This window comes from Hydra vulgaris, chromosome 15 (assembly GCF_038396675.1).
Source record: "Hydra vulgaris chromosome 15, alternate assembly HydraT2T_AEP".
Classification (NCBI taxonomy): domain Eukaryota; kingdom Metazoa; phylum Cnidaria; class Hydrozoa; order Anthoathecata; family Hydridae; genus Hydra; species Hydra vulgaris.
In genome coordinates this window covers 13,013,616-13,157,794 of record NC_088934.1, presented here as the reverse complement: position 1 = coordinate 13,157,794, position 144,179 = coordinate 13,013,616, and the positions used below count along the sequence as shown (strand labels likewise).

At 28.4% G+C, this 144,179-nt stretch overlaps 4 protein-coding genes across 9 annotated transcripts in view; 1 reads left to right on the top strand and 3 right to left on the bottom strand.

The window, feature by feature from the left end:
* Window positions 1-351, bottom strand: part of LOC136092422 (uncharacterized) — a 2,129-nt gene extending 1,778 nt beyond the window's left edge. The window contains exon 1 of the mRNA XM_065820660.1: window positions 1-351. This exon is cut by the window's left edge and continues 1,131 nt beyond it. Coding sequence (XP_065676732.1) covers window positions 1-351 — 351 coding nt within the window.
* The window catches only part of LOC136071985 (centrosomal protein of 76 kDa-like), a 72,897-nt gene extending 3,464 nt beyond the window's left edge, over window positions 1-69,433 (bottom strand). Inside the window, exons 1-12 of one of the 3 annotated variants that reach the window (XM_065818948.1) lie at window positions 69,085-69,433; window positions 56,672-57,098; window positions 42,288-43,259; window positions 36,714-36,905; window positions 32,523-32,803; window positions 25,751-25,998; window positions 25,566-25,665; window positions 17,734-17,897; window positions 17,535-17,652; window positions 6,408-6,512; window positions 4,270-4,377; window positions 3,955-4,172 (exon numbers count right to left, since the gene is read on the bottom strand). In XM_065818948.1, the coding sequence (XP_065675020.1) occupies window positions 3,955-4,172; window positions 4,270-4,377; window positions 6,408-6,512; window positions 17,535-17,652; window positions 17,734-17,897; window positions 25,566-25,665; window positions 25,751-25,998; window positions 32,523-32,803; window positions 36,714-36,905; window positions 42,288-42,558 (1,805 nt within the window). In that variant the 5' untranslated portion in view covers window positions 42,559-43,259; window positions 56,672-57,098; window positions 69,085-69,433. The remainder of the gene's footprint in view (window positions 1-3,954; window positions 4,173-4,269; window positions 4,378-6,407; window positions 6,513-17,534; window positions 17,653-17,733; window positions 17,898-25,565; window positions 25,666-25,750; window positions 25,999-32,522; window positions 32,804-36,713; window positions 36,906-42,287; window positions 43,260-56,671; window positions 57,099-69,084) is intronic. The other 2 variants (XM_065818949.1, XM_065818950.1) reach the window with 2 other exon arrangements.
* LOC136091768 (protein GVQW3-like) lies at window positions 47,893-48,486 on the top strand. The gene has a single exon (XM_065819480.1). It carries the CDS (start codon window positions 47,893-47,895, stop codon window positions 48,484-48,486), a length of 594 nt encoding a protein of 197 aa, XP_065675552.1.
* Window positions 69,434-76,813: 7,380 nt separating the features above from the next.
* On the bottom strand, window positions 76,814-125,516 carry LOC136092116 (uncharacterized). 4 transcript variants are annotated; one of them, XM_065819834.1, is made up of 11 exons: window positions 123,548-123,606; window positions 110,864-110,909; window positions 89,134-89,619; window positions 88,040-88,528; window positions 87,681-87,741; window positions 87,447-87,594; window positions 87,056-87,281; window positions 84,916-84,991; window positions 84,772-84,821; window positions 84,437-84,673; window positions 76,814-77,056 (listed from the first exon to the last, which is right to left on the bottom strand). In XM_065819834.1, the coding sequence occupies exons 1-11, from the start codon at window positions 123,575-123,577 to the stop codon at window positions 76,977-76,979; spliced, it is 1,929 nt and encodes a 642-aa protein (XP_065675906.1). In that variant the 5' UTR covers window positions 123,578-123,606; the 3' UTR covers window positions 76,814-76,976. The 4 variants fall into 4 exon arrangements, with proteins under 4 accessions (XP_065675906.1, XP_065675907.1, XP_065675909.1 ...); XM_065819835.1 differs by having other exon boundaries at window positions 87,681-87,738; XM_065819837.1 differs by lacking the exons at window positions 87,681-87,741; window positions 110,864-110,909 and adding an exon at window positions 125,488-125,516 and having other exon boundaries at window positions 88,048-88,528; window positions 123,548-123,604.
* Between the last annotated feature and the right edge of the window lie 18,663 nt (window positions 125,517-144,179).

Here is a 144,179-nt window from a genome sequence, read left to right as displayed (position 1 = left end):
CAATTCCTTTAAATTGCATAATAGCAAACGTTTTTGCATGTGAACATTTTTCTTTATGCTTACATAATCCTTCTTACCAGGCATTATGCGGCTATGTTCATCATCTTCATAAAAAGTCTTGACCAGTTGAACTGTTACATCAGGAAGAACTTTTCCTAATTTTGGATTAGGCATGGTTAAAATACCTTTTTCTAATGTCAACTTATGTACAGTTCGAGCTACATAGTTTGTTACATGAAATGTTTCAGAAACCTTTTTTATTGACCAGTCTGTTGGAGCAAGTGTCGCCAGTTGTATTTTTTTAGATATTGCTGTAGACTCTGCAATTTTGTTAGTTAGTGATACCATCATGTTATCAAACAAGTTTGCTTATTCAATATACTCGTTAACAAAATTTGACTGCTCTTCAAAACTTTCTTCTGATATATTAAGAGAAGTGGCTACCTTTTTTTTAATGGAGTTTGTTAATGCTGTCAATTTTCGTTTACCTTCTCTGATTTTACCTGACTTATGCAATCCTTTGACCTTAATAGGAGATACTCCAGCAAATGTAAAGTGTGTATCCACACCTTTTTTATTTTGAATGGACGTTTCACTAACAATATCAAAATCTTCATCATTTTTATTTTCACTCGTACTCTTTGATAAACGTTTCATAACTTTACTTCGACAGGTTGGACACAATTTCTTTCCAGGTGTAAGATTTAAACCTATAGTTTCTGCTTCTAACACAGTATGCATTGTAATCATACGTAGTGATGCTGAAAAAAAAGAGTAATTACATTACTTAAATAATGTTATTTATACTATGTTATTATATTACTATAAAATTAATTATATTTTTAATTATGATAATTATTAAAAAAACTTATAAACAATTTATTAAGAATGATATTATTAATGAAATATAAATATATAAATTTTTACCTCGACACACCTTTTGGTGAGTCAGAAATGGATTACAACAACTTTTCTGATTACCCTCATATCTTACAACTAACATATCATAATGATGTGTGCATATGCTAGTGATTTGTTCTTTTTTCATATTTGTTCATTTTACAAGTAGTTTTTTAACATTGCTGTCAATATCTTCAATCAGATTTCTTACTTGGGTATATGACTGTTTATAACAAGCTCCATAATTATTTACAAAGCAGCAATTTATTTTGTTATCCATATAAAACTATAATGAGTAATCACAGTCTAAACACTTAAAAACAAGAAATCTTAAATACTATGTCCTACCAAGTAAATCACACTTAAACACAAACAATATGTCCACTATAAAAATTTAAGTTGTATTTATAAGGAACATATTGCTTGAAGAAATAGCTATTTGTTCTAATAGACATATTTTAAATGCCTAAGTACCTACTAATTATTGTCAATTCTCTACCAACTATTTACAAAAATTTTGTGTGAAATTAAAATATAACCAAATATAATTTTATTTAGCTATATAACTTAACATGGTTATATTTATTAGAAATTTGTTTAATTACTTTAATTAATTTCATTTTATTACTTTTTTTTTATTGATGAGATAATTACTATTTGATTACAATAAAACAATTAAGAATAAAAGGTTATATAATATTGTTTAACTTAATGACATAACTATTATGTAACAAAAATGAAATAACTATTGTGTAATGAAAATAACAACTAACAAATTTATAAACTTACAAAATGTTGAACTATGTTTTGTAATAACTTTGTAAATAATTTAATCATATATACTGTTTTTTTTAATCAACTAACTCTAATAATTATAGTCAGTTGATTTAAAAAAACATAATTATATAATTAATTTATAGATTATGATTAATTAGACCAATTTAATTTAAAAATAAAATTAATTGTATTTAGTTCAATATCAAAATACATTTGCGAACTTTTTTTTTTTTACAAAATTTTTTTAGAAAAATTGAAAAACATTAATAACTTCTCGACAAAACATAAGGCCAATAAAAATTTGATTCGCAAAGTAGATATATGTCAAATATTTAAGAAAATCAAAACCAAAAGTTTTTTCCATCAGTCAGATTTTTTCTAGAGCTATACTTGTAAATGTCCTTTTTTATTGTTGTTAGTAAGTGCGTTTTGTGGATCTAACAATAAACTATATTCTATTGTTTTGACAGATACGAGACTATGATTTTCAGATTCAGCTGATTTTAAACTCCTTTGGTACCAAATTTTAGATTCGCAACATTACCATAAGCTTGTTAAAAGGATAATGGTAAACTAACCTATTTCCAACACTTTTCCCCCCTCATTTTTCAGTTAAAAACTAACTAACTTCAAGTTGCTGTAACTCTTAAAGGGATGAGAATTTTTTGAAAAAAATTTACATTCTTTCCTAACTTATATCTTTAAACCTTTTTGCCAAATTTCAGCGAATTCGGTGATGTAGGGTGCAACCCCTTGCTTTTTGAGAAATTTTTACCCAATACAAACATTTAAATGATTCAAAAATCCTGTTTTTAAATGTTTTCTAGTTTTTGTTATGCGCCCAAAAAAACATTTACAATTTTTCTTTTAATTTAAAAACAAATAATAAAAATAACTTACGTGGTAAAAAAACAAACAAAAAAAAAAAAAAAACTTATTTTGCTGTTAATTTTCTAAGAAGGTACAACCCCATAAAAATCTATTATCTAGGTACCGAAATTTTAAATGAAATGATTTATATTATCAGATTTTTTGAAAAAATTCTGTTCATTTTCATAATTTAATTAAAATTTTGTGTAGGGCACTTATTTGTACGTAATTCATTATGATTTTTTACCATAGTTAAGGTAGTAAAGAAACTATGATTTGAAAAACTTTTTAATGTAAAAACAAATTCAATTCTTGAGCATTTCTTTATAAAATTTCATATCTTAACAAGTCTTCGTCCACAAAAATATCTGTGTTCTTATTACATTTGTTGAATAAATTTTTAGCATCTCGTTGAACAATGAGAGCAAATAAATTTGAAAACATTAGAAAAAGGTAAAAAAAAAGTTATGTATATTTTCATCATTTAAAGATTGAACTTGATCCTGTTTGTCCAAGTGATCATGTGACATCCAAGTGATCCTGTGTCATCTAAGTGATCCTGTGACATCCAAGTGATCCTGTGACTTTTAGTATCAAGATAAACATTAAAGATTTTTATAACGAATCAAAGTCTTTTACAAAAAGTTTTTGCAAAAATATTTCTATTCGACAATAATGACTAATAAAGTATTTTAGAATCCTTTACTATTAAATAATGATATAAATAAATAATCAACTAATTTCTCGGTAACTAATAACGGAAAAAAGTGATACCTTGTTACTAATAAAGGATTTTAGGAGTAAAGTTGAATATTTGTTTTGCTTACAATATGAAAACAGTGATAAGAGAACTTCAATTTTGAAGACGCAATAATATCTTAAGTTGATTTAAAAGAATCATTAAAACCTTTTAATATTAAACGAGTAGGAATGTTCATACATTTTTCATTAAAACATTATATTGAAAAATTTTATTTTGTAATTAAATATCAATTAATGTATTAAAATGTTTAAAAGAACTTATGACATGCAAACAGTCTCAATGAAAACACTCAGAACCAAGAAGTTTTAATTAGCCTAAAATCAATATAGTTTAAAAGATTTCCTCAAAATCAAACTTTGGATATGGTCACAACAAAGCTAATAATGCGCATGTTAATGCGCATTATAATATAACAAAATTTATAGTTTATTGACAAAATTATAAAATTACATATAGTTTTCATTTTAAATTAAACTATGTTAAAATCTTTTTTTGTTAAAAAACTTAAACTAAAAACCTCTTTTGTTTAAAAATTATAAAAAGATACTCAACATCTTTTTACTGTTGAAAATATGAAGTTAAGTATTAGATAAAAAGATATATAAAATATTTTTTTAATGTATATTTAAAGTTTTTTAACTTACTTTAGGCATGTAGAAAACGCTTTCCTAGAATTTGTATGAGCAAATTGTATGGGAAATCCCTTAAAAGTATGACCATCAGGTACATTTCTTCTAACAGCATGCTGGAAATCATCATTGGGCATGACTACACCAGTAGACTGCTCAAACTCATAAGCTGCAAGAGCAGGAGAAAGAAGATAACTAAGTTCATCATCCCACTGAGTTGTAAGACCCATGTCCTAAAAAAAAATTTGATTTGAAAAGAACTATAAACATGTAAAAAGATAGCTTAAATAAAAAGAACAAAAAACAAATATGAAATAAAAATCGCCATACATTTCTGTGCTGAAAAACCATTGCTCTCAACTCATTTTCGAGCTCATTGCTTTTCAAAATAACATCCAAAGAAGAGGGTATCAAATGAACTAATGGTGCAATATCAGGCTAATATAAATATATTTATATATAAAAAACATAATTAAAAACATAATTAAAATAAATCGATATTTTTTTTAAATAATTAAAATAAATCGAAATATTTTTTTAAAAAACTTATCGGTATAATAAGTTTTCAGAAAAAAAGTTATGTAATTTTATTAGTGGTATAATTTTTATTTTACTTTATTAAATTAGTATGGAACTGAAAAAAATTTTATAATTAATTTCACTATGCTGAAGATTCTTCTGTTGGTTGCATCGGAAATTTTTTGCAACAAAAAATTTGACGTAGGAAATTGCTGTGTGATGAAATAGATGGCACTTTAAAAAAGCTTGTTGTAATTGTTAACTTGCAACAAGCTTGAACCACAAGTCAAATACTGTCTGCTGAAGCAAGCTTTGAATAGTGTCAAAAGTCAATCAATGGGATCATGTTTGTGCATGTCACTGCTGAAGAAATGGAGCTAGTACAAAACAAAATTAATAGTTTTTGATAGCAACCACTGTTTCTGGGACAAAAAGTTTTCATCCATGTTTATAACTCCTTCAATCATAAATGAAATCATAAGATAAAAAAAGTGACGATGATGATGCTTTAATCTGATCATAAGATCAATAAGCAAAAATATAAAAATGTTCAATTTACTATGTTATGATTTCACAATGCCTATTTTGTAAATAAAAAAAAACTACCGGCTTAGTATGGTTTCTGACATGAATAAAGAAAATGACATTTTATTGAAAAAGTTCAGACCTCTACAGTTTTCAAGTAAGTCACATTACTGGCCATACTCGGGTGATAATTGCTGGATTTCAAGACTAAATGTCTCTTGTTTAAACACTGTGAGCAACTTCTGGACATCAGTACCATATCTCAAAAGATATGCCCTGATAGACCAAACTTTAATTGAACAGCTTGTTTTCCTTTTCACCATTGTACGATTGCATTTATTTTTTAAATTTACACTTTAAAACCTTTCTACAAATATAACTATGGTGCAAGCAAACATTCATCTTTACCATTTAAGCTTTTGTAAGTGTAATGTTAAATTTCAATCAAAACATATGTACAAACACACACAAATACGAATGTGGTTTTCGCTGCGCATGAAACATCAAAAGTCCCAAGAATTGAAACACAAATGACAGTAATTTATTAAATGATGGTAATTTATTTAAGAGTTTCAATCAACAAAATAGCAAGAATCAATGAAATAGAAGAATTCTTTTTTTATTATTATTTTTTTTATTTCCAAATAAAGTCAGTATTAAAGTTAGCATTTTTAAAAATTAAAGTGTGCAAAACAGCAGTAACTGTTTTGAAAAATCCCAAAAAGGAATAATTTTGAAAAATCTTAATCAAGAATAAGTTCGCAATCAGGGAATAAATTTGAAAGTATAATAATCTGAATAGTTTTAAAACCTAGCAAGATGGAATTATTTCAAAATCCAAATAAAATAAAAAAGAATTGTTTCAAAAGAACAAAAGGAGGAATAATTTCGAAAAGGCTAATTTTTTTGAGCTGCAACTATGCAAGAATGATTAAAAATAAAGATTTATATGTTCTTAATTTAAGCAAAAGCTTTTAATAGTTTTTTTAAATTATTCTTTTTTTTTTTATATATTTTTATCTGCCCAACCCAAACCCTTTGTAGTTAAGTTACACTCCACTATGCCTGTCCTTATAATAGTCATTCAATATATGTACACTTCACTGCAAGCCTTTGAGCTGCAATGTTTACATCCTCCTTAACTGGCTTTTTAAAATTATTTCCATTTTTATGTTTTCGCAATTTTTTTTTAAACAGCTTTTTAAAAGAAATCTCAAAATTCCATTTTCGAAACAAATATTTTTGGAAATTATTCCATTTGTTGCAGTTTTGAAACAAGTGCTGAAATATCACTTTGATAAGTTTCTTTTAGAAACTTTTTTCGATATAGGTTTTTTCGAAATAGGTATGCTTATCGTTCAAAATTTATTAGGAAACCTAAATCTGCTCTTTATTTTTCAAATTCAATAAAAAAAAAAACTTACCATTAAGCCACGTCCACACACAGATTTTATTGCATCAAAACTCATTGACTTCCAATGTGCTTGATTGTGAATATCAAAAGAGCACATGTTGATAGCATCAGTAGGCTAATAATAATTTAAAAAAGCTTAAAATGTTGTAAAAAAATTTATCCTAAAATTAAAATAATATTAATAATGTAATCAATATTTATTGTTTGAAATTGTGGCAACTTTATTACAATAACTTTTACATAAATTTTACAACTACAATTATGTAAAAATAAAGTTATGCAAAATAAATTTGCAATTATTTTTGCATAACTTTATTACAATTATTCTTATAATCTGTGTTGATTAGTAATAAAAAATATTATAACTAATAATTTTTTTCCTTTATAATTATTAAACAAAATAAATTACAAATATGCAAAAGTAATTATTAAAAAAAAAACATAAATACTACTATATTCACTTTTTTAAAATTTAAATTTATTTACTCTATTTAAATATATTATTATATTTAAAGAAGTGATACACACACACACAAATACATATATATATATATATATATATATATATATATATATATATATATATATATATATATATATATATATATATATATATAAAATAACAATTACAAATCATTATTGCAGAGATATACAATATCTCTGCAATAATGATTGATATACAATACTTGTAAGATGAATGCTGGGTCTGTGATATTTTAAAATTTCTAATTCAACTTAATAATGAAATAATACATACATATATATATATATATATATATATATATATATATATATATATATATATATATATATATATATACATATATATATACATATATATATATATATATATATATATACATATATATATACATATATATATATATATACATATATATATATATATACATATATATATATATATACATATATATATATATATATATATATATATATATATATATATATATATATACATATATATATATATATACACATATATATATATATATATATATATATATATATACATACACACACATGCATATATATCTGGCTTGCTGTTTTTTGGTGGAGCCGGAGCTGGAAAAATCTAGCGGCTCACGACTCTCTTGTATTTTTAATGGAATATAATGCTGTTTTTAATAGTAGATAAATATTATTCACTCATTGTTGAATGAACTTGTTAAATAAATCGTTTTAAATTATTATAATATCAGTTGCTAACATTGCTTTATTGACACTTATATTATTATTTTCTGTTTTTAGAATAGGTTTATATTAGCTTTATTTAGCCTCCCTGTTGGTTTAATTTTAAATCATAATGCATGTAACATGTAATATTGGTAACATAGTCAAGAGAAATTTTTTTTGTTTTGTTTATAACTTTGAGAAATAATAGTTATATTCATTATTAGCAGCATTTGGGCGATATTAAAAATGGAATGGGGGAATTTTGTCCACACCAAACCCCCTCCACAATTTTAGGAGCATCCGTTGTGCAGTAGCTAGATTTCTTACTTCAGAAGTTAAAAATAAAGTTAATCATTGTTTTTTTTAATATAAAACGTTTCAGGTAACGAGAAACTTTGTCTTTATTTTGGGTGTCATTTTACGATTATTATTGTTATTATTATTACTGTTAAAAAAAATTCCGACCAGCAAGTTTATTAGTTGTTATTTGTAATTGATATACTCTTTCTTATGTATGCACGTTTTATAAGTAATTTAAAAAAACGGCAACCAATTAAAAAAAGTTGAAACTTGTAAAAAAAAAAATTGGCGCGAAACCTTTACACTGTTATTATTAAAATACATGTAAACATAAATTTCTATATTGCAATTTAAGTGAAGAATTATTAAATTAAAAGTTTTATTCACATTATGTTCCGCGATATTTTGTTTAAATAATCCTCATTTCTGGTGAGTTAAGGTAACTTATTTTAAAACCTAATAAAGCAACATTAATTAAAAACTTGTTATTTAGAAGGTTCAATTAGTTTAATTACAGATTTATCTTGTTGTTGGTCTGAATAAATCCTAATTAGGATTATATTTTTCAAGTTTAATTTTTCCATTTTAGCATTTTGTTTTAAAAGTTGTTGATGTACATTTAACATGACTGATGTGACTAAAAACACCGTGGTTGTAAACGAAGATATGTTCGAGGATGAAGTGAATTGCTTTTCCTTCAGTGAAAAGGAAAAAGCATATATTTGCCAGATTCTTGTTGAGGAGAATCAAACTAAAAAAATTTGTGGCGTGCAAGTTAAAATGCTAATGGATGGAAAACGAGTAAAAAAACCAACCTCAAATACAATAATACTTGACAATTTTTTTAACAAAGTTACTATAACAATATCGAAAGAAGATTTCGAAAAAGCTTTAAATATGTTAGTACTTCAAAATGGAGCTTCGTTTAACATTTTTAGCGGAGATGGAATAGAAATTTTGACCCGAGATTTGGCAAAAAAATTTGGCATAAAGATCAGTCGTGAAAATAAGTGTCAGGAAATTCAGACTTTAGCTGAAAAAAGCGTTCTGATTTGAGAAGCGATTTGAATGGAAAACTAATTTTCCTAAAAGTTGATGGAGCATCAAGACATCGGCGAAGCTTTCTTGGAGTCAATACTCAATTTTTCTCTAGCAGCAAAATATTAATCAAAACATTATCATTGAGTCATCGACATACATCATACACGACAGCAGTCATCGACATACATGCCAGACACAAAGCTGAAGATATTCAAAATGCACTTGAAAACGTACTTGATAAGTTTGGTATCCAAAAAGAAAAAATCCTTAGAATTAGTACTGACAATGGGTCTGACATGATTAAAACGGTGAATGATTTTGGCAAGACGATTGAGATAAACAAGATTACAAAAACACTACCTAGTGAAGATCATGATGAAGGCGGAGATGATATTGCAGAAAAACAGATTATTGAAGATGCAAGTAGTGAAACTGAGGGTTCTGAATTCTGTGAACAGCTGCATGATGGTTACTTTGACGAAATCTCCAAAAATATGAACACAATTTATCTTCAACGTTGTGGTGCACACACCCTTCAACTTGCTGTTACTGATGCAATGAAAGAATCGGAAATCAAAGTAATACTCGAGCGTACTCGTAAAGTTGCAAAAGCTTGTCGTGCTCCAATTGCTATGGAATTTTGCAAAAATACAAAACCTTTTAAAGTAATTTTATAAATTTTTTATACAAACTAATAAATATGTTTATTTGTTATATTTCAAGAATAAAATATGTTCTATAATATAGGTGGCAGTTATAGACAATGTAACTAGATGGTCGAGTACATTTAAAATGCTTAAGCGTCTTTTAGAATTAGGTGATGTTGTTGAAGAGCTGAAAGGAAAATATCCAAAAGGGAGTTTTGCAGTGCAGCCATATCAGTGGAAACAAATAGAGGAATTACAAAGTATTCTTAAAAAACCTGCTATTGCTACTCAAATCTTTCAGTTTGAGGATCTCACGACAGGACACTTTGTCTATGTTTGGGAACTGTTAAAAGAACAGTTAATGGAGGGTGATTTTAAGAAATTTGTTTTTGCTAAAGCCATAAAACAATCTATAGAAACTAGGGAAGCAATCCTAATGAGTAATCCTTTTTTCTGTGCAGCGGTATTTACACTATCAATGTCTTCTAAACGAAGAACAACAGGTATTTTTTCTCATCATTTATTTTGTGAGAACGTTTTTTAAACTTTGATTAAAAGATTTTACTTTTGACTACTTCGATTAGAAATTGAAAATATATTTATTATTTTAGAGTTTTTTAAAGCAAATTTATTTTTTTATCTTTTTAAAAATTTTAGGTAGTTGCTGAGGACACTCTCTGGTTGGTTCAAAAAAAGATTAATAAGCAAAAGTTTGGTTTTCATGGGTTGGAGAAGGATTGTGAAACTTTTTCTACCGAGAGTTCGGATGAGAAAATGAAAGAATTGTCTCCAAAAAAGAAAATTTTTAAGAGAATGGAGCAGGCAAGAAAAAAAAAAGAGTCAGCAATCTGATAAAGGATCTATTCAGAACATTGGGATTGAGGAGCGAGAATTTAGAGGCGCGCTTCCAATGACACAAGTTAGTGTTGAGCAGGTGTTTTCAGCACTCAAATTTCTGACGGCAGACCAAAGAAGCCATTTGACATCGGATCTTATTGATGATTTGGTATTTCTTAGGACAAATAACGAATACATTTGACTTGTTTGAAATTTAATTTTGGGTTTGAAATACAATGATAATAAAGCAAAAAATTAATATTGATAGAATATTTCATTTTATTTTTTGCCCTCAAATCATTTTTTACAATATAAATATGTGAAAGTAATGGATTCACATTTTAAAAATGAGGGTTAGATAAAAACTAATAGGTGTAGTTTTTATCCAACTTGGGAAACAAGCCTAAATATTTTTAATTTTCATTCAAAATTTAAATTTAACTTATTAGGTCCGGGAGCTGGAGCCGAGCTGGACATTTCTTTGGAGCTGGAGCCGTGAAAAAAACTTGCCGCTCCACAAGCCTGATATATATATACACACACACACACACATATATATATATATATATATATATATATATATATGTATCTCTCTCTCTCTCTCTTTATATATATATATATATATATATATATATATATATATATATATATATATATATATATATATATATATATATATATATATATATATATATATATATAGAGAGAGAGAGAGAGAGAGAGAGAGAGAGAGAGAGAGAGAGAGAGAGAGAGAGAAAACACACACTATAATTTAAAGTTTTAAATTTATGATTAAAAATATTGAGTAAGATTGTGATATTGTCAATTGGAGAAACTCATTTGAGTTAACAGATTGGAAAAATCTTTAAAACTATTTCAAGTAATACTTTCTATAATATCAAAAGCTATAATCTCAGATTATACTATTAATTTGGTATCAATTAAATATTAAAAAGAATCTAGTTTTTCCAAAAAAATTATGATATTGTCAAGCACTCTAAATAACTACAGCAAACTTTAAAGTTGTTTTTATAACAGAAAAAAGTTGAAAAAATAAAACTAAGGAACCTGTAATTAAAGATCTTGCTTCAAAGATCAAATATCTCATTGTCAATCACTTTTTTGCACTACTAGGAGACTAGAAACTGATTAAATTATTATTCATATGAAAATAAATAGTGACCAAAGATCTTTGAAAGTTATAACAGATGTTTTTAATAGAGAAGTGAATTTTGACTACAAATAAACCAGTAATATTGGTGTTAATAAATTTCTATTATTAGCTTTTTCCAAAAGTGCAACAGCCACATAAATCTTCATTTTCTTCATAAATATAAAGAAAATAAAGTTCTTGAAATCTTCAATTATTAAACACAGTTTTCAGATTTGTCAGAACATGAGGAAAATATTTCTGATTATTTTGTGATGGGGAGAAAAAATTTTTTAGATTTGTTTTCAGCTAAGTTTTTATACAAGTTTTTCATCATATCAAAGGTTCTCAGTTTTTCTTGGAAAAGTGGTACTATGAAATTCTTCTAATGTTATACATCCAACTTTCCTAGTTGAAATTAAAGTGACATATATACTTGATGCAATTTTCCCTCAAGAATTTTATTTACTCATGAAGAGAGAGAATATAGCATATATATATAATAAGGCATATATATAGAATAAAGCAGAGAATATAAGTATCTTATATAAGGAACCTGATAATGCTGTCCGCCTGAAAAGTCATGGAATATTTGGCATTGGTATAATGGAGGTAGATTGAATGACAGAAATTCTAAAAAAAAGTTTTAATTAAATTTTTTTTGCCTGATTTGTAAGAATCTTGGATAGTTTTTCTTCTTACCATCTAGTTGTTAAAACCATTTTCTTCATGAATGTTTTTGATATATTTTACTTATTGTTTACCTATTTAAAATTATTTAAAATCAAACTTTTATTGATTTCACACAAATGTCACAAAAATTTACATTGAGAAGCAGACGTGCTTCAGAATGAGACTCCAAAAAAGTTATGGTGTTACCATAGCAACATATATAAAAAAGTTAAATGCAACAGTTAAAAAAATATAGAAATCTTATTAAATTTAAATTTATATGTATATAAAGTGGTAGCTTTTATTTAAAATGTTAATTTAGGAACTATAATATAATACAACTAAACTAATAAATATAAGACTACAACCAATTGCAATCTTTCTATTGAAAGGAATGATTGCCATTAAATGTAGATTTAACTACAACCTTCCCATTAAATTCAAGATCATGACAAAATGATGTTTATAAAATTGAATGTCATTCTGTCAATTTTTTTGCAACTTTCTCCAAGCATTGTGAAGATCTACAAGTTTTTTACACAGTTAGGTATAACCATGGCCTACTATAATTACACAACTGGATATTTTGCCTGCCGGAGCAAAAAACTAGAAGGGTAACTTTTAGACTTTCTTAAGCGTCTTTAAAAAATTGTTTATTTAAATATTCATAATATGGTTAATACATGTGCTGTAGTTGACTGTAAAACTGGATATAAAAAGAGAGAGAATCAAATTGATTTTATTCCTGAAAAGAATCCATTTTTTGGATTTGCAGAAAATAATCCTGACTTATTTAAGCAGTGGGTAGCATTTATCAATCGAAAGTTATGGAAGCCCAGTAAGAATTTAGCTATTTGTGCTAAACATTTTGAAGAAAAATTTAAAAATTGGCAAAAGAGTAACATTAGTTTGGAATTTAAATCCCGTTCCAACTATTTATTGCTTAACTGAAAAATACGACCATCAGTATATCCAACTACATTGAAAACTAGAAAGCCACCTTCTATCCGTCATCCATTAAATAATCCAGTATATTTATAGAAAAAGATAAAAATTCACTGTTTAAATGATTTAGATAATTTTAACCTTGAAGGGTATCATCTTAAAGTATATAATAGCAAACACATATTTTTTAAGTTAGAAATTAATCAACACATAGGTACTTTTGAAGTTACAGAAACAATTGTAGTTGATAAATTTATGCATATTTCATTGTTTTTTAAATCATCTTATGTTCCATTGCCTCCATGGTTTTGAAATATCGGCTGTGTATTGGAAAAAAAAGTGTATTGGAGAATTTTCCAGCCTATATAAAAAATTATGTAGAAGAAAATAGTTTGTCAAATGATTTAATAACTAAACTCAATGAAATAAAAAAAACCAGTTGATCGACCAAAGTTTTCATCAAATCTTATATTTTATTCAATAAATCTTATTATATAAATCTTTTATTCTTAAATATACATCAGCACAGGCTTATAAAATCTTATTAGAACAGTTTCCTCTGCCATCATTTAGTCTTTTGAAAAAAGTTAATAAAGGTGGGGTAAAACCATTAAAATCTAAAAAATGTTTATTAAACCAAGATAAAATTGATAAAGATGTTGTGATACTGATGGATGAAATATATTTGCAGAAAGAAGCGCAATATCAAGGTGGTAGAATGATAGGATTAGATAATTAAGGAACTTTATATGAAGGCGTAACAACCTTCATGTTTGCTACTTTAAAAAAAGTTTAATTTTGTAATAAAAGCTATACCAGAAGTAAGCTTAATTTTGTTTTAAAAGCTATACCAGAAGTAAAAATTGAGGGTAAATGGCTGGCTGACCATATTGATGAGTGCATTAGATCTCTACAAGATACAAGAGAATATTTTTAATGTTTGTGGTGTAATTTCTGATAATCATAAACTACTCATGTTTATGCTTTTTCACATTTTATGCAAAAATATAAAAATACCAACCATGTTAGTAGTATTACTCATCCTACAAAAAAAAGATAGTATAATGTATTTATTTTTTGACGCTGTCCATCTTCTCAAAAACATACCAAACAATTTACTGAACTCTAAACATTTTATATTTCCTGCTTTTCATTTTAATTAGTTTCATGATGTTATTGATGCGCATGCTGGTGAAATGTCATGGAAGTTACCTCATGACGTATATGATAAAGACCACTTACTTCAGTCAAATTTAAAAAAAGGTTTCAAATTATCTTATAAGTTACTTCATTCAGGAGATAATAAACAAAGTGTACCACTTGCTATTGCAATATTTGATCCTACAACTTCTGCAGCTATTGAAAGTTATTTTCCAGATAGGACTGATACCTCAAGCTTTTTAAAGTTGATAAATATATGGTAGACAATACGTAACAGTAAGCAAAAATATAACCACAATTTTAGTATTGGAAATGCAGCTGTTATGGGTGACACGAAAACTTTATTTTTGAGGGAATTAGCCAAATGGATTGAGAATTAGCAATCATCTCAAGTATCAAACTCTCAAAAGTTTACATTAAGTAAACAAACATCAGAAGCTTTGGGGACCACTTTAAGATGCACAGCTTCACTTATTGATGATTTAATTCAAGAAGGGCATCATTATTTTTTAGTATCACGCTTGCAAACTGATTCATTAGAACTAAGATTATCAAAATATCGCCAAATGAGTGGTGACATATTTTTAATTGGTTTGCATGAATTTGAGACATCTGAGCGCATATTAGCTTTGAAAACTTTACTAAAAGAGTCGGCCAATATCTGGGAGGAAGATGTTAGAAAAGAGAGTTGTAATATATCTTTACTTAAATTATTTGATGATTAATTGGAAGAAATTTTTCCAGATATTGAATAATTATTGAGATATTGAAGAATGCAGTTTAGATTAAAAGAGCTTCAAAGTTGCTACAGTTATTTCTGGTTATGATGTTAAAAAGTTTAATAAAAAGATCAAGTGTGATGTTTGCAAAACTTTTCTATTAGCTGAAGTGAGCTACAATGCCATTATTTAAAAAAACTTTCTCGTGGTGGATTGATTTTACCAGCTATTGATCTTACACATTAAGTTGCCAAAGTATTTGCAATATTAGGTACTGCCATTTTGCTTATAAAAGACTCAACTCTTTCTGATGGATATGCTGCAGAACGAGTACTTAGATTAAATGATTGTGCTACTTCATTCTTAGGCAATGAGCAACAAGTTATTGGTGTAAAATTTGTAAATTGCGTTGTTAAAAATATTTATTTCAACAAGAAACAGAAACAACTTTTTGATGAAATTCGAAAGCACAGTATAAAGGAATTTTAATGCAGACAAAGAAAAAGGTTGAAGCTGAATTAGTTAAAGTAATAATCAATCAAGCTGAACTGAATTGAAGTAGCTTATGCTAAATTATTATACTTTTAATGTATATTCTTCCGTTATTGTGAGGTTTTTGTTAATCATTTTATATATCTTGTTAACATTATTGAGATTTTATTTTGAGAAATGTGTTTATATATATACATATACATATATATATATATATATATATATATATATATATATATATATATATATATATATATATATATATATAATATGAGGTAATATACAATATGTGGTATAAGTTAATAAAGTCAATTTAATATACAATAATATAAGTTAATAAAGTCAATATAAAATACAATAATATACAATATAGGTATAAGTTAATAAAGGTATTACAAATATAAATATTTTATTATTAATAAAATTATTAAAATCTTATATTGACAAACAAAGTACAGTGTAATATTCTCTTATTTCAGCGGTGTAAGTTTTTAGAAACATCATCAGGCAAAGGAAAGTGTCTAATTTTTGAGACGTAAATTATATTTGTCAAACAAATTTTATATTATATACACTATCAATATAATTATGTTTTGAAAGGTTATCCTTCAAATTTTTTTGCTCTGAAAAGCAAGATATTTGGCCATGTAATTATAGTAGGCCATGAATCTAGCTCAGGGATTTTAGCTTTATCCCAAAATGTAATACACTCTGATATGACATAACAAGATTTACACTTTCAATAACAGTCAATTTAACTTTGCAAATGTTAAAAAAAAGTACTGCAAGAACTTGATGGTAACTTAGCGCCTTTTATATGATAATTAACGTCACTAATTAAAAAAATAAATTTTTTATTGCTTCAAAATTCCACTGAAGTCTTTTGAATGTAAAACAATATGTGTTAATCACACGAATAACTGAATCTGAGTTTTCTAAAAGGGATTCTAAAAGACTATTAACAAATTATTAATTATATAATAGTTATCTATTTAATTTTGCATCATTGTGAAAACTCCTTTGAAATATCTGCCCTCTTAAAATACACTGATTTAACTGAGAAAAAATGACAAAAAAACAACAAGAATATTATACTATACTTTAATGTTAGGTGTAAGGTTGTAGTATTAATTTAAATGGTCATATCTTCTGAGAGCCAAAATATTTTTTTATTTAAAATTTGCAACTCTTGCCCCAACACCCTTTAAAAATTGATTTCTTCGTTGGGATGTACACCAAACAACTTGTTCTTATCATAATTTTAGCTGTATGTTAGTACTAAACATGTTATTCCTAAATTTTTAAAATATTAGTTATTAACTAGTGCAGGAATTAGCTCAACGCTTATATTTATAATAGAATATTGCTACTCAGAGTTTAATGTGTTAACCTAGGAGTTAAATTAATTTAGCACCTAGGCACAAAATTAACCTTTTGAATTGTTCAAGTTATTTAAATTTAAATAATTTATATATATATATATAAAAATGTTTACTTATATAATTAACAAAAATTCTCCCTTAAACCTACTCATACAAAATATAACAATTTTATTTGAGCAGAACAAAATAAAATTTAAAAACAAAATTTTAAATATATTTTTAAATTCTATTTCTAAGCAAAAGCAGATAGTTGTTTTATGTTTTACTTTAGAAATTAATATTCTTTCTTTGATATAAAATTCTGACAACAAAAATTAGCCAACTAAAAATAAATAAAAATAATTCACTTTAATTTTACTTTTAAAAATATGATTTAGGACTAATAATAACATTTGTGAAAACACAAACAAAATTATTTATCATTTTTAAAAAAAGAAATAAGTCAATCAAAAATAAAAAACTAAGTTGTGTATAAAAGAAAAAACAGTTTACAACAGATATTTACAACTAATATTAAATATTATATATATATATTTTTTATTTGTGTATATAACTATGTTTACTACTTTTTAAGAAAAATTTATAATGGATAGCTACCTGAGAATTTGCATAAAAAGTTTCATGATTAAATAAGCACCCTATAGTTACAAATGGGTGTTCTGGTTTTTCTAGGAGCACATTAGACTCATTTGGATCCACAGCTCTATGTAAATATCTGCAAAAAAAAAACAACAACAATTGAATATATTATATTAATAAACATTTGACATAATAATATTTTTTTTAGAACCCATGCCTTTGAGCAGTTAAACTTTCCCAAAACAAAATAGTGTCATCTGTTCCTATAGTAACAACCCAAGAATGTGGAGAGTTATTTTTTTTTGTTCCAATACACACAAAAGCATTTAATCCAAAACCAAGCAAAAGTGAGCATAGCAATATGGAGTGATCTTCAACATCCTGTTTTTAGAAATACAAATTAGGTAAATTTTTTTCTATAGTTATTATACATATATATATATATATATATATATATATATATATATATATATATATATATATATATAATATATATATATATATATATATATATATGTATATATATATATATAAAGCAAAAGATAATCAAAACAGTAAACAAAAGTAAATCTTTTTTTCTCAAAACATTTAATATTAAAAATATTTTTTAATTTCCAAAAATGTACTAATATAAAGTATTAATATATTTATACAATTAATTAAATAAACTATAAGCACTAGAGGCCTTTCAAAAAATCATCAGTAGTGCTGTTTTGGTATTGTAGCAAGATTTTTGTATACAAAGTAAAAATAATTTTAATTGCATATTGTTGCTATGAGTAACTGTTATGATGGATCAAATTCTAACAACACACAGGAAGTATCAATTAAAAGTATCATGTTTTTGTTTGTGCAGATGCTTTTTGTACGATAACAAAAAACTTTCATTGTTAAGCTCAAGAAAAACAAAAAGTTGAAAAAAAGGTTCAATTACATTTTGGTGGGAACGTTGACAGGTATAAACATGGTTGTCAAATCTATTAGTTGATAGGCCAGTTCTGCAACTAGAAGTATGTCTGTTTATTCGTAATCTTAAATTGTTAGTTTTGCCAGTATACGTGGCTTGTTTTTTTGCATGCCAAACAAGGTAATAAATTACATTTTTGCTGTTGCATGTGATATGACTTTTTATTTTCCAGTACCATTAAATGTTTCTAACTCATCTACTTCTTGAAGGTAGAGTTTGCATGTCTTTGCATTTAAATATGCCTATCTTCTTATTATTTGCTTCAACTTTTGAAGAAGTAAGTCTTCTTAGTAAGTTAGGAGGTTGTTTAAAAGCTAATACCGGATGAATATTAGAAAAAATATTTGACTCTTTCATTATAGATACTTTGAGTAGAAAGTTAGCTTCTGAGATTAAAGGTTTGACAAGATTAAAGATTTGACATTAAAGATTTGACAATTGAGATTGCTATAATATGTTGTCACTAAAGGGAATATTTTTTTAGGCTTCTTTTGTGGTGCCGGTCCTTGTAGTTTTGCATTATGGAATGCTTTATCTATAATTACATCAGGATATTCACAACCTTTCAACCATGACTTTAGTTCTTTTAGACGAAGTTTTTCAATTTCAAAATTAAAAGATGTAAAAACAATTATTTTTTAGCTAAATTATAAGGAATATTCTTTTTGATGTGAAATGGATGATGACTGTTATAGTTTAAGTAGTCATAAATATTCTTTTTGATGTGAAATGGATGATGACTGTTATAGTTTAAGTAGTCATGAGTGTTTCGTTATAATAAATGTCTGTTTTCATTTTTTTGTAATTTTCAAGTTATCGTTTTTAGAAAACTCTTTGCCAAAATCGGTTGTAAAACTAATTGAATCATTTAATTCAGTATAAGAAATTTTAAAATTTCTGATGTCAAGATGTTTTGGCCAGATTATAAAACCACCATCAATTTATTTAAAATTTCTTTATATCATCTACTTCACGGTTTGAAAAATACTGAGGTAAGATTATTATACTGGTACAACCATGGGTACATTGATAACATGAAACAAGAAATGGTTGCTTTACCTTTAAGATTCTTTGGTGGTTTCATTTCAATAAATAAAAAGTCGGACTCTTTTACATTATTAATGACTTCTTGACATTTGTGAATTTTAAGAATTACATAGAACTCCATTTTATAATTACTAGATTTCCATTTAAAGTTTGTGATATATTTTATCTCATTTGTCGTGAGGTATTTATGTTTGTTTATCAATTTAATAAGATTGCTAAAAACTATTTTATCGGATTCAGAACTTATTTTTTCATATGTATTAACATAGTCATGAAAAAAGATGGACTTGATAAACAAGTTTGTTGGTATAATATGTTGAATTCATAACAACTAAAGTATTACCTTTGTCAGCTTTTTTAATGTCTTTCATTTCTTGTAATTCTTTAATCGCTGCTCTTTCTTGTTTCATGTTATCAATATACTGAGCTTTAATAGATTTAGTTTGTTCAATTTGTGAAATAATTTTGTTTAATTTTGGCAGAATAGTTTTGGTACAGTAATTAGATTTATTTTTAATTATATTAATTTTGTTACTTGTGGTACCATAAAATTTTTAATATCTGAATCGATATATAAGAAATTACCATTTGTGGCAGGGCAAAATTTTGGAACTTTGGTGAGAAAAGATATTTAAGAAGATGTCAAGTGTTTGGTGGATGACCTTAGGTTGTATTTTTTTGTATTTGGGCTTTTCCAGTTTTTTGACGGTATTGATTTTGTTTGTTGGTCATGGTCGATGCCATTTTTTTATTTGATACAATAGAACTTACATTAATATTATTATTATTTATGTAGTGTGGTTAATGTTTTTTAGAATTTAAATACTTTTCATCTTTTTCGAAAGCAATTTTAGTAGAATTCACTTTTTTAAACCATTTTTTATTGATGCGTTTAATATCTTCATTTTTGCATTCTTGATATCAGGGAATTAACTTTTCGTGAAGTTTATCACTCAAAGTGCAACTAATAATAAAATTGGACACTTCATTATCTAGGTTTTTCAATGATATAAAAAAATTATCTTTTCTTATAGTAAAGATTTCACATTCAGACTTGAGAAGTTGTAAATCAAACTTTTTAATTGTATTTTCTTTCTTATTTGACATGAAATGAAAGTTATCACTTCTAAACTTTTTGGGGATAAATAATGGTTCTTGTTCTAAACAATCATGGTAGATATTGAGAAGGTTGGTTCATCTGCTATGCTTGTAGTATTCATTGTAACTCATGTTTTTCAAGTGATTTTACAAAATATCTTTGATGCCGATCTTTAAATTTCAAATATTCTTTTTCTATATTGTGTTTCAAACTGTTATTTTGGTTAAGGGATTTTGGTAAGCATTCTTTCAGAGTTGACTCAATATCTTTTATTAAAGATTTTAAGTCATTAATAAGCAAAGGTAAATTGTCTTTTATTTCTTATAAATAACTTCATATAGGTCATCTGCATAATCTAAAAATTTGTTTTCTGTTGACATTTTAACAATATAAACTTGAAATATGATATTTAACCAATATAAAGCAAAAGATAGTCAAACCAGTAAACAAAAGTAAATCTTTTTTTTTCAAAATATTTATTATTAACAATATTTTTTAAATTCCAAAAAATAATAATACTAATACAAAGCTAATAATACTAAATATACTAAAAGCTAATACTAAAATAAAATACTAAAACTAATACAAATAATATATATATACCACATTATTTATTGTTGCACTCAGAGTTTTAATAATAAGTTTTGCATGAATATCTAAAAAAATTGCAACAAACCTTCTCAGGAGGCATGGGCAGTCACATGCCTTATATGACAATGCATACAATTTTTTTTTGACAACAGAAAACCAGAATAAAATAATCACGCAGGCATAACCATTGTAAAAAAATGTAAAAATGCGTACTTAAGAAAATATGAAAATTTATTACTAGATTTGAAACTCTATTATCGAATTATCATATATTCACGACAAGTCTGTAGATTATTTACCATCTCTCTCTATATGTTAATGTATCTTTAATAATGATCTAATCGTACTATGCAAATAATAATCGAGCACTCTTTATTTGTTAGACCTTGTTTAAATATCACCATCAATAGTTAATGCTAAAACTTCATCAAGTCAATATTTCTTCGCAGCTTTAATGGGGTTTCAACAATTTTTCTGCAAATCTTGTACTTAAACTCACATTTTAGTTTCAATTTTTTGTTACATGAAGTAGTTTGGCACTATTAATAACATTGTCAAGCTTTCTTTTTTTTTGTTCAGTTACAAGTTTTTTTAATAGAGCAACATGGTTTCCCAACTTCATTAACTGATGATGTAGCATTTAATGTACTGAAGGTATATTGAGAATCTTTAGCTAGCCAATTTTTATTACTTATCTCAAAATGAGTATTATCATTTATTGCAGCTATCCACCTTTTTTGATATTCTTATAAAAGGTTTTTGCACTCGGAACCCTTTATTAGTTAAAACTAAATATCTACAGAAAACTAGAAGAATAAATATCAACGAAAAAAAAAAATTGTCATTCGGAATTAGTTCGTTTTGTTGTATAAATCCATGAATGTCACTAATTTTTATATTATTACTAAACAAAAAAAAAAACAAAAAAAAACAAACTAGGTAAACATTACAATTTAAAATCGAATAACTAACAAAATAACACTCATTTTCTTTAGTTTTACCTCTGAGATTAGTTCATTGTGGTATGCTTTCTGCTAAAATATGGCTGTACTGTCAAACTACTAATAATAACTTTTTGCAATGCTCATAATTTTATTGTAGTAGATTTTAATGCAATGCTCTCAGGAGTAATAACACTCTACTACAATGAGAGTGTTATAATATTTTTATGACAAACCAGAAAGCAAACCTTATCTAAAAAAGTGACATGGTCAAACCACCCATACACACAACTTGTTAAGAAAGTGTTTCTCAAGTCTAAGAATGTCTATAAAAATGAATGTATATAAAAATGTTTTTTTTTTTTTTGTTATTTCACCTCCTCAAGGCCCAGAAGGCCACTACAGATGAGGAGGCTACTTAATTGTGGTTATAACCCTCTCTCAACTCTATAACTCCGAAACACAAACCTTGACGAACAAGGCCGCTGCGCGGAGAAACAAGTTGAGCGCGGTACTACCAGGGACGTGGTGGGGATCGAACTCGGAACCTCTCGCTTGTGAAGCGAGCGCACTACCACTACACCACTACCGCATATATACCGCATATAGGTTTATTAAAACACATACCGCATATAGGTTTATTAAAACACAATTTAGATTTTATTTTAACTCAATTTGTTTTAAACGTTGTAAGATGTTTTGTTTTTTATTTAAGTTTGGTTTTATAAAGCAAAACTTATAAGAAAAAAATTAGTAGAAAATCACTTATTAAACTTTATTTTAAATAGTGTTTCATCAATTTTAACTCATCAGAAATTGATTGAGTTCTGATGAATCTTTATTGATTAAACACTGAGTATAATAAAACAAGCTAAAAAGTTTTGAGTCTAGCCAAAAGAGGGCGAATTTATTACCGAAAATGCCACTTAACTTACGTTACGCAGAAAACAAGTTAAAAAAAGTGTTGCAACTTTTAGGTCAAATATTTGCGAACCATTAATGGGGATCGTGTTAGAAACTTTTACAAGATGTTGGGAATTCAATACTAATTACAATAATAAAAAAAAAATTATCAGAGGTGACCGGCTAAGAAAGATATACGTGTTTTCTTGATACTAGGTTTTTAACTTATGTTACATCACTTATGTTACCTTGCGATTATTTTCGTGGAATTTTTATATCTACTATTTTGTGATAGATTTTTTAGGGTTATGTAAAAAAAGAACGGCAGTTGTATTAAAACTCATTCATTCAAAGTAATTAACAAAAGTAATTTTCAATAACTGGTGACTCTCTACCGACAGATTTTGTTGTTGATATTAATGAAGTTTTTAAATTTCTGAAGCGCAAGAGCAACTTAAAAAATTACATTTGGTATGATAACTTTATTAATTTTTATTGAGTTATTCAAATAAGAAAATGTTACAGTTATTCGAAAATTTTACTTACGCATATAATTTTTATGTGCCGGCTTATTTTTTAAAATGCTGCTAATTATTTACTCTTCCCTGCTGAATAAACGGAAGGGGACTTTTCTTCTTCTGACAAATATAGAATTTTGACATTTATGTCTTGAATAGCATTCACAAAATCATTAGCTGATTGGATTTCAATTTTTCCAGACTTTACTCTGTTGGTTGCCAAACGCTTTACAGTAGCCCCAACATCATCGACAACTCCTTTGCCGTGCATTGTTGCAAAAAAATGCCAAAATATTATTCTGTTAAATTTCTTTTCAAAGTGCATTATTGCGCTCATCACAACTTTATTTTTAAACTGCGATGTAGCATTATCGCTAAAAATGTGAATTTCTTGGGTATTAAATGAAATAAACTCCAATAACTTATCCAAATTTGCAATTAAGGAGGTCTTTGTGTGATGCAGAGAGTCAGATGCAATGGTGAAAGTTTTAAGAATTTTTTGCCAGATACGATCAACTTTCACCAAGGAATCCAAAGCAAATCGCATATTTTCGTGGTAAGTACAAACGCATACATTATGAGGCAAATTTGCAATAGATCGAACGTTTACTGGTCTTAGTTCACAAAACCTGCATAATCCAATCTTGATATCTAAGTGATCATTTTTAAAAAGCTGGTACGCTTCTTTCATGGTTAAAAGGTGACAGTGGACTAATGTCATCTTCGCAGTAGAACCTTTTTACTTTTATTTCTACTTCAGTTAAAGCTGGATTATTCACGCTATTTAATGGAAGAGTAGTGTCTTTGTTGAATGATCCATTCAGCAATGTGGCTAGGACTTCGTAACGTTGTGCGGGATCTTTGGGCAATAATTTTTGGACTTTCTTGAGCAATTTCCCTTTTGTTTGAACACTCATAATGGTAGAAAAATTAACTGTTCTTGCAGAATCTTTCTTTTTGATTTGATACTTTCGGACTCTTTCCTTTATTTTTTCTCTTTCTTTCATTTTTTTTTCCGGATCTTGTTTTATTCGTTGATGATGAGCTTTTTGGTGATCAGCATTCATATATTTTTCCCGTTCGGAATCACGCTGGTGATAAGCAGCTTGATAAGTTTTAACTCTCTGTTTAGAACTTTTAGCCACTTTAAAATGCAAAGCAAATTTTGCTAAGTTTTGCTTGAATATCTTTTAATTAATCAAAACTTATTGACGTATAAAGAATAAAAAAAACCTTTAGGGAATTGCGATGTAAAATAGTTTTCGTCTTTATAAACAACCGTAACTTTAAAAATTTTTTGTTTTTTTCAAATCCCTTGGGAGTTGCGATGGAAAATGTTTTTTTTATGTTAAAAAACTTTACGAAAAAAGCGCTAAAACTTTTGTAAATAAATGTAGTTTTAACTTACGCTACACAAATTCAAAATTAAAATGTGTCTTAACTAAGCATCGTTATTCAAAAATCTTAATGTATAAATATAAGATTTAATATTCTTTCACATATAATATTACAAAATTTAAGTTTTCAAACTAAATTTCAGAAAAAACAAAACTTGATCATGTTTTTGTTAACTTAAGTTACATGAAAATTGCAAAAATTATTTTAGTACTTTTTTGAAATATATTTATTTTTTAAAGAAAAAAATTTGACCAACAAGAAATTGAACATCTTAGCTCCATTATCACTTTAAAATATTTCGGAATATACAAAAAAAATCATGGGTAATATAACATTTTACAGTGGTACTTTTTTAACATGCATCAATGAGAAAAACTGTAACTTTCGGAACCATAAAAATGACTTAAATACATTTATTTTAGAACTAAAGGTATATTTTAAATAAACTTTCATGTGTCTACATCAATATTCATTTGTTAAAAACTGACAAAAAAGAGTTTAAAATTTGACTACTTTTTCAGTTTCCGCCGTGGAATTGCCCACATATATATATATACTCACACTCATATAAATGCATTACCTTACCCCTTTTCCTCTGGAAAGAAAACAGTGCCTTGTTGTCCACATTTCATGTGACCCACCACTCATTGATGGATAATTTTGATAAGCAAATAATGAAACAAATCTAATGAAATCACCACAAACAATAATTTCAATAACATTTTACTTAAAACATCAGTTAAAGCATTTGCACTACTTAAAAAATAAACCTTGCTGCTTGTCTTGGAGTGTCAATAAGCCGTCCAGATTTTAAAGGTTTTATGTAGGAGCATACAAGACGATGAACTGAATTTTCATCTTGAGCAAAAATTTTAACTAGCCTATTAGAATGAGATGACCTTATTTGTAAATATTCACGCCACCATTGTTTTGAATAACACAAAAACAAACGCTCTCTTTCAGCTAAACGACTTCTCTCTAAATTCATCTGAGTTGTTATGACATCCATTGATAAAATCTATTTAAACAAAAAAAAAAAATACAAATTGGATTTAAATATAAAATAATCTTTTTAAAATTGACTACTCTAAGGCTGGGATTTAAACATTTTTATAATTATCGACTTAATATTTTTGACAATGAAATCATGATACAGTACTGTTTAACAAACAAATTCTTGTTTAACTTTTGATGTAATTTAAAAAAAAAAAGCAACATTCAACAAGATTTCACTTGAAGATTTTTTTTTCAATGATTTATCTGCACTTTTTAAAAAAGAAAGAAAAAAGAAACATTTTATTTTTTATTTATTTTTTCATAAATACTTTTCGGTAGTGATTCGGTAACGCCAACCTAAAAGTGTCTTTTTTTTTTTAAATTCTGAGGACTGTATTTATGTCACAGTATTATAAAACAAGTTTTAACCTTAACTTTTTAACCCGAGAAAAACCCTTTGGTGGAAAGATAGCCCAAACTATGGGGATCACATTTTTACTTTTCTAATGAGAGCTAAACTGTGCACATCTAACTTTACAAAAAATTCCACATACTGCTAAAAACCACCAAGAATGTACAAGGAAAACTGTTTATTTTTTTTGTTTTAGTAAATGTCAACAAGAGCAAACATCAAATCTAAAAGAAAGATGTCAGATTAAACTGAAAGAGAAAATCAACTTTAATGATGACAAACTTGAAATTTGTGAAAAATGTCGCTCTTGTTTAAGAAGGAAGGTAAGTGCAGAGAACATTTCCATCATTGTATAAGTTTGAGACTATAAAACTTCAACCAGAAACTCGAGATTTTCAATGTGACTGCTTGATCTGTTTAATTGGAAAACTGAGAAACAATAGTCAAATGAAAATTGAATATGCACAAAGTTCAGCAGCTAGAACATCTTGTTAAATAGTCAAAAAAGATGCTCAGATTGCTTTTTTATTATTGGCAGAGGATTGCCTCACAACTGCACAAAAGACACTTTGAGAAATAATCTTGTTGGTGTTGTAACAAAGGATCCTTTGGGATCAGAAAGAATTCCAACCCTTGTTGTTTCAAATAAAGCTCCTTCTCCATATGGAACTGTTCAATTAAGTCAATCTTATGGTGGAAGGATGTTTTCAGTAACAGGATGTTTTAAGTATGAGTTTAGTTTTTAATAGTTCAAATAATTGAGAGGTTAAATTTTTAACTTTTACATTCATTATAGATTTATCATCAGTTAGACAACTTTTCTCTCCAAGTTTATCAATAAGTGTAAAAGACCTTGCTCCAGTTCAAGCAAACACAGGGCTTTTAAATAATGGCATCAAGAGGTTAGCAGCTACTATTAATCAGTCAACCTCACAACAGATTGTTGACAAAAATTATGCCATAAAACTTGACAAATTCAATGAGCAGCTTGTACACCATTTTACAAGCTCATCAATTCAAAATCATGCTGGATGTTTGAGAACTGTCATACATTGTAAGGATTTCCATGAGCTTAAAAATGAAATTATAGCTATAAGAAGTACATCAAAAAGTCACATTGTAAAAGTTGGAATTGATGGAGGAGGTGGATTTCTGAAAGTTAGCAGGGGTATTATTGAATTAAATCATGAACCTAGCATTCCCCCAGCAAAACTCAACTGCACAAGGACAATGGTGTCAAAAACAACTCATCATTGCTGTCTCTGAGAATCTTTTAACAAATTATAATAACGTTTTGCATTTATTTAAGTTGATTAACTTGAAAGACCAGGAATTTGTCCTGTCCTGTGATCTAAAACTTGCAAATATTATTTGTGGGTTTCAAGCACACACGTGCACATCGCTGCACCTGGTGTGAATCTGGTTCAAAAGAACTTGTAAATCAAGGGATATTGAGGACTTTTGAGTCTCTGGAAAAAAATGTCTCACTCTTTATGTCAGCAGGTTTCAATACCAGAAAATGCTTGTGACTACAAAAATGTTGTTCATTCTTTAATATTTAAACTACCTGGAGACACTTTGGTTTTGAAGTTCCTTCCTCCAATGGAATTGCATCTCCTAATTGAAGTTTTAAATCATCTTTTTGCTTTGCTACTTTAAAATTTTCTTCGAGCAACTCTTTGGGCTGATTAAATAACATTTCTGTTTTGCAGGAAATGAGTGCAGAAAACTGCAACACAACATTGATATTCTTCAATCAATTGCTTAGAAACACTCATGCATTGCAGCATTCCCATTAACTTATGCTTTTCAAAAATTCAATGCAGTAGTGTCCGGCTGTTTTGGATGCAACCTTGATCTAAACTACCCACAAATAACTAAAACATTCAGAGAGTCTTATCTGGCATATCAAAATGCGCCAATAACGCCCAAGATCCATGAAGATTTTTCCATGTGAAAGACTTCATCAACAGTTATGGTCAAGCTCTAAGGTTTTACTCAGAACAGGCAACAGAAGCAATCACAACTTTCAAATAATTAGCAAAGGTACACAAGGCCCAATCATCATTCTGAATACAGTAAAAAGTTGTAATGTTGCCTCCCTGACTTCAATAGTAAATATTGCTTGTGAAAAGTCATTTTAGGAAAAGATTCAAGAATGAATAATTTTTGAATTTGTTCCATTTAAAAGAAATGAAGTCAACACAATATATAAACAAGTCAATACAAATATATTCATAAAGTCTTTTTGTGAATATATTTGTGTTAAAGAAACAATCTTTTTGTGAATATATATGTGTGTTACTTGTATAACTTCAAGAATATATAATTTTGCTTTCCTTGTTTATATTGATGTAAATTGGAGATTTTTTACTACTGTAAAAAGCAAAATAAACTCTCATATTGCATGTTTGTGCAATCAATAAAATATCCTATTAAACGCAAAATGTGTTTAATATGTTTATGATACATTTTAATAAATATTAATGTTTAAAAAATGTTGGCGTTTAAAGGGATGAATATTCAAATTTAAATAACTTGTCAGGGTGTTGTAAACTGATTTTGATACTTATATCTAAGTGATCCCCATAGTAAGGGCTATTATTTCACTAAAAGGTTTTCCTGGGTCAGAAAGTTAAGGTTAGAACCTGTTTTATAACACTGTGTCTTATAACACAGTGTATGTATGTATGTATGTATGTATGTATGTATGTATGTATGTATGTATGTATGTATGTATGTATGTATGTATGTATGATAGGAGCAAAACTGAATCAGCATATAAAACAACATTCCAATACCACGATAGCTATAACCAGTAAATAGCGCCAATATGGCTATAACAAACTGAATAACAATTATGCGGCGACTATTTGAACAATAGTGTTTATTGAATGTTTTTGTTATTGAACGAATTTTTTGTATAAATAGAGTTTTGTTGTTGTTGAAAATATAAAATATAAGTGATGTAAAAAACGTTAAGATCTGGAAAATATAAGTTTTAATACATATTCAGTATAATTTGTGATCGGCATCGGATCATAATTGGTAGCAGATAGTAGTTTCTTCAACACGGAAGAATGGTAAAAAGAAAAAATCAAAAGTCAAATAACCAAATGAAAGATCAGTTAACCGTTTAAAAATGAAGTATCAGCATTGAACAGGAAGAAAATATTTCTAAAGTTTTTGTTTACATGAACTAAACATCAAATTATTCCGTAACTTGGAGACGATGAACCCACTTGTAAAAACCAGTTACATGAATTGAGTAATCAATTAACAAAGACTCAAAACGAAGCTCTCAAGATAATAGCTGAATTATCAAAGAAATACAAGTTTCTGGAATCAAAAAAAAAATGCAGGAAAACCCAATAAATAAATTGAAAAACTAAATAAAGAATTTGTGGAAATTGAAACATGTAAATGAATGAAACATGTAAATGAATGGATATTGCACAATGGAAGTGCTGTTGCTTATCAACAATGTTTATATGACACTGGAGAAGTGACCTGTAGATCACAATATCAAAAGCCTGAGTAAATCCATTGCAATCTATTAGTATACCAAGTAGAGCTGTCCTCAGTTTACAACTTGCAGAGAAGATTGTCAAAGCATTGAAGCTGGAATCTAAGGACGTAACTATATGGTGTGATAGTCTTAATGTTTTATGGTGGATTAAAAAAAAATCAAAAGCTGAAACCATTTGTTGCTAACCGCAATGGATTCATTCAGTCAAAGACTGAACTAAAACAATGGAGATACATACCAACAAAAAAGGTAGCTGATTTACTAACAAGAGGAACAACAGTTAATGAATTAGAAAGTATGTATATAAATAATGTATGGTGGCACCGAGTTTCCTGAATTCTTCAGAAGAAAAATGGCCACAGAATCACATTGAAGTAACACAGAGGCTTCAATTGAAGCAAAGAAAAATCCAGTACTAATGAATTTTGCATTATCCACTGAAATAACAAATAAATTGCTTGATATAAATAAGATCTCATGTTGGAAAAGACTTGTCAGTATAAATGAATGGGTGCAACAATTTATAGGAAACTGTCAATTTGAAGCAGAATTTCGTAAAAAGGGTAATATAACAGCTGATGAATATCATAAAAGTGAAAAAGAAATCATTACTAAAGCTCAACAAGAAAGCTTTAAAAAAAAATATAACAACATTAAAATAGGAAAACCAATATTGATATTAAGCAAAATCATTTCTTTAAATTGACGAAGACGGATTATTGCGACCTTGTTGCCGATTGCAAAATGCCCATTACTTACCCTACAATGTTAAGCATCCAATCATTTTGCCAAGAGGTCATACAATAACAAAATTAATTGTTAAACATTACCATGACAAAGCCAATCATGTGATAGGAACAAATCAATTATTAACAAAATTGTCAGAACAATATTGGGACATTCGAGGAGGAGAAGATATCCGAGATGCAGAAGCAAAATGCAACAAATATAAATTAAGATGTAAACCTGCTCAACAGTTGATAACCCCTCTACTAGCAATGCGCTTCAAAGAACCTCTATGTGCGTTTGCTAGAATTAGTATTGATTTTGCTAGTCCATTTCTTTTTCAGCAAGGTAGAGGGAAGATACGACAAAAAAGAAACTTATGCTTGTTTACCTGTTTAGTAACGAGCAGTACATCTCATGTTGGAGGATGTGAACTAAAAAAACTTGTCAACGACTTAGTAAGGATAAAATTACTAACTCTACAGCTAATAAAGGAATCAAGTGGCACTTTAATGCTCCGCTAGGACTTCATCTTGGCGGTGTATTTGAAATAATGGTCAAGGCTGTCAAACATTTAAAAGAATTTATACGACCAATTACAAAGGTGTGTCTTTTTTTTGTTTGATAATTAAGAATATTTAATAGACTGGAGTCTATCAAAGAGGGGGAGAACAATTGGAAGACAACTAAATCGGCATATAGAACAAAAATCCAACACCACAATAGCTATAACCAGTAAATAGCGCCATTATGGCAATAAAGAACTGAACAACAGTTATATGGCGACTATTTGATTAATAGTGTTTATTAAATTTTGTTGTTATTGAACGAAATTTTTGTATAAATAGAGTTTTGTCGTTGTTATTGAAAATATAAAATATAAGTGATATAGTTAATGTAAAAATAGTTAAGATCTTAAAAATATAAGTTTTAGTACATATTTGGTATAACTTGTGATTGCAATCAGATCAATGTATGTATGCAAAAGCCAACCTAGTTTTGCTTTACAATGACATACAACTGCCGATCTGAACCTCTTAAAGTTATGGCATGCAAAAATAAATATATGTAAAAACTATGTAATATTCATTCGCTATTGGTTCATAATTTATCTATTGCAATTACATGTTTTTCAAGTTTGATTTATAAAATTCATTTATGTAAAGCTCATTTTTCCTTTTTTTCTCAAATTTATTCAAGCATAGCAAGGTTATTCATTTGAAAGTAAATAAAAAATAATTTTCAAATGTCTGTTGTTCTCATGCATTTTAACTCAAAATTTTAGCTTAAATATCATTTTATTAAGTTTTTAAATTTAATATTTTTTGCAGACTTCAAACACTTTGAGTTAGTTCTGAGACAGTTAGGTTGGGATTGCTGATTGTGTATTAAATCAATAGTTTTGAATTGTTTTATTGTGTTATTAAATGAATGCCAAGTCAAATTTTAGACAATTGTGATTTTCAATTTTTTTTTTTTAATAGGAAAAATCAACATAATGTAGAGCTGTGATAAAGATGGAATAAAGGCCTATGACCCATGGTAAAAATTTCTGACTGCAACCAACCTATGCACCTGTTCTGATTGTCTTCAACTTTTGTTTACCAAAATCCAAAATGAAATTTTTGGAATTTTCACTAAAGCTAAAAACTTATTTTATATTCTGTTTGGATATAGGTATTAAAAATAATACATAATATAGAACCTAATAACTCCTAAAAATAAACAATTAAGTTAATAAAAAAAATACAAAAAAAATAAAAATTGCATTAAAACCATAATACATCATTAGAATTTTAATATTATAATAATTTTAATAACTAATAGCAGGTTGCTTTATTTGCTCTGGTGAAATAACTACAAATAATCACTTACATACTTGTTGCAGCTTTGGAATCAAGTCCATTCTTATATCCAAAACACCAACCGGGATTTTAGATTCTGTTGCAACGCCATTCATCTCAATTGAGTTTCGTATATGACCAGATGGCGAGCATAAAATACCTCTCCACTCTAGGTGATGAGAGCTTATCAAGTGTACATCTCCAGTTGGATCATGTTTAATGAGAACAATATGTATTTTATCAGTATTTAAAAGCAATGACGGTGCTTCTTGCATCTTGTCATAAGATGTGTTCTTTTTAAGTTCCATTAAAAAACCTAAACATTAATTTTTTCAACTTTTAAAATGCAACATTACATAGTAAACAATTAACCATTATCATTTTATTTATTAACCATTACCATTTTTTTAAAATCATAAGCAACTATTGCAACAAGAACCAAAAATTAAAAACATTTTAGTATCTTGTTTTCAGTTTTTTTTTTCTTTTCAACAAACACAAAACATGATACTTAAAAAAAAAAGGATTCAAAAAATAAAATTTTTTTTTTTTCAAACTTAATGGAAGCACAAGTAGCCTCCTCATCTGTTAACCACAAGTAGCCTCCTCATCTGTAGTGGCCTTCTCAGCCTTGGGGAGGTGAATTATAAAATACTCTTTATATTACATAACTAAGATATATCTACATAATTACTAAAATATATATATCAGGGCCTATTTTATGAAAAAGATTTAGGCAGCGATACCCCCCTGTCCCGGCAAAATTTAGCAGAATATTGGGGTTTTTTCATGAAAAAACAAACAATATTTGCCGTAAAAAAAATTAAAAAAAAAAGTTAAAAAGGTCCTCAAATTTTTATTTAGGAGGCGCCCAAATATGGTTGACGCTGTCGAAAAAAGTCTAGAATAGCCCCTGTGCTCGTGTGTGTGTGTGTGTGTGTGTGTGTGTGTATATATATATTTGGGGTGTCCAAAAAAAAAATGTTTGAATTAAATTTTGCACAGTTTTAAATATTGTTTCTTTGATGGAAAAAAACTTCTGTGCAAAATCTTAGGTGTTTTGGATAATATTTAGAGGTTGCTCAAGGAAAATAAAAATTTACTGTGTTAAAAGCATTCGCCGCAACAACAATATTTAAAAAACTTGAGTTATAGCTATGATATACAATTAATCATTTTCAAAAAATTCCTTAAATAATGCAAACAACATTCAAATGTTGCACTATTTACAAGATCAAAAGTTTAGTCTGTAGCAACAGTGGCATATGTCATCAAGATGATTTTGCGGCAATCTGGAATGCGTTTTCTGTTGTCCTCAACAACTTGTATTAGTTTCTGCATTTCAGATTCAGATTTTGTGATGGATTGATTAAATGTGCTCATAAGAGCAACAGAACGCTCAGCAGTGTCATTGATAACTTTCACAGATTTAACAATTGCTTTAGTATAGCGAAATTCAGCAATTTCCTCCCAGGTCTTTGGATCGGTTCCAGATAAAATGGTTACATCGAGACCAAGTGGTTGCAAAGCAGCAGTTGATGATGATGTAACAAGCTCATGAAGTTGCTTCTTTTCCAACTTGTTTAATTCTGCTGCTGGACACTTTATACCCCTGGCACTCCAATCAGCTCCACTTTGAATCATAGCTTCAATAATCAACTTTTTTTGTGTCACAAACCGTCAGAAAATAATGAAAGCGGAATCATTTCTGACCCAAGGTACCAGGTGTGATTTTGAAGCTTCTTCATAGCAGTATTTGAAATGACCTTGCGAAGAGCATCAGGTCATTTGCTGGAGCATCACTTGCAATTGGACAGGCAATCCATGCTGGTACATAGATATGAGCAGCAACGATACAAAATTCGCACAAGTTGTTCTGTTCTTTCATAGTCAGCTTGAATTAATTTCTTAAGAGGTATATCTTCATACAATAGATGACTTTAGCCATCCATCTAGCCATGTGATAAGCTCCCGGCATGCGAAAGCGATACTTCTTGGTGGCATAGTCTGATAACGGAAAACCCAAAATTAAAAGGCACAGCTCGATCATCTCTTTGTAGTCTTCTCTTGGAAAGTACAAAGAGTCATCTAATAAGAAAGGCTGCAGAAAGCAGCCAGCCTCTGATCGAAGTTGCTGAAGCTGTGGTTCAGCAAGATGGGCGTCATCTAATGGAGCATAATTGGCTTGATTTATGCTTGGCCAACACTTCTGAAAACTTTCAAATAGAGCTATGTTGGGCCCACTGCTGGGTCCAAGCAAAACTGAGTATATTTCCCCAATAACTACTTCATGCATATGGTGACAACAAGCAAAGTAGAGAAGATTTTTCTTCATCAACTTCTCTAGCAAGATGCACACACCATTTTTGGAACCAGTGTTTGACGCTGTTGTGTCAAAACACATACCGACAATATAATTTGCAACATTCCATATGGTCAGTAACTGGAAGGTTGCTTTTGCTTGAGCCAGTCCAGTGCCAGATGATATCTTTACAATACCCAGTATTTTCTCCAGATTACGACCAGTCACATCAATAGCAATTCTATCAACATTGGACATTGGATTTTCATAGTTGATGCTGTCTCTCATCATCTTACCATCCCAGTGGACGACCATATGTTGTTTCTCACTTGACATAAATTTCTGCCGAATATGATTTTCAGTTGATGAATGGTGCATGATATGTTTGTGGCGGACTGTTGATCTTGATAATGGTGTACTTTGGAGGTCCTCTCCACTTGCTCTAGCAATTGCAGCTGCCAATATAGTGAATTTTTGGTCAGATAAATTGATTCGATCAAGTATAAATGATACATCTAGAGAAGACAAAATTTCCTTGAGAATATGTGGCTTTTTATTTTTAGGACTTTGTTCACAGTCAGTTGATTAGGTTACTAGTTTTTTGTGATAAACCGGAATTTCTATTTCATAATCATCATTGTCATCAGGAATGTCACTGACTTCTGTTGCTTTGCTATCACTATCACAATCAAGACTAAAGTGGCTACAGCTAGGGGTAAGGACAGCATTTGCTTTTTGTCTTCTCTCTTCCTTATTCTGCTTTCTTTTTGTTTCTGCTTGTTGACGCTCTGCTGTTTGCTTTTCTTGTTGAGATAATTTTACATCTTCTCCAGCCATCTTTATCATACGAGCATTCTTTTGGTCTTCCAGAAATATTTTATCTTCATCAATTTTAATTAGCTTGTTTGCATCCTTGTGTGAAATGTCAAACAGTAAATCTAATTTGATACTAAAATCTCTCTCTCTAGCAATCTGTGACTTACTAGCTCTTCCTTTATTCTTTTTAAATAAATTATATTCATCAACACATGCTTTCTTTTTTGATACAATATTCTGGCTTTTTTCCAGATGTGAGCTAAATCATTAGATGTTGCTTTTGCACTGGCTGGAACTTTTTGTTTTAATGCTTTGTGGAAAAACGTCCTTAACACATCAACCATCATTGGAAGGACATTGTTTGGTAGGTTCTTCTCAGGTTGACCAATCAACCATATTGCAGTTCGATTACGTGTCTAAGGAAAATTTGAAGAACTTATCTTTTCACTCATTTTCAGCAACAAGCTAAAATTAAATGACCAAATTAAACTCAACTTGAGAAATTAAATATTAATTTGCAAACATAATTTAAAATATGTGAAACAATATTTTAAATTATGTTTGCACTAAAGTAAGTTAAGTCACCCAATAATATTTAGCACTAAAAAACAAGATATTGGCATAACAGCTATTATTATTATTATTATTTTATAGGATTAAAATAAATAAGAACCTCAAAATCTTTAAATATTTCAGTTGTTCAGCAAAAAATTACAATTAATGAAAATGTTTTTCAATCAAAAACATCAGATGACAAGATGGCTGCTTGTCACATGACCAAAGAAGTTAGCTCATAAAAGACAATGGTACATCAAATTTGTTTAATATTTTATCTAAATTGAACATGGGATAAAATTAGGAAATTATTTAAGGCGTAATGCTATTATTGTAAAACTAAAAGGCCATTGAGCAACCTCTAAACATTAATTTATTTTAATTATCTTTTGCACAGTAAATTTTAATGCCAATTGGCACAAAATAGTGTGCATTCAGATCAGAGAAAATTTTTTTCTTCTAGTGGTTATGTGAACAACCCTAATATATATGTATATATTTGATTTCATATTCAATAAAAAATGCTCAAAAAATTTGTAAGTACAAAAAATACCTTCTTCAAATGCTGGTTCACATGCACAAGCTACCGCTTTTGAATTATATCTTTGTCCATTAAAGTGAACATGTATGGTGAAAGTACTAACCACATTCCCAGGAATATCTTCAGGGTCTTGTAAATGCTCTAGAAATGCTTTACCGCCAAGTATTTGAAAATATAAATATCGCTTTTCAGGATCAACAGGAACTATAAGAAAATTCTAAACAGTTTCTACTAAAAACTGATTTTAAACCTACTCAAGCCTGATTAGAATCAGGTTTAAACTTAGCTTAACCCAAATAGTCTGCTAGAACCATGTAAACAACTTTTGTTGTTAGTAAGCAATATTTAATGAGCAGAATGAGGTATCAACCTGAAATTAATACATAAACAGTAGATTAGTCCAGAACTAGATAGTAAAAATTTAGTGTTACTAACTACTCTCCTCAAGCCGAACTTTTTTTACTATATAGCAGGCTTAGAGCAAAAAGGCTGTAACAACATTTTTGCAAAACAGATAAAATATGGTTTGAAAGTTTAGGCACCCTTCTAAAGCAAGTGCTCTAACAGTGGTTACCCTTCTAAAGCAAGTGCTCTAACAGTGGTTAGAGCACTTGCTTTAGAAGCAAGAGATCCAGGGTTTGAAATGAGCTCTGAGCATATTTTGAACCATCAATAAGGAAGGAGGTGTAAACTTCTAGTTAAATGTTCTTACAAAGTTCTCTGTGACAAATATAATATATATATATATATATATATATATATATATATATATATATATATGCATATATATATATACACACATATTTATATATATATATATATATATATATATATATATATATATATATATATATATATATATATATATATATACATACATATATATATATACATATATATATATATATATATATATATATATATATATATATATATATATATATATATATATATATATATATATATATATATATATATATATATATATATATATATATATATATATATATATATATATATAGTTCTATAGATTGTTGCATTTGGGAAGTACGAAAGGAAAAAAATGATTCTTACGCCAACAAATACCTCACTTTTAATTACTTTTGACTTTCGTCCAATATTTGCCTGTTGTCAGAAAATAAAAACCATTAATTTAATTACAAATTAATTGTTTTTAAAAAACCCGCAAAAACGCAAATTTAATTGACCAGAATGTTTTTAAAAACATTCTGAATGTTTTTAAAAACATTCTGAATGTTTTTAAAAACATTCTGAATGTTTTTAACAATATAAACAATGTTTTTATTTTTATTTTTTTTACTGTAAATCATGCGTGGAGTATTGCTACTATCTTATAGCCTTACTCTCAACAAAGTGCTGCTACATTGACTGACAAATAGCCTGACTCGCAATGGAGTGCTGCTATATCGACTGACAAATAGCCTGACTTGCAACGGAGTGCTACTATATCGACTGACAAATAGCCTGACTTGCAACGGAGTGCTGCTACATTGACTATCTTTTCGCCTGACTTGCAAGGGAGTGCTGCTACATCGACCGAGTGTTTGGTTGGGGCAGGCAGTCTATCGATTAATAAAAAAAAAATTCCGGTCTTGCATTTTAATTTTTACTTTTTGACAACAAAATACGGAAAAACTTTCTGACAACCAGTTAAGAGTTCTGTATATATATATATATATATATATATATATATATATATATATATATATATATATATATATATATATATATATATATATATATATATATCTACTACTCTTATCAGTGACTGATAATACAGTGTAATCAGGCTTAAAAAATTGCCGGCCTTTAAAAAATCAACTAGAAACCAAGATCAAAAAGCTTTCTCTCTAGTTTCTGTATTAATTTTGTGAGTGTTCATCCTTGGTCCTAGATTCTTGATTGTAAACCAGTTTTCTATTCCAATCCTTAAGAAACTTTTCTGGAATGATGTTGATCCTTTGAATTTTAACTTTCACATCACAAAGCTTATTTTAAGAGGTCACTAAAACAACTTAACTCTTCAAACAACATGCTGGGATTCTACATCTTGATACAAGATGTAGAATACCAGCATGTCTCATTATCTAAAATCGGAACATTTACTTTTTTGCTTACCATATTGTATGAGAATTTCTTATTTTCTTCAAAATATACCAGACTTGGTCTAAAGTCATTCTTTTAGTGTAAATGTTCATGTTCAAACTTATATTAATCTAAATTTTTTTTACAAACAACATAGACTTAGAATTCTGTATCATCATCATGTTTTTGATAGCAGCTGAATTGTGTTGTTCTTATGTTTCTACCAGTGATAAATTTTAACTTGAATTTTTCTGCATAATAAAAATTATTCCTAAATAAGTCTTTTGAAGTTGAGTTGCAACATGTATTATTATATAAGTAAATATCTGAAATGTTTACTTTATTTCAGCCTATCTTTTTTTCAGCAAACTTGCTTGTTAAATTAAATACAGACTCATATCTAGTGATGAATCCAAAACCTTAGCCTAACTATTCTGTAACTAACATCACTCACCTTTTCTGTAATTTTACATTTAGCAATTTTTTAGTTTTATTAATTGAAAAATATTTTTTCAGACCTAGATCTCAGGATTGTTTGAGGTTAAAGCCATTTTAATTTAAAAATATGGGAAGCAATAATGACTAACTTTTTAAAAATCATCTTTATCAGTAATATAAAAACTTTTATTTAAAGTGAAACTGATGTAACATTTATTTGTATATACATAATTTGTAAAAAAAATATTTTTTTTATATATATTGTATAAACAAATAAAAATAGTATAAAAAAAACTAGATTAACAAAATGTTTAAGTTAATAAAAACATTAAAACAAATTGTGACTTAATTCAAGGATTAAATAAATTTATGTTAACAATTAGAAATGTTGTTTAAAGTAACTTTTGATATGTAGCAATAAGAATCACATAGCATAATAAACAAAAATATATTAAAAAAAAATCAATTTATAAAGAAATGTTTTTTTGAAAGTAAACAAAAACAACTTTGTAACATTGAGTAAAGAATAACTTTTAAAAATTGAAGTTTTTTTTGTGCTATAAAATCATGCATAAAATATTTAACAGAAGAATAATTTATATTGATATTATAATCAATATCAAAATATATATTTAATAATATAAAATATTATTCAATTTTTCTAAACATTAAAAACAAAAAAGCTTTTAGTTAAAATTCAACATTTCTTGGTTATATAACATATTGATTTTTTAAACCCCTGAAATTCAATGCTTTGTTAAAAAAAAAAGGAAACCAAGTTTCAATAGAGATAAAGAATGAGAAATAGTCAAACCATATACATATTTGCTGTCTTCAATAGCCCCCTCCTCCCTTGTACGCATTCATACATTTTTTGGGTAAATCCCTTCTCCAATACCTATGTACGTACTTAATGGAAGATCCCTAATACCAATACCAAAATATAAAAATAAACATTTAATGCGGCATTTTATTATATAGTTTACTTTTTTTTTAAAACATATTAAGAAATGCTATTAAAAAATCATAAAACTGACATTTATTGACATTTTTAATGTCATTAACTTTTAAACTGTAAATTTTCATTGCGGTAATTTTTAAACTGTAAACTAAATTGCAAACTAATATGTTCAAAATAATAACATTTTGTCCATTATTTTAATATGATGTACTAAATACATATATTTAGTACAACGTATTAAAATAGTGGATTTATGAGGAGCAGCTATCAAGCCCAGATTTGATTTTCAAAAGAGTGATCATCATATAATGCTTTTATAATGCAAAAAGTTACTTTTTAGATCAATAATCAATTTATTTATTAATAATATATTTTTGGATTGGGGATTAGAGGTGTTCAAAAAAATAAAATTTTCAAAAGCGAATACACAAGAAGCCAAATTTGGGGCAAATATTAAAAAAATGCAATTACAAAAAAAAAAATTCACAATTTTTTCTTTTTAATGTGATCGTAACGGTCCAAATTTTTTATTTAGATTGTTGTGTATCCTGGTTTTTTTCATAAGTGTTGTTTTAAATAGAAAAAAGATTTCAAAAAAAAAAATTTTTTTTTTTTTGTGGGTTTGCGCTAAAGTATTTTTTTGTGAAAGTGTTTTTATATAAACAATAATTATGAAGAGACTAGGATAAACAACAATCTAAAAAAAAAACTTAAAACCATTATGATCACATTAGAAAAATTTGGGGCGTTTTCGGAATATTTTGCTTGAGCACAAGGTAAATGTCAACATTTCTGGAATTTTTTTTTGTAATTGTATTTTTTTAATATTTGCCCCAAATTTGGCTTCTTGTGTATCCGCGTTTTGAAAATTTTATTTTTTTGGACACCCCTGGTGGGGATGAGCTAAAAGTTAGAAGAAGTTGGGTGTGAAAGAATTAAGAAAACTTTCAAAACTCTTCCCCCATCCTCATTAAAATAAATAAATTTTTTTTGATCTATTAAAGACAAATGACCAGGATGATTTTCTTATTTTTTTTAAGTCAAGACGTATGAAGAAAAGGTAAAAGGGACAAAAAATCTAGTATTTTTAAAAGCTATGTTCCACAAAATGGTATTTTTTACAAGCATAACAAAATTAGTAAAATATTTACCATGATTCAAATTTTTTCGAAGGCATTGTAGTGATTCGTTACAATTTTGGAACCTTAATATCTGTACCTAGTTAAACTTTTTCCTTTAATTTATTCAAAAGTGTGTATTGATCATAAATTTTTTAAATATTGGTGAGGTTAGTGATATTTAAGATGGTACAAACAAAACTTAAGTCTTATGAATGATATCATAAGCATTAGTTTTACTTATTGCTGCCTTAGTAATTATGTTCGCTGCTGCTTCATCAATTTTATTAAATTTTCCTTTGGAAGCCGGTAATTGCCAGTGTGTTAATTGTGATAATAGGTTTTGATAATAGATTTTTGGCCCTTTTGCGGCTTATATAAGATTTTGACATTTAATTTTTTACTAATTGCTAATCAAAAGATTTTAATATCTATATTTTGTTGTAAAAATGACAAAAAATTAAGGTGACATCACTATTTTGACAGTCAAAATGCCCTAAACCACATACTTTTAATATTTACGTGTGATCATGGTGTTCTAAAAATTTAATTGTTTTTTGAATCAGCCAGGAGGAAGACTGCCTATGTATTAAATTTCAAGTTGATAGCACATCCTGTTTATCGAAGACTGCTATTTAATGACAAAATATTTTGCTGCAAAGAATGTTAGTATAAAATTTTGCTGCAAATGCTAGTATAAATAAGTAAAATTAAAACCTGAATATCTTAAGAACTGTAAGAATTGGAAACTTGAACTTTAAAGTTTTCCTAATTTATATATATTAAATATAAATGAAAATTTTCAAAATCTATAACATAGGGTGACATTTTCTTGTTTTTCCTGCTGAACTGACATGAAATGCCCCTAAAAATACACTTAATTTTTTTTTCCCACTAAATAAATGCCAAATTAGGATGAAAATCAATAAAACGATTAAAAATTAATTTATAATATAACTTTACATCTTTTATGTTCATCTGGAAGCCATTGTTTATCTTTTTCCTTTTTTGGTTCATTTGGACTAAACTTCAGTGTTTTCATTATATCATCAACAACTCCATTACTTTTTAAAATTTGAATTAAGTTTTTTTCCTGGTCATGAGTACCGTCAGCATGACTTTGTCGAAGTGATTCAGAGAGTACATTTCTCATTTGACCATGAATATCCAGCTGATTTAAATGACTTTGTATGACTTTTTTTAATTCTGCAACTTTTTCTGGCGGCAGGGTCATTATTAATTATTGTTATTAAATATATAAATATCTCTATAAAAAACTATTTAAACATATTAATGTGGATCCGTTAAGGACTACATATTTAACTTGAAAGAGAAATAATGTTTACTATATGTTAATACTAGAGTACTAATTTAAAAACTTTAATTTTTAACTTTGGTTTTGTGAAACTATTTTGATAATATAAGATTTTTATGTAAAGATAAAAGAGATTTTTAATTGAGAAGATGCTTTGATAGAGGGTATTTTGAAGAAGGAGGAGGGTGGGTGGTTAAAAAGTAATCTTAATAACTTTATTCAAGTGAAAGTAAACAGAATACAGAGGTATAAGCATGTCGCCCTTTCCACTCGCTAGGATTTCTAGAACCATCTATGTAAATCTCACCCTGGCCTAAGCACCCATAAATTTGAATGCCAGGAAAAGAATTGTTTATAAGTTCAACTTCGATTGCTGCCTCTACTTGCCTTCCAACACATGAAAATATTAACATCATAAAATCATTCCATGTTGAGTTTGCATTTGATACCTTTAGCTTTATTTCATGAAACTCCTTATCTAATGCATCATAGTTTTTTGTAGAGTGAATTACCGAAAAATATCTTAACTTTGATCCTGACAAAACCAAACCAGGAATTTTATGGCTTGATTTTCCAAGGCAGTAACTTCCCACAATCAAGAAGCCAGATTCAGCACAATCCTAAATTTGAAAATGTTACTTTTTAAAATATATATAAAGAAGACTTATTATTATTTTAAACAATTTATCAAATAATAGTTTATTAATTTGATTTATCAAGAAAATATATATGTATATATGCATATATATATATATATATATATATATATATATATATATATATATATATATATGTCTATACATATATATATATGTCTATACATATATATATATGTCTATACATATATACATATACATATATATATATATACATATACATATATATATATATATATATATATATATATATATATATATATATATATATATATATATATATATATATATATATATATATACAGGCCTTGATTTAAAGCGTTATGCGCAGAGCGATTTACCTACACCTTCAGCAATTTTAAGCAGTAACAATTTTGATTAGGCGACTTGTTATCATTTTTTAACTTTTAAATTATTCTATAAGCAGTAAGATAAAAAAAGTAATTAATTTAAAAAAAAAATACATTAACTATTGAATGACGATTATGTAAAAATATTTGTTACAAAAGTTTGAATGAAAATTATGTTAGATATAAGTGCTATTTACTTATGAAAAAAACTCAAATAAAATTAAAATTTTTTTTTTTTTATTTTTTTATTTTATTGTAATGATTGAGTTTTTTGTTTAGAAAACGCTAATACTTTAAGCTTGAAGCAAAGTTCATATAATTAATATAATTTAATTCTGATAAAAAATATATGATAAATTTAAAACTAATTTCGAAATATATAATTTTATTCGATAAAAAAAATGTATAATTTAACTTAGATTTAAAAAATATATATTTAAATTTGAAAAAAATCTTTAAGTTTATTTAAATTAAAGTTACCGTCATACGGGGCTATTTAGTCCCAAATTTAATAAATGTTTGATGTTTGTGGTTGTCTCTCATATTTATGTCGATGTAAAAAAAACTTGTTGTTGCTAATTCACAGATTATGAATTAGTAATGATGATTGTAGAGAAAAAAATATTTGGGTTGACTTTGGCCCCCCCTTTTTGGGGGGTTAAGGTTGGGTTCAAGTAGCCCCTGTTGTGGGGCTATTTGAACCCATAGTGTAAAAGCCCTGTAGTGTAGTACAGCTCTGACCCTTTTGAGGTTTCCGGCAAATCTCTCAGATAGCTAATGATGTCTTTAATAATTTTTTAAATAGATTTTCATTGAAACATTGAACATCACTTCCTATTCAATCTAAGTAGGATTTTACAATAATTCGAAGATCAAATGAGGTCAGTTATTTTGTGATCACTTGAACAAAGTTGAAACTTTACTCAAGTGATCACAAAATGACTGTTCTTCTACAGACATGAAGACAGCTGGATGCCCTGCATGTTTCTTTGTGATAGTAAGGCGTCGTCTTCGAAGAGCTCTCTTAATGCTCGAATGGCTGATTCTAAATTGTTCTTCAGCAAATTGTTGACTCATAGCTCCATGTTCAATAATAATACAGGCTTGCTTTAAGTTTTGATTGCTATAGTCTTTGTAAGCTCTAGATCCCAATTTTTTTTTATATCTGCAAACCATTCTGGTAGAACCAGTTATGATAGCACAAAGTATACACAAAAAGGTGTATAACAATAGCTTTAACCAACCATCAACATTTTTTAGGTATACATTTTATAATCTAACAAATATTAAAAACATGGTTAAAATAACAAATATATCAACTCCTTTTAAATACATTGCAGGCCTTGTTAAGAAGCGTTACGCAGCTTGCATTTTGCTTGCGAAAAGGTGATTTGCCTACGCGTTCAGCAGTTTTGCGCTACGCAAAACTTTATATCTTCTAGAATATTTAAATTATTTTTTGATTGTCGTTAACAAGACGTTTATTCAGAAGAAATAAAGTCGTAAGTAAAAGCATTTAACCGCAATTGTAAACTAATAGATTTTTTGTTAAAGAAACAGTTTGTTTCATAATTTTTTTTTTGTTGCTAAAAATTAGTTAAAAAAAATTAAGCGTTTTAAGTTTTATCTTAAGGAATTAAATATATAAATTCCTTTTAAATATAAAATTTATTTTTAGTTATAATAGTTTAAAAAATGCATGATTTATTTTGATGTAAATGTTTTATTTAATAAGATATTTTGTTTATTGTTAATTCAATAACGTAAAGTTTTAATAACGCTCGTTTAATTTATGAAAATAAATTATGATCATGAATATGTTATCGGTAACTGATAAACAACAAAAAAACACTCTTTCTTGCTTAAAAACATTATTAAAATGAGTTCACAAATTAAATAAGAAAAAATTTATTAACAGTTAATAAAATAACCAAAAACCAACTGTAAAATTATAAATAAAATAAACAAATATTATTTTACGTTTTATGAAAAAAATAATTTTTTCAAAATAAAATTTAGTTCATATTTGAAAAAAATAATAAAATGATTTTTTAAATAAGAACTTAGATTTTATTTGTAACTTTTGTTATAGTGAGAAAAAAACAAACTGTTTGTATAATTTTTAACGCGTTAATAAAATAACTTTAATTACAATGCGGTACTTGAAAAGACGCGAGTGACGCAATATAACTTCTAACGATGCAAAATATATTTGCTGAGTTGAGTTACTTAGAAATGCGTTACGAGTTTTCGCTATGCAACGAAATCTCGTAACAAGGCCTGATATTGTTACACTTTGGGAAAGCAAATTTAATCATTTTCAAACAAAAGCTGCTACAATGACTTTAACATAAAATGCTACCAGTTAAAAATCTGAATTTCTGAATGCAGACATGAAAATAAGTTTCTTTTAAAAAATTATAAAAACAAATGACCAGTCCAAAATTATCCTTATTAAAATTATCAGTCTAAAATTAAAAAATCACGAATAGAATTCTAAAGAATTCTTTTCATGATTTTTTAATTGTCTAATGTAGTTGATGTAACCTGGTTGCAAAACACTACAGTTATTACATAATTCATTATAACAATTCCCAACTTCCTGTGAAATAATTTTTCTATAATTTGAACTTTTGATGTTTAGCCATTCTTCCTGATGAACCCACTGATGGAGAAACATGATGTTGAAGATAAAAGTTAGATAACTGTTTTTACTAATTTATTATTGCTCTATTCTTTAAGAACATCAAGCATTCTTTTTGTAGACTGACATAATTTATTTATTTATATATATATATATATATATATATATATATATATATATATATATATATATATATAAGTATATTCATATATATATATATATATATATATATATATATATATATATATATATATATATATATATATATATATATATATATATATATATATATATATATATATTTATATATATATGCATATGTATATGTATATATATATATATATATATTTATATATATATGCATATGTATATGTATATATATATATATTTATATATATATATATATATATATATATATCAAGGTTTGAATTAAGCGATCGTGATTTGCAATATCTGAAAAAATATCTGATTGTCAAAACTTTAGTTTATGCAAAACCATACACTTTGTTTTTTAAGAGGTAAATTAACTTAAATTAGTTAGCGAAAAAGTTGTAAAAAACAAAGCAATACAATAAACTTACGACTTCAAAAGTAATAGCACTTTAGTCACTAACTGCATTATAAAAGTACACTATAATAACTTATAACTTTTGTGATTTATTCTTTGTTCAAAAACTCTATATTTTAATTGGAGTAGAAAAGCATCTAGAAAAAATAGAGTGGATATTCAAATAATATTAAAAACTTTTGAAACTTAAACTATTAGGTAAAAAGTTAATCATTTAAAAAAATGTTACTAATGGTCTGTAAAAATACGCATAAATTTTAAAATCAACTAATTAAAAAATTGTATTGGTTGATTTTAAAATTAATGTGCATTTTTACAAACCATTAGTAACATTTTAGAAATGCATAACATTTCTTATAAAGCACACATTTGTTTAAGTTATTGAAGTTTTTAGTATTATTTGAATATCCACTATTTTTTTTTAGATGCTTTTCTACTTCAATTAAAATTTGGGATTACTTATGTTGTTTAAGAAAATAAATTATAAAAGTTATATATGCGTTATAAAAGTAATAAATTTATTATAGTGTTATTACTTTTATAATGCACTTAGTGACTAGAGTGTTGTTAGTGACTAGAGTGGTATTACATTTGTAGTTGTAAGTTTATTGCTTTGTTTTGTTTTTATAATTTATTTGCTAACAAATTTAAGCTAATTTGCTTCATAAAAACAAAGTACACAGTTTCCCATTAACTAAATTTTTAAAGACGAGATTTTTTTCCAGATTTCACAAATCATATAATTCAACCCTTATATATATATATATATATATATATATATATATATATATATATATATATATATATATATATATATATATATATATATATATATATATACTACTGTGATCAAAAAGTAAGGTGAATTTTTAATTTAAACTTCCCGCCTTATTCGAATCGTCCAATCTTTTTTATTTTTAAGTTGGTAGGAATGTCATTAACATTTGCGCCAAATTACATGTCAAACTCATAATTATTATTTTTTTGTTTACGCTTGTTTCTGAAGTACCAAAAGTGCATTCGGCGATTTTCACGATGTCTAATTTTGTTGAGCAAAGAAGTGCTATTAAATTTTGTTTGCGGAATGATATTTCTGCTGCTGAAACGTATCGAATGTTGCAAAAGGCCTTCGGTGAAGAGACTATGTCTCAAAAAAATGTTTACAAGTGGTACAAAGACTTCAAAGAAGGCCAAGAACGTGTTGATGACTTGGAACGCTCCGGACGACCATCGACTTCGATTGATGATCGCCACATCAACAAAATCAAAGAATTGGTGCTTGCAAATCGTCGCTTAACCATTCGAGACCTTGTTGACATGGTTGGAATATCATTTGGGTCGGTGCAAGCGATTTTGAAGGATCATTTGGGCCTCAGAAGACTCAAATCACGTTTGATGCCGAAATTTCTCAATTTCTTTGAAAAAGAGCGTCGCGTTAAAACATGTGAAGCAATGCATTCTGACTATCAAGACGTCTACAAACAAATTATTACTGGCGATGAGAATTGGGTCTACGCATACGACCCTGAAACAACCGACCAATCGAGTGAATACCGTGAAAAAGCCAAGACCGAAGCAACCACGTCAAAGTCGCTCAAAAATCAAGCTCATGTTAACTGTTTTCTTTGATTATTGTGTTGTCGTGCACTACGAATTCCTTCCAACTGGCCAAACTGTCAACAAGGAATATTATTTAAGCGTTATGCGACGTTTGCGTGAAGCTATTCGCAAAAAGAGACCGGAATTATGGGCCAATAACTCTTGGATTTTGCACCACGATAATGCGCCTTCGCACACAGCACTGGTTCTTCGTGAGTTTTTTGCCAAAAACTCTACCCATGTTGCTCCACAACCACCATATTCACCCGACTTAGCACCGTGTGACTTCTGGCTGTTCCCAAAGCTCAAGAGACCACTCCGGGGAAATCATTTTGAGTCGATTGAAGAGATCCAACGTGAATCGGCACGCGCATTGAAGGCTATCCCTACCGAGGACTTTTCGGCATGCTTCGAAGACTGGAAAAAACGTTGGCAAAAGTGCTTTGGGGCCGGGGGGGGGGGGGGGTTATTTTGAGGGGGACGATACAGATTTGGAAGAATAAATAAAGATTTTTCATTTTATAAAGAAATTCACCTTACTTTTTGATCACAGTAGTATATATATATATATATATATATATAAATATAGGCCTTGTGATGAAGCGGGAGTGATCGCTCTGCGCACGTGAAACATGCCCGTAAATGACCTTCCGGAAGCAACAAATAGCGTTCTCTAGTTTCATTACAAGAGTAAAAAACTACGCTCGCCTGAAGAACTTGTAAGAGAGAAAGTTATAAGTTGATTTTAAAGAAAATATTTTTAGTAAAACTTTTTTGCTGAAGCCAAAATATGTTTAAACAGCAGAGTTTGCATAATGTTAAATAAAGAAGTTATATTTGTAATGTCTGTCATGCATAATTTAAGAGTGGTGTATTTTAATTTTAATTTATGCGACAAGTTCAAATTAAAAATGATTTGTTTATTTTATTTAAAAGCTAAATTCGACATGTTTTTTTTTTAATTCCAGTTGAACTTTATCATATTATCCGCTTAATCGTACCATTAAGTCGAACCATTTGCCAACTCGTACAGTTTATATTAAAATTCAACAAATATATTAGCTATATAACTTTGAATTGAAACTTTTGAAAGCATGCTCACAAACAACAACAAAAAAAAATATAACGTCTTCATTTTCAACAAAATAAAAAATATAACAAAAAATGTAATGTTATAAAGTCATTACGGCTAATAGATAGAATGGAATGTTTACTATTTTCAAAATGTTTCGCCCCAATGAGAGCGGAAAAGTTAAATTAAAAAATTAAAACTTGATTGAATTTAAAAAAATCAAAAGTCCACAAGATTTTGTAAAAACATAAGATTCTCTTGCATTATTGTTTTTAATTTTTCACACATCTTTTGTAAATAAAATAAATATTCTTAAATGTTTCTGTTGTCCGCAAACGTTTAAAAACGTTTCTGAATGTCTGCAATTAAGCATGTTAATTCAACTCCGATAGGAAATAATTATGTTATGTCATGTTACGTTGTCAACTTTTAGTAAATGGCAAGATTTCATTGTTTTTATCTAATATTAAAGCTGCATTAACATATTTTTTCTGATAAATAGACAAATGCATTAACTAAAAAGCCAAAGCTTTTTCGTCTGATTTTCCAGACTTCACATGAAAAAAAATCAAACAAAAAATCGTCCAACTTCCCCTTATATGCACTGGTACGCTTTTGAGTGACCCCCTCCCCATACTTATATATGTAATTTATGAATGGCCCCATGGCAACCAATTCCCAACTCTGAATATTGCTCTCGAAGACATGATGATGAGCGCGCATAATCGCGCTTGTTGATAACGTGTTTCAGTATTACGAGCGCGAAATGTCATCCTGGGCAATTTTATTCACCACATGCACTGTATACATATATATACAACCTATTGAGGTTGGACAAAAGTTTTACTACATTTTGTTAACATAAAAAAAAACAAGACCAGAACTTTTTTAATAAAAAAAATGGCTGCCCTTACCAAAACCTGACTTTATGTAGCGGCACTCTATGCATGTTCTATCTATTTCAGTTTATATATGCACACGCCGCAGTCAATAAAACAAAAATGAATATAAATAATATAAAAGAAATAAGATTGAAAAATAAAAATTACAAAACAGTATAAAAAAAAAACAGTATAAAGCAATATCTTTTTCTCATGAAAATAACTGCCTTGTAATTCATGCTCTTTCATCCTATAAAAGAGGGCTATAAAAGATGGCTATAAAAACAGTTATTTTTTGTATTGTGCTAAACTAGCAAATAATTGTGATTGTAATTTTTCTGTGATTTTTGACCATTTTAAAAACTTTATTTTGCACAGTCTCTCCATGAAGATAAGAAATTATATTTTAATATGTTCTATGATTTTTTTTGTTCTTGTTTTTTTAATGGATACTTTATATTAGCTTCTTAACAAATTTTTTGTATTTTTACCTTGAAAGTTTAATAGAAAGCTCCATCAATGTTTTAATAAAGGTTTGAAAATAGCTTTATCTTATTATTAGGAGGGGGAGGGAGGTGAGGAGAATAAGAGGGAGGGGGAATTTTAGTCCAGATCTAAAAAATAGGGGGGTTTTAATAAAAGGGGGCAGGGGAATTTTTTCATGTTATAATGTAATTATTTTTTTATAAAAAATTTCAATTTATAAATCCAAACTGATATCTTTTACAAAACACGCATAAAACTATTTAATTCTAGCGTGGCTTGCTGTCAAATTGGCATTTTCTAACAGCTGTCTTATCATAATTTTAATAGGGTTATTAATAAGTTTAATAAGGTTATAAGGTTTAATATGATGATATAAGTTTTATACTTTGGTGAGAAATAAACCAAAAACTCATTTTCAACAAATCAAGATTTACTAGTTGAAGGATTTTTAAAGCCTGTTTACACTAAAAGTTTTTATTTTTACCAATGACTGTAATAATTATTTTCAAATTTTTAAGGCCGATTTTTACTGATTTTTTTTTTTAGTTTTGAGATATATTTTTTTGTTGATAACAAGTAATAATTAATAATCAGGGGAGGGGAATTACTTATAAGCTTAGGGTGGGTGGGAAAATTTTCACAAAAAAATAATTCCTATTTGTATTAAGGAATCTTTGATCTTTTTCCTAAGATTTAGTATTTTTTTTGCCATAATTAGCAAACCATGTTTATTTGAATAATTTTTTACTAAATTCCCCACAAAAATTTCAATACAATTTAAAATTATATATTTGGCTTTGAGATTTCAATAGCACAACCTTTTTCAACAATTGTAAGTATAAATCTTTATCTTGATATTTATATTAAAAAGTTAGCGTCCTTTCACAACATAACGAAATATATATTATTTGTCTCTGTAAGAATGTTATATAATATTTAAATGTTGACACCTTCAATGGAATTTATTTATAGATATTTTTATAGATATTTTAAAATAAAGCTTATTTTTATGGATTTATTCCTATTTGTTAAAATAAATAAATTATAATTAACAATATAATATAATGCAACTATATTAGTTAAAAAACATAAAACTACTTTGGACCAAACATATTGTTTTATTTTTAATTACAAACATTTTTTGAAATTTAGTGGAAAGTTATACAAATAAACATGATTTGCTAATTGTGGCAGAAAAAATAATACGATATCTTAAAAAATGAAAAATCTATGATGATGTCATATAATGAAACTGTTATGAATTAAACACGCATGAAATAAATTAAGCCTGCAGATTGCAGCATATATTTTAAAAAGGCTCCGAGAACCAAGAAAAAATGGAGAAGGCGAGCTTTGACTAAAACAACAATTTTAGTTTAATTGATATGCATTAATTATTTATTTTTATTTAAAAAAATTCAGCCCAAACATTTTTTTTAAAATATTCTTTAATATGAACACAACTTGTTTTGACACTTTGGGTTAATTCCGCATCAAATCACACAAAATTTAGGTAGTTTTATACCATGAGTCCTCAAATTTTTTAAAAACTACTTTGGCTGTTACATGTTAAAAAGAAAAATTAACACAAAATTTCAGCTAAAAATGTTGAGCGGTTGACAAGATTTTAATTTTGACCTGGTTTCCATTCATAACATTCTGAAAAAACATTTTCCTTAAAATAATAAAAAATAAAAATGGCAACAATATGAAAATAAACATTTTTTGACGCAGAATTCAATAAATGTACTTAAAATGCTGAAATATTAAAGGAACATACTTAAAAGTTAAATAAACAACTATTTTTTACAAACCAACTTTGGGGCTCAATATCTCAAAACACATCCATCAATTTTTTTTTTTTTTCCTGTTAATTTTTTCATCTGCTTATTCATTATGTAATCTTACCATTATGTAATCTTACCATTATGTAATCTTACCATTATGTAATCTTACCAGTTTATAATCTTACCAGGAAAAACTGAAACTTTAATTTCAAAAATTTATTAAATTTTCAATAAATTATTTAAATAAACTTCCAAATAGAATTCAGTAAAATATTAAATTTGGTTTATAGACTCCTTAGAAAAAAACAAAATAACAATTTTGTTATACTTAAGAAAGTCTTAATTATATGATAACTTAATTATTTGATCTTACCAACTGAAACAAAAAACATCCTGTTTTGTTTTTATATAAAAACTGACTAAGTGTGATATTGATGTGCATTTGTTTTTAAAATTTTGACAACTATAGTTTGTAGAAGTTTATAAAAAGTTCAGTTGTAGAACAACATTGGTAAAATTTTATTTAAAGTTAAACAAATTAACAATTTGATATATGAATATAAATTGTATATATATAAATATATCTATAAATGAAATTAACAATATCCATCAGTGTAAAACATTGCACAACAAAAGGATTCTAAAAAGGTTTGAATTATTTCTATATTAAAAACTTTTTTTTTCCAGATGCATGCCAAGGCCAACAAGATGCTATTGAAACTTTAGGCAATGAAGAAAATATAATTATACCATTATGCTGTATCAAACTTAACAATATTATGTGAAAGACATACTACAAAATATTTGAAAATGTATCCTATATAACAGAAAGCTTTTTTTAATCCATTCAATAACATACAAAAGAAAATCACAGGTAGATGTAAAACTTAAATATTTTATTATATATATACTTTTTTAACTTGTATTTACCAAAACATAAAATAAAGTTTTAAACGATTGTGCACATAAGCTTTATACAATTACTTTTAGAAAATCTTAGCATAGTTACGATAAAAGAGTCAAAAGTCATGATGAGAATATTTTGAGTTTGAATATTTCTCCTGGAAAGAAACTTTGCAAACGTTGTAAGCAAAAGATTGCCAGAAAAAAAGACCTTAGAGATGAGCAAAGTCAGGGTTAACCAGATGAGAATTTTCTAATATCATCATTAAAATCAAAAAGAAAGGAGATCAATAAAGAACTAAAAAATTTTAATATATCTCCTTTGAAATTTTATTCAGTCATCGAAATATATACTCTCAGAAGGAAAGCAAAAAGTTAGGCACATAAACCAAATGGTAAGTAACATTACTATAAAAATTGATAGTCAAGTCAATGTTCCCTCAAAACTGCATAATGAAACAAATAACATGAAAAAGAAGGCTGAAAACAGAAATGAGTTTGATAAAAAAAAAAATTCTATGTTCTGACAAAAGGACTATTGTTCAACTTCTAACACTGGTACCTCCAGGTTGGTCGATATTAGATGCATGTAAATTTTCAGTTATTTTTAACTGAAAATTTGCATGCAATATATTTTTATAATTAGGAATCATGTGTCAAAATATAACACAAAAAGAAGACACGTGGTTCGATGGACTGGGTGATTTGATGTGGAACAACCCTTGGGAATCCCTTTGAATAAATAACATTTGCATACCATTCTGACAAAGGAATTTTGAAATATTTTCTATTTTCTTTTAAGTTATAAAATCACATTGCGGCCTTAAGAAAAATATTAATTCTGCATCATCTTATAATTGTCCTATTTGTGAACTTAGATTGTACTTTTTTAAAGTAAATGCATATCGTCTTATCCTGTATCACTTTGAGTACTGCTTTTAAGAATATAGTAACAACTATTGTTTTATAAAAAAACAGCAGAAAATCAATTAATAAAATGTCTGTTGTTGTTATAGTTGTTACTATATACTTAAAGTTTAAAAAAAAAATTATGTGAACAATATGCTGTAGAATCATTTTTATTTCAGTTCTCTAGCATAAACAGGATATAAAAAAATGTTAGTAAATAATGAACATATAAGAAGGTTGTGAAATTTTTAAAAAATATTTAAAAAAATCACAACCTTCACGCCACCTCCAATCTAATGTCCATTCCCCCTAATCTGCGTTTACTCGAATGAGTCTTCACCTATATCTATAATTACAATCCCGATTTGCTGAAATTGTTGATAAAATTCCGGCCGGAACAAGAATTATATTCATGTAATTTTTCACCTTATAGATTGAAAGTGAAAACCTGCATCTCAGCATCATGGCCATATAATATATATTTATATCTTATAATATAATAATTATTTTCATAATAATAAAACTAAAATCTCCAATTTACTCTCATTAAAAATATCTGCATGAATTTTGAATCTTTTTATTGCAGAATGGAAAGTCAGAGACAATTTTTGAAGGACTTTAAAAACTTTTTAATGAATATGATTTATGGGGATCTATAAAAATGGTCGTGACAGACGCTACAAATGTTAACACAAGGAAAACAAGTGGCGTGATGAAGAGATTAATGACATATTTTGAAACTGTTGGCTTTCAAAAACCTTTCTATGTTGGTTGTCAACACCATATATTAGATCGATTATTAAAGTAATGTCTGGATGACTTTTTTGGAGGTAATACCAATACACCTAAAATGCCATATTATTTTGTTGAAACAATACGTAGTAAACATGACTATTTAACATTGAACTTTGACAATAGTGGTATACAATTGAAGGAGAATGAACTAAAATGGAGAGATGACATACAGTTTTTGAAGCATCTAATTAACATAGTGAAATACTTTTGGAGTGAAATACTTTTGGAATGAAAAGAAATTTCCTGAGGTTAATTTTAAAAGCTTACCAAATATTAGCCAATCTAGATGGAACTCCTGGACAATTTATTTACTACTTACTCACATAGTAATTCCTTTCATACAGACAACAACTTAAGATAACAGTTAAACTTGTTGCTTGAAAATGGACAGATATCTGGTTTTCAAACCAAATGTTTAACTTTGAAAATGGTAAAGAATTGGAGGAAGCCATTAAAGATCATCCAAAGGATATCAATACATTCAAAAAGTTTTGGTGTGATATTGCCTATAAATACTCAAAGATCCAACTTTGCCGAGCAAGCAGTAAAAGTTTTAGAAGATATCAAAAGAAACTTTGTATTTGAAGTATTTATTAACAAATTACAATTAAAGCAAATACAAACCTTTTTAGTTAATGTTGTTTTATCAATATAATTTTTTTAACATTTGGATGTTTTGTTAATTTTATCAATATAGCTTTATTTACATGATATATATCTTTATTACTTATTTGAACGTAACTTATTATTTTAAGACAAAGCCAAAAACATTTTACTTAAAATTACCAGTAAAAAATTTCTAGGTGTATTTTTGTTATGTGATAAATAGCTTTTGGCTTGGCTTTCTAGTGGGTCAGTGTGTGAGTTTTTTTCTAGAAATATTATAACGAAACTGAATTCTTCTAATTATTTACAAAAGCTCATCAGAATATAACATGCTCATTGAGTTTGTAAAAACATTATATCCTATTTATAACATATATATCCTTTTATAACATATATATATATATATATATATATATATATATATATATATATATGTTATATGTTATATGTTATATATATATATATATATATATATATATATATATATATATATATATATATATATATATATATATATATATATATATATATATATATATATATATATATACATATTAGTAATGAAGACAAAAATTAGATAAGTATTACACTTATCTAATTTTTTAGAAGTTTCTGAATTTAATTTTTAACAGGGAGAATTAACACATCAATTAAATCAACTTTATTTTATCAATTCTTTTATACCTTACACTTCTTGTAAAAACTTGTTAACAAGTATTTTGGATAACTTATTCAGGAACATAGTTTTTACTTGCAGAATTGAAAAAATAACAAACCTTTTTAACGCTTTGTGCAATGACATTCAAATTTTTTGTGTTTGAATAGTTAGGAAATAATATAACCATAGAACCAGGTAAGGAAGCCTGATGAAGGTCATTAAAACAGCTTTTAAAACTTGTTTGTGGTTTTTTAAAACTCTTCCAAACATCATTTGTAATAACAATTGGATACACTTGAAGCGCTGATGATCTTTTTATAAAAAGAAAACCTGACTTCCAGTAAGGACGACTACCATTAACATATGTAGTGATCAACTTATCTTTACTAATTACACATTCAACTTTGAGAGAAAGAAGATGACAACTTTTCGGAATACTTTTCCTTATTTCAAGAGAACCTATTGATTCAAAATTTTCAAAAAGTTCAAAGTTTAGAATATAGTTTGGAACAATGCGCAAGCCATCATCTATGTAAAGCCTGACACTAAAATAAAAAATAGCAACATACATTAAATTTATATATATATATATATATATATATATATATATATATATATATATATATATATATATATATACATATATATATATATATATATATATATATATATATATATATATATATATATATATATATATATATATATATATATATGAATTTAAAAAAATCCATCAAAAAAAAAAAAATATATATATATTTGGCTTTTTTTAAAAACATCCTATTTTACAACTGATAAGTCTAATTTTAATTCTTATAAATGCTTAATTATTAACAAACTGCAACTTTTATATACAGTAAATACTCTTGCATACACTGTATTTATGTACAAAGTGGTATTTAGAATACAATTTTTAGTCTTAACTCCTTAAGAATAATCCAAAACAAATTAAATAGTTAAATATTAAACAATTTTAAGTTAAATATTAAACAATTAAACAAGTTAAATATTAAACAAATTTAATACATATTGATATATATATACATATTTTTTAGACATCTTCGCATCCAACAAGGGTAAAAGCAACCACTTATTAGAGTTGGAAGTTACCGGAAGAGAAAAGATAAAGATTGTAAAGCAAGATAATGATTCACAGACGACTTAAAAGATTTGAAATTATATGAATCAGCAAAGCAAGATGAATGAAGCGAATTCCAAAGAACTGATGTTCGAGGAAAAAAACTAGAGAAATAAGAGTTTTTGGAGCACTTAGGAATAGTCACAGAAAAAGGATGAGACTTAACTGAATGACGAGTAACACAAGAATGAATTTTAGTAGATATTACAAGAGACGCAAGCTTTTTAGAGCAGTGTCCATTATAGTATCTGTAGAAAAGAGAAAGAGAAACAACATTACGACAATGTGATAATGGTTGGAGGTTGGCTGCAAGAGCAGGTCCAACTATGTTTACAATGTGTTTTTGCATCATGTCTAGAGAAAGAGAAAGGGCATCATTAAAAGACCCCTCCCCCCTCCCCGATATGGCAACAGTATTCCATACAAGGCCGGATTTGAGACTTATAGAGATAGAGAATATAATCAGGAGTAAGAAAGTGTCAAGCTTGATAAAGAGATGCAACATTAGCAGATGCTAATTTTGCAATGGATTTGATATATGGTTTCTAAGAAAGATCGGAAGAGTTGATCCTAGAAGATGAAGGTTAGATGACTCATCGAGTACATTACTGTTCATAAATATAGGAAGATCTAAACTATAGCAATAACAATTGGCTGAAAAAAATTGAGTTTTATTTGAATTAAAGTTCACCAGCCACTGTGAGCCCCATGCTGTAGCAGAAGTGAGATCCTTTTCAAGCTCAATGGCCCCCTCCAAGCAATCAGAGAGTGTTGGCTTATCATGACAAGAATAAATTTTAGTATCATCAGCAAACAATGCCACCTTAGATGTGAGAATATCTGGAAGATCGTTAATATAAATTAAAAAGAGTATAGGGTCAAGTATAGAACCTTGAGGAACCCCTGAAGTTAGAGAATAAGAAGAAGAGTGCTGTGCATCGAGGACAACTTTTATACTACGATTGGAAAGGATTCAATAATCTTAAAGATGTTACCAGATACTCCGTAAAAAGAAAGCTTATGGAGAAGACCAGCATGCCAAACTTAATCAAAAGCTTTAGAAATGTCAAGAGCAATGGCCTTAATCTCTCCATTTTTATCTAATGTACATTTTTATCTAATGTACAATAAAACCTATTGGTTATTAATGTTAGCAAATCAGCTGTAGAGCGAGAAAATCGAATTCCATATTGATGGTCAGAAAGTAAGCTATTTGATTCAAAATGAGAGATTTAGTGTTTCTTAATTAAAGATTCAAAAACCTTGCTTATGATAGGAAGAAGATAAATGGGATGGTAGTTAGACAAATCAGATCACTCTCAAGAATTTTTGAAAATAGGGATAACAGATGCCGCTTTCCAGCAGGCTGGAAAACAAGACTTTGATAAGCACTTGTTGAATAGTTTTGAAAGTATAGACAACAGCTTCTGAGAACACTTCTGCAAGACTATAACAGGTATGTTGTTTGGGCCACAAGCTGTAAAAGAGTCTAAGCAGGAAATCACTTTAGATGCAGAAGCTGGAGTGATACGAATGTCAAGCAATGGATCAACCTGTTTGACGGCTATATCAGGTAGAACGCAACTAGTGGAATTAAAAGATGACATTGATGAAAAGTTCTTAGCAAACAATTCAGCTTTGTCTTAAGGTGAGATTACAAAGTCTGAACCATACAAGAGAGGTGGAATTACAGATTTTTCTTTATTATTGATACTTTTAAAGATTCTCCAGAAGTCAGGAGAACCTAATTTTTGTGATGAAATACAAGATTTCATGACCTGAGAATAACGGGCTTTGGCGTTAGACAAAACCTTTTTACAATGGTTGCTGGCACAAATAAATGGACATCTATTTTCTGCAGAATTATTTTGCTGATAGATATGGAAGTAACAGTTTCGATTGGCAATCGCAGCAACACAATGTGGGGAAAACCATAGAGAAGAGTGAGACTTGACCTGGAATCGTCAATTGGGAATAAAAGATTCTATGCCTGCCTGAATCCATGAAGCTATGTAAGAAGCACATTTGTCAACAGGAAGAAGAAAGATTTCTACCCAAGGGCCATCACAAAGAAAATCACGGAAAGAATCCCAGTCAGGTTTAAGGTAATTGTATAAGGTACGATGATAGGGGGATTCAGATGATGATGAAGAGATAATTGTTTTAGAGAGATCAAACTGTGATCAGAAGCACCTAAGGGTGAATGCAGAGAAACTGAGTACTAACTAGGATTAGAAACAAGACATAAGTCAAGTAGAGAAGGTAAATGATTCGGGTTATCTGCAAAGCAAGTTGGAAAGTTAACTATTTGAGTTAGGGATTGAGAAAGGCAAAAGTTGTGGGCTTCAATGCCTGCAGAGGTACTGACACTAGAGTCAAGACATTCAGTGTGGTGAGTATTAAAGTCACTGATAACAATATTAGCTGTTGGATAAAGAAAGAGGGCTTGGTCAATATAATCAGAAATAACATCAAAAAGAGTGCAGTCTTGAGATGAAGGAGAACGATATAGAACAAAGAGAAAGGCGAAAGTTTGAAGTGGTGCTAAACAAAAGCACATCAAAGAACAGTCTGTGGATTCAAACCTAGTTTCCCAACAAATGGGTGAATTCTTACAAATGTAAATGCCCAGGCCAAGCATGTGACTATTGGAGTCTTTACGAATTAGAGGAAGATAACCATCAACACTAAGATCACAAGATGAGAAAGCTGAACTCAAATTAGTCTCACAAAGAGCATGTAGGTCTGGTGAACTTTGCAAGAGATAAGAATCAACAGAAGAAAAGTTACTTCGAAGACCACAAATATTAGTGAATGATAAGTTTAGAGAACTTGGTGATGAAGATGGTTTTTATGTTTTATAGATTTTGGTACTTTAGCCATTTTTAAATTTGTTAAAGTACTTGACTCAAAGCATAGATAGTACTCAGTACACTGTCTAATAGTCCAAGCAAATGCCACATTATTAATAAACCCTAAGCCGTAACAAAGGACACCAAATGTGGCCTCAAAAATGCACACTAAAAGTACAAACAGGGACACCATCCATTGGCAACATGGCACTGTAGGTACTTTAATATTTTACAGCTGTTGATGGAATCAGCCTCTCTGAAAGCTACCACAGATTTTGGAAACCAGACTACCAGCCAGCCTTAGAGTTATAAAACTAAATTTTAGAGCTGTACCCTCATTAGAAGATAATAGAATGAGTTGCCTAGTCATAAAAAAAAGACACAAGCAAAACCCATGATTTGAGTTAAGAAGATTCAGCATTCAACATCCTAAACTGGAAGCAATGTATTATAAATACATCTGCGCCAGCCTAATAGATGAGGGGTGCGGGGCTGGTCAACAAATAATCTGTTTACCCCTTAAATATGTATCTAAATAATAGGACAAATTAGTTATATATTTATATAGAAAAGAAAAATCATTCTTTAATTAAATTTCAAAGTACAAGAGATAACTAGTTATTTAATATCTATCCTCTCCTTTCAAATGCCTTATGTCTGAAAATGTATTTTTCAAACAAAGCTTTTGAAGGTCCTTAGTACCAAAACACATTTAAATGGTATGAAACATTCCAGCTATATTAAAAAAGGGATGAGGAATCTAGCAGAACGTGGACAGTTTTAACATGTATATGTAGTTTTTTAGTTTTCATGTTTAAAAACTTTTAAGTTGATTTATATAGAAAAAAACAGTGCTTTTGAAAGAGTCCATGTGACAATGACAATTATAGCCTTTCCTGACATTAAAACAAGTATTTATGTTTCCTTGAAGATTTGATACTAAGAATTTGTATATAGAAATTATGCATATAATACTTTTTGTCTTCACATATCATTTGTACTGATTTTTGTGCTTGAGATTTTTGATGTTTTCTCATTTTATTTAGGTGCCATTACACAGCCAATTTTCCATAAGTATGGTGGTAAATTAAAAGGCATTTTGTCAAAAATCATAAGTTTTTCTAGCACAAAAAATGCAATAAAATTGGATCCACTTAACTTCTGAAGTTGTAAGACCCCTCTTAAGTATTTTTAGCTTAATATAACCATGTTAATTAAATTTCAAAATGTCAACTAAAAAAAAAATCCTGTAGAATGGCTATAATTTTGTTGTTGTTGTGGCTAGTGTAACAGTACCGTTGCTTTAATTTTTTATGATATAGCCACAGTAGTAAAGTTTGACTGGTTTAATTTAAGTCACGGCTACAAATATTATTGGGTGATTTTAAAAGTTTTAATTATACAAATTTTAAAAGAATAGCGCAATAACATTGTACGTTTAGTATTGTGGTATCTTGTTGGTTCTTTATCCAAGGTCACACGGGATCGAGTACCCAACTTAAAAAAAATTTGTTATAAAGTTTTTTTTTAATGTTTTTTAACTATTTGTGATTGAAAGTTATTATTATTGTTGAATATTAAAAGTTACATTGATTTTTATTATTTACATACATTGACTGATATAGGGATAGGTGCAGTGAGTGTACATACATCGATTGATTTAGGGATAGGTGAGTGTACATACATACAAGGAGTGTAAATACATTGACTGATTTAGGGATAGGCAAAGTGGAGCACACATACATCGATTAAGGGTTTTGGTTTGGACGTGCATTTTTTAAATAAATAAACTAACCAATCAGCAATCACTACCATGACTTTAAGAAAAATATTAAAGCAATGGTTTCGTTGTGCTAGACACAGCATTTTTCTTATTTTTTATTTTCATATCTTCACTTTGATCAAAGCTACAAGCAACCACTATTAGAGTTAGAGTTAATGGAAGTGAAAAGATGAAGTTTATAGAGCAAGATAATGATTAACAGAAGACTTAAAAAATTGTAAATCATATGAATCAGGAAAACAAGTTGAAGGGAGTGAATTCCAAAGAACTAATGTTTGAGGAAAAAAACTAGACTAATAAGAATTTTTGTAGCACTTAGGAACAGTCACAGTAAAAGGATGAGACTTTATTATATGACTAGTAACACGAGAATGAATTTTAGTAGATGGCACAAGAGACGCTAGCTCTTTACAGCAGTGCCCATCATAGTATTTATAAAAAAGAGAAAGAGAAGCAACATTACAGCGATGTGATAATAGTTGGAGGTTAGCTGCAAGAGCAGGTCCAAAAATGTTTAAAATACCTTTTGTATTTTAAACTTTCCACATCTACTAAATGCACAATAAAACATTTCAGTTATAACCGTTAACAAATCAGCAGTAGAGCAAGAAGTCCAAAAAATCTATATTGATGATCAGAAATTAACTTACATTTAAAATGAGAGATTTTGTTAATTAAAAACGTCTTTGCTAATTAAAGACTCAAAAACCTTGCTTATGATAGTAAGAAGACTAATGGGACAGTAGTTAGACAAGTCAGATCACTCTCTCTATAAATTTTGAAAATAGGGATAACAGATGCTGCTTTCCAGCAGGCTGGAAAAAAAACCTGATAAGGACTTTATAAATAGTTTTGAAAGTATAGACAACAGCTCCAGTGAACACTTATGCAAGACTATAACAGGTATGTTGTCGAGACCACAAGCTGTAGAAGGGTCGAAGCAGGAAATCACTTTAGATATAGAAACTAAAGTGATACAAAAAGCAATGGATTAACCTGTTTCTTGGCTATATCAGGTAAAACGTCAGGCCTGGACAGAAATGGCATGCAATCAAGCGCTATTGCTGACCACACAAATGATTTTATTTTTTGACAACTTGACCACGGTAGATGTTCAGATGATTTTTAAACATTCTAGAAATGCACTAAAAAAATAAACGCTAAACTAAAATTAGAAATTAAAAAAAAAATTATGAAAAAAGAAAACAATTCCATATAAAAAAAAAAAATATAAGCACTAAAAAAACAACTCAAAAACTTAAACTTGAAGCAAAAACTACTTTTAGTTACGTTTTTAATTGCGTTTAAATTAAATTACTTTAAAACTTATCTTTTTAAACATTTATTTAAAGTTATACAAAATGCATTTACAAATTACTGCTTATGATAGTTTAATGAATGAACAAATTTTATTTAAATTATTAAAAAGTCTTTTATATAAGACTTTTTATTAATTTAAATAAAATTTGCGTTGTAAATCCAATCCATTTTAGTGAAGCTGCACCGAGCAGTGAACGCCTTAGAGATATATAATAAGTTAGAAAGAGTTTAGCAGAGTAAGATAAAAGTACAAAAGGACAGATGTCCAGTGGAAAACAAATAGTCGAGATAAGTAAGAGTCATTTACTGTTGTTCTACTAAATTGTTGTTAGTGTCAAGCGTAAGTGTGATGTTTAGACAGTATCAGTAATGGAGCAGAATTATTCGTTTTCTATGTAGTTATCATGTGGTCTGTATTTTTAGGGTGAAAAACATACATTATAGATATAAGTGTGTCATAGGTGTCTCGAGTACAGTATGGATTCGTGCCATATGGTACAGTATGAACACAAGAAGACCTACAACTTTCACTCGAGACCGGTATCCCAAAAGAAGTTCCACTCTGGGTCTACACCAGGGTATCTTGTTAAGGTATCCTATTGTGTTATCCCAAAAGGACTATTCTCAGAGTATCCTGTCAGGACGATTGCCATAGACTTCTGAATTGACACTGGGACCAGAGGACACTTAGTGGGGCTCAGTACAACTTGCATACAATTGTAAGTAATTTTTAGACATGAGTGTCAATAAGTGCAGTGCTTTGTCGCAGTATAACGAGGTTCAGTGAGATTTGTGAACTGTTTTGAGTCTTATAGATGTGTATGTAATGAAGACAGTCAATGCAGTGTATTTGTGTGTGTCTACTGTAATAGAATGTCTTGATGGTATCAGTTGTTGGTATAAAATTGTTCGAAAGTCATTAAAACTGGTGTAACGTGAATACTAGAAGTCCAATAAAATGTATTTAAAAATAACAAACTATTGCGACTAGATAAACTGGAAAATTTAAGTAGAATTACACCAATATAGTAATAATAACTTGTATAAATATTTTGCAACTAATAATCTATATATATATTTTACAATTAATAATCTAAGATTATATGGAATTTTGTATTTTGAATAAATTATAAGAGTAACTGTGAATATGTCATGTGAATGTAATGTTACCAGGAGTATCGGAAGTGGAGTAGAACTATTCGTTTTATAAAACAGGTAGCAGGTAGCCTCTTGTCAATTAAACAAGCTGTATGTATAGCATGGCTGATTTTGTGTTTACTTATATTCATAGTGACTTGTGTCTTTAGTATGAGTTTTTTGTATCAAAATAATATTAGTGGTTAGAAGCTGGTTATCAAAATTAAGTTATGTGGTATCTAGTACTAATGTGATTTTTTTTTTTAAATATTTATGCAATTAAAAATAATATATATATATATATATATATATATATATATATATATATATATATATATATATATATATATATATATATATATATTATTTTTAATTGCATAAATATTTATTTAAAAGAAAATACTGTACTCTGTTAAAAATAGCAATTTTGTAAAAATAGAAAAAAATAAAATAAAATAAAGCAATTAAATCATTCCATTGCAACAGAAGATTTAATTTAACTTATTCATAATTTTAAGTTAAAAAACTTAAAAATATGAATAAGTTAAACTAAATCTTTTACTTATTTAATTTTAACTTAAAAAATTATATTTTAAAAGATTTTTAGAAAAACATGGAAAAATAGTTTCAAACCTTTAAATTTATTCATTATTTAAAGCCTTCTCGTAAAACAAAAACTTTTTTTACTGCATTTAAATTGTTAAAACATCAAAACTGCCGTGGTCAAATTATGAAGAAAATAATTATAAGCATGGTCGGTAACAGCCTGCGATCGTATGCCATTCCTGTTCAAGCCTGGAACGTGTCTAATGGAATCAAGAGATGATATTGATGAGAAGTTATATATAAGTATAAAGTGCGGTAGTGGTGTAGTGGTAAAGCATTCGCTTCATAAGCGAGAGGCTCCGAGTTCGATCCCCACCACGTCCCTGGTAGTACCGCGCTCAACTTGTTTCTCCGTGCAGCGGCCTTGTTCGTCAAGGTTCGTGTTTCAGAGTTATAGAGTTGAGAGTGGGTTATAGCCACTATTAAGTAGCCTCCTCATCTGTAGTGGCCTTCTCGGCCTTATATTATGATATATTATGAAAGTCTTATTAAAAAGTGTTCAACATTAATTTGTAAAAAATCAAAGGTCTTTAACTTTGAGATATAATACTGGGTTTTAGCTAGTTATTGCCCCTTTATTTGTGCCCCTACCCAGGTTAAAAAATAGATCAGCATGGGGGCAATCAACCATATCTTTTATTTTTTTTAAAACAATTTATAATCAGTTGCACCCATTGAATATACTAATAAGCAGATTAGGGGGGGGGGGGGGACACTGGGGAACCAATAATGCATCCAACCCTTGATAATTAAAAAGTAGGGTTATTTTAAAATGCTCAAATTTTTGTAGTGAATGCAACAAGTAAAAAATGTTTGCATTTTTAGATAGTTGGATCTTATGGTCTTAATTGCTGTTAAGCTTAGATCAATACTAAGTGTTAGAAAATATTACGAGCATTTTAAAATGGCTGAAAATCAGACTTTTTTGGCAAATGGACAATACATTTTTAGATATAATTCAGTTCTAAACTGCAACAAGCGGCTTATTTTTTGCCTGTTTGCTGCAGATAAGAGTAGCTAATCAGAAATCTAAACTGTAAGGACTGTAAAATAAAAAAGTACTACAGTTAACTTCATTTTGGCCTTTTTTTTAGCATTTTTCAAATTTTTTTCGAAGTTGAGGAGGCTATAATTTTTTTCAAATATGATACAAGTTAACAAAAACCAGTATTTTTAATACAGAACTACCCAGAAAACACTTCTAGAAAAATGAGACACTTGTTGAAAGTTAGAAAAAAGTTATGAGGCTTTAAAGTAATCTGTTTTTACAATTCTTAAATCGAGGGGGGCCACTGTGCAGTCTTTATAAAGCTATATTTTCTGAACCGTTATACTTGGAAGTCTGAAATTTCAAATTTAACCTATCTGCATAACCTAGATAATGATATGTAAAAAAAGGAAAATCAGATATGGTGCCCCACATGCCATTGGTTAAAAATAATGATTTGACCCATATATTATATATCATATAATTTTATATAAAGTACTGCTTTATATGTAAGTATTATAAAAAAGGATTTACATATATAGTATTTGTATTTCTTATAAGAATATTTCATAACTTTAAAATATTGTATAATTACTTTAATTAACAGTTAACAATTCAACTAACAGCTAATTAAATTAATTCTAATAAAAATATTTTGTAATTTTAAAATATTGTGTAACTACTAACAATTAACATTAAAAAATGATTGATATATGCTTACATATAAGTAATTCATTACCACTTATATAAAAATAATTCAAAATAATTCATATATACTTATTTATAAGTATATATAAATTATTTTAATACTGTTAATTAAAGTAAAAACACAATATTTTAAAATTACAAAATAATAAGACTTATAGTATAAGTATATCAACTAATAATTAATTTGAAGTAAATCAATCAATCAACATATTCTCACTTTAATAACTGCATATATTTACAATAGTAAGAAAAAAATTTTGAAACAGTTATAAACTGATGAGTCCTAAGAACCTACAATAGTATAAAGCAATTATTGTAAATTAATAATATCAATAAAATTAATAATAATACAGTGATAATAATAACAAGAGTAATGATAATGGCAGAAGTAATATGTATTTATTAACTTCTATTTTATGAACAATGTCTTTTACCATTGCTGGTGAATGGAAGTGTTTTTAATGTAAGATACAAGTATAATAAATTATTGCAAGTACAAAATAAAAGATGTTAAAAAATTTAAATAATGTCTAGCCTATCTTTTTTCCTAAATTTTTCGCTTACATAAAAGTCAATATAGTTATTTATTCTGTTTAAATTGACATCAAATTAATGTTGTTGATAGTTGTACGACTAACTTTTGTAAATATTTTTTTATTATAAAAATAGTTGCTCATTAAGTTCAAAGCATCAGTTGAAAAACCATAATACTTTAGCTTTTATGAAATCAATAAATATTAATGTAAATAGTTTTTTAGCTTTACTTTAGAGAACATGTAACACAGTTTCGCATGAATGATTACATCTGAAACAGTGTTGGTCAACATTGTATGAATCATTTTGTTCAAAGTATGGAGTTACCTTTTTAGCAATTATTCATTCAAACACTTTTTTTAATGGAGAAACTATAGTATTTCATACTTTTTTTTACTATAGAATTTCAACTTTTTGTTTATAAAGTGGCATAATACTATCAATTTTAAATTCATTTGAAAAACTAACTGTTTCTTTTAAGTAAGATTTACAAGTAATAACAATAATAATTATAATAATAACAGTATTAGTTTACAACATTAACACTAATAAAAATAACAATGTTAATTATAAAGATTATAATATCTAAACAATAACAATAAAGGCATAGGGATGGTCGTTTAGGAGAGTGTATAAATAAGAAGCTATACCTACATTTATACATTCAGTAGCTCTTTAAAGCACACCCACACATAAAGACACCCACATATACATATATATACACACATATATATATATATGTATTAAATAAACACATAAAAATAAAAAATTATATTATACATACACACACATATATACATACATATACATATTCTAATATGAACAGAATTTTGACTATTTTTCTAAATTATATAAGTGTTTAGTTTTCCCTTTTTTAAACCTTTTTATTTACTACTTATCCTTCTGTTTCATATTTGTATGCGTATTAGTTTCATATTTATGTGCATTGTGTGTATATATATACACACAATGCATACATGCATATAATTATACAAATAGGTTCATACACGAATACAAATATGAAACAGAAGGATAAGTAGTAAATAAAAAGGTTTAAAAAAGGGAAAACTAAACACTATTACAATTTAGAAAAATAGTCAAAAATAATTAAAGATAGAAGACAAAAAAATAATGATCTGTTAGAACTTTATCATGTGTTTTTATGAAAGAAAATTTTTATGATATTGGCAATAAAAATTTTTTTTAGCAATGTTTGGAAGTTTTATTTTTATTGAAAGTGAGAGTAAGTTCCGAGAGTGAATTGATTGGTATTTAGTAGATTGAATACCATATTTGCTTGTTGGTTTTTTTTTTTTAAGGTAGAGCTAGGTTATAACAAGATACAGATCTAATACAGAGATACAGATCTAAATACAAAATATTTTAAAATTAAAAAATGTTGTGCAATTACTTCGAACACAAAGTGACTGAGTTTAAAATTTTTAAACAAACATTTGAAATAAACCTGTTAGAAAAACGAGTGTACTGTCCGCTTTCGTATTTTGAATGTTGAAAAAAGATTTCCCACTTACGTCTTCGATTAAGCTCTCTTTGAACAGTTGTACTCCATACCATGCAAACTTGCGAGCAAACTGATAAAGTTTTTGCACTAAGATATGAAAAAAGTTGATTCAAAAAAGGGTATATGGATGTAAGAACTAAATCAGACCTTGAGGGAAAATTTTTATTAGAACTCATTATAACTTTGTATGCGTAACTGCGAACACGTGTGTGTGTATTTTTTTTAACCGACGATAAATTAGTCGGCCAGAACAACACACAGTGCCTGCTACCGGGAAAACCGGCCTCGCTTTAGTCAGAATATTTATTGGGACGTTTTTCAAAAAAACTTAATTTTAATTAGGTGGCCTAAGAAGTCCTTATGGTCTCATCACAAAGCACCGCGGAAGAGCATTTGGTAAGATGTTCGGGCCTTCTTCCTAACCGATATCGCAAAACATGCCCGGGATCCTTTGTTTCTGAGGCAAGTGCGCTACAACTGCGCCACGGCTCCCCATCAAACAAACATATGAACATTGCTCAATGCGAGTTTTAAAAAAATAAAATTGTATATATACTAGAGTAAGTTAGCTATAGCATGTTATTTAAACTATTATCCAATATACAAATTGTTTAATTATATATTGTTGTATATTATATTATATATAATCATGGAAGTAATACTACCATGATATAATAAGCAATTTCGTTTGCAGTTTAAACAACACTCCACGGCCGAACCAAATCAAAGAATATAAAAACATCATAACATTTAAAAAATATTTTTAAAAACTAACATTTAAAAAACAAATATTGAAAAAATATTTTTCTTTATTCAGGACTCAAAATACGACATTGGACCCTGGACCAATTTGACACTTTTAGGCCATCCATAAAGGATGTCATGCAAATAATGAAGGAGGTGGGGGGGGGGAGGGGGAGAGGGGGTCGAGATTAAAAGGACAAGAGGGAGGAGTGTGGTCATCAGAAAAGGACGTTACTTTTTTATAATTTTTTTAATGTAAACATGTGTTTTTATGAAGTTAATGCAAGGGAATCATTACATAAAGCATATTTTTTTAATTATTTTTTTAATGCGTGGCGAAATTATCAAAGATCATTGTTGTCTGTATATTAAAAGATAGATAAAAATAGTCTTCTAAATTCTCTTATAAAATCTTACAATAATGCTCATCTGTTTGAGAAAAAAGCTGATATTCAAAAAAAAGTCCATAAAATATGAAATGAGATCAAGGAAAAGCAAGATTCGGAGGTTCAATTAAAGACTTTGATCCGAAAGTATACCTCAATGGTCTTGAAACAAAAAGGCTCTATAATGTCATTTTGTAGGTGTTCGCTAACCACCCGGTAGTGAAAAAAGCTCTTAAAGTGCGTGACGGAATTGGTCACCCTACTATTGAGGTAGAACAATCTGAGATATTGCGTGCCATCATTCAACTTGCTGAACATGGATCTGCTGCCCACGAGAAAAGACAATCTGAAGTTTATAGGGTGAGAGTACAACTTTAGATAATAAAAAAATCTAATGGAATATATTAGGTCTCAATATAACTTTTCAGCCTCTAAACTAATTCACTGATTATTTTTTAATCTCTTTTAAAGAGCCTCAAATTGTTTTTTGATGAACTTGGTGCCGAGCTCGAAAAAAGAGGTTACAATCTTAGCAGAAGTGCTTTATATACTCGTTTGCTGCCAAAACGGAGCGATTTGCTTGATGGAGAGAGACACGTCCACACGGTTCCACACGTTCACACGGTTCCTTTTAAATTGATGCGGGCTGTAGTAGATTATTCCCAACGCCTGAATTATTCCATCCCTCTATGAAAAATCCAAAACGAGAATACGCTTTCAGGAAATAACTATTAGAAGTGTACCTAGCACGTCCGTTTTTTAAATTATTGAGTTGGAACATCATAACAAACCAAGTAAATATAATTGGACCTCTACGCATTATTTCTTTAATTACGGACGTGCTAGGTACACTTCTAATAGTTATTCCCTGAAAGCGCATTCTCGTTTTGGATTTTTCATAGGGGGATGGAATAATTCAGGCAGTGGGAATAATCTACTACAAGGCTCAAAATGATCTCTATTCAAGTCACGTGGATGCTTAATTTTGTACAGCAACTATAAAAAATGTGGAAGAAGTTTGCTCCTTTTTAGGCCCCAAGGATGATTATAAGTCAAGACGATAAAGCTCGGATCCCTATTGGAACCACCGCTGCCAAGAAACAAGCTCCTATACTGCATTATGTATGTATTTCGCCATAAAGAATTTTTTTTTTTGTGCAAAATTAGACTTTTACAAAATGTATATACACGGCTGGGACAAGAAGAAGACAAATTCAGTCTTATCACCAAGCCCCTTCAAAACAAAAATATAAATAACAAAAAAAAGAGTATCACCGTTATCACAATGTTATATGTGCATCAAATACATATATAAATACAAATATAAAAAATACTTTTTATATATATAATTTTACTTTTTTTCAAACTTTTATTTATTAAGATTTCGAATTTAAAAATAAATAAAAATGAGATAAAACATGAATATCAAAGAAAGGTAAAGGTTCAGATTAAAATCAAAAATAAATAAACGTGTTCCATAATTTAGGCCCTCTGATTGCAATCGAGAACTTAGTAGCAGAATTATATGCTTTTGGTTGAATGCAATTGTTATTTGAAAATCTTGTTGGGTATAAACGATTTATTTTTTCAAAAAATGAGTTAAATAAAATGGGTGCCATTTTATTTTCTACTTTGAACATAAATATAAGAATATGATATAAATTAAGTTGAAAAACGTTGAGTATTTTGAATTTATTAAAAAGAAATTTAGTATGCGAAAAGCGATCCACATTTCCAATAATTCTTACAGCGTGTTTTTGTTTAATTAAAAGCTTTTTATTTTTAAATAGCAATGTTAGTGTAATTTAGATAGCAATGAAAAAAAAAAAAAAAAAAATTTCAAACAAGTTTTGTTTAACAACTGTTTGGCTTTATATAAGAGGCCTATATTTTTTGAGATTTTATTATGGATTACACGTATGTATAATCCATAATAAAATATTGCAGGTATTGTAATCAAACCAGATGGGCTTGGAAAAACTGACGCAGTTTCCTATTCCGGTCCCACTTATGTTGCTATTCGATCTGGAAAGCATTCATCATCGACAGCGTATGCTCACGGATTGGAGTTTGAACAACTTTTGACTCTGCTAGAGTTTGATTCTATCACAAAAGATCCTTTGACCAAGTTGGTCAAGGCAGTGGTTGTCTTCAGTGTTGATGGTTGACCAAATGAGAATCCACGATAGCCATCAAAACTGGTATAGCATTCCTTTTTTTAAATTTTTATTGCGATCTATCAATATAGTTATGTTTCTTCTAATTTAAATATTTATTTTGTTTAACGCAAGGCTTAAGGAGTTAATTATCTGCATTGCGACTTATATTTAAGGCAGGACAGTGGATCTTTTTTTGAAGAAACAGAACTTTAAATTTGCTGGAAAGAGCTGTGCCTCGGTCTTTTAAGGTCTGATGATTGACCAGTTTCCAACGGTGGTCGAATATATCGATCCAGACAAAAAAACGGAGCTCGATGCCCATCATCTTTTATCAAAGGATCAGGACTGCTTTGCCTCTCATTTGCGCACCAGTCAATATTTTACGCAAATTGTGAAATGTGAAGATCCTGGATGTTGCGCTTTGAAAAAGGAGCTCTTACTTCCATGTTATTCCTAGTCGATTTCTGCCTCTACTTATTTCAATCAGCCAGTAAGAAGATGGCTTGAAAGCTGTATCCATTTCAGACGCCGCCAGCAAGAATTATTTTCCTTCTGTATTTTTTCTTATCGCTTCCAATATTCAGAGCACCATTCATGGATCATTGAAATTATTCAAACCTCCTCCTTACGATCTGTTTTGTCCCTCTGTGCAATCAAGTTTGTCTCAGAAAATCAGCAAGCATTGTAACTTGTACTATGCCTCCCAAGTCATGCTCAAAAAGCATGTCAACTTTACTGATTACAATGTTATTAACCAAATGACTATAACTCTCTTGCAAGCCAGGCTTGTTCGCATTGTCGCCAAGGTCAAAAGAGAGTTAATGACCGTAATTGCAGTAGAAGAGAACGCGGCTTTTGCTGAATAGTTGGATGAGGACGAAATCGAAACAGAGGGCCTTTATATTACGAATGATTCAACTATTTCAGACGAACCGGACTGCTCTTTTCCAATCATATCAATTGACAATCACTTAAAAAATTCTTGCATAGATGATGAGTGAGGCAAGTTCCCATGATACACTTATTATTAATATATTTTAATATATCGGATAAGACTAAAGTAATATTAAATATATATATTTTTTTCAGAAAGGCAAAAGAACAAAAACATACCTAATCAGATTCTGAATGATATTTATAGGGGGGCTCAATTTTATGACGTCCTTTTTAAGGAGGGAAGGGGGGAGTATAGGAAAAAAGGACAATCGTTGACAAAGGAGGGGGGGGGGAGGGAATGGGGGTTAAAAAATGCCTAATAAATGGTGACGTATGTTTTTGGATGGCCCTTTTGTCTATTTCCATTAGTCTAGTAAAGAACACATTTTATCTACTTCCATTAATCTAATAACCATAAACAAAGTGTCAACCTTTTTTATTTGACGGAATTGTCCGTATACCCCATGTTCATCTCAGTTCCAAACTCAGATGAAATTAATGTTGACAAGTTCTTTACTAACCATCATTTAACTATTCGTCAGTTGTTGTTTTTTTTGCAAAAGGACGTGTAACGGTGGAATAAGTGTTCGTGCCGATGAAAAGCGTTAAAATAACGGTGATTAGGTCCCATGACAGAAAAAAAAAAGTAGAAATAGCTTTAAAAGAAAACCAGAACAAAAGTACTCTGGAATAGCGTGGCTTTAAAAAAGTACAAAAAAAAAATACAGATGCTTTACCTCAATCGAAGTAGTCCATATAGAGCTTAATGAACTTTCTTCTTTATAAAAGGATATTCATGTTATCATTTCTATACACTTTAAACAATTTTAATTTATAAAACCCTTGCCTCCAACAGTTTTGATGAGCCCTTGAGTCAAAGAGAGTCATTGCCGCCTTTAAATTTAGTAGTCCAGATATAGCTTAATAGCTTTATATTCTTGTTCATTATCGTATATTCATAATTTCATTCAAAAAAATGTTATAAGAATTCCTTTTTAGAAGGACTTTTCTTCCAAAAAGACTATTCTTCCAAAATGAACCCTTAAGTCCATTAAACCCAAAGTTTTTTTCCTTTTTAAACCACTCAATGGTCTCTGAAAAAAATAATGCTTGTATAAGATTGCGACGTATTCTTTTTTCACATACACTACCGTTTATAATTATTTAAATGGTCGCACTTTTCGATGTAAAATATCAAAATTTTACTTACTATTGGGAGAAAAACTGAAAACAAAATCTTTACTTTTTTTTTGTTTTCTTCTTATTTATTAGGTTTACACAAAAATTAAGATAAAGTCCCATTAGATAAGTTTATAATTTACTTGCTTATTAACAACAATAACCGCCATACATATTCTTGACTATTCGATGTAAAATATCAAAATTTTACTTACTATTGGGAGAAAAACTGAAAACAAAATCTTTACTTTTTTTTTGTTTTCTTCTTATTTATTAGGTTTACACAAAAATTAAGATAAAGTCCCATTAGATAAGTTTATAATTTACTTGCTTATTAACAACAATAACCGCCATACATATTCTTGACTTTTCGATGTAAAATATCAAAATTTTACTTACTATTGGGAGAAAAACTGAAAACAAAATCTTTACTTTTTTTTTGTTTTCTTCTTATTTATTAGGTTTACACAAAAATTAAGATAAAGTCCCATTAGATAAGTTTATAATTTACTTGCTTATTAACAACAATAACCGCCATACATATTCTTGACAGTTTCTTTACTTAACGACTTATCCAATTTGTCGAAGTTAATTTTATGCCATTGACTAATAAATATTTTCCACATCTTATGCATAATTAGGCATTAGTTTTTGACATTACTTTTAATACCTCCCATAAAAATCGATAGGAGAGAGATCTTGTGATTGGGAACGCTAAATCATTCAATATTTCATCATTCTTAAACTCAGTCAAATAACTTAAACAGTTTTGTGAAGAATATATTTTGGATTTAAGATTCAAGTCATATTCTCCTAAAACAAATAGCTTCCCATTAATTTAACTTTGCAAAGGTATTACATGACATTTTTAAGTGCCCAAATAAACTTTTGTCTTTACTCCCTCTATATTTTCACTACATCAACTCTGGCATTCGAACCAAAACAGCCCCACACCTTAACACTACATCCACCATGTTTTACAGTTGATAATACACACTACTTTATCAAACATTCAAAATAATCTTCTCTTGAAATCAAAGATTTAAAACCTCGAAACGACGGTCCACGTTTTCAGACTTTGATGGTTCATTTTTAATTTTTTAGTTTAGTTTTTATTATTCTTATGATTTTTATCATTTCAATCAAAATACTTTTATGTTTTTTAATTTATTTGTGGAAAAATAAACATAAAAGTAAAATATCATTTTTTAAAAAAAGTTAATGTCATTCAAATAATTATGAATAGTAGTGTATTAACACCATACTGTAATTCTCAAAATATTGCTTTTGTTTGGTATCGAGAGGCAATTTAATTAGGCAATGAGCAGTTGAAACGATTGCACTTTGTTAAAAAGAGTTTTATCCAAACACGATCTAGTTACACTAAATGGACCATCTTAAAAATCCGCACATTTTCCTCAAGAAAAAAAAAAAAAAAAAAAAATTTCACAAACAAAAAAGCTCCTATTTTCCGTTTTTTACGAAATTTTAATTTCGTAAAGAAACCTTGAAAAATCAGTACGGGATTAATTCAGAACTTAAAAAGTCATTAAGAAATTAGATATCTAAGTGGTGTGAAGTTCTACGCTGCGGCAAAAACAAACAATATTAACAGTAACAACGTTCAAAAAACATTTAAAACGTTTAAAAAATCTTTAAAAGGCGTATTTTTTACGTCTCGTGCCCATCGGAAATTTAGTTAAATTTCATTATGTTTAGAAATGTTTCATTAGATTATCACAACGAGTTTTATCAACAAAATTACACCTGACTTGCAAGTAGTTTGTATTAGTTTTGTTAGCATTTTATTAAAATGTTTTTGTATTAATGTACATTACTGTGGGTGGATCCAGGATTTAGTGGTTAGGATAATAATCAAATATATAATCAGGGAAGATTTTGGGAGAGATTTCTTCCCGAGGGCGCGTTTGTGTGTTGGAATGGGTGGTAGGTAGGGTCCCATCGCTCAAGAAATATCTTTAAGTATATTTATGTAAACTAGTTTCAACTTTTCTTTTAAAAAAATTCAAAACTATGTCAGCAAGACACAAAAATTGATTCCGTAATAACTTTTTAAAAAAAAGTCATTTTTAAACGCTAATAACTGTTGAAACCCTCTCTTTTTTTAGTTGTACCTCAGAGAGTAATGCTTTTGAAAATAAGAACCATTATTAGTTGCAGTAGACAATGATAAAAAACCACAGTAGTGTGGATTAATCAAGCATTCGTTTAAATGATTGATACTAATCTTTTGACGCATTACTGTCATTTGTATCCCCGTCATCCAGAAATTTTTTATTTTATTTTTGGTTCCGATACAATCTTGTTATAGAAAAATAGTGTTGAAAAAGTTTTATTTTAATTAAAAGTTTCAACTTGAAGTTTTAACATATTTAACAAATTAATTCGTAGTTCTATCTTTTAAAATAAGTTATGAAAACGTATTCCAATCAACTCGTCGAATCCATGATTCACTTGGAAATTTTCGATAAAACAAACCTTTGTTGTTTCCTATAATAAAGTTTAAAAAAGTTTAGTTTACATAGATTATCGAGATTGGCTTAGAAATAAAGGAATATAATTAAAAAAAAAAGAGAAACTAGAAGCTATAACATATATAAAAATTATATAAGATATGAGCTGTTTTTTTTTAACAACTAAATATATTTAAATTGGTTTATTTTAGTTTATTAACTCCGTTTAAATTAGGTTAAAAAAAAACAATTTTGTTTGGGCTACTCTATGAATATGTTCTATATATTAAATCTTTACCGTATAAATACCTAATCGATTGATATAAAAAAAAAAAACCAATCGATAAATATAAAAAGAAGTTATTATTTTGATTTTAAATTTCACAAAACTTTTTTTTTCTTTTTTTAATTAGTTATTTAGGTGATCTGAGAAGTCCTATCGGTCTTATCACAGAGCACCATGGAATAGCATTTAATCAGGAAGTTTACACCTCATTCTATACAAATGATACATACTCTATAGCCAGAGTCGATTTAGAACTTAGGACCTCCAGTTCCGCATCCTGACCTCATACCATTACACCACGGCTGCACACTTGTTTTTTTTCGGAATGAGGGTACTGTGAACCAAATTCCTGATGCACGCAAAATAGAAAAACACACACGTAAATTTATTAAATTATTAATGAAACTGTTACTTTACTTAAATAGAGTTGTTTTAAACTATGTTATGGTAAAAAATATTCTATATGCATCTGAGTTCCACTGTTTGCATTTAAACCATACATCTACAAACGCATGTTCTAAAGGTATTTTCCGTCCTTTAAAATAAGCTTTACAATGTTTTACAACATCACAATAAAAAGTTTTGAAAAATTCCGACTGGAGCTGGCAGAAGACATGGTCTTATCATCCAGCCCCATTGTTACAAATTTAGATATAATCTTGTATATAGCACACATGCATATACTTTTTTTTATTATTTTTATTTTTTTATTTTTTTTATTTTTAATTTTTTTTAAGTTTTTACGTCAATATAATATCATAACTTTGAAATCATTAGATATTGAAGAAAATACATATTGAAAAAACAAAATGAAATTGAATTGCGTTAATATATAAGATATTAAATAACTAAGGTTAAATAAAGTAAAAGTAGTTAGTAATTACTTATATTCAAAATTGAATATGTGTTGTTTTGTTGCACGTTTAAAATGTAGAGTGGAAGTTATAGTCTTTATATTTCTAGTTAGAATCGAGTTCCATGATATTGAGAAGTCAGCTTGTTTTAATGAGGTTTTTGGTATAACAAAGTTGTTAATTGAGTACTAACTTTGGTATTTATGGTTTATAGAAATAAATTGATATTGGAAAGTGTTTAGTAATAGTAGATTCTTTAACTTAAGATAAAAAGTAGAATGTTAAGAATATTTACTTCATAGACATTAAGCACTCCAAATTCTTTTAGTAGAGGTTTGGCACTGGTGTACCTGTTTGCGTTTAATATCAAGCGATATGCATGTTTTTATTCTTTGTAAATTGCATTTAACTTTGTTGGATAAGTACTCGCCCAGATTATGTTACAGTAGTTGATGTAGCTGTGAATAAAAGAAAAATAAATATTTTTTAAACAAGTTGTATTAAGAAGATGCTTAGTTTTATACTTAGTTCCAATAATTTGAGATGTTTTATTTTCCACTTTTTTGAAATGATTACTCCAGCTAACAATTTCATTAAGAGTTATACCTTATAAGAGTTATAAGTTGATTAAGTATTCTCTTTTAAGTTTAGCTTTGTTGATAAGTAGTTCAGGAAGTTTTAAGGGGAGGGTGTCTGAACCAGAAGATTTTGTAAAAAGAATGTATTTGCTTTTTTCTACGTTTAGGGAGAGTTTGTTGGCCTTAAACCATTCGTTTAGATTTTCTAGTTTTTGATAAACCGTATTAAATATAAAGTTAATGTTTTTGTGGCTAAAAAATATTTGCGTATCGTCAGCAAAGAGAACAAAGTTAAGTTTAGTTAATATCATTAATATAAACAAGGAATAGCAATGGTCTTAGAATTGATCCTTGCGGGATCCCATAGGCAATATTTTTAGGTTGTGTAATCGAAGACGAGCATTGTCTTACAATAATGCTTGTCTTCGATTGTTAATGTAGGAGCAAAACCATTTTAAATTGTTGTTTCTTATTTCATAATTATCTAGTTTATACAGAAGAATCTCATGGCCAACAGTGTCAAATGCTTTTGAAAGCTGAAGGAATACCCCAAGAGTGTATTTATTTTTTATTGAATCCATTTAAAATTTACAAGTTTGACTACTGCGTGTTCTGTTGAGTGTCATTTTTGAAATCCATATTGATTATTATTTAAGAGGTGATGATTAACTAGAAAGTTATAGAGTCTATTGTGCAGTTTACGCTCTAATATTTTCGAAAAACAAGGTAAAAAAGAAATGGGTCTATATTTAGAAGCGATAGAATTGTCCACGTTTTTAAATACGGGAACAACTTTAGCCATCTTAAGCTGTTCAGGAAATATCCCGTGATTAAAAGACATGTTGTAAATATGCGGAAGGAGATGTTCAATAATATCGTAGACACTTTTTACGACATTCGCGCTAATGTCGTCAAGCCCGGGGCTTTTGTTTGATTGTTGGGAATTAAAGGCGTTTTGAAGCGCATTGGGAGTTATTTCATGCTCTTCCATTTCAAGATTTTTTTTTTCTAAATATGATTTAAAACTTGTTTTTACAGGAGTTACTTTGCCAACAAGTTTTTCCCCAATTTTTGTAAAGAAGTTGTTAAATTTCTCTGCAATTTCTATAGATTTGGAGGCTGCAATATCACTTGTTGATATTGCAGCCTCCAAATCTATAAATACTTAAGAACACATCATGTGTTCTTAAGTATTTTGGGAAAATGGTATGTACACTATATGTTTGGATATTCCCCATTATTATAGGACATCGAATTATATCTTCGTCTGTTTTCTGAAGAAGCAGTTTATATAATTTTTTAAAATATATTTTCATACATAATAGTTCTACGAAGTTTCAAACTAAGAGAAGGTTAAATCGTCATTCAGGGACATTTTGTTTGTTAATAATTCCTAGCATTTTGTCAATTGACACTACAGAATTTTTAAACAATATTCATATTAATTGGAATCGCTTCTTCATTGCTAATCTTTTAAATTTTAAAATACAACATAGTCGCAAAAAACATTTTGTCCCAAAATATTTTATGGGAATAAAAATCTTACAATGGGAGTAAATATGTTATATGAGATTTTTACTTGGGATCAAAAAAAAAAACGCAAAGTTAATTATCTCATACTGCACTGATTTGCTTCAACAGATTTGTATTTGCCTTTTGCTCGATCGTGAATAGTTGAATTTGGCGTATTGAAACATATAGCAGCTTCTTTAAATGACACTGTTTTGCCATTAAAGGCTAGTAAATCTAACTTTATTTGAGCCTTTTACCCTATATATTTTTTTAATTTAGCTGCATTCATTTCCATATATCAAATAAGTTAACACATTTATGTACACAAAATTATTGGTAAGTGAATAATAGTTCCGAGTATCCGAAATTAATTTAACTAACACATTTTCATAAACAAGATTATGCGTGAATAAATAATAATTACCTGTATTCAGAATTAGGTATCTTCTTTTAATTGCTTGTTTCTGTCTTACTTTGCGTTTATTTCAAGAACTATTAACAATATTTCAAAATTTTTTCATAATATTAGTTAGCGTCAAATATGGGACAAAATAATGTTTATACAGTTTTTATTTTTATTTGCAAAACTAAGTTTTTTTGTCATTTTTGTTTTGATAATTTAATTTTTTAGATTACAAATTAAAAGCTAACGCGATTTTTTAAATATATTTTCGAACTAATTTTTTTATCGTTCGATATTTTTTTTTTTATCAAAGAAAAATATAAGTTCGATATAATTTAAAAGATAAGAAGCATTTTATAAAGGGGACGTCCATAAAGTACGTACGGAGTAAAATCAATGCTTTTGGACCCCCCTCCCCCCTTGTACGCACTTGTACGCTTTTAACCACCTCCTCCCCCTCTGCGTACGTACGTGTTATTTAAAAAGTATGACCTTGCCCCCCCCCCCCTCCACCCATAAAAATAAAGTTTTCAAAACATTAAATACAAAAAAGATCAACATTTTAAGTTAGTGATTTTTCTGTACTTAACTAAAAAACGGGCAATTATTAACAAAAGGAAAGAAAAATGATTTAAAAAGGACTCGTGTATTTTATATTTAGCCTTTTATATTTCCACAAATGGTGACTTAAATAAATTAAATATGTCATGGAAAACAGGCATGAACTCTGCTTCTAATCTTTTATTGGTAATCTCCTCACTGATTTCTTCACTTTTACTTAAATCACTCTCAATTTCAATTTTTATCTTTTGTTTTTTGTGTGCTTTCTTGTGCCGTTTCATTTCAGCCTCGCTCGGCCAGTATTTGTTGTATTTGTCGCAAATTCCGTTCAAAAGTTTTTTTTTCCAATGAAGGACAATACAGATCAAATGTTATAATTTTGTACTTTAAACTTTCTGTAGGTATATCTTGTAGCAAAAGTCTATGCGCTAGAGGTGCAAAGTTTGAATGGTTTGATACGTTTTTAAAATATCGAGACGGTTCCATCGCTTTGTAACCATTCTCAAAGTACTCGTAGATGGCCGGAAATGGAATGAAATGTTGGGGGATGGTATTCAGCCAATTTGTTTCAAACGATGAACAACATAACTTGTCATGGAATTTCATATTTGTAGAGAGTATCGCGATGGCTTGCAATGTTTCTCTACCCAAACAGGATCAGGATTCGGCGGTTTATATGCTTTCCCAACTGGTCCTGCTCGGCAATTAACAAGGTAACCGTCGATGACAGTTTTCTCCCAAACTTGGGATAAAACGTCAACCGCTTTTTGGAAGTTTTTACCCCCAATTCTTGGTTGATTGTCTTCCCAGAAGAATCAAGGTAATTGGCAAAATAATCACGGGGAAGAACTATTCCAGCCAAATCACGATGTAATGGTGCCATTCTTCTTTCAATGGGGTTGAAGGCTGAAAGCCCAGAAGCATTCACGCCATGAAGCAAGACATCTAAATCCAACAAGCGAAAGAGATCAACAGCAGTTGCTAACGTTTTTGGGAAGCATGGTGCCTCATCTTGAGCTCAATCAGTCTCCATCAACATAATTGGTTTACGTCTAACCAACTTAGTTTCAAAAAGATCCCTAAAATTAAAAGCATGTGTAAAAGCATTCAATGTATCGTGTTTCCCACTTCTTATGCGTATGAAAGTATCTCCAGTGTAGGATACATTTCTATTATTCTTAACTTCGCATACGCCATACACAGATGGGATTAACTTGTGCTGTTGGCAAATGAAAAAGTTATGATCCATAAGTTTGACCTTGGATTCCATATGCATCAGCAACGGCGTTTGAAGGCTTGCAGCATTAAGGCCCAACGGTACTCTGGCTTTATCATCATTGGAAATGAAAAGCACAGCTTTTGGTCCAAACAATTTGCAAACTTCAAACATGTCATTAATAAAAGATTTGGCAAACATTCTATCACCATTTCTTTTTCGCAACAAATTTTCTGGACGTAGCAGCTTCACAGGAACTGTGTTGACATGGTTCTTTTCTTCAGAAGTGTTTACACGTCGTGGTAAAAGACGAAGGTACAAACCACTTCTACTCAAGTTGAAGCCTATCTTTATCAGCATTTTCTGAAGATCATCTAAAGTGGAGACACTACGAAGACATTCTGTTCTTCGACGCTCGTCTGCTGCTAACAAATTTTGCACAATTTTTATGATTGTTTATAAAGGTTCTGGTTGATCAATTTTGAGTCGTGGTCGTCCAGGATGGGTTCGCACAAACTGTGTCAAAGCACTTGATACTTCAGGGTTGTTTTGACAAACTGTTTCGATGCCCTCTTGAAGTTTTTGTCTCCGTTTTCTTTGTTGAGCCGATTCAATCTGAAAACAAAATATTACACAAATCTTTGATTCCGTTATAAAACCTTCTATACTTAAGGTTTCCTGGATAAAAGTCGGAAGAAAATCTCAGATCTTGAATCACAGCTTTCATCCTTGATAATCGTACGCGATTCTGGTTTGTCTACTATAACAAGGAAACAATTAGACAATTTGAAAGAAAGCATAAGAAGAGAAAAAACATACTTGGGCAAGTAAAGTTAAGAGATATATCGAATAGAGCTTATTTAAGAAGTACTGGATGGATATCTTTTTTCTTTTTGCTAGGCGGTGATAAAGCATTTCCCCAGAATGACATGATTGATCTTTTTGACTTTGTTGCTTTCACTTTTAATTCGTTTACTTTTTTTTCATACTAAGACTGATCATATTTTACTATTTTCCACAACTCCTGTGCGTGCTGATACTGCTTTTGTTTTGTGTTGAAGTGTTGAATATGCTTTCTTATATAACTCAAGGAGTTCAAGATACTTTTTCTCGTTCCCAACAAATTCGTTTGACATCTTGGAAAAAAAGCAGTTTTTTTTGCAAAGCATTCAGTTTTTCGAGAAGAAAGATAAAAGTTTTTGTTTATTTGAAAATAAACGATTTAATAATAAGATTCAGTGTCGTTAAAGCGAAAAACATAAAAAAAATAACCTGACTCAAAATAATTGCAGTTACATTTCGCAATGAAAAGTATTGGTCTCTATTGGCACTAAAGTAGTTGCTTTTAAAAATAATTTTTTTTTAAAAAAAAGATACATTTTAACTTTAATAATAATTTAAAGTAGTACATTGTTTATTAAATGTTAATAATAAAATATTAATTTAAAATGATAAAAATTAATTTGTTATAACGTTTTAATTGAAAAGATAAAAACCAGGTTGCGTAATTCAAAAAAAATAATTCAAAAAAAATGTCCAATCGAGTTTACTGAAGATAAAAGATAATTTGAACAGCGATCGTTCGCTTTCTATTTTCTTTCAGAGACCGAAGTCAGAAAAAAGCAAGATTTTTTACATTCAAGAAGTTCATTGTTTTTTGATAATATACAGATCAAGTTTTAGGAATAATTCTTGAGAAAGATATTCAAACCGCGTACGTACTCGCTGTCTTGAACACTCCCCCCCGCCCCTTGTTCGCATTTGTACATTTTTTGGTAATCCCCCTCCCCCATATCTGCGTACGTACTTTATGGATGCCCCCAAAACAGGTTTCGTCTGTAATTAGGTGTTTATACGGTATATTAAAATAACACTAGATTTCAAATAATATTAAAAAACATTTTAAAGAGAGCAACACACACACATTCACACAAACGCGCACATTTTCGTTCATACAACATCCAACATTAATTAAAAATGAAATAAAAACAATGAAAAAACTTTTACCCATCCATTGTTGAGAGTGAAACGTAAAAACCTGTTCATTATTTCCTTCCAACTTCAAACATGCAGTATCATTTAATTTATTTGATATATCTTTCTCAAACTCGTCGTTAGTAATAGCCAACCATTTTCTATAAGTTTTATCATATGTCAAGTAAGTTTTTTGATTTCGATGTATTCCATACAAATCTCTAGTAAATGTGTGATGACCCAAAACCGAGCCTACGCGAAGATCTAATCCTTTGAAAAATAGTTATAGGGAAACCGATTAAATAAGCAGTTCTTCAATGTAATGGGCCTAAATTTTTTTATTTAAAAAAATAGATTTTTATAGTTACTTTTCCATTGTTCTCCATAGTTGGTTGACATAAAGCATGCTGTGTTATGACTAAAAATGAACAAGTAAACTAGAAAAAAGTTTGTTAGTTATTAAAAATATAAAAAAAAAAAAAATGTCAAAACCGAAATAACACAAAAATTACGTCTCGACATAGAGATTCATGCAAACGTAAATTGATGACTCGATTTCATCTAGGCATATTCCTCGGCCATAGCTTCCTTATAACAAAAAAAAAAAAAAAAAAATTAACTTTAAGGAATCTGTAAAATTATAAAAAAAGTGCTCTTATTTTTCAAAAGCAGCAATAATTTATTTATGTTCAAAAGAATTCGTGATGTATATATATATATATATATATATATATATATATATATATATATATATATATATATATATATATATATATATATATATATATATATATATATATATATATATATATATATATATTCAGAATTCGAAATATATACAAATACATATACAAAGATACCTCTAGGGGGCGTCTATGGAGAAGTCATCAGTATAGAAGCTTTGAAAGATTGTTGAATAATTTTATTTCTAGATCATTTTTTGAAAGGAACAAAATACTTCAATTATTTATACCTGAATTAATTTAAATTATAAAATGGTTTAAAACCGTGTTACAAAACTAAGACCTCGTCATTTAAATTACACCAAAAGCTTTAAAAAATTAGCAGCAAACTCCGTTTAATAGCCAATCAAATAGCAGCCATTAATCCACTTAATATTTTATTAAGTTTTATATTAATATTAAATTAATAAATTGAATTAAATTAATAAATTAAATTAATACATTTTAACAAATATCAAGAGGAATTGATGAAAAATGAAGAAAAATGGAAAGTTGAAGCCTACAAGTCGATACGTTTATTAAACAGCACAAATACTTGCATGCTAAGACGCTCACCACGTTTAATTAATAATTTTGTAAACGATCCAATGAATTATTAAACAAAGCATCAAAGAAATAGAAGATTGGTGCTTACAGCTCGCCAACTGCAATAAATATGTGCTTGGCGCTAGTAAATGCTTAGTTTCCGCTAGAAAAATTGGCGCTGGTTTGGGAATGAAATGCTCAAGGCGGAAGGTGAATCGTGCAATTAAGAAGTCAGACCTTCTCATATATGCTAAAAAAAAAAAACACATATCCAGTACTAACTAAAGCGCATTTAAACGCACTCATCTTCAATGGGCCAAAGACCACATGACTTATTGAAAAATTACGTTGTCCGATGACAACGTAATTTTTCAACGTAAATTTTTTAACGTAAAAAAATATCGTCAAGATAGTCCAGATGGCTTCAATTGTTACTGACATGACATTAAAAAAGTGAAAAGATTTTCAAAAAAAGAGCTATGGAAGGTGGAGGAGTAATGATTTGGGTGCCATTTAGTTGTTTTATAAGTGTTTTGTATGTAGTTGATGTAACTTCCTGGTTGCAAAACACTACAGTTATTACATAATTAATTATAACAATTCCCAACTTCTTGTGAAATAATTTTTCTATAACTTGAAATTTTTAACGTTTAGACATTCTTCCTGATGAACTTACTGATGGAAAAACATTATGTTGAAGATAAAAGTTAGATAAGTGTTTTTACTAATTTATTATTGCTCTATTCTTTAAGAACATTGAGCACTCTATTTGTAGAATACACTGACATTTATATATATATATATATATATATATATATATATATATATATATATATATATATATATATATATATATATATATATATATATATATATATATATATATATATATTTATATTTATAGTCTGATGAGCTTGAAAACAAAGTCAAGTAGTTGTATTGAGAAAAGACTCTTCAGAACTATAATTGGACTTGAAAACTGTCTGATAAGAGCAAACAATTATTGATAAAATATAGTTGCCGCTGGCAGAGAGAACTCAAAGTGTTGGCCAAGTGTTGTTTGCAATTTTTTTTTTTTTTTGTTTAATTTTATTACTATTACTAATCAAATAAAATATAAAAAAACAAACAAATAAAAGTAATAATAAAATTGATAATAATAATAACAATAGAATTACCAGTTGAACGTTTAAGATAAAATTTTAATTAAAACTCATTTAAGACGATATTGGAATTTAATTTATTTAATAAATACCTAAGCTTTTCATATGGTACTTTGAGTTTTTTGAAATATCTAATCAAGAGGGCTTAGGAGCAAAAAATTTGTCTAAAGGGCTTATAAGTTCCTAAGTAATTTTTATTCTTTTAAAAAATTTTTAAAAACCTTTTAAAGCTTCAGAACTTTTTCCAGCTATCGGATCTGTATCGGAAGATTGAGTTATGACTTTTTTAATTGATACGTATTGATTCCATGCATCTCCTGCACTGTTTTGATACAAAATTTTTAATGGAATTTCTAAGGTAAAGTCACCGCGCAAGAAAAAGTTTGTTGTATCCAAACTTATATTCATATATTGATTTACACCAGTTGTAATAAATGCACCAGGAATCTAGTAAAGTATAAAAATTTTAAAAATTATTTAATTTATGTTAAAATTATCGTTGCAAAAATCTTGTCAATTTTTAGCTATAAAGTGGTTATAAAGTATCAACTATTGTTGGTAAAAAGTATTTGTTGAATAGATAAGTTTAGATATAAAATTACAAAAACATACGCCATATTTTGAGCCATTTTTATAATATTCTTTGCTCTTGGAAAATGTTGTTAAGAAATGAGGTAGGAAGTATTGCCATGCTATGTTATACGCAATTAGACCTCTCTCATAAACATAACCAATTGAAGTGTTAACACTCAGATAGTTTCTAAAAGTATAAACTGAATAGTCAGTTGTTACAGAAATAAATGATCGGATTAATTTAAAATAAAAAATAATATATTTTTTCAGAACTTGTTTGTAAGTAGTTCATTAATGATCATATTGAGTAGTGGTTTACAAATCGCACCTTCTGCTAAATAATAAAATTTTAAGTTACATTTTAGTATGGAGGAATATATATATATATATATATATATATATATATATATATATATATATATATATATATATACATATATATATATATATATATATATATATATATATATATATATATATATATATATATATATATATATATATATATATATATATATATATATATATATATATATATATATATATATATATATATATATATATATGTATATATATATATATATAATTACTTTTATATACTTAAATATAAAAATATACACAAATTTATTTACCTGCATACCCGTTTTTTATAATGAGGTTTCGAATAAACCCAGGTTGTTCATTATACCAAGGATTGCTTATATAAACCATTACGTTGGTAAATTCTGTCGGGCTAATATTTTCAACAGAATAAAGTAAATTTTCTGCAACCCACAATGTAAGCATATATTTGTTTTCCACATAAATCTGAGATATTTTTATTGTTGTCCAAACATTCAACTGAAAAAGATCATTCCATTCTTGATACTCATTGATTTTGTTGTTTAATGAAAAGCCAAAATGTCCATATGAACCCATTCTTATAAAAAGCGAGGCAATTCGTGCACCATAAATATTCTCATCGCCACCGATAGTTAAGTGAATAATGTTTGTAAACGTATGCTCGGTGTATGAAGTTAAAAACAGTTCAAATGATAGTTCATATTCCTTTAGAAGTTTATGTAATGTTTTTACAAGATGATTTTTTTTTATCTTGGATTGTCCGATTATGAATAATATTTCTATGTATATAAATATACATACATACACACTTACATACATACATACATACATACATACATACATACATACATACATACATACATACATACATACATACATACATACATACATACATACATACATACATATATACATACATACATACATACATACATACATACATACATACATACATACATTTTACCTCTATCACTTATGTAGTATATATTCAAGTAATATATGAAGAGTAAACGGGAAAAAACGGCATAGTCACATTTAAAAAGTTTTGAAAAAGTATATATTAATCATTTATAAAAGTTTTCTTATAAAGCATAGAGGTAAATTAGAAAAAACTATTTCTTGATTAATTTATCTGAAGTTTACATATTTGATAAAATATTTGTAACTTTTATTAAAAATTTTTTTTTCCAAGCTTTATTCAAAGACTTTTATAAATGAATCTTAAAACTTTTTAAATGCGACTATGCCGTTTTTTTTTGAATGCATTTAAAGATAAAATTTAAACATAAATTAATTTTTTCAAATAGTCCCAGTCAGAATGTTTACTAATTTTATAACCTCTTATTTGTAACTTATCATAAAATTTTATTAGTATAAGTTTTACCTGCACAAGCGTTTGCAATTACGAAATTTTTTATAAACCCAGGTTGCGCAGACATCCATGGACTGCCCAAGTAAACTTTAACACCGTTAAAGCTCATTGGAATAATGTTTTGTACATTATATATTTCATTGTTAGCTATTTCGACTGTAAATAAATATTCACTTTTAAATTTGAGTTGTGTTATTTTTATCTTTGTCCATTCATTTAACGGGGAAATCACACGTGACTTAATTATTGTGTCAGTTGTACCATTTATTGCTGAACTAAAATATAAGTAGTTATCGGGTGAGACCCAAACACATGGTGTTCTATCTCCGTACTTATTTTTATCTCCACCCACAGTAAGATGAATCACACTTGCTGATTGGCTTAAGAACTTCGTTGGTTTAAAGTTAAACGATAATTCGTACTCTTTCGGAAGATTTGTTAGAATAACCAACAGCTGATTTTTTTTAATTTCTGTATCTTTAACCATTGTGAAAGATTCTATAAATCAAACATTTGTTTAAAAAGTATTTATTTTTAGTTACCAAATCTAGGTGTAACAAGCTTATGCTTCAAAACAAGATTAGTTTTGAATCAAATTGAATTTCAAAAAAACTAGCATACTTTAAATAAAAAAATAATATTAACATTTTATATTAAAATTTAAAAACACATCATCTACACGCAGAGCATAGAGATAAACAATTTAAATGGTAAAAAAATGTTTTGTTATGGCTGTTCTACAAATTACTTATCACAAAATAAAGTCAAACAAGTCAAATAGAAATTTCCAAGAATTTGTTTATAAATTTCCATGAGACAAACAGGCAAAGAAAAAAAAAAATAATACGTTGGATAAGTTATATTCCAAATGCGAAATTAAAACTGTTAAGCAACACTGTAGTCTGTGAACTTCATAATTAAAATTTTAAAAACTAAAGTAATATCCAACTAGAACAACATTGGTCGCCTACGTTGTTTTTAAATCATTTTGGTTACAAATACGACGTTGCCAGCAACGGAAATTAAACTTGGCACAATGTTGTATTTTAAGTTGGCAAAATTTACGTTGATTAAACGTTGTATTTTTTAGTTGGCACATCATTGTATTTTACGTTGGCTAAACTTTGCATTTAATGTTTATCGGAGTTAGATTTAGTAATTGCTACTAAAATTTTAAATAGTTATATATAAATATATTAAAAAAAATTGAATCAGCGTTGGATTATTTATATTAGATCAACGCACAGTGGAGTATTTGTATGATAAAATCGCTCAAAAGTCAAAAAACCAAGTTCGCATAAAAATCTTATTAACTTTATTATTTTCAGAATATACAGAAAATTCTTCTCAATTTTTCCTTTTGTCATATTTTTGTTTAGAACGTGGCGTTGTTATTTGAAATTTTGTGGGAAAAAAAAGTTCAAAAATTTGTGACATTTGCTATTGCAGCTACTTTTATAATATTGTTCAGTTTTGAAAATATAAACGGCTAATTACCTATATTTTAAAATAAAATTACATTAAATTTTTGTCGTTATTGTGCATAATATAAAACGTTTTTATGATGGACAATTTGAGTTTTAATTTTCATATAAAATTATAAGATAATAATGTTTTTGTTAACAAGTATATTCTTGTCGAGTTATAATTTTTTTACGAACAATAACTATAGGCTGTCAACAATCAGATACTTTTGTAAAATTATCCGCCAACGTCCGCCACTTTTTATTTTAACGCTTCAAAAATAGTGTGTAAACCATTTCGTAATATACACAATCTCGTAAAAATTCTTGAAATAGCTATAAAATAAATTCCTGTTGTCTAATTTTTAAATATTTTTGTTCAAACTTTACCAAACTACGTAAACCTTAAATTGTATCTAATTTATTAAACTATTAAACTATAAAATCTCAAACAAAAAAATATATTTTATTTGTCGTTCATTAAGGACACACCACTATGTATTACTTATTTTATTTTTTATCATGTAGATTCGACAGTAGTCAAAAAGTTGTTCACTAGAAGAGAGTTATATGAAATAATGAAAGATTGTAAAGGTAAAAAATTTGATGAAGAGTTTTCGTTGTTGGAAGAACACCTTATAACAGTTATGAAATATCCAATAGATCAAAAAAATACCATAACAAGAATTTTAATATTCTTTAAGAGCGATTTCAAGAAAAGATGGGTGCAAGTAATAAACAAGAAAGTTTTATAAAAAACAATAAACAATGGCTCAAATCAAACATCGAGCTACCTTATTGGTCAATAAACATTCGACAGAAACCTGGACGACTATCAAAATCATTTATAGAACTAAGTGATTGCAGCAAGCGTCAAAAAACTATGGATTTGCGCAAACAGGTATCTGTTGAAGAATTGACATATGCATTCAGAATGAGCCAGCACACTTCAGGAAATACCGATGTTTCAAAATTTATTAAAGAAAATACTGCCACACCTACCAGAGCAAAGAAATACCGAAAAGTATTTAACTCTGCTTTTAAAAAAGTAACTGTCAATAAATTACCACTTCAAGAGGCAGCGGCACTGTTTGTAGAAGGCAGTTTTACCAGAAAACAGTGGAAACTTATTCAAAGTAGAAACAAAAATGTCTACCCCTGCTACTCAATAATACAACAAGTCAAAAAATACTACTCTAATAAGAAATCGATACAAGTAACCGAAACAACAGCTGAAATTCAATTACAAGCATTACTTGACCACACCACATTACGCTTATATAAATATGTCTCAGAGGTTGTAGAAAAGTGTTCAATTTAAGAACAGAAAAATATGATTTTAATATCAAAATGGGGCTGTAATGGATCCCAACAAGCAAAATTTATGCAAAAATTTCAAAACAGCACCAACAGTGATGCAAATATTTTTCAAAGTTCTTTAGTACCTCTGAGAATGATGGCCAACAGGAAAAAATTATATGGCAAAACTCAGTCACCTCATCCCCAAGATTCTGCAGGCCCATTCGAATAAGTTTCATTAATGAACCTAAAGACATAACAATGGACGAGATAGAGCACGTAAAAAACCAAATAAGGAATTTTAGGGAAACAAGGTTGCCCAATGAAATTGGAAAAATAAAGCATACCTTGCTTTTTACAATGGTAGATGGTAAAGTGTGCAACGCTGCAACTGATACTACATCAACTATTAGGTGCTACATTTGTAGACAAACATAGAAAGATTTTAATAAATTGATTAAAAAAGAGCCAATCAATACAAAAACCATCTCATTTGGACTCTCGATTCTTCATGCAAGAATCCGCTTTTTTGAATCGCTTCTTCATTTAGCTTATAAAATACCTAAACAAAAGTGGCAAGCTCAATCAGGAAAAAAAAATTGTCAAAGAAGCAAAGAAGAAAATACAAACATCTTTCAAAGAAGAATTAGGGCTTCTATTAGATATATCTAAAGCAGGGTTTGGAAATACGAATGACGGCAATACGTCAAAAAGATTTTTTTAAACCCGGAATTATCTTCACAAATAACTGGTTTTAAATTGGATTTAATAAAAGGTTTACACGTTATTCTTAAAGTCATATCAAGTGGATATAAAATTAATGCTGTTAAATTCGACGCTTTTGCTCATGAAACTGCTAAACTGTATATGAATCTGTATGGTTGGTATCTCATGTTTCCAACCATGCATAAAGATTTAACGGATGGTTCCAAACTAATAACTCATGCAATCCTCTCTATCGGCTAGTTATCCAAGGAGGCAGCTGAAGCCCAAAACAAACATTTTCGGCAGTACAGAAAAAATTTCAGTCAAAAGTTCAGACCCATACATAAGTAGTTTTAGATTAAAACGGCACAGAAAAACGTTGCCTTTTTCCAAAGAAGCAGTCAATATGATGATCTTAGCATGAAGCTTTGATAAGCGAATATGTCTTTTTATTAATAATAAATTACTTTTTAAAAAATTTTATTTTTTTAATTAAACATTTAATTTTAATAAAATTCTGTGTTTTAAACTAATAAAGTGAAAAAAAAATCCATAAAACATTTTTGAGTGGTTTTGTCATACAAATACTCCACTGTGCAACGTTGGGTTAAGATCATAAAAACAATTTAGTTTTGCGATGGTTTTACGTACCCAATGTATATGTACAAGCTATTTTTAGTTACGTCGGTATTAGGCGTTTTATTTAGTTTATTGTTAAAATAATGACAATGGAGCAACGTTGGATTTGCATTAGAAAAAATAACCGACTTTCGTGATGGTTTTACATACATATATTCACACATACATTATTGGCCCATTGTATGTGTGATCGCTGGGTAGTAAAAAACGACCAAAACACTCACCATCAAATTGGACATAAGTTTATTCCAATGAAATAACAACATATATGCCCAAAATAGCCAAAATTCTTTTGAAATAAAATTTTATTAACTAATTATTAGTTAATAATAATTTTATTATTTTGATATTAAATATTTTTGTGCCATAATGCAAAATGCAAAACGCAATTTTTTTTGCCGAAGTTATTGTTTATAGTGCAGGTAGTAAACTTTTTAAACATAGATACGAGCATTTTATAAAAGTTTGTAAAGCTAAATCAAATTGTTTGATGAAATTTTTCGATTTAAATGAGAGTAATATTTCTTATTGACAAACTCATAATCGTTTTTACTTGCATAATTATCATAAGTTAAACGAACATTAACTGTCTAAAGTTATGTTTTATATCTTTAATCTCTTAATACAGTATCTTTTTGACTTATACGCAAGTATATGCACTGCGTTAGTATAAAATTAAAGTAGTAGCTTACTTGCCTCAAAAACAAAGGATCCGTGGTTCAAACCCCACCTCTGGGCAAGTTTTGCGACGTCAGTTAGGAAGGAGGCGTGAACTTCCAATTAAATGCTCATCCGCGGTGCTCTGTGATAAGACCGTAAGGACTTCTTGGGGCACCTAAATAGCATTAAAAAAAAAATTGTATTTTTCATGATCCGCGCACAAGTCAAAGTTTCTATATTGTCTTGAAATGTTCTCAACTTATAGGCGAGCATATACGGTATTAACTATCATTTTAGCGAGTCATTAAAAGAAGTTATCCAATAATTATTTACAACTGATAAATTATTATAATTTATTGCTTCAGGTCGTGAATAAGAAAAGAAACAGCAGTAAGAAACAAAGCATGACAACTGCGTTAACATGGGTACTGCGTCTTGAAATGAGCATTTGAAGATCGGTGCAATGGGCAATTTGTCATCTGCATTTCAAAAATTTCGCAACTTGTTCAATTTCCTTAATGGTTTTAACTGCGGACCAAATTCTTACACTGGTTCCATTAGAAAATCTTTGAAGGCCTGTGTGCTGCTTCCAGTAGTAATATTAGGCCAATTAATTCCACCTTGCCATCAGTTGATATAGCAAATTTGAGTAAGGATTAGAGATATCTTAAGGGTGTTGCTCACACCATTAGCTCAGGCATATGTCCTTGTGTCTTACTAAACGCAAACCAGGTCTTGCTAAACGCCAACCACAGTCAACAGGACATAGAAAAGATTGTTCTTTGGTTGTATGCACCATCTTGATTTTGCATCAAAGTTCATCGTTTAATTAAGGATGGAGCACGGAATCTTTACAATTCAATTACAAATTTATTCACCCAGCTACTTGGGTCAAGTTAACCTCAACATCATTGTTAGTAATTTCTTGGAATGCTTACTTTTCATCTCCAGCACTCTAAAATTGAGAAAGGCCATGCTTGATTTTAGGTAAAAGAAACAATACAAAATCTTAAGACCTTACAAAACGACCAACAACCAACTTATTTTTTAATTTTTATAATAGTAAGCAAGTGTACAACAGTTCAAGGTTATATTTTATAAATTTTAGTTAAATAATGAAAAAACAGCGTATTTTTCAATTTTGGTGTAATTTCAAGCTCTTTGGCCAAATAGAAAAAATTGTCCGTGCGGCGTCAAGTTTTGCCCAGTTGTTAATCGTACATAGGTGTAACTTTTGCACACTACAGCAAAGTCCCTGACGCTTAAAAAATGTTTCAAAAAAAATAAAAAAATAAATAAATTTTACTAAATTTTAGAAATTTCAAGTCCCTTGTCAGAACAGAAGACATTGTACAAGGGTGTTGAAATGTAGCACAAAAGCTACTCATGTATAGAGACAACTTTTCCGCTCGACCGCAAAAGAATAATAAATCTTTTTTCTTTTTTTAAGCCCCCGAAATTTCACATTCCTTCTGACTTTATCAACTAGTAGTTAATATATCAGGTTATAAAAGGGATGGTTTATTGATATAGAAGGAATGATTTAATTGAAAATAACTGATTATATAGATTAAAATAAGAATAAAAATTTTGTATTAATTTTTATAACTTTACATATTTGTATGTTTCTTTTAACAGCGTTTTCGTCAGGTCAACTATTCCTTTACATGGATGATTAATAGAATGCTCTCTCTTACATGCTAACTAAGTTATTCTATTTTTATGGCTGTTTGTAGAGTGTGAAGCCATTTCTCTAAAGTCAAAAATAAGCTTTAATTGTTCATTATATAGATCTCTAATGTTAGTCGATCATCAACGAACGTACAATTCACACCCATACCTTTAACACTAAAATTTTTTTTTATTTAAAATTCATTTTTACATTTCTAGAGCAAATCTTAAAAAATTACGCTCTATAAAAATTACGCTATATATAAATTACGCTCTAAAAATGTTATGCTCAGTATATACCAAGCCTAGTCTAGACTTGGTCAACAATGAGCTCAATATCAACTTTATGAAGGCAAGACTTGGTTCTATAATTATCAACGCAATACTTGATTCTAATAAGAAGACTTCTTGGTTTACAGCCAGTCCACTAGACACAAAACAGGGCTGAGAAATACTGTTTTCAGAAAAAGCAATCCATGGTAGTAATTTTTTGTATAACTTTTGTTTTGTTTGGTATTTTACTGTAGATAGAGTAAATTTTACATCACTAGTATAACATATATAGTTTACACTGATACTGGAGTGGTTTAAGGTGAAATAAGGCTCATGTTTAATGACGGTTTACAATTTTTGAATATATGACACAAACAGCTGCTCATACCTCTTGCAACTGGTTTTGCTGGTAAAAACTTTTGGAATCGTCATTTTTTTCTTTGTTTAATTTATATCTTTTTCCTAATTTTTTACTTATGTGTTTCTAAGTACAATTAACCTTTTTTTCTCAACAACAAGGTTGAGATGCTCCGTTTTTATGGTCAGTAGGGTGTCTCAAAAAATTTTTTTTTTCGAAAATCAAAATGTGGAAAAGCTCAATCGTTATCGTTATGTATTTGTAGCATATAGTGAAAATTTCAGCGGTTCAAATCAACTCTAAGGTAAAGAAGGTGGCTTAGTCAATTTCTTTTTAATAGAATATTATATTGCAAATTTATTATTTTGTGATTTTTATGTTAGGAGAATTTAGCAAACACATTTTTCAAATAATGTAAATGTTTTAATAAAATTATTAATATAATTATTTTTTAGTTATTTACACATTTGTGTTTATAATACATGACAAAACTATTAAAAAATAAAAAATAATATAACTAATAATTTTAATAAGACGTTAAAATGAAAAAAGATTTGTTTGATAATTCCTCTAACATAAAAATTGCGCGCGTGCATATGAAAGTTTTACACAATAAGTAAGTTTTCATTTCATTAAAGTAAATAAACTTTGAAAAATAATCAACTGTTAAGCGACTTTTTTCAAATAATTTGTTAAGTGAAGATAACTATAATAAAAAACAACACGTGTATGCTTTGTATGATACGCTTTTTTTTTTGCTTGGCAAAAAAAGTATTATTTAATAGTATCATTTGCTGTTACGAAACAAACTACTGTACTGTAAGCTATATTTTATACTATAAACTTATAAATATATATAATTTTATTATCATTATATAACTGTATTAGCTATATTTTCAGACAATGGCTTCAAGAAAAAATGCCACAATATAATACTAGAGCCAGCTGAAGATTTGAGACAGGCTGCAAGAAAGCGTAGACAGTTTTATTTGTTAGGCTTTCCACTGCAAAGCTTTGCTCCAAGTCGACTTCCAACGACTGGAGAAATGCTCAGAAGATTTTACTGGCTCAACATTAGAAAAGAAACTAGGTAACGTCTAAAAAATTTCTGAATTTTATCTGTTTGTTTTTACTTAACCATTTGGCATTCTCTTAGCACTACCAAGATGAACTGTAAAGTTAGATGTGCCCTTGCTTCTGGAAAAATCTGAAATGCAGCAAGTTAGCGGAAGGAATATGTGAAGAAACTTGTGGGGCAAAGCTGGATTCGACAACAATTTCATACTCACAGAGCAGCAAATTCGAAACAAAATTACCTACAAGATCAATGAGTACCAATCTCTAAAAAGACTCAAGACTCTAAGTCTACCAGAAGAAAGCTACTGGGTCATTCCATGCCAAGTGGTGCAAAGGTCTTTATGGACCGTCTCAGATTTTATTGAAATTTTTTGATTTTGTACATATATATGTTAAAAGCATGTTTTGAAAATTTTAGATCAATATCTAATATGGTTCTTGAGAAAACGCTATTTAAGTAGTGGGCTATTTTGCATAAAATTTCACTCTACAAGAAAAAAGGGTTTTTTCATCATTTTTAACAGCCAATAACTTTTGAACAAGTTAGTTTTATACTTCAATTATTATAAGATAGCAAGTGTGCTGTGGATACTTTGAAAAAAAAAAAAATATTATTTCTGGCATCTTAACTTTTTCCATAATGACGGGCTAAAGTTGATTTTTTTGTTTTAAGAATAAGTTTTTTTGTGATTTTAAAGACCTTAATCTTAAAAACTAGTTACAAAGTTAATACAAATCAAATTGCCTGCTGATCTACATGTGGTGGATAAACATTTTTAAAAAAATCAGTTAATTAAAGAGCTGCATTCAAAAGTTTTATGTCTCCAAAATGAGTCAGATCGAGATTTTCGTAAAATTGATCTGTAAAGCAAAGCATCTGTTACCTAAGATGGCACTTTTTATTTTATAAAATTTTTTATACGCATCAATTAAAGACTGTTAATTAATAAAAACCAAAAAAATTAATGGGCGCTTATTTATAACCCCCAAAAGGTAGTCTCTAAAAGTCAGGTAAGTTTTCCATAAAATTCTGAAATTGACATAATAAATAAATGCATTGAATTATATAATGTTATTTATTATGAAATATCAATTAAAAAATATCAATGCTTAAAGCCTTTTAATCCCTTTAGATAAAGAACTTTTAAATACCAAAAGTCCCCTCCCCTCTGTCCCCTCCCCTCTTTATAATACAATAATTTTTTTAATGAAAAGCAAACAAAATGTTTTTAAGAAAATAAACAAAAATAATAAAATTTACAAAAAGTTAAATTTCTCAAATAATAAAATAATCTCATTGATTTCTTTTAAGTCAATACTATAAAATCTTCCACTGTTTGACTGGACTTTAAGAGATTGCACTTTGCATAAAATATGCATTAGAGGTACCCAACAAAGATCATCTCTGCATGGCCACGTAAACTTGTTACATAAAGACTTTTTCATGAATTTCATATTAAGATCTTGATGCTCTTCTGAAATACTAAGAATATTTCCTAAATACCATTGAGCATCGTAAACGCAGGCCACATATTCTCCTGGTGAGTAACTGGAAATTTTATTAATATAAATTCTGTAAGTAGAAAAATCCACATTAGTGCAAATAATATCAAATGAGACTCTCCTTATTTTTATTGAGGTAAGTGACATTGGGATAAAACTGTGGTGGTTTCGTGTCCCAGGTATTGTCGAACAAGAACGATATCTCTCTTCCAAATTGAAGTTTGTAGTATGTGTTTCTATTGAAACTTTGTCAACAAAAAAAAAAGATATTCCTTTGACGTGTTGAACACACCAGCTGTACATTTTGCTTGGTGTTTCAATAGGATGGTTTAGTGATTGTAGACTGGCTCGTGCAACAAGACGTTTCACTGTTCCACCAACACCATCACAAGGGCTTTTACCATGCGATGTTGCAAAAAAGTGCCACTCTGCAGTCATATCAAAATCGTGTTTATGGTAGCATAAGTTGATAAGATTTTTGTAATTTTTATATTGTGATGCAGCTCCATCACTAAAATAGATAATGTGTTCAAATGTTTGTAATTGTTTAAGTTTATCAATAACATTACCGATAAAGCAATGAACAGCATCTGTTCCATGTTTCAGATGATCTGATATAACACAATAACTTTGACTATCAAGTTCCATCTTTTATAAAATACGCAACAAAGGGGTGCACAGTTGCTTGGCTGTTATTCCAGTGAAAACCTTGCACTGCATCCTGTATTAGAAAACTATAGTTTTCTGTAAAGTCAAGAAGAACCAAAGCTTGATTTTCTTTTAAATTAGTTTTCAAATGTTGGTAGTAGGTGGCTTGACTTTTTGATATAAAATGATGCACTCGTAAACTATCTAACTGTTCATAAACCATTTCAATAAATTCATCTAAAGGTAGAGTTGCTAGTACTAAAGTACATTGGTAATTTGATTTTTGCCATTGATAAAAGTTAACTTCACTAATTTCTTTTTCTGTAAACAAAGTGTCAATGTAGTCTAACAAAACCTTTTTAGCAGGGCATTTATCGCAGCTATGCAGCATACAATCTCTATTTTCAATGCTACAAACCATTAATTTTAATAAGATTTTGTAATCAGAAGTTTCAGGAATTTTCTGTACAAGGAGCTTTATATTTTGATGGTACTGGCAAACACAAACTGCATGCAGACCAGAAGCACCACCCACAGGAATGCACCACTTGGGCCTTAGCTCACAAAATTTTGAAAATCCAACTTTAAGATAATTATATTTCATTTTAAATTCAATATGTAGCTCTTTCATATTGACTAGTAGAAGGCGCTTTTGGATATGTTGCTTTTTACTATCTACTTTAACTGAAACAAACTCTTTTTTTCCTGGACAAACCCTTGAATATTCATCGCATTCGTAGAAATGAACAACCTCTGTAATTACATCTTCGCATAGTTTTCTACCCGATTTTGGAGAAGGTTTTGATAGTATTCCACTTTTTTTACTTAATTTTCTGGCTTGTACTACAGATCTTTTTGAAGTAAAAAAAACTTCTGAGTTTTCTCTATTGACCAACTTTCTGGAGTGAGTGTAAGAAGTGTGCTTTTTTCAGAATTTGACAATGTTTTTTCAAATTTTGACTTAATTTGAGTCATAATATTGTCTAAATCTGTGTTTGTTTTTTTCAAACATTTTTTTGAGGGTGATTCAATTCCACAAAGTGCAGCTATTTCTAAACCTAGCACATTGGCAACAGCGTTTTGTGTATGAGCTCTTACGCTATCAATTTTACGCTTTCCATATGCAACTCTATCTTTTTTTGAAACAAGTTTTAGAGGTGAGCATCCAAAACTTGCAATACTTGAATTAAGATCTTCTTTTAATGTATGGTTGTCAACATAAATTTCTTTTTCTTGGAGTTCATTTTCTTTTGTATTATGTTTGCAATTCAGAACTTTTCTGCAATTGGTGCAAATTTTTTGACCAGGTATTAAACCAAAATCTTTGGCATATGAAAGACTGATAACTCTAAGAGAATCTAAAAAATAACGGAAATAATTATTAAATATTTTTTTTTTTATTTATTTAGTGTTATTAAGGTATTTTTATTAAATTAAGATATTAAATATTGAAACTTACTTTTCACATTTTTTGCGTGCTTGTTCAACGGATTACAACAATACCTGCGATGTTCATTCTCATACCTCGACAAGTAAACTTTCTCGTGATAGCTACAAATAAAATCTATGGGATTTATTTTGCTTCTCAAAGAAATAAGCTCTTGGTTTAGTTTAGACAGTTCTTGGTAGTGTTTACTTATATTTGATAGATAGCACTGTTCATTTAATGCTTTACCAATACAGCAAGTAGAAAGCTCAGGCATATTACTTATTATTAATTAGTTCTAAAATACAACAATTTATTTGGTTTTATTAGTACTTTTTAGATTGACATACTATTAATATAGAATTAAATGAAACAATAACTAAACTTTTAAAAAGTAATAATTTTTTATGGAAAATTTACCTGACTTTTAGAGACTACCTTTTGGGGGTTATAAATAAGCGCCCATTAATTTTTTTGGTTTTTGTTAATTAACAGTCTTTAATTGATGCGTATAAAAAATTTTATAAAATAAAAAGTGCCATCTTAGGTAACAGATGCTTTGCTTTACAGATCAATTTTACGAAAATCTCGATCTGACTCATTTTGGAGACCTATAACTTTTGAATGCAGCTCTTTAATCAACTGATTTTTTTAAAAATGTTTATTTACCACATGTAGATCAGCAGGCAATTTGATTTGTATTAACTTTGTAACTAGTTTTTAAGATTAAGGTCTTTAAAATCACAAAAAAACTTATTCTTAAAACAAAAAAATCAACTTTAGCCCGCCATTATGGAAAAATTTAAGATGCCAGAAATAATATAATTTTTTTTTTTCAAAGTATCCACAGCACACTTGCTATCTTATAATAATTGAAGTATAAAACTAACTTGTTCAAAAGTTATTGGCTGTTAAAAATGATGAAAAAACCCTTTTTTCTTGTAGAGTGAAATTTTATGCAAAATAGCCCACTACTTAAATAGCGTTTTCTCAAGAACCATATTAGATATTGATCTAAAATCTTCAAAACATGCCTTTAACATATATATGTACAAAATCAAAAAATTTCAATAAAATCTGAGATGGTCCATGAGGGACCTCATTAAAATTTGCACCACTTGGCATGGAATGACCCTACTGCAAGAAAGTAAACAACTTTCTAAATGAAAGCAACTTTTTATTCCGAATTCATAAGGCCAACATCTTTAACTTGATAAAGAGTGATCCATTAAGGAACAAAGAGGCTCAAAAAGAGGACATTGAATTTCTAAAGCACTGTCTCAAAGGACGCATGATCAAGATGGCGAGTATTGATAACACATTTCAAAAAAATGCTTGTTTGGCTGTGGAGAAAATAAGAATAATGGAAGAAAAAATGCGCTCACAAGATGCAAAGCTTAGAAATCAAGAAAAAAAGAATAAAAGAAAGTAAGAGGCTTAAAGCTAGTAATTCACTTTGATACTAAAATTTTAAGACAGTGCACCAGTGAAGAAGCAGTTTCCACAAGTCATGAGAAGATAGCTATAAGCGTTTCTTCTCCTAAAGCTGACTCTTTAGATTTTCTGCTTGGTATTTTGAAAATTAAAAGCTCCAAGGGAAGCGACCAGGCTGTAGCCATTCAAAGTATCCTCGAATACTATGAGGTATCAAATCAAGTTATTGGGGCGTGTGCTGACACCACAGGAAGCAAACACCTCTATGTTTTACTTCAGAAGCTATGGCTGCAAATACATAGAGAAGTTAATAAACTTGAAAGAATTGTCAAATTTGAATGGTCTAAGGATGCATTTAGACCAGGTACTCTTTTGCACCAACTTGCAGTTGAAACTAAAGAATTTTGCGCCACAGCACTTCAGAGAAGCACTTTCCAAAGAGGAGACAACGAGTATCTTTGCCAGCTACTGGCTTACTTCCTGGGTGCAGGTATATCTAATTTCTTCTTTAAGCAGCCGGGAGCTCACCATGAGGCCAGGTTTATGAGTGATTGTCTTTACCTTCTTGTTCTGCAGATGACACAGGAATCATCCGAATGATTCAAAAACAGCAAAACCTGCTACTCTCAAGAACATAAACACTGCTGCAAATTATATAGTGTTTTTCCATGGTCTATTCTTTCTGAAGAGTCCTATGGCAACTCAAGCTCCTTCAAATGACCTAAGAGCTTTTAAGATAGCTTACCAGCTCCAAATGTCAGATAATTACAAAGCCTATGTAGAGATTGGGAAAGTTCTCAATAAAAGCCTTCTACGGTACACTTGGTATCTAGCTCCCCAGCTTGTTGGTTTTGTCTCTTGCTGACAAGGATCTAGATACCGACGTTAAGAACAACATCCTTAACAAATTGTTGTCTTTTGCCGTTCCAGAAAAAGAATATATGGTGCTTGAGAAACCTGGAATCCAGCCAGTCGTTGTTCCAATGTCATCTCTTAATGATTTTGTCATTGAGCAAAGTTATCTTCTCTTTTTTCTCCTAGAAATCACGAAGGAAGAGCTTTTGCTGTGGAGGGAGAAAGGGATAGCTGCTCGCAAAAATGAGAAAGCCCCTAAGTAAATTGTCAAGATTTCTGCTTGTGCGAATCAGCTTGCAGTCATAAATGAAAGGGCAGAACGTCACATAAAGCTGATCCAAGACTTTATTGGAAGGGCACATAACGAGGATAGACTTCAGGATACTCTTCAGGTAATTACTAAACATTATTATTACAGACCTATAGACATTATTATTACAGACCTATAGTGTGTAAATTGTTAGGGGGAGGGGATCGTTTTTGAAAAATTAGGCAATTTAGAATAGCAAACACATATCATGCTCATTTTAAATAACAAAAAAAGGAAGTCAATTGTATTTAACAATTTACACCTATCAACCACTTACCCCACCCAATGTACGTGCATGCTACACAATAATGTCTGCAAAATTTTTAAAAGTATTTCAATATCATTTTATTTAATAAAATAAGCTATTAATTTCAAATGCTAGAAATTTTATTGCTTAAATTATTTAATTATTTTACAAAATAAATTGCTTTTTTAATTTTATTTATTATTTTCTAGGTTGTCCGTAGAAACAGACAACAAGTATCCAAGAAAGTTACAAAGAAGTACCTGCAGAACATCTAACAAGTATTACAACTGTAATCACGTTTTTGTTGCTTTTAAACTCAATTTAGAATTATTATCTGAAATAAAATTGTCATACAAAATCTGTATCTTCCTTATTTTATTAGATATATTTTAAATCGAAACTAGTTTTTTGTGAGTGTTTTAAATTTAAAACTATCTATATTCGGAACTTTAAAATATAATATTCAGGAAAAATTATATTATATAGAAACTGTCTAAAACCACCTTCTTTATCTTAGAGTTGATTTAGGAGGCTGAAATTTTTACTATAAGCTACTAATACATAATGATAACAATTGAACTTTTCCACATTTTGATTTTCAAAAAAAAAAAAATTTTTGAGACACCCTAATGGTCAGACATAAGTTTGAGCCTTCTAATATTTGTCTTGGTCATTTTTTTAGCCTTTGCCACACTTTCTTCAACTCTTTAGTAACCAGATTCATTATAATCACGTTTAACTATCTTTTGTAGAGTTCTTTTAGGCATATTCTTAGTTTTAAAGCGATCATAAGTGAACTTTTTACCAACAATTCTGTGAATTAAATAAGTTTATATTCACGCTTTTTAGTCTTTTCTTGTTTTAAATTTATTTTTCATTCATTTTTCCGTAAAAAATAAACAAAAATAATTTAAAAATTAGAACAATACTTTGTGACATAATTTTCTTTTTTGTTTTACTTATTACCTTACAGGAGTTTTGTGTATTTAAATCCGGTCTTGCTTTTTTAAGTTGTCACCTGTTATTTTTGTCAATTGTGTGGATTTTTAATTGACAAATTTTCAGCTTTAGTCTTTGGCTATTTACCATCAATAGAAAAAAGTATAACTCTACTATAGAAGGTCTATCTTGTTTATAATGATGTTTCTTGATTATATTGTTGGCTATGTGTCTTATAATGATGGTTTCTAAAAAATAAACTTTTGGCGACTGTTATTCAATGAAGTTATTTGTTGAAAGTTGTTGATTTTATTTTTAATATGCATTCATTACCTTTTAATGCTCTATTTTTGTAAAATTAATATAATAAGTAATAATAATTATAAGCCTTTTTTAAGAAAATATTGGTTAAAATTAAGCTATCCAAACAATGCCTTATTTAGAACTTTTTTTTTTTTACCTAATTTCAGAGTTGTTAACAAGGCAAAAAGTAGCAAGGCCAAGGCCAAAGGTACCAAGGCCAAGGACAAGGCCAAGGCGAAGAGTTTTAAGGTCAAGATTAAAGACCAAAGACTTCAATTTTAGCCTTACCTTAAGGCCAATTATTAACAAAACTGTAAGTAGCAAGTGCTGTGACAATAAAACCACATTTTGTAAAAATAGACTAAGGTCATGCACAGAATTCAAAAAAATTAATAATAAAATATGTATTCTTTTTTTAAGGCCAAGGCCAAAACATTCAAGGCCAAGGCCAATATTTTCAAGGCCAAGACCGAGGCTAAGGCCTTAATTTATGGCCTTAAGGCAAGGACATGGCCAAGGACTAACAACTTTGCCTGATTTCAAACCACATTTTTATTCTATTGTTGCACAAGTTATAAAGTCAAGCAAAATTTTTTAATACTAAAAGTATTGAAAGATTTATAAAATATTTTAATAAACTTATATAAATGCGAAAATCATTTTTTTGGATTTTCTCTACTAATAATCGTTTAAAAATCCATGCACAGTGTGCCCAGGACATGAAAAAATTCATTTTTCTGACCTTTTATTTTTTCACTGTAAATTGTAAATTTATGTTGTGTAAGACATATGTAGGTCATGGCAAAAAAAAAATTATAAATTCATCAAACCATTTTGTTTTTATAGCTGTTTGAAGTTGAAGAAAAAGTTGACTTAAAATATTTGTATTAAAACTGTACCAATACTGTTTTTTAACAATAACTTTGAAACGCTATATATCAAAATTGACTCCATAAATTTAAAAAAAAATTCTATCCTGGTCTGTAAATAATATTTAATTTGTGAATTACTTCAATAAAAATTGAAATTGAAGTTTAAAAATTTGTTTTGTGCAGTTTTGTTTATACCTAAAAAAATTCTAAAATATATGAAAACATATTAATTTTTTTTAAAAACAAAGTCACAGGAAAAAAAAGGCCGCAGGAGGCCGCAAACAAACTCAAATGTTTCATTCAATGTAGACTTTCTATTTTTATGTGTAAAAATTACACAGTCCGGTTATCCCCGGAAATTGAGTAATTTAAGTTTGAATTTTATTTGTTCGTACAAGTTTGATATTTGAGGTTGCGTAATTTATGAAAATAAACTTTCACGGACGATTCAGGAATACCTGTTGATTACATGTGATAAAATGTTATTGATAAAAAAAGGAGAATTAGAAGAAATTTTACTAACCTTGAACATCAAATTAAGTTCATTGGAAAAATCAAAGCTAATTTTAAAAACAATCAAAGTGAGACATAATCTAACTTTAGAAGATGAAAAAGATAACATCAAGAAAATTCTAAAGCAATTTGAAAGACATGTAAAAAAATATTCAAAGTTGAAACAACATAAACTTGTGGCCGAATTGGAAATTTGGAGAAACGAAGTTGGGATAAAACTGCCTGGAAATCTACCTGTTGCAGCCTCATCATCATCCAGGGGTGATGTAGAAGAAGATGGAGCTCCACAAGCTAAAAGAGGACGGGAATCAAAAAGACTAAGGTAAAAGTTTAACTGTTGACATTTATTTGAATTTCTTAAGCATCATGTTATTTGGGACACCCAGTAGCTATTTTTTTACTTTTCATAAAACGTTATCATTTAATCCAGTGATCAACCTGAAAAACGTACATACAACAAAATTCTGGATGATTTTGTGGACATTGTGGAAAAACATGCGAGTGAACAAGGTGTAGATAAATCAGAATACTTAAAAGAAGTTGTCCAAGGATGTGAAAAAAGATGGGGGAAGATGGAAGGAGTAAAACTTTCAACAATATCGGTACAGGAAGCAATTGCTTTAATTTACAACTTGGATCTATCCATAAATAAATATCAGGTAAAGTATGCAATCAAATACTGTTGTAGTTAATTGTTTTTATAATTGTACGTTTAAATTTTGTATATTTCCCTAGGAACTGAGACTTGAGCTTCTCCCAAAACTAATGTTGCCAACAAGGAATGATGTAGATACCTTTAAACGTACTTTGCTACCAAAAGAATTAAGCAGTGACGACAAGCAAACTTCATCCCCTGTGAACAATGTTATCAAAGACACTATTGAGTCTCTACTAGATATATCCGAGTTTTGTGCTATCATTCTATACATGTAGAGGGTAAATTTGGACTTGATGGGTCTGGAAATCACAATTATCGTCATCAGTTTTCCGATCCTCAAGATGCAGACTTAAAGGAAACAAATTATATTTGTTCCTTTTGGTGTCCTCTTGAAATTAAAGATTCAAAAAACCAAGTAATCTGGACTAATCCAACCCCTAACTCTATTACTTTTGCCAGGCCTGTTATTCTAGTGAAAGCAAAAGAAACTAGGGAGAGTGTTAAGGAGTATTTTAAAGCAACTCTGAGTCAACTGCCTAAAAATGAAACTCAGCCTATTCTTTCAAAAAATGGGTTACAAATATTTGTAAAAACAGAGATTAGTATGGTTGATGGCAAAATGGTAGACTTATTGGTGGGTGATTCTGGAGCTTTTTGTCACTACTGCAAATGTTCCAGAAGTGATGCCAATGACCTGGTATGTATACTACATGGGTTCACCATAGATAAAAATTACAATGATGTGCTCAGTACCTGGAGAAGACTAGAAAATGGCAAAATCTTGTACAAAAATACAGAAAGACATGGACAATGCCATGAACCTATAGTTGAATCAGATGTAAAATTTTTTGCCATTCTGCATCAAAAGCTTCGTGCACTCGACCACTGTCTGAAAATTTTGTATCACATTGTGAGTAAACAAACCCATACATGGTCTGAGCAGGACATAAAGGTAAAAACTGCTCTGAAAACAGCAAAAAAAAAAGTTATTTAAAACGTACGTGAAAAAACAGGAATGCTTCTTGATTCTTCTACTTCTAGTGGTGGTAACACTAACAATGGACCATTAGCAGATCGTTTTTTAGTCCAAAAGAAAGAAAGTCAATCTGTTCCATAATTCTTAAAGCAGAAGACCAAGATAGCTTCTCGACTTTGTTATCTAAGTTCAATATACTACTTAGTATTAATTAGCATGTTGATGTTAGCAAAAAAGTTGATCCTGATAAAGTTAAAGAAGTTGGTTATGGATTGATGATATTCCATAAACAGACATTTCCATGGGCTATGCTCAGCCCCAGCGTACATCAAATGTGTGCACATGCCTGGGAACTGTTTATGCTTACAGGTGGATCACCCATTGCTAAGTACTCCGAGCAGTCAAGCGAAAGTTGGAACAAATACATTAAGGCTTATAAATCAGGAACAAGTTGTAAAGCCAGACAGATGTCTTTGCAAATTAATACACATGACATTTACTGCAGACTGATGATAAGAACACATCCAATTATTGCCAGTAAAAAAAGACTTTTGCAATGTGGATTATGTGGAAAATTCGGACATACCACAAGAGGGTGTAAAGTAGACGTGAACAACATATTTACTGAAGAAAAAATGATAATTCAAGAATGTTTTCTGTGACCATATAAAATCAATAAGATTAATATCTGTGTATATTTGTGTTTAATATTAAATTATTATAAACTCAAATTCATTTCATTATGAGTTTCTTGAAATTATTAATAGTCAAACATATTTCATTATGAATTGGATATGATATCCTTTTCCAAGCAACCTAGCTAGCTATGAGCTTACTGGTCACGGGGATCGAGAGGCTATTTGTTATATAGGGCGGGGGGCGGCGGAAGACAAATTTTTTTAAAATAAATTTTATTTTTTAATTTATATTTTATAGTTTATTTGAAAATTTTAAAAAAAGTAAGAGCATGACTCTTGGCGCCCCTCCCCCTCCCCCACTGTTGCCCCATTTACTGGGTCAGAGTGCCCACACGTAAAAACTAACCTCAGAATCAGATTCTTCAGCCCAAAAAAGTAATACACTAAAGTTTTCACAAGATTTCATTAACAAACAACGGATTTATGAATTTTTTCCAAAAAACCACATTCTGGGCACACTGTGCCATGGTCAAATTATCTCAATATTGTGATATTTCATATAATTTGACCATGGCACACTGTGCCATGGTCAAATTATATGAAATATCACAATATTGATTATTAGATTTTGGGTCAAATTGTCCACATTTTTCACTGTATAATGTATAAAACGTATGTCTGTGTGTACGTAATACATAAGCAAAAGGTATGCCTCTCTATATTGAATTTGAAATGATTTCTTGATTACTATTTTTAATATATCATTAATTAGACTAAAAGCGGGTAGAAAGAAATAGAGGATAGTATGTAACAGCTCCAACAATGTTTATTCTTTTGTTCATACTTATTTATTAAAATAATATTTAGCAAATAATTTTTGATCGTGTTGTGGAGAATTTTTTTCTGAATAAGATGGTATAAAGTTTTAATACAAAATAAATTATTATTTTCTATGACAAGTCAAATTTTCGATTGCGTAATAATTTTTAATTTTAAAAAATAGGCATAAAACTCTCGGAAGTGAAACTTGCTGGCATTGAACTTAAAACGTATTCGTTTTTCTAAATAAAATTTGTTATTTCCCATAAAAAGATGAGTTAAAAAAGAAACAGTGAAATATGGGGTTCCATATTATACGCCAACTATTCGCTTATTAAATAATCGATAATTATCAAACCTATTTTAATATAAAATATGCTTTGAAAAAATTTGGACGCAAAAAAAAAAGAACAAATTTTCCAACTCTAAAGGAGTTTGTTTTCAAGTCGCGCTTATAGTGGCGTAAATAAAAAGTGGTAAGCTTTAACTCAACAAAGCTGCTCAATCATTCAGCATACCAGTAGCGATTCTTTATAGGCGTGTCAAAACTTAAGTGAAACAATTAGCACTGGTTTAAACACAAGACTGTTGCAACATTTCAAGCTCTAGTGAAGTTTTTATACGCACTCAAATAGTCACTGGATTTCAAATTACTGTTTTCGCTCAACATCAAGAAAACTAATCATTCTAAATTACGTAGATTTTGTCACCTCAACCACCAGAATCTATGCCAGTTTCTACATCGTATCAGTTTTTTGAATCTACACCAACAACATCTAACATCAGCATTCGTCGTATGCTTCAAAGTCAACTCTACAGTCAACTCGCTTGTAACCAACCTTCAATACAACTCCGGCTACTCAAAAGAAAACTCAATAAGAAGTTGAAAAACAATTGAAATTGGTCCAATTGCAATTGGAATTGGTCCAACGAGCCAAGATGCGGAGGGAAGCGACTGAACAAAATCGAAAATATTCGAAAGATTGAAAAATGATGACTGCAAAAAATCCAACACAAGCGACAAATCAATTTAACCTCCAGAACCTCTTAAAGACTCAACATCATCACATAAATAAAAATATTTTCTTTATTGATTGGTTGCTTTTTTAACTGTTATTATTGATTGTTTTATTTTAAAATTGTCATCATTGGTTTTTAATTAAGTGTTCTTTTTCTTACCCATAAATTTCATATTTCATTTTCCGCAAATATAAGGGTAAAATGAAATAGTTTTCTTATCCATTAAATAAATTTTCTTAAAAAACATTTTCAAAAAATTATTTGATTTTTATATATTTAAATACACCTCGAAATTCTCTGCAACTTTAAAAAAAAAAAATTTTTTTTCCGTAAAATAAAAATGAGTTAAAACTCTTAACTATTTCATTTGAACCGCTTTTACTCAATTATTTTATTTTATTTAATATATTTTTTTTAAACAATCTTTTTTACTTACGAAATGTCTCTTTGTGTAATATAAAAAGTAGAAACAAAAGATATACCTAAAAATATAAAATATTGTTTTAAATATGAGCAAAGCATGAGATCAAAAAAAAAAAAAAAATGAGAAAGGAAAATCTTTTCAAAAATATTTAAAATAACTTTTAAAAATTAAAAAAAAAAATTCTTTAATTTTTATTTAATTTTAAGAAATAAAAAAACTTTTAGTTTCAAAATTTTTTTTATTTTAAAAAAATGATTGTACATTACTGGTGATGGTGACCATTGAATTCTGCACAACTGTTATTGTCATTTTCTGGCTTATGGTTGACCATGCCTTCACGTATTGAATTAATAGTTTTGGCTGTTTTACCCAAATATCCTTTGCCAATACCCCAATATTTTTTGATGGGCCAGAATTGTGGGCAACTTGTTGGGTAGAGCTTTTTTTGGCACAAACTTTCTTACCACTCCAAATTTTTCTTAGCGAAGTGACACAAAGCTAAGTCAGGCCAAAACAACCAAAGTCTAGCGTGCAATCGAATGAGTGGCGAAAGTTGCTTTTTAAGGCACCCTTGAATATAAAACTTTGATGTCAAAGATGATGAGGTCACAAAAGCTCTACTCTTTTTTCCAAAACTGCAAACTGCTTGCTAGAAGAGCAACTTTTTGCGATATATTTCACTAAAATTTCGTAATTTTACCTGTTGCTTACACTGCAACGAATAATTGAAGTATAACGCTTGTCAACAAGAACTTGACTCAAGTCCCATTTTATACAAGTCTTGTCGTCCATTTAAAATCAAGCCATTCAATATTGTACAAACTTAGGTGTAAAGTTTTTGCGCCTATGTTTTGGGAGTGAAATTTTGTTTGTCAGAATAATTTGGTTAATTAATTAATCGGAAAGACTTCTAATTGTAGTATTTCTTCACTTTCTTTACCAAAAAAATTAGAACTTTTAAACTCTTTCTCTGTTAGACAAGCCAAGAATTTTTTCAAAAGAACAACAAAACAGATTTATTGTTAAAATTTTTTTTCTAATCTTTTACCTTGTTCGATGGATAAAGTTTTCTTATTATATTGTTCTTATTATATTTTTTTCTTATCGTATTGTTTTACAACCCAACAGTAGATATAGGAATTCTAGTAGCTTTTGAGACTCGTTTGTTGTTCTATGATGGATTATTTTTGTGAATGTAAATTTTGTGAAATATATATATAAATATATAATATATAATGCACTTAATTTACTACCGGTTATCCTTGAAAACAATAGTTTGAATTTCTTTTTTTAATGTTTTTTGTCAACTACTATAATTAATTGATTAATATATATATATATATATATATATATATATATATATATATATATATATATATATATATATATATATATATATATATATATATATATATATATATATATATATATATATATATATATGTATATATATATAGGGGAAAGTGGGGAGAAGTGGTACAGCCTGAAATTTCTAATGCTTTTATAAGTTTTTATTTAATAACTTGTGTTAAAATGTTGTTTTAAACTTATTTGTCCCACTTCTACTCATACTTGTCCCACTTTACCCCAATGGTACGGTTTCTTTAAAAGCAAAAATTTATATACTTAGTTATAATTGGCTGGAAACCTAAGGGGATTAAATCGATGCCTAAAAAGAAGGTTTATTCGTAAAAACTTGTTTGGTTCAGTTTATACATCAAATAAAAAAGATACCATTACCCTGAAAAATAATTTACGTGTCCCACTTCTCCCCACTCTTCCTTATATATATATATGTATATATATATATATTATATTTGTATATATATATGTATATATATATACATATATATATATATATATATATATATATATATATATATATATATATATATATATATATATATATATATATATATATATATATATATATATATATTAATAAATATATATATATATATATATATATGAATAAATATATATATATATATATATTTATATATATATATATATATATATATACATTTATATATATATATATATATATATATATATATATATATATATATATATATATATATATATATATATAGTATGAATAGTAAATATGATGATAATTCGTCATATTTTGCATTTAATATATTTTCAAATATTTAATAATTTAACATCTGACTTTTTAATTTAATATATTCAGTGGTCGCAATTTTGTAACATTAATAAGCACGGTAATCTTTAGTCCAATTATAGACTCATTAACCTAATCGCGACACCTATGGATATATTCTTCACATATACATTTAATATTCAATTTAATATATTTCAGTTTGCATTATCAGCTAAATTATATTCAGAGTGTATATATATATATATATATATATATATATATATATATATATATATATATATATATATATATATATATATATATATATATATATATATATATATATATAAATATATATGCATATATATATATATATATATATGTATATACAGCTAATATAACTGGTAAAGAACACGGATTCTCTGCAATTGTTTATAAAGAAACATAAGGTTAGAACAAAAAATTAAAAGACAGATCTTTTATAACACTTTAAGGTTGTTTATTTAAATAATAAATTTATTGTAAATTTAGCAAATATCTATGATAACTAATTTAAAATAACTTGAAATGCAATTTTTAGGCTTGTTCAAAGCATATTCGAAGGTTTTAATTTACCATATTTTTAAGTAAAGAGACGAAATCATTTAATGCTTGAATAAGTTTCAAACTAGAAAAAATATCATTATTACTTGCTTGCACAATCGTGTAGTTAAAAAAGTTATATTAAAAACATGTCTTGTTACATTGCTAAAATAAAATCAATATTTGTTGTTAACTTCAAGTAGAAAAAGCAATAGCAGAGGTTGCACAATTAATCGTTCTATTGATATTTAAAGACATTCTATGAGACAGAAAACCACAGGAACAAAAACCTAAGTATCCATACGATGATTTCGCAATTCATAATATCCAAAGAAAAATCAGTAATAACTTTTATCAAAACACCAAATGTACAAGTTTTTTTCTCTATATCTATATTGGAATTTTTACTACTAAAAAAACGTAACGATTGTGTAAAAAGAGCAAATATTCATTTAAAATTTTTTCATAACTCAAGAATTAGGGCTCTTTGAAAACAAAAGAGAAAATAATTTTCATAACTCTCATAAGGGATAAACAGAAAATAATTTATAGTTAACAGAATGATTGAAAAATAATTTATACTTAATGAGTCCAAAATCTATAGACATATGACATAGGCATTCTAGTTTTTGGCCACAAATGCTTGATTTATCAAGAAAACCAAGTAGCAAAGACTAGTTTTTATTAATGCAATTATAAGTAGTTTTTTCTTGTAATAACTCTTAGTCTTTTTTTATTGTATCCAAAGAATATCGTGATATCAAAAATTCTACACCTTTGATATAAAATTTGGTTTCCTATGTTTAAAGGAGTTGATGTCTTTCTCTAAATTTTTTCTCCAACAGACTTACTTTTTCTTTTAAGTGCTATGTAAAATAGTGAGTTCAGCGATATTTTGAACTAATCAACAATCAAGTTTTATGTTTATTAAAATAAAAATTTAATAAAACACAAATTAAGCAATCGTTATATTGGAAGGAAAGTCCGGATTTTATTTTCTTTAACAGAAACTTTTTATCTTTTTTTTTATAACTTAAAATGCAAGTTATTATAATGATACGAAGTCTAGTGAAATAAAAATAATCATTTATTTATTTTATTTGTTAATAATTTCTTCAGTATTATAAAAATTTATAATAAAAAGGTAAATTTAACTTAAAAATTGAAAAGGGATAGTACCTAATGAAAGTTGTCTTCCATATTCCCTGAATTTTAAAGCCGATATATTGTCTGGAGAAAATGAAACATAATTTTACATTCGACATTCATCACAACCATTATTGTGACGTTTAGAAGCCATATTAAGAGCACAAAGGTTTTTTTTCGTTTGCTTCTTGAATCTTTTTGCGCTTAAAAGCGCATCCGTTTCTTTCAATCGATTAACTTCAAGGGAAATTTTGTTAATGGCTTGATTCACCAACACGCAACTCTTATAGTTAAGAAGAGGTATTCTTCGGTTAACTCTCAAAGATTTATGAATGTTAACCCGACTAAAATCATTAGTTAAAGATGACGGTGCTAATCCTAAACATGTCTTCTATGCTTAGATTCTAATAGTCGTTTAATACTCGATCTAACGATAACAGATTCCTTTTTTTAAGGATTGGTCTTGTGTGTACCTTGTTGGGACCAATAATCCGAAGAGCTTTCTTTTGTAAACATTTAAGTTGCATAATTCTTTTGATTTACTATTTCCCCAAAATACGACACCATACATTAAATGGCTTCTAATTGAAGCATTGTATAAAACAACTTTAGATTTACTGGGCAATAGTTTATTAAAATTTCTAAGTAGGTAGATGCCTTTACTTACCATTTTGATGTTTGTACTATATGTGATGCTATTTTATATTGTCGTTCCAAAGAATACCAAGAATGCTAACACTTTTTTTTTATAATTTTCTCCACATTGGGTAACCTTAAGCTCTTGTAAAGTTATTTTGCACCAAATATCATTATTTTCATTTTTTCAGGATTAAGTGATAGTCTATTCGCTAAAAACCAATTACTAATTTTTTTAGTTCTCTGCAATATATTTCCTGTAACTGTTTAATAGAGTCAGCCTTTGCAATAATTGTTGCATCATCAGCAAAAAAGATAGTGTCTAATTCTGTTGCACCTGGTAGGTCATAAATATAAATTTAAAAAAAAAATGAACCCATACATGTTCCAACAACTGACTTTGCTACTCTTTCTTTTGATGTTTAACTTCCAATAACAACTGACTGCCGTCTGTTAAATATGAAAGATCCACTTTAAGTTTATTCAAAAGCGCCAATGTTTTTGAGCTTGATGTAAATAATGCAATGGGCACAACTATCAAATGCTTTTTTTACATCTAGTAAAATGACTGCAAAAATTTTATTTTGGTTTCTATAGCCCGTTATTATATTGAGAATTTTTAAATTAGTATTTATTGCATTGCATCCATTTTTGAAGCCGAGTTTATTAATAGGAATAATTCCATTATCATTTTCTCAATTTGATATATAACAGCTTTTTCAAATATTTTTAATAATGCTGGCATATATTTTGATAATAATGTATTTATTAGGGGTGTTCAAAAATTAGGTCATGGAAAAATTTTCATTAACAAGTAGGCAATTTTTTGTGGACTAAAATAAAGAAATGAAAAACTGTTTTTTATTTTTTTCTTAAATATTTTTTTACCTCGCGCTGGCCTCATAATATTTTCAAAAAAAACTTTTTTTTCATAAATTGTATAACATACCGGGAAAAAAATAAAAAAACTGGATACTATTTTAATAAATGAATGTTTATGTTATTTAAAAAACATATACTGAAAATTATTATTGTTGGTTCATTTTCATGCTCTACGCCAGACCTGAAATCATTGTTGACACTTTTTACCGGTTGCAACCAATCAATGAATGAAATCCATATTTTTCTGGCAGTGGGTCTTCTGATGGAGATAGAACTCTGATTTTTTTTATGCATGCTTAAATAATTTATAGAAACAAAATAATCAGCAGTGTATCTTGATTAACCACTTAAAAAAAAAAAAGGGGAGGGGGAGGAAGGGCGGGAAAGCCCACCCCAGTCAATCTCTTTTACATAATAAACAAACAATGGTAAAAATGTATTGAACAAAAATAACAAAAATCAACAAAAAATAATTAACTAGCTCTCATTAGCAGCCTCATGGTCACCAAGCAGTTGTTCTATTACATTAACATCAGGAAACAAATCAGTGCTGCTATCTGGTTCAGTATCCATTTCACAGAAGCTGAATACATTTACATCATCTATGGCAGGAAAGTCTTTAAAAGTTGAGCTGGTGTTTTCTGTTCAGCTTATTTGCGGTAGGCAGCCTTGGTATTTGAGGAAAGCACGATTTAGTTGTTTTGAATTTGAGCAGCTTTTGCAGCTTACACTCAGACATAACTTGACACACTGTTTCCTGTACCAGCTTTACAGCCATCTCGCTACAATTATTAACAACAACCAAATTTTTGATGTACGACTGGAGCTCCAAATAATCAAAATTGATATTCCAGGAGCTAGTTGGATAAAACATTCATTTAGACTTACTTTTGTCATGGCGTTGAATCTCAAATTAGCCATTAATCAACAGTGATGAAGTCAACCGGTTCTGGCCGCTTGTTAAGTGCAGACATGTCTTTTATTTCAGGTAAGAAACTTTTACTGTTATGTCTATCCATGTCATAGTGATTTGGTATGGGTATGTTATAGAGCTTTTCGTGATCATCTCCTCTTCTTGTTAAGTGATTGAATCATCTGAATTTGCCAGCACAATGGGAACAACAGTTGGATCCAGGTATCAGCAGTAGTTTCCCTATAATTTGAACACTGCAGTTGGATCAGTTTCATCCGTAACATATCTGGACATCTTTCAAATAGAATTCAAGTCCTGATAAAAAAAAAAAAGTTATTTTTGTAATTTTATAATTATATAGTTTTAGTGCATGAAATTTAGTCAACTTACATTTAAACTTAATATTTATGTTTTGCTTGAATACCTGTAACGGAGCATTGCGTGGTTTCTCATTAGTCAGAAACTTGGGTGCATGGAAGATAGCAATAAACTCCTGGTGATGAGAGCTGAATCCAGATCTTTATGCTTTTGCACAGAATTTTAAAGATGGAAAATTTTTAGGTAATAAATAACTTTGGCCATGAATCTGTCCTGGTGCATTGCACCAGGTTTCTTAAATTTGAAAATATAGCTTGGGTCCAGGTACATAAGACATAACTCTACTAGCTTATGGTAGTCATCTCTTTTCTTACCAGTCTAAAATTTTATTATGTTTTCAGTGAACGTTTCCTTAATCTAGATACTATAAAGCAATGAAAAAATTGCTACTAAAAATGATTATTTAGAGTTTTAATAAATGTCTGCTTACAATAATTTTAAACTAACCTCTAGTTTTTAAAAGGTTTGGTTTTTACTATTTCCATAAGTTGGTTCTTTGCCTCAATGGCTTGAGCTTCTAGCCAAGCTCCACAAAAGATTTCTATTCAAACCTATTCAGCGGCAACTTTCACTATCAATTGAATGTCATTGTTTATGAAGCAATTTGTGAAGAAGATTCTCAGGACAAACAGTGGCCTTGCAACCGTTAGCCTTTTCAAAATGATTGATGTAGACCTCTTATACGTGATGAAAGCAGATTAACATCAGTAAGGGCTTGCCAAGGTCAGATCTTAGTCTTAAAAGTATATAACGTTCTTTCATTTTATACCTACCGGAGTTAAGTCATGATCAAATTGCTATAGTACTTTAAAAATTCAAACAACAAAGTTAGTAGTAAAATTTTAAAAATGTATTTTTATTTTTTATTCACCTGTATATAGTTTCACGCAGTTTGCCAGTATTGCTGCTGGTAGTATTAAAGTATACAGAGTGCACATTGTTGGCTATGTCCATCTCCTTCAAAAGATCACTGGTTGCATTAAACTTGCTTAGGCCAGTGCCAAAGTCAATGCCAGGTGCACCTAGCAGACAATTTTTACCATCAAAACTTACAAGTACACAGATCCAGTCTTTCGCTTTGTCACAATGCTCAAGTATTATATTCTTTAACATTTTGCCACCAAAATGTAATTCAAGCTTTCCATCCTTGTGGTTGATGTGATATTGCAATAATTTTCATTAAGTGTCTTATTTGTCATTCTATATACAATTGAATATGAAAAAGGCAGCTTATCTCAATTATCTCCCCCTTTAATAACCAACTTTATTAGAGAAGCAGTAATTTTATTGGCAGATATGTTTACTCCCAGAGCTGTCATTGTATTATGTATGGTGTCTTTGCTAATGTCAATATGTTGAGATTGAGAATTTGATGCGTTTTTTTGGCAGGACTAGGCTGATATTCACTTCCACTTGAACTGAGTATGTCAGATGAATTTAAAGTATTAAGTACTGAATCCTGAGCATCTACAATAAAAAATATTCTATTAGTCATTCTATCCAGATCTCTCTTTTCTTTTTGTTTTGAATAGCCAGCTCTGGCTTTGCCCAGATCTTTGATATACATCTTGCGATCTGTTACCTGATCACTGACGAAGGCAACGTCATTTGCTTTGTATTCCTTGAATATAAGCTTATCCATCTTGATAACTTTTTCTTGTGGCCAGTCCATGCACAAATAAGTCCTATAAAAAGTAAAGCAATTTATCTTAGTTGATATAATAAAATTACAATTTCTTTGTTGTTATGATCGACTTTTTTTGGGCTTGTGAGAGCTGAAATAACCACTACCACTGTCAACAGGCTTAATTCTCTCTTTCTTGCTCTCATTTTTTATTTATATTTATAGTTTAAATGATTTACATTGAATATATTGCACAATTGCCATTTGATTCACAAAAGTTTTTAAAAATACTTTAACAACTATAAAAAGAAAATTACAAAGTAGCTAATTCACAGAAAAAAATTTCGCTTTTTGTATGAAAATTCACTTACAACTCTCTACAACTAAAAAGCTTACGAATCTCTACAAATCTTCTATTATTGCTAAACAAAATCTTATCTATTTTTAATTTTTTTATAATTTTAAGATTTCATTCAGAAAAATGATTGCATCATTAATAATGGTGCAACCACATTTTTTCTTGTTAAACATGTTTCTGTTTTCTTGCTAATACCGCTAAATCCCTTCCAATCCTCATTAGTTATTTCAAGTAATGAGAAAATATAAATAAATTGAAATAACCAAAAAGGGGTGAGAAAGGAGTTCCCCCTTTCTTTTTCAGAGATTGACTGAGGTCGGCTTCCTACTCCTCCACCCTCTCTTTTTTTTTTTTTTGTGGAGAATTAAAATACACTGCTGATTATTTTGTTTCTATAAATTATTTAAGCATACATTAAAAAATCCGAGTTCTATCTCCATCAGAAGACCCACCGCCAGAAAAATATGGATTTCATTTATTGATTGATTGCAACTGGTAAAAAGTATCAACAATGGTTTCAGGTCTGGCGCAAAGCATGAAAATGAACCTACAATGATAGTTTTTAGTATATGTCTTTTAAATAACATAAACATTCATTTATTAAAATAGTATCCATATTTTTTATTTTTTTTCCCGGTATATTATGCCATTTATAAAAAAAAATTTTTTTTGAAAATTTTATGAGGTCAAGGCGGGGTAAAAAAATAATTAAAAAAAAACAACAAACAACAGTTTTTCATTTCTTTATTATAGTCCGCAAAAAAATGCCTATTTGTTAGAGAAAATTTTTCCATGACCTAATTTTTGAACACCCCTAATATTTAAAATATATTTATATATTATAAACAATATATTTTTATGTATAATTGTTGTTACTAACTAATTTTGCCACCTGATGATAGTTAAAAAATAAAACTTTGTAAAAATTTCACTCAGGGTGTATGTAAAAAGAGAAGTCCTAAAATTGTTCCAACCGAATCACTTTGATTTTTTTAAAACAAATAAAAGAAAATATTTAAAAAATAAAGCTCTATATAACCAAATAAAATAAGCACAATTCAAATTTCTAATTAAGTACAACTCAAAAACTAGCTTAACCTCCATCAAAATATTGAATTATTTTTAGATAAACTTTTATTTTTAGATAATCACTAAATTATGAAACCGAAATAATATTATGTTTTACAGTTCTTAATTTTTTCCAGCCGTTTCAGATGATTAATCGTAATAAAAGATTTGGCGATGTTTGTAATATTTAAGTAAAGAAAGCTTTTCTTTTTTTTGAAGATCAAAATTAGAATTTTCAGCTATGGGGAAGAAATGTGATATTGCACCAACAAAATTTAGTTGTCTTTTACAGAATACACAATATTCTCAGAAAAAAGTTGCATAAATTGAAAGGGTTTCTTACCGATCTGTAATACAAGTGAGTAAAAAGGGTGGTACTCGAGAAGAGTTTAGTGTAAAGAGACCACCTACGATGCGCAAAACGACTAACCGAACCATCTGCAGAAGGAAAAAAAACAGAGATTATTGTATCATTGTCCAGCCAAGAAACCAAAACTAACTTCTTTCATAAAGAAAAAAAGAGTAGAGTGGGCTTGACGTTATCGTCACTGGTCTGTTTAGGATTGGAAAAGTGTTTTTTTATTCAAACATTTATTCATAATTTGTTTCACAAAATTTTAAAACAATTACAACTTAAAACAAGCATTATTTCAGGTTCTTAAGTCAATTTTTCAAGTGATGATGGAAAAAATAGCTCTTGACCGTCGTAGACGAAACGAAAAGATTCATCCAAACTGCATTGTGGAAACAGTCAAGAATCGACAATCAGTAATGATCTAGTCTATTATTAGTTAGCAATAAATCAATTTTATGTATCGGATATCTCTTGGCTCAGCATGGGGTTTATGTATTCTAACCTTTTTGGGAAACATAAAAGAAAAACGGGCAAATTTAAGAGTAAATTCTCAAAACGTTTGAGAACAAAACTACACTTTTTACACGGTAAACACTTATTAATAAAACAATTTACAAAAAAAACTGCAAAGCCTTGCGGCGAATAAAAAACTATTTACTAAGTTAATATATAAATTAATTAGTTTTATTTGGATTCGTATGAAATATTGATTTAAAAAGAATTAGCTTACTAGTTATTTTGATAAAATTTTATTTTTACCGTACAGCTGTTTAGTATTAAATTACATATTCATACTTTTAAATCGGATATATTACTTTATTAATAAAATCAAATTATGTTATTTATGCAATCAGTGGCGAACCATGAAAATTGAGGCCCTTAGCCTTTAAGGCCCTGAGCCTAAGAGTCTGTTATGTAGTTTCTTAAACATAGTTTGATAATACAAGTATTATCAAACTATGTTTAAGAAATTACATAACATGATTGGCCCTTTTTAGAGCCACTCACTAGCATGGGTACCCTACTAGCTCGGGCCCCGTCTTCGCTTAGTCCACGTACCTTATAATATACCATATAAGTTAAACTTTTTTTTGAAAAGTTAATCAATATAAATAATTATTTACACTATTTACACTAAATTAGGTAAAAAGTTTAAGGAGCAAATAGCAATAATGATGGTAACAATAACAACATGTTTTTAAACATAGTAATAATAATACTAATAAAGTATTTATATTAATTTAAATAAATTGGTATTACATTCCATAAAGCAATCTTTTATACACACAAAGTTAAAGTTACAAACAGTAATAAACTGACAAAACGTATCAACTAACGATGACATAAAAGCTACTTTTGCAAAAAAAAAAAAAAATTTATAAAGATTTAGTAAATATAATCATAATTGTTATAATATAATAATCAAAATATATTGCAAGTATTATGACTAAGTAAATAAAATATAAACAGAAAATCACTGAGAAATCAAAACAAAACAAAAGTTTCAACAAAGAGAAAACAAATAGTTATCTTAAGTATCTTAAGCAAAAAAAAGAAAAAAAAAGCAACTAAAGATTAAAAAATAAAATAAAATATAACAGATGGTAGTATAAAACATATATAATATATGGCTAAAATGAAAATAAAAACAAAATAATGTATAACTGTATTTGTACAGCAAGGATTGTTATTGTATATGTAGAGCAAAAAATGTTATAGCTTATTTAAAAAAAATAGATGTACTGCCATAGCAAGGCGATTCATCTGTATATATACATATATATGTATATATACATTCATATATATGTATATATATGTATATGTATGTATATATATATATATATATGTAAATATATATGTATATATATATGTATATATATATATATATATATATATATATATATATATATATATATATATATATATATATATATATATATATATATATATATATATACATATATATATATATATATATATATATATATATATATATATATATATATATATATATAAATATATATATATATATATATATATATATATATATATATATATATATATATATATATATATATATATATATGTATATATATATATATGTAAATTATGTTAGTGTATTTTACAAATAAAGTGCTCAATGTTCTTAAAGAACAGAGCAAAAATAAATTAGTAAAAAACACTTATCTAACTTTTATCTTCTTTTATATATATATGTGTATATATATATATATGAAGATAAAAATATATATACATATATATATAAATATATATGTTATGTGTATATATATATATATATATATATATATATATATATATATATATATATATATATATATATATATATATATATATATATATATACAGAGCCGTAACCACAATTTTAATATTGGGGTGGGGCCTGGGCTTTTCTTCTTTGTCCACCTAGCTTGTTGTCGGCTACTGACTGTGTAATGCAATAAACTTTAATTACAAATCAAATTCAAGCTTGTATTTGCATAAAATTCAATCAGAAAATATATTCTGTAGAACCGTAAGCAAAAATTATTTTGTTGTATATAGAAATAACAATTAATCTACAATAAAATACTTGACTAACGCAGAATCGGATTACAAAAAAAACAACAACAATAACAAATATTTGTCTCACCATTATTCTAGCTCCAGCAAATGACTTCATCTTTTTGATATACTTTTAACAAATTAACTGAAAAAAAGAAGAGACAACTATGCGTTTTATAAGCAGTATAGCAATTTAATAAGTAATATAGCAATGTGACACGGCCATCAACAATACTGTGCTTAACTTTTATTTTTTATTACATTTGAAAAAATACTAGTGCTACCCATTTAACGATTCATCGAAACTTTTAAAAAACGTCACCAGTAAACGTGTGCTCACTCATATAGAAAAAAATGAAAGTTTTCTGCTGTGGCAATACATGTTGTGGCAAGCCATCTCGCATGAAAAATATTTTTACACTTTCCTTTAGAAAGATTTATGTCAATTTAGTCTGAAGATAAATGTTACACTAACTTATAAAAAAGCATTGCATCTGTCAGCTTTGTTTTAGGAATTTTTTCAAGATGTTCAAAGGTTCCAGCTGTTATATAGGTTCAAGTGTTTCAATTCTTTTTATGCCATTAACTTTAGATAGAGCTTTTGTTATAGGGCCAGTAAAACAACCCTTTGAATTAGTTGGAACATGTAGTTTAGCACGTATATTCCTCGATGGTAGTTTATTACAATGCAGCATACAAATTGACAAAATTAGTTGCCTCCGAGTTAATTAATTCAGATTTTATAGAAGACCTCCATCTTTTTCTAAATATGTTATGGTATTTGTACAACCTCCCTCTGATTTCTAGGGACTTATGGGTTGCCTTTAAAACCATATCATTATAAATAATTATTATAGTTATATTGACTGAACTTTAAGTGACATCATTCAAACAATGAAAGTCTGATTGTTTTAAACTTGTATGTACAGTAGAATCTCTCTAATTCGAATTTTATGGGGAAAAATAAAAGTTCGAACTAGAGAGATTTTCGAATTATATAAAGTTGATTTTTCTTAAACGCATTTCACGGTGACATTGCATTTAATCGAATTATGGAGGTTTTCGAATTAAGGAGATTCGAATTAGAGAGATTGAACTGTATAATATTTTAACAATTTTATTTTATTCTTTTAGCGCACTTCGCCCCACTGATATATTTACTTTTTTTTTTTTTTTAAACTGTTCACGTTTCATAGCTTATTGTAATATATAAAAAAAAATCTAATGGATGAAAGTTAGGGAACAAGAATCCAAAAATAACAACAAAAGATTGCTGGAAAGCAGTTAAGTAAGATGCACGGGGACTTTTTCAATTTTGGAACGAAAAGGTAAAAAAAAACTTTTTTGCTATTTTTTATTAATAAATTTTTTCATCTACCATTACTTAAGTGTTAACATTTTACGAATTTATTTGACTTTCGATGAAAATCAGCAGTTTTTTCCTAAATCTATAATTCTCTTCTCTTGCTTACGTCATTAAAGTTTATAAAAAAAGTTTATAAATTAATCACACGCTTACTGTTAGTGAAAGTTTTATTAGTGATTCAACCAAGTTTCGTGCATATTCATTTATTTGTTGATTGCTCAACAAATAAACTTACCATACACAATTGCTCAATTTACCCCGCTGGGGCTTGTTAAACAGCTCCGCAAACCTTAGGTAATATCTTTTTAAAAAAAAATTAAAAACTATACTTTTTTCTTAACAACTTTTTAGCAGGTTAAATTATCTTTCAAATATTGACAAAATTAAGTAAATCCGACACACCGTTCATGAGATCTGTTAGATTTTGTAAAAATTGCTTAACTGGCCACGCTCTACCCTAAGATTGCAACTAGTTTTAAAATGAAATGCACACTTATCTCATATAATTGAACAAAAACAAACAAAAAAAACAACAGGTTAACTAACTTTTTTAATGATATAGAACATAACACTTGCAACTTATTTTATAATCCAAAACATGTTTGTAATATTGAAAATAATATTCAAACACGTAATACAAATCAATTAAAAGATTTACTTACCAATTCAATTCTTTCCGTAGTTTAACAATGTTTGAAAGCATAAATATTATAAAGTTATTAAAAAAAAGTAGAGTTTACTTGTGAAAAAACAAAAACAAACACGAAGTAGAAAGTGATAATAAATAAATAAAGCGATTCTTGTTTTAAAAATTTTAAAATAAGTTATTGTTGCTGTTGCTGAAGTTGTTGTTGTTATTGTTCTATTTAATCTTCTTTATCTCCTTTTTCTTCTTTTCTTCGTCTTCTTCTCTCTTAAGTGTTGTTATTTTGCCGTATCAAATATTTTATGTTATTGGAAACTAGTATTGTTGTTTGCCAACGTTTGTCACCCGGCAAACATTGTTGTAATAATGTTGAACTAACGTTAAAACCTAACGATGAATTTACGTCGGTTTAACGTTTAGAATTATAGTTTTTTTCAACGTTGGTGTATCAACGTTATCTCAACGTTGGATCCAAACGTTAAATCAACGTTGAATCAACACAATAATGAACTTTCGTTGAAACAACGTTTAGAATGACAGTGTTTTAACATTGATTTATCAACGTAAAATGAACTGTTAAAAAATGTTTTGTCATCACAGAAACCGTTGATAAAAACTTTCAATATACATGTCCAATAGTGTTGTAGTACATCTCTACTACACTACCAATGTATATTATTGATGTTAAATATACTTATTGTCTGTACTTAGAATATTTAGAATTTTTTAGTTAAAATAGCTAGATATGATTAAAGAATGAGATAAAATTTGTTTTATTGAAAAATATATTTTATATTACGTATAATTGCATATAATTGATTAAGAATCCACACAAAATTCTTCTATTTTTCACTACTTCTTCGAAAATGGAGCGATTTTAAAAAGTTAGGTAATACTCGATTAATCGAAGTTTCTGTTGCTCCATTGTATTTTATAAAAAAAGCTGTATATTAAAGAAAATATTAAAAAAAAAAAAAAATTAAAAGCAGAAAATTTGAAAAAATATAATGACCTGAAAATTGTGACATAACTTATAAAAGTATATCTTTTACAAGGCCATGTAAATTAGCGTTCTTAAAAATATATTTTTCCACCTTTGCTCTTTATATTCATGGAGGCCATAAAATTGTTCAAAAATATTCTAAATCTTTTAAAGATAGTATAGATGGTATGTTTATAGCATAGATGGTATATTTAGTATAGATGGTATATATATAGTATAGATGGTATATATATAGTATAGATGGTATATATATAGTATAGATGGTCATGGCCTACTTTATTTATACGGCCGGATACTTTGCATTTTGAAGATAAAAATAGAAGGCCAGCTTTGAAAATCGTAATGTTTCAAAAACTTAATACATTTTGAACATTTTCAAAATTGTTTTACTTTCTAAATTTAAAAAGTCCACTAAAGTTGTATATCTTCATAATTTTAGATATTAAACGAACATTTATTAAGGAATGAATAAATAAAAAGAGTCTTTATTTTAAAATTTAGAATTAGTAAAAACAATGTAAGAAACAAGAACAGTTATAAAAAATATTAAAATATTTTTCTTTTTTCATTAAAAAAGAAAATAATTATATTATAAATAATTTATTAAACATTCTCAATTTTTTTCTATTTAAAAGATTTTACATGATCAACAGCCACTTTGCTGGTAGAGATAATTCTTTTATTATTAAGAAAAATGTTGATAACAGTTCTTCCAGCAAGTTTTATCCCAATTTTCTCATGCATGGGACAAGAAGAAGTCTGAAAAGAGTCAAAAAAATGGTTTAAAAAATATTCTAAAGCTTGTCGTGCATGTAAATTAAATTTCTTTATTTTGTTATAAGAGTAGTCAATCATAGCAAAGGATGTGCAAACATAATCCAAAAGTGATGGTGAAGGAATAGTGAGACCACCCCTAGAAATAATTGTTAAATAAGTATGATCAGGATTGCTTTCATCAATATTGACACAACATAAAAATTCTTTACAACATGTACCAAAACGTTTTTCAAGTTTTTTTGCTATATATCCAGCAATATGAGCACCTACTTCCCTACTTTTTGGTGCAAGTGTCATAATTTCTGGAGTACACTCAGCTTTATCAATATCAAGAAGAAAGTTTTTCAAATCTGCTAAATTATTTTCTTACTCAAGAGGCATTTTCAAACTATCATCAAAGTTAATACTTTCTTTAACTATACTTTTGATTTTTAACATTTTTTCAGAAATAGTGACATCTTTTAAACCCACCAAAAATCTTCCACCGCTCATTTGTCTATATTGTCCAAATCTCCTCTCTAATGGGTCACTTTGAAATCTCGCAGTTAAAACAAAGTGATATCCATCATTAAGTAAGTCTTCGATCAATAAGGCATGACTATTAAGTGTTCTTACTAGTACTGCAGCTGTCTGAACACTTGAAGTAAACTTCTCACAGTTTGGTATCTTTTGTGATTGCCAAGCTTCAATCCAATGTGCCATTTTCCTAAGAAATTCAGGTTTTTTATCACCAGAAACGACTGCATTACCTAAAATATTACATGTTGAATATTGCTATTTAGAATTTGATAAAACCCACCACTTGTTAAATAATGTAAGAAAATCTGCACTACTTTTAAGATCAGGAAAACATGAGTGAATTGCTGCAGATGTAGTTTCATCAAAAATTGCAAGTACTAAAGAAACATTTTGTTTAAAATTGCCAGGATGTAATACTTTCATTGTTATTTTTGGTGCTTTACGCAAGCCAGCATCAAGAGCGATGTCTTTTTCATAAATATTATGGAAGGTGCTCCATTTAATTTCTCCCCACATACAGTTATAGGATCTTTAAATCCATTAAAGTTAAAGTCTGGAAATAAAAATCTTTTGCAATTTAACAAATTATTTCTGATGTTTTTAATAAGATGTACAACATCAAAACAAAGGTAAATTTTTTTTAGATTGTAAATAAAAAACAAATCTTCGGTTTGTTGATTCGATGCACAAAGAATTTTTTTAAAACAAGAAACATTAGAGAAATGGTTGTCACACACAATAACTCTAAAATTAAATTCACATTCAGTTAAAATACCAAGACATTCAAAAATTTCTTCTTTCAATTATTCAGCATTGATTTTTTTTTCAGGAGACGTTTTAATCACATATGGAATGTTTTGTTTCAGGCCAATTATCATAAAACAAACTATTCCCTTATACATTTCTCCAGACTCATCACTACCAATCATCTCTCCAGCAAAATACTCCTCACATTTTTGCAAGTACATTTCATCAAAAATCAAGCAAATATCTTGAGATATCTTACATTCTAATTTTAAACGTTTTGCACAACTTAGAGCATCAATATTTCCACTAGTTATTTTTTTAAGTAATGATAATGATGGTAAAGGCAATTCTTCACGCAAAAGTTGATATGACTGCATAGAAGTATATCGTAATATCAGTGAATATTTTATAATATTGGCTGAATTAAATAGGTTTTTTCATATATTTAATTTGCTGTAATTCAGTCAATACAGATGAAAATTGTCGGCTTTTGATTTAATGTAGGTAGGAAAATTACGAAGCATACTTTTACAAGATAAACGACAATCTTTTCCTTGACGAAACCACTGAGGCAATGGCAGAGGTGAACCTTTGTAAAATAATTTAACATGCATCTCATTGTTTACACGAATGCACTCTGTAACTTCTGGAATAGATAAAGTACTATGACTCAATTTATAAAAAATTACATGATCATGATACTTCATGAATGAAAAACCATCTGGAGCAAGACTTTCAGTAATATCGTCAAAGCTACTAATCAAATCATTCAATAAAAACTGTTCATATTGATCTGGCTGAAATATTTTTTTAGTTGGCGATTTTCTTAACGAATAAGAAAATTTTATAAGTTGTGATGAACCTTCTTCAGTCAAATTTGTGCAATCAAAAATAGTTGGAATAGGCTTTAGTTTTTTTATTAATCTAAAACGTTGATTCGTGTTACCTATCTTAAAATATTTTTTTTCAAAGTGTTTGATGCATATAACGGAAGAATTAGTAGGTGTCCAATCTTTTCTATTTACAAATTTAATCCAATTTTTTTTTAACTCTTCATTTTTTGGAAACGAAAATACTACTGTAGATACTTCACCATAATTATGATAATTTGAACGACAATTTACAACGCAACATTTGTTAACCATCTTTTTGAACTTTCAAAGCTGCTTCTTTAAAAACACTTTTCGAGAAAACTGGCCTTCTATTTTTTGATTCAAAATCCAAAATATCCGGCCGTATAAATAAAGTAGGCCATGAGATGGTATATATATAAATATAGTTAGATGATTATTGTTAATTTTTTTAAATATTTAAATTAAATGAAACAACCTTTTATCAAAACAAACTAGTTATCAAAATATCAAATTTTCCTAATTTTGAAAAGTAATTATCAGGGTGTAATATTCAGGGTGGCCACTTAAAGAAAAGTAATTATCAGGGTGATCACATAAAAATTTCATAAGAATAAGAAGATTTTAGAGGAGATCTTGCATCTAATTTAAAAGAGATTTTTTCGCAAAAAATTAAAAATGTTGAATAAAATGATGAGAAATTTTTTAATATAGGTTTATTGTCCACTTTTCTACACCTATTGGGTTTGGACAGGGGTCAATAATGCCATTATTTTTGTAAATAATGATGGATTTGCTTAAGCAAATTTATACAATCCTATGCACTTTTAGGCGTTAACCAGTTTTTCTGATCAAGAATGGATGTTTTGAACATTATGCTACCATCAAGAAATAATAAAACTAAAAAATAGGAGTTAAAGAGGAGATCAGATCAAATTTTAAACTTTTTAGAGTAAAGAGGGCTTTAGAGGAGCTGTAACTACCTTGATTCAGTTTCACCCACACTGAAATAAATTTTATCTTTCAATAAGTTATCTCATAAAAGAATAGTACTCAATAGTAAGTTGTTTCATCATATGAATTACTTTTCGAAATATTTAAGATAAAGCAATATTCCAATCACGTCTTCATAAAACCAGTAACAAAGCGCATACTTTCATTTATGCATTAAATCATCTATCACTATAAACTATTGTGAGATTTATTATACAGTTTATGTTTAATATGTGAACATTTCATTTATTTGACAAACCTTTCTTATCTTTCATAATGTGCCGCAATTTTCAGCTATGTAAGTAAGAAGTTTTTGATTTGAAACCTTGATATTTTTACGTCGTTTTGAAATTTTTTGAAAGACTTACAAGTTGTAGTTTTTTATATACAATTTGTTTTGCTAATTTGGGACAAATAACTTAGACACTGCTAAACTTATGCAAAATAAAATTTGTTTTGCGTTGCATTAAAACCGTGTATCAATTGTAGGCGCGGATCAAGGAATTTGTAACTTTGGGGCCATATCTAGTTTCGCGGACAGCTCGAAAAACTAATAAAGGCTAAAGTGCCATGAGCGACAAAAAAAAAAAAGGTTCTCAATATTTTTATATTTGCCGTTTTTAAATGACAAAATTTACTAAATACATTTTGATATTGGCAGGTGGGGGAAGAAGGGGTGGTATCACCCTATCGCCCTCCCACCTGTTTCAGATAAGTTACTTTACTTTAGGTTTTATTTTGTGGGAAGGACGGATGAAGTAAAAAGTAATCCCACGGACGTCATATGTATCATTTTTTTAACTTTAATACGTAGGGAGACGAAATTGTTAGTTTCCTTCTATACTTAACAACTCTAGATTTAATAAGCTGACAGCGCCATTATTACAATAAGTATAATAGTTTTCACGAAATTTTATGCTGGGAATCAAAGAGAGGCCTCAGAGGTCATGTATATTATAAATATAGACTCACAAAAATAATATCACATTTTAACCTTACGATGTAGATATAACTTTCTGTTTGAATAAAAAAAAAAACTTGGTTTTGATCTCTCACGTTAGAAACCAACTCCCTAAACAAAGTAAAATATTAAAAAGCATTATTGGTAAAAAAAATTTCATATATGAAGAGTTGACTTGTAAACCAGATATTTCACTTTTTACCTGTAATTAAAATCTGTTTAATAAGCATTTGTTTGAAAATATTCTGCTAATGCACAGCTATGCTAAACTGTAGAGTCAATTTTGGCAGAGGATATTTTGTATTGTTTTTAGTTATCCATTTAATAATAAAGTTATTTAAAATGTTGCTTTGGCTATTTAGTTCATAAATTAGACATGATACTTGTCTAACTTACTTAACGAAGTGCACCAACATGAAGGTAAGCCATAGGACTTTGAAAGGAGAAATTGAGGGCTAACTTTGTTTAAAGTTAGCCCACAATTTCTCCTTTTACTTTTCTTGATAGACAAATTTTTTTTTTTTTTGATTGGCAGTTATGCACAAATATTTTTATAACATTTTATAATTTTTTTTTTTTCTTTCTAATTTGAATAAAAAAATATACAAGACAAATCAATACAACAAAGAAAGTAATATATAATATATAATACAAAAAGAAATAAATATATAATACAACTAAAAAATTAACAGCCTAAATCACCTGAAAACGCTTTCAACATTAAGAATTAATAGAAATAGCAATTGAAATATGAGTTTCACAGTTAATAATAAAAAAAAAAATTTAAATAATAAATAGTAACAATTTGCTAATAAAAAAAATAATTTTTACAGTTTATATGTTTAAAACGATGAGTAGAAATATATTGCTCTTGAGAAAAATTTACAGTTTTTTTAAAAGATATTTTGAAAACAACAAAGACAAACACAAAAAAAAAAACAAAAATCTCTAAATTTTTGTCTCCTTTAAAAAATATTCCAATAACTCCTGCGATGCATGCAAATATTTAAATAACTCTGTTAATATCAGAAACTATTTCCTCGTGAATAGACATAAAAGCAAATCTATTTTTTGACTAAGTACTCCTAGTATAAGTTTTTATTCTCCTAAGAGTAGATATTGACCTTTCACACTCTCAAGTTGTGATTGGTATTGTAGCAAGAATATGAAAAGCCTCTTAAATGTTTGGAAAGCTTCTTATTTCCATAAACTTAAATGTATCTGAAATAGTAGATAGTAATTCTGTCTTTTCTTTCCAAAATTCCTCCCATAACTCTAATTCAGCATTAATTGACGAGAAATGAGGAAGATCAGATTTATAAAAATTCAAAAAGTTAGAAACTTTTCTTTTCATGGACAAGATTTAAACACTGCTTCATTAAACTCGCAAGAATAGCACATAGACCATTATAAACAATTAAGCTCACAACATCAAACCAATTTTCTAGTTCATTGAGAAGATGATTAAAAAGAGATAATAAAATAAAAACTTAAAAATAATCAGATATAGTAAGTTCCAAGTTCCGACCAAGTTCAACATGTGTTAATTAGTTATGTGTTAATTGTTTTGCGACATGTGTTTATTGTTTTGCTTGACCAGGAAGAAGGTATTTTTAAAAGCAATTCCTCCTTTTAGGAGAAAAGTTAAAAAAATAAGATGTTTATAACTTGCTCAAGCAAATTTTTTACTTGCTGAATTTGGCCACTTTTCCCTTAAACTAAACTAAATTTATGTGAAGCACAGTGAACAAATAATGCCTTAAGGGTAATATTTTTTATAAGAGATGAAACACTTTTGTATTCACCTGACATTGTAGTACCAATGACATCAGAAAGTTGTTCTATCGTTAAACAGTCTGAATCCTTGTCTGCAATATTCGAGAAATACTTAATTTTTTGAATATCCTTTAATAAAATCTCTTCAGCTGCATTTACACAATACTTAATTTGCTCGTTTTAAAATATATGTAGAATTTTATGGGGAGGAGAAAAAATTCTTCTTTAGAATTGAATAATCTGCATCAATTGTAAAGTTAAAAAGCTCAATAAAATTATCCAGCCCTATAACTTTTCAAGATTCTCCAATTTCTCCTTGATACTTTCTATCGTATGACCTTGTAGAAGCATATCATTTTGACCCAAAAATGTTATCGAAATGTATCGAAAAAAAAATCTTACAAATTATGCAAGCTTTTTTTTGTTTTCTTCCATACGCTGCTTACTTGCAATATCTAGAAAATACGCTGCTTACTAGCAATATCTAGAAAATACGCTGCTTACTAGCAATAGCTAGAAAATACGCTGCTTACTAGCAATATCTAAAAAAACTTCAATAAGAAAAGTGTTACTTTTACTTTAGATAAGCATATTATAACATTGGGTGGACTTGATGTGTAACCCATCAACAGATTTCTGATGATAGTTAAAATTTTTTGCAGCCTTACGCCTGGTATTGAATGGTTCTATAAACAATTTACAAAACGCATATTTGTTAGTAAACTTGTACAAAAAAGTTTACGTGGAATACAATATAAACCATCTTTAATTTTAGTAAATAAGTAACAAAGCCAAGAAAAATAATCTAACCATTTTAGTAAAAATTTTCTTTTTCTGCTTTTACCAGTTAAAAAAATTGGAAGCAATTATCCGGACACCAGACATTATTAATTAGAGCCAGTTCATTATCGTTTTTTCCCAATTTTTAAATTTTTACCATGTAGATGGTATGATGAAACATCATAGCTTGAATCAGATGCTAACTGATTGGTATTTAATAAACACTTTTATTTTTTATTTTTTATCTAAATTGCATCACAAAATGTTTATTAGACAATTTAATTTTTGGATACAAGGCTTTATAATGGTATTAAAAAACTATGATTTAAATTTTAAAACTAATTTTAGGATAAATAGATTCAATAGGTTGATTTATGACACTAGATAATACTATTGGGCAAATATAAGATAAAAATGTTTTACCTAAGCAATTTAAATACGCTTCTTTTAAAAAAAGTTCAAAAATCATATTATCGTTAACTATATAAAACGAATTAGATAGCTGAGAATATTCAGATCTAAATTGATTAAAATAACTCCAAAAATAATCATTCTTTGTGCAAAAATTTATGCTTTCAAGTAACTCAACTGACGTCAGTAATCTTGAATTTTTGAAGTATGCTAAAAAGCATACTTCATTTTAAATGACTGTCATTTAAAAATAGAATACTGAGCTATAAAGACAATGTCCTTCTTCAATAGTCCTGAGAAATATAGTTAAACATATTGAAATGTAGTAATAAGAATAATATAATAAAATATAATATAAATAACAAAAAAAAAAAAAAAAAATTGTATAATTATAATAATCATTTTTATAACGATGTTGCATTTTAGAATATACCAAAATTTCTTATTAAAATACTCAATAACTTTTATTGGTTATTTGTATGTTTAATAACTAATACAATTTCATACAAGTTAATAATGTGTATGGAATTGAATTACTCGATAATGTAAGTACTTTTTTATCGGCTGTAACTTGAGCCGGATAAAGCCCTTGGTTTGTCATATACTATATAAACTCGATTTTTAGTCATCTCTGGACAGTGTGTTTTTTTAAAACCAGACTGCTCTTTAAATTCTCTACATTTCAAAGTAGGTTTGTTCTCATTTCGGCATCGAATACCCATGGCCTACTTTATTTATACGGCCGGATATTTTGGATTTTGAATCAAAAAATAGAAGGCCAGTTTTCTCGAAAAGTGTTTTTAAAGAAGCAGCTTTGAAAGTTCAAAAAGATGGTTAACAAATGTTGCGTTGTAAATTGTCGTTCAAATTATCATAATTATGGTGAAGTATCTACAGTAGTATTTTCGTTTCCAAAAAATGAAGAGTTAAAAAAAAATTGGATTAAATTTGTAAATAGAAAAGATTGGACACCTACTAATTCTTCCGTTATATGCATCAAACACTTTGAAAAAAAATATTTTAAGATAGGTAACACGAATCAACGTTTTAGATTAATAAAAAAACTAAAGCCTATTCCAACTATTTTTGATTGCACAAATTTGACTGAAGAAGGTTCATCACAACTTATAAAATTTTCTTATTCGTTAAGAAAATCGCCAACTAAAAAAATATTTCAGCCAGATCAATATGAACAGTTTTTATTGAATGATTTGATTAGTAGCTTTGACGATATTACTGAAAGTCTTGCTCCAGATGGTTTTTCATTCATGAAGTATCATGATCATGTAATTTTTTATAAATTGAGTCATAGTACTTTATCTATTCCAGAAGTTACAGAGTGCATTCGTGTAAACAATGAGATGCATGTTAAATTATTTTACAAAGGTTCACCTCTGCCATTGCCTCAGTGGTTTCGTCAAGGAAAAGATTGTCGTTTATCTTGTAAAAGTATGCTTCGTAATTTTCCTACCTACATTAAATCAAAAGCCGACAATTTTCATCTGTATTGACTGAATTACAGCAAATTAAATATATGAAAAAACCTATTTAATTCAGCCAATATTATAAAATATTCACTGATATTACGATATACTTCTATGCAGTCATATCAACTTTTGCGTGAAGAATTGCCTTTACCATCATTATCATTACTTAAAAAAATAACTAGTGGAAATATTGATGCTCTAAGTTGTGCAAAACGTTTAAAATTAGAATGTAAGATATCTCAAGATATTTGCTTGATTTTTGATGAAATGTACTTGCAAAAATGTGAGGAGTATTTTGCTGGAGAGATGATTGGTAGTGATGAGTCTGGAGAAATGTATAAGGGAATAGTTTGTTTTATGATAATTGGCCTGAAACAAAACATTCCATATGTGATTAAAACGTCTCCTGAAAAAAAAATCAATGCTGAATAATTGAAAGAAGAAATTTTTGAATGTCTTGGTATTTTAACTGAATGTGAATTTAATTTTAGAGTTATTGTGTGTGACAACCATTTCTCTAATGTTTCTTGTTTTAAAAAAATTCTTTGTGCATCGAATCAACAAACCGAAGATTTGTTTTTTATTTACAATCTAAAAAAAATTTACCTTTGTTTTGATGTTGTACATCTTATTAAAAACATCAGAAATAATTTGTTAAATTGCAAAAGATTTTTATTTCCAGACTTTAACTTTAATGGATTTAAAGATCCTATAACTGTATGTGGGGAGAAATTAAATGGAGCACCTTCCATAATATTTATGAAAAAGACATCGCTCTTGATGCTGGCTTGCGTAAAGCACCAAAAATAACAATGAAAGTATTACATCCTGGCAATTTTAAACAAAATGTTTCTTTAGTACTTGCAATTTTTGATGAAACTACATCTGCAGCAATTCACTCATGTTTTCCTGATCTTAAAAGTAGTGCAGATTTTCTTACATTATTTAACAAGTGGTGGGTTTTATCAAATTCTAAATAGCAATATTCAACATGTAATATTTTAGGTAATGCAGTCGTTTCTGGTGATAAAAAACCTGAATTTCTTAGGAAAATGGCACATTGGATTGAAGCTTGGCAATCACAAAAGATACCAAACTGTGAGAAGTTTACTTCAAGTGTTCAGACAGCTGCAGTACTAGTAAGAACACTTAATAGTCATGCCTTATTGATCGAAGACTTACTTAATGATGGATATCACTTTGTTTTAACTGCGAGATTTCAAAGTGACCCATTAGAGAGGAGATTTGGACAATATAGACAAATGAGCGGTGGAAGATTTTTGGTGGGTTTAAAAGATGTCACTATTTCTGAAAAAATGTTAAAAATCAAAAGTATAGTTAAAGAAAGTATTAACTTTGATGATAGTTTGAAAATGCCTCTTGAGTAAGAAAATAATTTAGCAGATTTGAAAAACTTTCTTCTTGATATTGATAAAGCTGAGTGTACTCCAGAAATTATGACACTTGCACCAAAAAGTAGGGAAGTAGGTGCTCATATTGTTGGATATATAGCAAAAAAACTTGAAAAACGTTTTGGTACATGTTGTAAAGAATTTTTATGTTGTGTCAATATTGATGAAAGCAATCCTGATCATACTTATTTAACAATTATTTCTAGGGGTGGTCTCACTATTCCTTCACCATCACTTTTGGATTATGTTTGCACATCCTTTGCTATGATTGACTACTCATATAACAAAATAAAGAAATTTAATTTACATGCACGACAAGCTTTAGAATATTTTTTAAACCATTTTTTTGACTCTTTTCAGACTTCTTCTTGTCCCATGCATGAGAAAATTGGGATAAAACTTGCTGGAAGAACTGTTATCAACATTTTTCTTAATAATAAAAGAATTATCTCTACCAGCAAAGTGGCTGTTGATCATGTAAAATCTTTTAAATAGAAAAAATTTGAGAATGTTTAATAAATTATTTATAATATAATTATTTTATTTTTTAATGGAAAAAGAAAAATATTTTAATATTTTTTATAACTGTTCTTGTTTCTTACAGTGTTTTTACTAATTCTAAATTTTAAAATAAAGACTCTTTTTATTTATTCATTTCTTAATAATTGTTCGTTTAATATCTAAAATTATGAAGATATACAACTTTAGTGGAATTTTTAAATTAAGAAAGTAAAACAATTTTGAAAATGTTCAAAATGTATTAAGTTTTTGAAACATTACGATTTTCAAAGCTGGCCTTCTATTTTTATCTTCAAAATGCAAAATATCCGGCCGTATGAATAAAGTAGGCCATGGAATACCTAATCTTTATAAAAATAACTTTGAAATCCAGCATCCAGTGTGTTAGTGAAAAATTTGATTTTTAATACAAGGTAAGTTTTTATTTTCAAAATTTTTTGCTTTTTGTGCTTAAAGTCATTTTTTTATTGAATCTGCATGAGCATATATGTATCTAATTTACTTTTATTTATCTTTCATGTAAACAAATCACCGAATTTTAAAAATAAAAGCTATCCGACGAACTTACCAACAAGTAACCTATTATCGATACCGACAGTGGGCGTTAGTGGTATTGCACAATCCAAAATGAATCTAGGCTTATTTTACACCATCTCCTTTAGAATAAATGTTTTAAATACTAGTTTCTCAAAATACTACTGTTATTTTTACAAAATATGGTTAAATACAAATTTTATAAAACTTGAAATTTCTTTTTACTTAGTTATAATGATACTAAAGTGTAGTAATTTGTGCTTAGCTTATATGGCTTAATAATTAATAAATTAATAACAATATAATTCAAATAGCAATGTCTTATTTATCGTGGATTAGTTGCTAATTCAAAGATTTACTTAAAAATTAATACTTTGTAGTTTTCTTTGCTTTTATTATGTTGCCTTGTTAATTATTAAATATATAAAATCATTTATTTCTTATTTCAGTTTTTTTCTATAACTCGTTTTTGTTACATTGAGATAATAATTAAAAAGGCAGAAGACTTTGACAATCTTTTTAGTTCCCACAAAGATTAATTACTTTCAAATGGTTTTGTGTAAAACATTTTACAACAGACCAGAAATGCTACAGAGATAGCGAAATTTTTAATTCAGTAATTTAATAAAAATGAATGCAAAGTTTCATCTACACATTAATACTATCAATTCTGAGAGTCAACGAAGAAATCCAGTGTTTTAAAAGACACATAAATTTTAGCTGGGATAGGGTAGTTGTCTTTTTAAGTGAAGACTTCAAGTTTCCGCTAGCCAAGACTTCACATCTACCTGTTCCAAAAACACCTCTTTCTGCATCTTCATTAAAGACAAGGATTGACAGAGACTGTCATTCATGTGACAAAATGGAAACTTTGTAATAAAGCCTTATTTACGCAAAACAAAAAGCTTAAGATAGTGGTCAAAACAGTAAAAAAAGAAAAAACAACAATCAAGACTTTTTAAGTTAAGAGAGTGAACTAACTAATTAAAAGAACCTCAAGTCGGATCTCAAAATATCAGTGGAAGACCCAAAAACTTGAAACTGATGTTTTATCTTTAAGAAAATTATTGAAAAAGTTGAACCTTAAATGCCAAGGTTTGGTTAAAGAAAATAAAAGTTGTAAGAAGAAGAGTTTAATATTAGAATTTACTATTTTGGATTTAGAAAAAAAAAACTTGGAGATCAAGACTTAGCATTAAATGAAAATGATATTACCATAGACCGTCTAAACTGCAATATCAATCAGATTGAAAAGGGTTCAAGTTTTACGAAAGAAAAGAAAAGTTTCAATGCCTTAGTGCGCCTGGTTGTTTACCATTGTCTCGAAAACAACGTGGCAGTAGATGCCTTAACTAAAGCGATCATGCCATGTGCGACTCTTTGTAACATGAGTTGAAGCCTCAAGATCTGCCCAATCCATCAACTATTGCGCAGATATCCTTAGAAGTGGGAGTAATTGCTCTGTTACCAGTGGCAGAAACAATAATATATGCTGATATTGTGACGTTAGCATTTGATGAAACACAATTAAGGGGAGCCACATAAATCAAATTCATTTTGCTACTAAGCAACAAATCCTTACAGTCAGCATCACTGAACTACCAAGAGGCAAAGCAGAGGACTATGTAAAATACATTACTGATACCATTGAGGATTTAGCTAACACATATGCAGCATATTACAATTTAGAGATTGCTGATGTAAGGCAAAACTAATAGGCAAAATAATGTCAACACTGACAGGCAGGTCCTCGGTTAACCACGCAGCCATTGTGAAGCTAAAAAGCATACTTGAAAAAGTTTCTATAGCAGAAATTACCCTATTTCCACACGGAAAAAACATCATAACTTCCATCATAATTAGTATAGATAGACAAATGAGGTGTCATTGGAAAGCTCTCATTATGCTCTATGTAACAGTTTAAGTTTTGTAACTGTATTATTATATTAAACTTCTTATCAAAGTACCTAGTAATAATTTCATTATCAAAAATATAATCTTTTTAAAACTGTGTTAATAATTAGTTTAACAGCAACAAATAAAGCTAACATCTAGATGTTAAGCTTGTGATATTATTTTGATTAAAAAAAATTTCCATAAAGCTTAAAACAAACAAAAAATACCATAATGCTGTATAAACAAGATATCTTTTAGTCAATAGATATGTGTGTAAAAATTTTAAATTGTTTAAGCATGATATTATTATATATGATTAAAAAGTGCATAAACCTAGTATTGCAAAAAAAAAAAAAGTTCATAGAAATCGGATCATTCTATTAAATGTTATGTGAATTTAAGTAACAAAAGTTGACAGCAAGGAGTCCTTTAGACAACTGTGACTAATTTCAAAATATTCTGCTCGGTCAACGGCATTTTAATAATAATAGTTTCAAATAATATCAATCGCGTTTGAAAGTTAGGGGCACGTGACTAGACTTGACATTTAAAATGATAACAAAAATAAAGCTGATGATGATATACCTATCTTGTGAGTAAAAGTGGCGTGTCTGCGATTCCAATTTTTGAAAAGAAACTTTAACGAAAACTCACAAAATTTAATTATAAGAAACATACTTGAATAAAGTTATACCATTCGACTATTTAAAAATCATCTATACGAATAACAAATTCTTAAAAATAAGACTACAAAACAAGTCCTAACTAGACGAACGCCAAATAAAGTTTTAAAAAGTGGCACGGAATCCAACTGAAGAAATCGGTACCGGAAAACACATATACGCACATACCTATAGTTAATGGTACAAAATCCATTATACATGTATCTGTATTAAATTGGTGACATTTAATTTATTCTTGGAAACATTAAATTCATCTCCAAAAGCTATTTAATGAGTCTAGTTTTGTAACTAAACACATTAGGTCTATGCTATGTTTGTATTGCACAATTCTTCAGTTAAATTTGAATTCATATTTAACTATATTTAAAAATAAAGTAACTAAAGTCACGTTATCTTAGTTTCTAAAGAAATATGGAAAACGATACTAATGATGATCTCATGGTAGCTAATAAAAACCCTAATTTGTTAGCTTTTCTTTGAGAACATTTTTCTAGATCAGACACGTTAAAACCAACTGTGTGTTGATGTATGTACACACCCTGTATAGTCAGTCAATGTATGAACACTCCCTGCCTGTTCTACTTGTTTAAGTCAGTCTATGTGTGCACACTTGGCAAAATTATTATCACAAGACCACACTATACACATACAAACGTAGTAATTTATAGATGTATACTTTTTTTTTACGCTACTCAATTATTTAAATCAATTGGGTCATGAATTTGCACAAAACTTCAAACGTTGGAATAAGTTTTTGATTCTATCATTTACTATAGCCAAATTCTGTAAATTACGGCTGACACAATTAAATTTTGAGCCAAAACTAACTTGGCTGCAGTTAAATTTTTTCTCTATGGCCATTAGCCCATAAGGGTCATCCATAAAGTACGTTACGCAGAGTTTATAAGTTTTATTGACTCTCTATTGCAATGATTTTTAAAATAATATCGCGATGTTCACCGCGAAGTTTTAAAATTTAATTTTAACGTGATTTTATGAACAACCACTAAAACGAAAAAATGATCCGCATGTCTTTAAATTATTTATATTTATTTTCAATAACATATACTGAAAAATATTTCCATATTTAATTCCAAAAGTTTTAAAAGATTTTTGAAAAGCAATAAATAAATTTTCTAAAAATCAATCTGACTTTAAACTATACGGCCATGGCCAAAATACCCCTTAGATTCGCGCATGAATAGTCACAATTATTTTGCCGCGTTGTAGCAAAACCATGTTATAATGGTCGCAAATTTAATACCGTGTAATATTTAAAACGTGTTATCCAAGTACCATGTTATACGAAAGATGTCTGTTGAGACCTTTGGAGAATCGAGTTGAAACAGTGTTCGCATGGCATTATTGATTTCGTTCATAAACGATGCACCATCATACGTCTGACCAAAACGGTAGCAGGAAAAAATCCAAAGCGAACAAAATAAACGATATATCAATATAATAGTTGTTTAATAAATAAATATTTTATACATACGTACAGAATATATTAGATTTTATATATTAGATTTTAGTTTAAACATATTAGATTTTAGATTTTAGGTATTAGATTTATATATTTTATATATTTAGATTAAATTTATATATATTATATATTTAGATATTAGATAAATATATTAGATTTTAGATATTAGATTTAATATATTAGATTTTAGATTAAATATTTTATACATACGTACAGAACATACGTACAGAATTTATAATACAAACAGAACCTTAATCTTTCATTTTTCACAAATCGACTGACAAATAGGTAGAACATACAAAAAGTGTACATACGTTGACTGACAAATAGGTAGAGCTTGCAAGGAGTGCCGCTATATTGACTGAGGGTTTTGATTTGGGCCGGCAGTCTATCAATTTTGAAGCGATATTTTTTAAAATCTTGCTTTGAAATTGATTTTTTTTTGCAGGGGACTTTTTGCGGGGGGATTTTTCTCGGGCGGGGGGATTTTTCTCGGGCGGGGGATGGGGGTGTTGTTTATTTTGGGGGGATATTTTCCGGGGGATTTTTTCATAGAACAGACTAAGGACCGGCGAAGTCGACATTTTAAGACACGAATTTAAATGAAAAACGAATTTAGATCATATGCATATACCGAATTCAACTGAAAGACGAATTTAAGCAGTTTATGTAGCCCGAATTTTATTGAAAAACGAATTTGGATTTCTACACCAAATTTAATTGAAAGCCAAATTCGGATTTTAAAAACACATATAATGAAAAAAATAATTTTTAAAAATTTTTTTTAAGTTTTATAAAAAAAAAAACTTTTTGCTTTTATTTGTTTTTTGTTATAAATGTTCCAAGAAGACCTAACGGATTTGCCACAGAGTAAATCAGAAAAGTATTAAACTAGGAAATTCAAACCTACTTCCTTCTCGATTGTGCAAAATATACCCAGAGCTTGCTTCGAACCCTAGGTCTCTTGGTTCTAAAGCAAGCGCTCTAACCACTGCGCCGCGGTCTCTGTATAATCATTTTTTATAAACTAAAGTTTTTATTTTTTAGCTTGTAATTAAGCATAATTTAAAACATGACATAGAACAAGAAAAGCCAAGTAAGTTTTAATTTTTAAAAAAAATGTACGCCTACAAAAAACAATTTGTGTCAAAATAAAAAAATTGAAAATTTGTAATAATGAAAATTTAAGTAATGGAATCTTTGCAACTCTTAATGTTTTTGAACGAACATCAACAAAAAAATAGTTACAACGTTTATTGAAAAATTTTGATTGTCAATTTTATAAAGGAAAAAGATCCTTAAGAACATTAGGTTAAGTATTCATTTGTTTTTTACCTTAAGGATTTTTTAAAAGCGATAAATAAGATTTAATAAGCGATGAATAGACTTTGTGCCTAAAAAAGACTTTTTGAAAATTGACTCTGATAGACGAACTTACTTCCAACGCATTTTTTTTTTTTTTTTACCGAAATCAAGTTCCAAAGGTCGAGTGGGCTACTTTAGTCGAGGAAGCTATATTCTTATATTGAATACAGGAAGCTATATTCTTATATTGGTTACAGGAAGGTTACAAGGATTGGTTACGAGGAAGCTATATTCTTATATTGGTTACAACCCTCCCTCAACTCTTTAACTCCGACACACTTTTCGGAGTTAAAGAGTCGAAAGAGTTGTAACCAGTAGAGACAGGTTGATATACATTAAACATTTAATATATTTTATAATTCTTCTTCTTTAAAAATTGAAAAAAACTTTATAGCATTTGAATGTAACTGAAAGTTAAATGATATTTTGAAATTGTTACCGAAGTTAATTAAAAGCCAAATTTTTATTTTAAACTTCGGTTGAGGTCGAAACCAAAGTCAATTTTGTCTTT

Coding starts and splice junctions, on each gene's coding strand:
- LOC136091768 (XM_065819480.1), top strand. CDS start 47,893: ATGTCTAATTTTGTTGAGCAAAGAAGTGCTATTAAATTTTGTTTGCGG.
- LOC136092116 (XM_065819834.1), bottom strand. CDS start 123,577: ATGAAGTCATTTGCTGGAGCTAGAATAATG. Junction 88,529..89,133: donor AATTGCAAACGCTTGTGCAG/GTAAAACTTATA, acceptor TTATATACATAG/AAATATTATTCATAATCGGA. Junction 84,674..84,771: donor CTATGGAGAACAATGGAAAA/GTAACTATAAAA, acceptor TATTTTTCAAAG/GATTAGATCTTCGCGTAGGC.